This window comes from Mustela nigripes, chromosome 2 (genome assembly GCF_022355385.1).
Source record: "Mustela nigripes isolate SB6536 chromosome 2, MUSNIG.SB6536, whole genome shotgun sequence".
In the NCBI taxonomy this organism is placed as follows: Eukaryota; Metazoa; Chordata; class Mammalia; order Carnivora; family Mustelidae; genus Mustela; species Mustela nigripes.
In genome coordinates, this window is record NC_081558.1 from 56,142,719 (window position 1) to 56,256,738 (window position 114,020).

Sequence of the window (114,020 nt, forward strand, 5' to 3'; positions counted from 1 at the left end):
TCACTAATATCTTTTGTTAATTGACTGTGCCTCCCCCAGGGCAGAGACTCTCTCTAAAGCACGCCCGGTGCCTAGAGCACTATCTTACCAGTACAGCCGGAAACACACCTGAATCCCAACCTGGAGGCGGAGGGCTGGGAGCCCCAGCGCTCAGACCCCGCCCCCGCCATCCCCATCCGGGCCCGGAGCCTGCTCTCGGGCGCCCCCCACTGCCCGAGCCGGCCCTCGGCGCCCCGCCTCTGCAGACACAGATGACTCGGACTTGAAAAGAGCAGGCATTCCTGGGCGCCCCCCTCCCGCCGCCCCTGGCCCCGGGGCCTCCCGCGCACGCAGGCACGTGTGCCGACAGGCAGCGCGAGTGGATTCCAGGAGCCAAGGGAGCAGCCTGCCGGGCCCAGAGAGGCTGTCCATCGTGGGGCACCATCTACCCCTGCCCCTGGAGAGCCCCAGATCTGCTACCTGAGAGGGGTGCCCTGCTTCTTGGCACACAGGCGGGCACACACACGCATGTGCCACTATATTTAGAAATTCTGCAATCTCACAATCTTGGTATTTTGAAAGCTTGTTTATTCCCACAAAATCTTGTTTATTCCCATTTAGCCCGCATTGATTCCTTAAAGTCTGGGACATGGCAAATTGTAAATAATCCAGACCCTCAGACCCCTCAGGAATCAAAGTAGAAAGGCCCTAAGATCATTCTGAGGCAGTGTTAGACCCCAGCACCATCCTCCCCTTTTTTTTTTTTTTTCTCTGATTTTCAGCTGGGCTCCCAGAATAAAGACCTCATTCCCAGCATCTCTCTTATTTAGAACTGGTCATGTAACCAAGCTCTAGCCATTGAGATGCATGAAAGAGTGCCCAGTGTCAACCTCCAGAGGCCGGTTTTAGGAGAAATCTACTACCCATACTTTGTCTCTTTTTCTTCTTCCATCCTTCCTTTTCTGCTTAGAACTCAGACGTGATGGCTGGAACTCCAGCAGCCATCTTGGACCATGAGAACCAGAGCTCCTTGGCTTGTTAGTATGCCGGTCTCCATATCAGCACTGTACCAACTACCTCTAGGCTTAAGTATTTAAAAAAAAAAAAAATAGAGATTTCTCCCTCATTTAACACATCACTCTTTGGAGTTTTCATTTACAATCCAACCCCTTGTTGTAGAGATGAGGCAAGTGAGGCCCAAGTCAGGCACAAACAGACAGACCTCTGCAACACCAGACAATGGCTCAGAGCAGGACACCAGCACAGAACTGAGGCACATGCCTTGTCTTCCTGTGATCCCCTGGGTGGGCTCCTCTTTTCTGCTTGAATGGGTCACAGAACCCTCTTCGCTCAAGGTCATACACACCAGCACTCTGCCTCATTTCCACTTATGCAGCCATGGGTGGAGGTAATCTGAGGCCTGGGCTCTATCAGAAGCATCTGTGTGAGCTTGAGCAAGGCCCTCCCCCATCTCTGGGCCTTTTGTGTGCTTCATCAGCCTCAGTCACCTTCCTCCATGTCTTCCTTCCCTAGCCTCTCCCAGGACCCAGGATTCTGGGGTTCTGATCTGCCCTTAAATCTCAAGACCAGACAGAGGTCTTCAGAGTTTCCCCTAACCCAACCCCTGTTCCTTCCCTGGCTTCCCTGGTAGATGAGAAGGGCCCATCTCCTACATCCAGGAGCTACTTGGGCCCCCCAGGTGCCAGCAGGAACTCTCTCTCTCCTGGACCATCCACTCCTGCCCTGCTGAGCTCTGAATGGGACACCCAGGCTCCCAGCCATCAGTCCTGACCCTACCTCCTGAGCTGACCTGGGGTCAAGAGCCAGGCCCCAAGGCTGCTCCTCTCTGTGCTCAGAGGCCACCCTCCTGCCCTCTGCATCCTGCCTCCCCAGAAGTTCAGGCAGGAGGAGAATGAAGAGAAGAGAATGCAAACTCACCAGGGTTCTCCTTGAGCACCTGCCAGCTCCTATTTACACACACAGACACACACACACACACACACACATATATATATATATATATATATATATATATATATATATATATATACACACACACACACACACACATGGGGCTGCACGAGCCACACCAGGCCCCGCATGCCAAGCCTGGGCTGTTCACCAGGGGCACTGACTGCTTCCCCCAGCTGATCTGCTTTGGTTTTCCTAATAGTTCTCTAAGGTGTACCCAATCCTGAAGCCCATTTCACAGGTGAGGAAACTGAGGTGCAGAGCACATTGTCCACGGTTGTGCCCCTACCAAGTCCAGAGTCAACCCAGGTGTGCCGGCCCCCAAGACCTGTGCTCCCTCTGGGATCCACCCCACCTCTCACCCCCGGAGCAGGCCCCAGGCCCCAGGGTCCAGGCACTGGTCCACTGCCTCCAGTGCCCCTCCTGGGGCCCTTCCTCGGCCCACGTCAAGACAAGACTCCAACTTGCAGGAGAAATTATGAATAAGGCGAAAGAAAGTTGTCCTGGCCTCTGTGCATGCCTTCAGTATTTAAATTCTTTTTCATAATTATCTCAAATAGTAATTATTGCAGGAGCAGATGTGCTTATCGTAGACAAGAAACCACCTGCCTTCCCATTTTTGTCAAAAGTGGAAACACTGACATTATTTTTGCGATTTGCTTCAATGGCTGTTTTCACTGTAAATACCACCTTAACCACAAGAAAAATACCCTGGGAGACGCTGGAGGTATTCGAGGTTTCAGAGGAATTACTCCAAGAGGGCTGTGGGTGTTTCACAAGGACGTGGAGAGAGAGGGGCACAGAAGCGTATCTTTCCCTCTGCACCAAGGGAAAACGGACACCATCTGACAAGAGGTTTTTACCCCACCGGGAGGGGGGTCACACGATATTCCCCAACACCCCCGCCTCCTCTCCGCGCCCAGCTCCCACCCCCACCACCAACTCCCTGCCCTTGGCTGCCCACCCTCCAGAAACACCTCGTGTCCTCCCCGAAGGACATTAAAATCAAGGGGCTCCCTTCCGAGCTCTGTCAGAAACGAGGGGGCCCCCATCCAATGGGAAATCTAAGAATTCAAAGACTAAAGGACCAGGTTTCCAAGCATGTAGCATTCCAACATTTGTAGCTCTCTCCTCTCACACACTTGGGCACAGGGCGTGTGCCCAAGAAGAAAAGGGGCATTGGGAGCCACAGCCTGGAAAGCTCCCACCCTTGCCACTCCTTCCTCCCTCTGTCTGAGCTGACTTGTCATCAGGGAAGGAGGTCACCTCCTGGGTGGGGGGTGCTGTGCAAACAGGGCCTACATGGTCCAGGAATGCCATGTGCTGGGTGAGAGGCTGGGGACAGGTAGGCTGTGGCCAGGAGCCTGGCATTTCAGATTCTAACCCTATGTCTGCCATAGGGGACCCTGGCCAGGTTGACAACTCTTTCCAGTTTCCCCATCTGGCAAATGGACAGGGTATCTTGGGGAGGGGCTCCCAGACTCATTCTTGGTGGGTTCAAGTTAGACAAACCCCCTCCCCTTCTATGAACAGCCTGTCTGTCTCTCTCTCTCTCTCTCGGCTTTACGCCCCCAAGTCATCAATCGTTGTCATTACACATGATCTTCACTGAGCAGTTACTATGTGCCCGGCACTGTGCTGAGTACCTGGCGTGCCTTATGTGTTCTATCCATTTCCTTGCAGGGGATCCCACGCCCTAGCCCTACCACCATCCCCATCTCCCATATGGGGAAACTGAGGCTCAAAATATAAGCAAGTTGCCCAAAGAAAGTAATCAGCCGAGGCACCCATGACTGCAAACCACCTAAACTGAGACCTACGATGGGTCCCAGAGAGATGAAGCTGTGAGTGTCCCCAGGCCACAGACGCAAGCATCAGGATTTTAGCAGGCGCTGTTCTGGCGGGAGGAGCCCAGGAAAGCTGCAAGGATGGGTACAGAGGAGCAGAGTGGGAGGGTCCAGTCCTCACCCCCAGCTGTCAGGGAGCCCCAGGGCTCAGGGTCAGCCCTCAACCTCCCCCACTCCCTCCCAGGTGTGTCCTCTGCTGCCCCTGTGTGGCCAAGAGAGCAGATGTAGCCTTTCCCAGCTGGGCAACTTGGGGTTCCTGGGAGCGGGCTTGAATGAAGGATTGGCGGGACTGGGAAGAAGGCAAGGGGAGCCTAGGGCATGGAGCACAGTCATCTTGAGTCTCTCTTGCACCACTTCAGCCACTCCAGCACATTCACTCCCTGGCCTTTGCCCCACAGGCCCCTCTGCTGGGGAAACTCTTACCCTGCCCTTCAGGGGACAGCCACCTCCGCATCATTCAGGTTTCTGGCCCTGCAATGCTGCCTCTGTCTAACCTGGGCTCCCACTGTGGTTTTGCCCTGACTCTGCTCTACTGTCCGTCTTCCCACTTGCTACCCCATGCCCTCACATCCTAAATCTGTTTATCTGCTGACTGTCCATTTCTCCAGCAAAATGTCAGCTCCAGTGTCTGGCACACAGTAGGTGCTCAGTAATGACTTGAACAAATGACTGCATGAACACCCATCCAGTGGCCATCCAATAGCCATTCCAACTTGCTCACCCCTAGTACGGGGCAGCTGGGACTAAAATGGGAGCACTTACTCACAAGCTTACATCTTCCTAAGGGTTCCAGCCCTGCCCACAAACCTACTGCCCCTTTCCATCCCTCCTGCCCCAGGACAATCATGCAGAAAATTAGGGACAGTCGCTGGAACCCCTGAGGCTGCACTCATCCTGTCTGGGCCACTCCCCACAGGATGGAGTTTCCAAGGGTCACTGTATATGTCAGTCCCCTGAAGGGTCTGGATCTGAGCACAAGAACCAAGGAGCTCAGAGAAGAGCAAAATTGAGCAGAATATCCCCTCCCTCACTGCAAGCACAGATCTTTGGTAATGTGGCCTGATAGACACAGTTATTCACTCCATAAACATGTCTTTGTGCTGTTACATGCTGGTACAGAGAGGACTCTAGAAATTAATCTGGCCTGGATATTGATCATAGAAGAGACATTTAGACTCAGCCACCTTTGTCCCACCCACCTCTGTCTAGCCATGTGATCTGGGGCAAGTCTCTTGGCCTCTTTGACTTCAGTTTCTCTTAGGTACAGTGAGGGGCTAATGAGAATGGCCACGAAGTTCCCCAGCACCTTGGGAGCCCCCATGTCATTCTGCCAAGCCTGTTGCCTCTCCGCACCTGAAGCACCACGTCTAGTAGGCTTCCTGCTGCTGCGGCTACTGCCAGCCTTCCCCTGCTGCTCAGGGAATGGCAGCCTCAGCAGGGAAGAGGGATGATGTATGGCTGGGAGAGGGGCTATACCCAGGCTCAAAGGGTCAGCCAGTGGCATTGAGAGCTACCGAACTAACGTCCACCCACCCAACACCCTTCCAAGATAGCCTGATGGCGGCTGTCACTGTTCCCTGCAGGTGGGGGATGCCTGTCTCAGGTTCCCCTGTCTACAAGCCTCCCTCATGTGATGAAGCTAGGGGAGGCATCCCATTTTACAGGTGGGGAAACTGGGGCTTGGAGTGTTCAGCTGCTCGCCCATACCATCCACGGTCATGGTCACTACCTAGCACAGACTCTATTCTCTGCGGTTCAACTTGCTGGGGCCTCTCATTTTCCTTTTCTTCCCAGAAAGGAAAGTCTGGGCCCAATGTCTCCTGGACGCTCCCAGCCGTGAGGGTTCCCCCAGCTACGTTTCTGCCCTTCCTGGTGCTCTGCTCCACCACTTGTGAATGTCTGGGTTTCTAAGCCCACGAGGCAATGATGAGTAATAATAATGACCACTGCAGAGAGGCGGAACAGCCAATGCCTCCTTCAATCCTCACACAACCCCGCGAGGCAAGAACTGTCATTAACCCCATCTCACCAGCCAGGAAACCGCGGCACAGAGAAGTTAAGGCAACGGCCTGCAAAGAGCTGGTAACTGGCAGTGTCGGGATTGGAACCCAGGACCCAGTGTCAGCGTCCGCACGCCACACCTCTTTACGCTGGCTAAGATTCAGAGCACATCCAGGCCAGAATTCGGATGCCGAAAGTTGGAAAGTGCGTTATCAGACACCAGAGAGTATAACCTCCTTAATCCAGGGTCCCCACGGTCTCTGCCTTTGCTCTCTGGAAAAACGGTGGTGTCCAGAAATCTCCGGGTGCCCATGCCCTTCAGAGAAGTGGCCCAAGATGCTCCAAATTCTCTTACCTCTGGGCAGCTGCTTCCTTGACAGGAGGAAACCCAGGGCGGGCTTGGGGCCTGACCCCGGCTCCCTCCGGCCCCGCTCACATGGGCCTTACTAGGGGGCAGTATGAACCAACCCCGTGCACTTCCCCAGGGGCAGTGGTGAGTGGTCAGACCAAGGGTAAGGTGGGGCCCCACATGACCCAGGCGATGGAGAACTGTTGGGAGACCCTTAGGGCCAGGCTTGCCACTCACGGGCCCTGGGCTGCCAGCACGGGCTTCCCAAGGCGCCGCAGCGCCCTCTGGCGGCGTCCTGCTCCGACGGCGCCGGGCTCTGGCCTTGGGCGCCCGCGCCCTTCCTGCGGAGCGGGAAGCCGGGAGCGGGGATGCCCTGGGCGGTGGCAGGGCAGGGGCACGCCCCGGGAAGGGAAGAGGCGCTCAAGGCCCGGCTGGGAGCCGCTCAGGGCCAGGGCAGCTGGCGGGAGAGAGCGGCTCCCTGCAGGGCTGGGCCTCACCACCTGCTGGAGAGGGATGACCCTTCAAGGGAGGCCTGGGCTTCCTGCCCTCTCCCCCTTTCGTACCCCCACCCCCACCAGGCCGGGGCAGCAGCCCCGCGGACCGGAAGAGAGCAACCACACCCCTGAGCCCGGAGGTCTCGGACCTTCCGGCTGCAGCTCTGTCCTGGGGAGGCGCAGGGAGGGGTTCAAACTCCCTACCACCCAGTTGTGCCCAACAGGCGGGCCCTCCCTTCCTGCAGCGCCCGAGGGGACAACGGGAACCCAGGGGATGTCCTCAGTTGCAACCACGCTGACAGCGTCACTGTGCCCAGCGGCCCTCCCCAGCGGAACCCACATTATGCCCTAGTGGGCACGGGAGCAGGGAGGTGGGCTCCCCATTGATTTTCTTAAAGCAGAACTGTGTGCAGATGGAAATGCCGGCGCTAGGGGCATGGAGAAGGGCAGGGCCATAGGACATCTAGACACAGAGGGGCGCCGACCAGTCGGTGGCCCAGATACCCTAGGTTCCTGTGTGCCCCATCCTCCACTACTCCGCAGTGAACTCCGTCCTTTAACTCGGCCCTTTCAGCATCTGCCTCACTAGAAAGACAAAACATAGGCTCAAGGGTAAGAAGGATGGTCAGACTGTACGTCCCCAGTCTCGGTCACTCGCCCCTCAAATAGCACAGACCCCAAGCTGTGTTCTCTCCCAAAGCCTGGCAGCAGGTGGGGTAGCCCCTAGAAGGCAGTCCTCCAGGATCTAACAAAGGGAGGTTAATGCTCCCTCTGCTGGAGCCCAGCGCCTCTGTTTCCATGGCAACCTCTCTTCCAGGACAAAGGGAGGACTCAGAATTACCCACATCACATTAGCAGGCTGCTGAGGAGAGAGAGCCCAAGCCTCGGGGGGACACTGAGGCAGGACCATGCTCTGAGTCCCCTGCAGACCGCAGTATCTTCCCCATCCCAAGACTCATCACACCACCATGTCTGTCTACCAGCAAGCCCCAGAGAATAACTGTACAACTAAATATATAAAATAACACCAGTGAACGTGCTTTGAAGGAATTGTAAAAGGATAAGGAGATGGGGAATGATGGGGGGAGCAAGGGCTTATTGTAGATATGAGGTCAGGGAGGAAAAGACCCAATAAGAGGAGGAAAGGAGTCATATGAATATCCGGGAAACCATGTTCTAGAGAGAGAGGACAGTAAGGACAAAGGCCCTGAGGTGGGAACATTCCAGGTAAGCCCCAAAACAGTGAGGAGCACCACAGTGGGTGTGGAAAGAGGGATGGAGAGGAGGTCAGAGAGGTGAGCAGAGGCCAGAACTCAGAGGTCTTACAGACCACAGAGAGGAATTGAAGTTTATAGTGGGTGTGGTGGGAAACCATGGGGGGTGGGAGGAATTGAGAGTGGGCCAAGTTTATTTACAATAAATGTTCAGGCAGCTTTGAGGAGAAAGGGCTGTGAGGACAGGAGGGGCGCAGATAAGGGAGGTGGCAATCTCAGTGTTCCAGGTGCGACATGCTGGCTGGATCCAGGCTGGTAGCAACAAAGCCAGGGGAAGTGGTTAGGCTCTGAAGTGTTCTGAGGGCTGATTATGAACGAATTGCCAATGGCTGGATGTGTGGAGTTAGTGAGAAGTAGAGACTAGAGAAGAGGCTGGGTTCTAGAATGTTCTAAGGGTCCAGGAAGCCAGACTCGCTGATAGTTCGGATGTGGGAGGGCGGGTGGTAAGAGAGAGGAATCTGGCCACAGGCTTCTGAAGGAGCAACTACGTGACCTGTGGTGTCACCTCCCCACATCTCTGATCCAACTCAGGTTTGCCTGCCCCTCCCTGACCTCCACCCTTCTCACTATGATTTCTGGACCTCAGTTTGAGACCGGCAAAACCCCTAACACCACCTCTTCTCTTAGTTTTTCCCCATCTGAGTTGTCACTCACTCGTGAGGAGGCTTCATCTGCAACTCCCAGTGCCTGGAGGGACAGGTAGGAAAGTGTGCAGGGAGACAGTCCAGCTAAGACCATGGGGATAGGGGTGGGGAGTTCTCCCAAAGTAAACGGAGTGTCAGGGTGTCTGATAGGACAAGAAGGGAAGGGCCCACCAGGCAGTCACAACAAGTGATGCCCCCTGCAGGTGCACCTGCCTGAGGAGGCCAGTGGGGGCCTGCTCCATTATGCAATTCACATTTGAGGAAACAGGCCCATGCTAGGGGAAGTCCTAGCCAGTGTGCCTCAGCTGGACCAAGGCTGGGCTGGCCTCAGGCCCCAACCGTAGGGTACTTCCCCTTTACCTGGCTGGTGGGTTGGTGTGGCCGGTGAGTTCTCATCCCACAGCAGTGACAGGGTGACTTGTGTTCACTTTGGGACAACAGGGGGGCTGTTGTCTCAGGACGCCTCTGCTCCTCCTGTGCCCTTCTTAAGCAGCGCCTGGTCCTCGAGCCCTCCCCGGTCCCCAGAAGGGGTGGCTCAGCACCGGCCCTGGTGACCAGCTCTCAGGGTGGGAACATCAAGGCATAAATCCTGACACGGCTGACAGTGCTCCGGGGCAGGCTCGGAGACCCACTGTCCTCTTCCTGTCCCCACCCTTCCTGGTGTGTTTCACAGGGTCAGAGTGGCTGGGGTGGGGAGGACGAGCTCATAAACCTTGGCCCGGGTCAGGCCAGAGCAGCCTTGAGCTTCCAACCCGATACATGGACAGAGGAACAGATGAGACCTCGCCCAGCACTGAACTTTGAGGACAGAGAGAGAGAGAGCCACTGAGGGCTGAGCCCCACTGAGGAGCCTTGGGGGCCTACGTGGAAGCAATGGCAAAGCACTCTCTCCCCCAGGTGCATACAGAGAGGAGCCTAAGGCAGACAAACTGGGGAGCAGTGCAGCTCACAAACAAGCCCCAGCCTAGGACTCCCCACCCTGAGTCACCCCAGCCGCTGTCACCACGTGCTCCTCCCTTCAGCCTGGACCATTGGACAAACTCGGATTACTACCTGAATAGCTGAAAAGGCCCCAGTCTCCTTCTCAACCAGCTCATGGAGGGTGGGGGGCAGGGGGCTGTGCACAAATAAGTTTTTTTATTCATTCAACAAACATCTATTAGTGCCTACTTTATGCTGCCCCTGGTGCTAAGTGCTGGAGACACAGAGATGATGTTTATCTGCATAAATCCTGAGATTTACGGGCTACCCCACAAGGATGTGTGAAGGCAATGGGGGCCAGAGCAAGGAGATGCCAACTCTGTGTGGGCAATCAGAATGGGGTGCTACCGGATGCATAGGAGTTCGCCCGGCATTCCCAGCACAGGAAACAGAATAGCAGAGGCATGGGGTTGTGAAGGCACTTGGAGGGCATTCAGAAGAGCTAGCAGCTGGGGTACCTGGTGCACAGGGAACAGACAGGGAGTGATAGGCGATAAGGTCGGAGAGGAGAGGGTCCACAATGCAGGACTGGGGAACTTGGACCTGATGCTGTGGGGAATGGGGAGTCATGGTGGGAGTTACACTGGAGAGACCCAAGTTGAGGTTCTCCTCTGCTAGGTCAGCCTCAGGCATCTCATTGTCACCTCCTGACATGGCAGGTGAAAATAGTGAGGCTCAGAAAGATGCAGGCATCCTACCCCTCATTCATCTATGGCTGGACAGCCTATGTGGCTCTAGGCAAAATATTCGACTTCTCTGGGGCCTCAGTTTCTACATCTGTAAAATGAGAGTGGTCACTGAAAGGAGGATGAGTTTGGTGGGTCAAGAAGGCTACCGTTGCAGCCCACCCTATCTCTCTCAGAGGAGGCAGGGCAAGCCCGCCCCCCAGACCACTGAGAATACCTGTGCAGTATCTCCTCTGGGGACCAGAATGACCAGGCTGAACAAGGGGCTGTAAGTCAGGCTGTAGGTCTGGCAGGCACCGGAGATCAGAATCCCCCATTCACACACTCACACCTCTGCCACCAGCACAGCGATGCCACCGCCCCCATCAGATGCACCCCGCCAGGTCTCTGCACACTCACGTTCGCCCGCTCACAGAAACACGAGCACAGACACAACCATGGGTGCCCTGGAGGCCCCATATGTAGGGTAGTCCTTGAGCTGGTGTGCTTACAAGAGTCCATGGACACCTGCCATCCCAGCCTATTAGTGGTGTCTTTCTCCCTCAAGTGTACAGATCTAGATGATAAATTATATGGACAGATGCCTCATACAGGGCTCTCACCACCAACACCTTTCTTCTTCAAAGGGTTTCTCAACCAAGTGTGTGTGTACACCGGCCTATTCATGTACACGTGTGTGTGTGTGTACGCATGCGCGTTTGTAGATGCATGTGTGCACATGTTCGTGTGCACCTATATGCATGTTTATGTATGTGCATGCACACATGTGTGTGGGTGTGTGTGTGAGCCACAGACATCTTTGGAAGTCTGGGTGAGTTTTTAAATGCCCATGACTCCAAAATTCTAGTTATCCAAATACTAGAACGAAATCTGTACGATGGCACTACGTGGGCTTCTGTCTTAACACGATGAAGAACACGGTCTGGAGGCAGGTCTAACCACCACGGTCATTTCCAATTTCTACTGATGAGCAGAAATGACATTTGGAGATATTCGAAATGTAGTGTGAACACAGCTAAGGCTCCCGTGGTTTGTTGTCTGTGTGAATCATGAAAGGAAACACTGCAGTTCCATTAGAGGTTAGTGATAAGCAAAAAATGTCGTCTTGTGCCTTTCTGCTCTGGGATGCAGAGCCCCACCCAGCCCAGGCCGGCACAGACGCCCCCTGTCGGCGCCTGCGCGGCCGCTTGCAGTGCCCCAACACCACCGCCAGGTGTCACCATAAGCACCTTTAGCCGGCAGCAGACTCCGAGAGCCAAGACCTTGCTTCAACCCTGATGGGATCAAGGCTCCAGGGAGCGGAGCCCAGGGTCCACGGACCCGCCTCTTGCGACTTACCTCTGCTCTTGGGTATGCCCACTATAAACCTGAGAACTTCCGCTGCTCTCCCAATACGTTGCACTTCGAGGCAACCTGGAATGTCCGCCCTGTTCCTCTACCTGGGTAACTTGCTGGAGGGGGGTTAAAACCCACCAGGGGGTCCACAGGACGCCTTCTCTGATGTCCTTGTAATAGCCCTTCTAAGGGCCCACAGCCACAAATGTGGCTTCCTCATCACTGCAGTGACTCTCTAAATGGTTGTACCTGTTTCTATGTCCAACTTCTGACCAGACTATGAGCTTCTGCAGCCCGGGTAGGACAAGGCCATGAGGGTTTTTTTGTTCAGTGTTGTAAGAAATTGCCAAGCTGTCTTCCAAAGTTGCTATACCATTCTGCATTCCCTCCAGCAATGAGTGCAAGTAAAACCATTACTCTGCATCCTCAGCTGCATTTGGTATTGTCAGTGTTCAGATTCTGGCCACCCTACTCTCTTCATACACTTGTCATCTGTTTATCTTCCTTGGTGAGGTGTCTGTTGAGGCCCTTTGCCCATTTTAAAACCAGATTATTCATTTTCTTATTGAGTTTTAAGAGTTCTTTGTATTTTCTGGGTAACAGTCCTTTATCAGTGATGTCTTCGGCAAATGTTTTTCTCCGAGCCTGTCACTTGACTCATTCTCCCCAACCCTGAGCTTTTCCAGTCAGGCACACCTGGGTGTGAATATCTAGGTGACGTTAGGTGAGTCACGTGCTCTAAGCCTCACTTTCCACTTTTGTAAAACAGGAACAGAAGCCCGCCCTTCTAGTTGGAGAGAGGCAGAGTGTAATCTTAGCAATGAGCAGCCTGCAAGCACAGAGGCTGAAACCCAGTGGGTGCTGCCAGGCAGATGCCGGTGGAAGCAAGTCATGTCGGTTCCCTGGCTGGTGGGCTTGGCGCACAGTTCCACCACCATTAAGACACCTAGCCACAAATGGTGGTCACGTGGCAGCACAGGTCAGGCCAGGTCAGTAAGTCCATTTGCCACATAGATTCTTATGGATGGGAATTCGTGGTCCCATAGGTCGGGCAACCACAGGGACCCCAGGGAGACCACAGCCTTAGAGGGACGCACCTGCTGTCGAAGGGAGGGTTGATCACTCAGCCAAAGTCAGGGCACCACCAAGGCCACGTCACCTTGAGGACCACCCTTCACTCAGCATCCAATGCTTTTCCCATCTGATGTCCCCCAGATCTCCAGCCTCTGTTCCTGGTATCCCCTTCCCTCCAGCCACAAGGGGCTCCAGTGTGCCCCCTGAGGTACCGTGGTCCTCGTTGCCATCAAAAACACCTTTCCCTGGGCACCTTGGTGGCTCAGTCATTAAGCATCTGCCTTCAGCTCAGGTCATGATCCCAGGGTCCTGGGATTGAGCCTTGTGTTGGGCTCCCTGCTCAGTGGGAAGCCTGCTTCTCCCTCTCCTGCTCCTCCTACTTGTGTTCCCTCTCTCACTGAGTCTCTGGCAAATAACTAATCTTAAAACACACACACACATACACACACACACACCCCCCTTTCCCTCAAATACAAATCAAACCACAATGACATACCACCTCACACCTGCCAGGATGGCTAAAATTAACAACAGGTGTTGTCACTAATGATGTGAATAAGGAGAAAGGGGAACCCTGTTACACGGTTGGTGGGAATGCAAATTGGTGCAGTCACTGTGGAAAACAGTACGGAAATTCCTCAAAAAGTTAAAAGTGCAATCAACCCTATGACTCAGCAATTGTACTACTATGTATTTACCCAAATGATACAAAAATATGGATTCAAAGGGGCATGTAGCCCTCAATGTTTATAGCAACATTATCGACAATAGCCGAGCTATGGAAAGAGTCCAGGTGTCCATCCACTGATGAACGGATAAGAAGAGGTGGGCTGTGTGTGTGTGTGTGTATTTAAAATACTTCCCCAGGGCACCCGGGTGGCTCAGTGGGTTAAAGCCTCTGCCTTCAGCTCAGGTCATGATCTCAGGGTCCTGGGATCGAGGCCCGAATCGGGCTCTCTGCTCAGCAGGGAGCCTGCTCCCTCCCTCTCTCTCTCTGCCTGCCTCTCTGCCTACCTGTGATCTCTGTCTGTCAAATAAATAAATAAAATATTTTTTAAAAAATAAAGTAAAATACTTCCCCACCACTAAAAAGAATGAAATCTTGCCATTTGTAATGACATCGTTGGAGCTAGAGTGTATTATGCTAAGTGAAATAAGTCAGAAACACGAATGACTTCACTCATATGTGGAACTTAAGAAACGGAACAGATGAACATAGGGGAAGGAAAAAGAGAGAGAGGCAAAGCGTAAGAGACTCTTAATGATGGAGAACCACCTGAAGACAGCTGGAGGGGAGATGGGGGGTGAGCTAGGCGGGTGATGGGGATTGAGGAGAGCACTTGTGATGATCACTGCGTGTTACGTGTTCTAAGGGATGAATCGCTAAATTCTACTCCTGAGACTAATATTGCCCTATGTGTTAACTAACTAGAATTTAAATAAGAACTTGAAATTAAAACAACAACAACACCTTTCCCTCATACCCACCTGTCTAAATCCATCCCTCTCCTTTGGTGTTGGGCCGAGCTTGGGCTGAGGCTTCAGCCACAAGGGGGCACCATTGCCCCACAGAGCTGCCAGAACTCAGCCCCAAAATGAGGATGGAGTGGCCTCCATCCCACAGGCTGCAGAGCAAGGGAAGGGGAGAACATGTGCCTAAGAAAACCATGGAATCTGGACAAGACAGAACTTTAAGGGCTCCATCCCATGTCCTGGCCTTCCTGGCCCACCTTGCATCCTTCCTGTGACGGGGCACTTACTTCCTATGGCCGAGCTGCCTGGCCCATGGCAGAATGGCTCTTCCTGTGAGAAAAGTCTTTTTCAGATGCCATGAGGTCTTAAGGGACCACTGAGGCTACCAAATCAAAATACCTTAAGAGAACCACTTTTCCATAGGAAACTGTAAGTTGATGTGAAGTGTTGGCTCAAAACTTTTCTGAATATTGTGCCAGCCAAGCGATGGAGCACCGGGGGCTCGGCTCACTGGCTGGGGTCCTGGTTTGTGGTGTAGCTCAGTGACAGAAAAACCAAGCCTTGGGGACCCAGTGGGGTGTTTAGACTCCCCCCCCAAACTGCACAGGGGGCAATGGTACTACTCGTCCCCGCAGTGTGGCTTGTGTGGGAAAGTGAGGTCATCGTGGGGACAGAAGTTACAGGAGGCTGAAATGCTGCCTTTCTGGAGGACAGCATTAAAAAACTGTTGTCAAAATAGGGGTACAGGTGCCCCACAACCTGTAGTTTGCTCCTGGTTTCATGTCCAGAGGAGTCCTGAAACAGGCCTCAAAGGCACAAGGATGTGGACATTTCCTTGTGCCAGGGTCCGAGGGGGTTGGTACCTGGGGACAACCTGGGAATCATTAGGGGGTAAATCGTGGGGAGTGCCCCTGGAGGACTCCACAGCAACAGACCAGACCCACATAGCAACAATGGTAATAGTTTAAAACAGTGTCTAGTGCAAAGCAGTGAAGAAACTGAATGATAACTGTAACACGGGACCGCTGAGGAATTAAAAATAGGAGCACAGGGGTGCCTGGGTGGCTCAGTAGTTAAGTGTCTGCCTTCAGCTCACGTCATGATCCCGGGGTGCGGTGATCAAGCCCCATGTTGGGTTCCCAGCTCAGCGGCAAGCCTGCTTCTTCCTCTCCCCTATGCTTGTGTTCCCTCTCTCGCTGTCTCTGTCAAGCAAATAAATAAAATCTTTTTAAAAATAGCACAAAGGGGGGCGCCTGGGTGGCTCAGTGGGTTAACCCGCTGCCTTCGGCTCAGGTCATGATCTCAGGGTCCTGGGATCGAGTCCCACATCGGGCTCTCTGCTCAGCAGGGAGCCTGCTTCCTCCTCTCTCTCTCTCTGCCTGCCTCTCTGCCTACTTGTGATCTCTCTCTGTCAAATAAATAAATAAAATCTTTAAAAAAAAAAATAGCACAAAGGAAGGCAGTAGGGGAACCGGGGGGGAAAGAGTAACGTTACAATCAGAGAAACGTGATGGACACGACCTCAGCCAGCTGGTCAAGTTCAACGCCGAGGGTTGATCTGTGTGTGACAGTGATCTGTCACACTGACAGCTTGCAGCCTTGATATGGTGTGACGTCTCTGGGGTCTTCCTGTCCACAGACCATGATCCCAGTCCAATCATGAGAAAAACACCAGACGAGCTCCAGGGGCAGGGGACTTACGGTGAACCTGAACAACACTCCTCAACCTGTCAACGTCATCACAGACAAGGGATGTCTGACAAGCTATCAAGGTCAAAAGGAGCCATGACTAATGGTAACAGGGTATCCTGGATGTATCCTGGATAGTGTCCCTGGATGAAGTAGGACACAGGTTAAAAACCAAGACAATCTGAATAGGTGGTAGACTAGTGAATACTAGCGTATCCATATTGGCTCAGTCATTGTGATGAATGCATAGAGTCGTGTAAGGTGCTACCAAGAGAGAAAACTGGGGGTGGGGGGTGCAGAACTCTCTGCATTACCTTGCGCTTTTTCTACAAATCTAAAGCTATTCTAAAATAGAAGGCTTAATTAAAAATTAAATACACGGTGCCTGGGTGGCTCAGTCGGTTAAGCGTCTGCCTTTAGCTTGGATCAAGCCCCACATAGGGCTCCCTGCTCAGTGGGGAGCCTGCTTCTCCCTCTCCCTCCCTGCTGCTCTGCCTAGTTATGCTCTCTCGCTCTCTCTCTGTGTCAAATAAATAAAATCTTTAAAAAAAAAAACCAAAACACTACATACACACCCAGTCACAGTACTCGTTTTCTAAAGCTCCTCCTAACACAGAGATACACAACAAGGTGTCTAGTTGGAGGCTGGGGGCGGGGAGGAGGGCAGGACAGATGCTGACCCAGACCCCAGGAGGAGTTGTGGGGGTGACTGGCAGCCCTCTACCCCAGGTTCTAAAAACAAATACAACAGAGCCGGCAGCCCCAGGGGCTCCCTGCACAGCCCCCGGGCACAGACACACGGGCCATCCCTCACGAGTCCCAGGAGGGAGGCCTGAGTGCTGTGATGGTGCATATTGGCACAGACACCCCCCTGTCCCTTGCCAGTGCAGGGGGCCCTGTCCCTAGTTGACTCAGCCTAGAGAGGGCAGGCAAACCCACGAAGCTGAGCCCCAGAGGCACCAGGAAGCCTCAGCAGGGAGACCAGTGGGCAGGCTGGGTCCTGCTGTAAGACGTGGAACTAAGTGTGCACACACGTGTGCACGGGTATGTGCGTGTGTGCATGTGTGTGTGTGTTTGCACAGTGGTTGGGCTCCCCCTCACCCATGGCCATAAACTTCTGCCCATCCCCAGGGTCTGGAGAGCAGAAGGCATGCAGAAAGTGCAGAACGCATACACATTAGCATGAATGTCACCAGTGTGGGTTAAGATAGTGCCAGCAGGCTTGTCCAGCCTGATGAGTAAGTCATTGGCTCGTTCCCAATAAGGGGATAAGGGGATAACGAAGAGAGGGGCCTGGACAGGAGATAGACTGGAGTGACAAGACCAGGTCCAAGGGCCTTACTTAACCCAGCAAGTCGCTCACACCCTCCAAGGGATCCATTCCTGTAGGGACCTGCCTTCACCCCCTAGAATCCATTCTCCAGACTGCAGCCAGAGGGACACTGGTGAAAGGCAGCCTGCCAGGCTTCAGCAGCTCCTCGCAAGGATCAGATCAGAGTCCTATCCCAGGCCTCCCTGTCCACCTTCTGGTCACGCCCTGCACTCCTCACCGAGTCTCTGGGCATGTCGGCCTTCATCCCCATCCCGGGAGCTTTGCATGTGCCCTTCCCTTCCCGGAACACCCTTCCCCACTCTTTAGGGCCTCCTGTTGGGTTGTCCTGTTGCATTTGACAGAAAACACAACCAAACTAGCTTACAAAGAAAAGAAAGTAATGACAGAATTCCAACACCACTGTGACCACAGGCCTGGCAGGGCTTGGGGCCCAAACGCAGCCGTTGGGGCTGTTGGTCACCTTTAACAGTACTGGCTTCAGCCTCAGTTTCGCCTACAGTGACATGCGGGCAGCGGCTCCAGACCTGATGGCCCTTCAGATTCAAGGTCAGCCCGATATTCCCAGCAAAGTTCTCAGAGCACTTCATGGCCTCAGACTGCACCAGGGACCCCCCCTGGAGCCAAGCCCAGGAGCAGGAACACGAGCACTAATGGGCAGAGGCCCCACACAGATGGACTCCGAGGTTTGGGCAGGGAGCCCCAAACAAATCTGAAGTGCTGTGCGCAAAGCAGGGGGTTTGGTGCCGCACTGGCAAAGGCAGATGTCCCACAAAGCCCACCCCTTTGGCCTCCCAGCTTCCATATGCCTCTTCCTCCCACCGTGAACTTCTAAACACGCTCACACATCGATCAAAAGCACACAAAGCCAAGCATTGCCTTGCCTAAGACTCGGCTCCCTGGTGGCCGTGAAATACGGGTGTAGCTCCTCACAGGTAAGTCACCCCACATGGCCAATGTCCACAGTAAAACAGGGCAGAGAACAGCCACAATAAATCCCATCGCATCAGTACCCTTGGCTTTCTGATGTGATCAAGTTCAAGTTCAGCTTGTCTCCTTTGTTGTGGGATCACAAGGGCAGCAGAAAGAGGTGGCCAATGCTATCTAACCTCCTCATTTTTCCTCCCAAGACCTTGGATGGTCCAGCAGGTGGACTGACCAGTGCCTTCGTTGCCTCCAGGTAACAAGAAGTACTAGCTTCCGGACGAGAGCAGGGTGCCCCTTCTCTCTACCACTCCGCAACATTTAGAGTTTTCCCTTTCTAACACCTCACTCCCGTTCCCTGTTTCCACATTGGTTGTGGAGTGGAAAGTGAGAGAAACCAACCTAAACCAGCTTACACAGAAAGGAGTCCAACATTGCAAGGACAGGAAGACAAAACCACTCAGTGACCACTGGAGGGATGACAAGCGAGGCCCCTTCTGCGGCCATTCCTTGGATTCTTCCTTTGGGACACAGCTTTGTATGGGGTCTCGGATTTAATATCCCACATCCTCACAGGTGGCTCCCCATTGTTCTAGCACGCTTCCCTCCAGTTGTGCCTTTAGAGAGCTGTTTCCCTGTTCTGTGAGGCTGGCTGCCTCTGGGTCACTTGGTATGGGTTCCCGTGGCCATGGCCCCAGGTCTCGGCTCTCCCCTGCGCAATGGGACCTCAGTCAGAGCCCACGGTGCGCCAGAGGGCCAGACACTCTGAGCCTCCTGACAGCAGCTCTTGCCAAGTAGGCATCTATTCCAGAACCGAAGGAGGCCCATGGAGTCACCTTGCTACCAAGTGGTCTGCTGGTCTCCCCAAGGAAGAAAGACATACTAGGGTTCAGTGTCCCTCCCCGTTGCATTCAGAGGCTCCAAGACCTCTATTTGTGCACTCATCTGGAGTGTCCAGACATGAAGACTGGCTAACATCACCTGGTTGAGCCGTTTTATCCCTTTGGTCAGTTATCCTGGCTTCCCTTCCCTGGTAGACACTCACTCATTGCCCTTAATGCGTCACACAGAGATCTTCACACTTGGACCCACTCCCTCCACCTCTCAGCCTACAGGCCTCTGCCCAGAACCCTTGTCTCTAGCCACCCATTCTTCTCTTTCTAGGCCTCTGGCCAGATGGCCCGTCAATGGCCACTCCCCCTACAGTCCCACCTCAAGCCACTTCTCCTTCCACACAAAGAGGATGACAGGGACACACTGTCCACAGCACCAGCCACTGGGAAGCTGTTCCCTCTCCGCTGTCTTTCAAGGTCATTGCTGGATGTGGCTGTCACACAGGTGCCGTTCCTGTCCAGCCTGCACCTGTCCAGAGCTGACCCTTCATTAACCAAGCTCCAGCATCATCCTCCTCTTTCAGCTGGTTCTTTTGCACCTGCCAAAAGATACAACAGCTCTGGGTGACACAGGAGTGTGTCCCACCTGCTCCCGAAGCCCCCTCATGCCTCTGGTCCTGCTCAGGCTCGTTCCTGGACCTGTTTCCATTTTACGATGGCCCATGATGGACTCGTCTGACTTCATGGCTTGATGTGTCTGACAGACATAGCTTGTAGTGGGTGTCTGCAGGTTCATGGCCATGTGGCCCCTGTGGTCAAGTGTGTGGTCTCCACGAAGGCTCAGGAGCACACCACATGCTGTTTCTCAAGCAGTGGATGGCATGGCCTTGCTCTAGAGTCCCCAGGGCCTGCACTGTGAATCCCCCCTCCCTGGCATTTGCCATAGGTGTGTGTGTCTCTGGCCCAAGGAGCAAGGCTGCCCTCATCGCTACCTACACCTGCTGCGGGTCCCTTTCCAGTTCCAGCCCCACTGCAGAAAGTGCCCCCGAGTCAGTGAAGTCATGTTTATCCAGACTCTCATTCTGGCTCAGCTGGGCCAGCACCCTCAAAATCCATCTCAGGGGAGTTCCCCTGGCTCTCGTCATCACCTGCCAGATCATTTTTGCAATTCTTGGGTGCAGAATCTTTTCCCTTCTTTATCAAGCCCAGCACACTGTTTACCAGGCTGTGTTGGGCTTTAACCCTAGTTATTGGCCTGGCGACTCCCGAGGGGCATTTGGTGCCCTGCAGGGAACTGGCAAGCTTTCTCTGCCTCTCCAGATGTTCCCCTTCCATTTTCATGGTCTCAGGTGTCTTCCCCTGGGGCCCTTGTTCCCATGACTGACTATGGCTGAGCAGCAAATGTCCCTGGGGCTCCGTGACTTCCACAATCAAGCAGGTCTTCCGACCGCCTCCCTCAAGGGGTGTCCGCCCTTACCCTGCAGGAGGTAGGTGTCACTGTCTTACCCCAGCCACTACCTGTTAATAAGCCCAGAGTTCTCACTGTCGCTCTGCAAACCAGCACAATGTAGCAGTAAGCTTTGTAAGCTTTGGTTGCTTGTGTTTATCAAATGCGTGCATCACCGCCCCTGCTCTAGCATCCCTTCCACTGGGACAGCCCGCTGCAGGTGAAATCCTTGTCCATTCTGCTGCCACCTCAGGCCCGTGCACGCCCCAACCCCCACCAGCTCCAATACAGACTCTGGACTCCAAAGGCATGGCAAGCCTCCCTGCTGGGTGATCCTCTGTGGGGATTATCACACATCGAGACTAGGAGGAGGTAACGCCATCAGGGACTCTACGGTGAGAGCATAACCAGAAACCACATCTAGACCCTACATGTTTCTTCCCTTGGCCGATTTTGATTTGTATCCTTTGCTATAATAAAACTGTAAGAGTAAGTAAGACACCTGCTTCAGTTGAGTCATTCTAAGAATGACCGAACCTGAGGGTAGTCACGGGATCTCGGAGTTTGCAGCAGGCTGATCCAATAAGTGCTGGCGGTGTAGATGGGCACAGTGCCGAAGCTAACATCCCTTCCACAGGTGGAAGAAATGGAGCACCGACTGAGAGGGAGCTGCTGCTGAGAGTGAAGGAGTGGCTTATGTAATGAGAACCGACCAGGTTGAGCGGAAGGTGCAAACCTGGACCAGCCACTCTGGGAGACATTTAGTCGTCCAAGGGACAGTAGACTGGCAAAAGGGCTGATGACAACATGGGACCCAGTCTTCTTCAAGTGACACCCACCTTCTGCCACATTGTGAGTGGCTTTCCATGCTGACACCAATGGCCATGGCCTTGAGTAAGTCACAACATTGAGTTCCAGCCTCCGTAGGAAGCAACGCTGCTGAAAAAGAGCCGGCCTGAGAAAGAACAGGATTTGGCTAACCACTAGCTCATTTCTACGCTCACTAGTTCTGCCCACGTTTATCAGAAAGTTCACTGCCGCAGATCAGGCGGTGGAAGCAAGTGATGTTAAACACAGATGCCCAACATGATCACTCCACTGTCGGAACGCCTAGGCCAGGGCCCAGGGGGGCTAGAATTCAGCCTACCTAATGGCAGAGCTGGCCTTTGCCCTCAGCTTCCAGGAGGTGAGTTCTAGGCCCCTGAGAGGTCCTGACAGGACTGGCTTTGCCTGGGGACATGGGGCAGGGACAGTCTTTTAATGTGACTAAGGATGGGGCTTTGGGACATGCCCTATCAAGTCTGACCTCCCAGAGGGACCAGACACCATGGGTCGGCCATGCTGCGGTACGAGCAAAGCTGGAATAGAAGTGCTGGTACTGAAGGCTTCCTGGTTGGCCACACTCTGCATGGACCGTCATCCATCATGCCAGGAAAGGGACGCATCCTGGGGACATGGGTTCCTCCTGGATTCTGCCCTGTGCATCATGCCCCTTGGATGATTTGTTTGTACATTTCCACCCTAACAAAACTGTCCTCCTCAGGTTGGCATCCCCGGGGGTGATTCAGGTGAGCTCATGGACCTGAGGGTGCTCGTGGGGGGCCCCCGAGTTTGTGTCTGGCATCCGGAGTGAGGGCAGTCTTGTAGGGACTAGTCCCTCAAACTGTGGCTTGTCAAATTGTTGCAGATGTGGAACTCCAGAATTACAGAAGCTTAGCGCCTCTGAAGTCAGAAAGAAGTGTTCCAAGAGCCACTAAGCTCGATGCTGTTTGTGTGTTGCTCATTCTAGTGGTACAGAGCCCCAGGAGGGAAAAATGGTGGGCACTGCCATCCCGTGAGGAGACAAATGAAATCCAGGGAGGTGGCGTCACTCACTTGAGGTCCCACAGGGAGGAACTCGGCTCGGAGGAAGAAGCTGAGCCTGTATAGGCTAGGTGCGGCTCAGTCCCCTGCTGGCATCCCTAACTGCTCATAGAATGGAGGAGACCCGGTCCCCACTGGTCCCTGCCTGGTGAGCACCGATGCCAGGCGTCGTGGCTAGCTCTGGTTTTCCCAACAACCCAGGAAACAGAAGGAAGAGAGATAGTAAGGCAGCGAGAAGGAAATCCTGGCTCCTGCCACATGGCCTTGGGGACAGAGCCAGGGAGGGGCAGGGAGGGAAGAAAAGGCCACAAGATGGTGAGCCCTCCATGGCAGGCTTCTGGCATGAAGCTCCGAGGCTGGCTCATTCCTGACGCTAAGAAGTTTTAAATAATCTCCACATCTTGAATTGGAAGATCTTACATCAAAAGGTAGTCCGGGCGCTTGTCTGGAAGAATGAGAGCATCCCGGCATTGGGGGTGTGGGTTTCCAGAAGGCGGCAGGTCTGGAGCTGTGTCCTGCCTCCTCTTCCTCCCAGGGCATGCACTACCGGTTCACCACCGTCCCCCACTCACTGCGCCTATCCATGTCCCACTGCCACCTGCCAGAGCTGGTGGCACACGGGGATGTACACACACTGTTGTATCCTGATACACGTCTCTCTCGACCCCCCACAGGTGTGCAGCGCAGTGAGAATGTCCATTCTAGTCTGATTTTCAATGGCCACTGCCACCCACCACATATAGTTCAAGACCCCCAAGATGGCACCCTGCCTGCATCGGAAATCCACTGGCTTAGCAAAAGAGCCAAGGGGAGTGGCAATGTGCATGTCTGAGGGGACTCAGACCGGGGCCCGGACGCCCATGCGAACTTGTCCCTTCCCTTCTCAGCCCTCCTCGTGTGCTGCAGACTCAAAGCCCTAGAAACCTACACGGGGGAAGGAAAGATGAATTCTCTCAGCCTTCCTCTGTCTGACCTGTTTTCAGGCCCCAGTAACCAGGACTAGTACTGGAGGCTCTGGATGATACCCAGAGTGAGAAATCCACCACTGGGAAAGGAGGAGGAGGAAAAGGAGTGGTGAAAGAGGAGGAAAGGATCCTGAAGCTAGCAGTTTACACTGGGATCCCTTCACCCCAAGAGGAGAGTTCCTGGTAGGAGCTAATTCCGTGAACTAAGACACCAAGGACAAGAGCGCCTGGTGGCTCAATGGGTTAAAGCCTCTGCCTTTGGCTCAGGTCATGGTCTCAGGGTCCTGGGATTGAGCCCCGCATCCGGTTCTCTGCTCGGTGGGGAGCCTGCTTCCTCCTCTGCCTGCCTCTCTGCCTACTTGTGATCTCTGTCAAATAAATAAAATCTCAAAAAAAAAAAAAAAAAGACATCAAGGACAGTCTTGATCTACAAAAGGACACATTGGTCCAGCCAGGGACCCGGCTGGGACACATAGAAATCATTGTCAAACACGAACACTACAAAATAAGGGGTTTTTTTTTCTTTTTTCATTTTTTACTTTATAATCCTTTGGTACTATTTGAATATATTTTTTGCAATATGTGCATACTACTTTTATAATTAAACAAAACACTTAAAATGATTTAAAAAAGAAAAAAGTAAGGAACTAATCACAGTGGAATATGAAGTGGAGTATCAGCTCTGGGGTCAGGTCACTGAGTTAAGTCCAAACACCCCAATGGGTTCGCTGTGTTTCCAGTCTTGAGCCCTCTGACTCCACCCACGGAGCACCTACCATGACTCTGAACTGCCCTCCAAGTTTAGGCACGCTTCCTGTGGCCAAGCTCCCTCCCGCAGGGCAGGACACAGGGGAAGCCCAGGAATCCAGGAGGAATCGGGTCAGCAAAATTAAGTTAATTTACAGAGTTATATAGTAAAAACCGCCACCATAACCTGGCCCCACATATGCAGCATTCAGCAACCGCAGAACAGCGTATGCTGGTGGGTGGCACAGAGGTTGGCGCCAGGGTCACTGAGGAAGGATCCCAGGGGTTCCGTGGCCCCGGCAGGGTGCTCAGGTGGGCGTTGGTGCCTCACAGCGCGAAGGTGGTGAAGAAGATGTGCATCTTGGCCAGGAAGGTGGTAACGGAGCCCTGTCGCCAGAGCTTCATCTCCACGTTCAGGGCGAAGTCCCGGGGCTCGCGTACCAACCGCTGCAGGTAGACCAGGCCCGTGTAGGCATTGAGCGGCCGTGTGCCAAAGTAGCCCTCCTCATTGCCCTTGGTGATGGTCAGGGAGATGGTGTCACCCGCGAAGACGGGCACCGGGCTGATGCGGAAGATGTGTGCTGGCACCAGGAGACCCGTCTGGAAGTTCAGCTGGTAGTAGGTGATGCGTGCTGGCGAGTTCTGACACTCCATGAAGTCGTGGCACGTGGTACGCTCACACTTCCTGCAGGAGGCACGGGGAGGGGGGCGGGTTGGTCAGTGGGCCCAGGGGCACTCCTATCCCTGACATCCACCCATCCAGGACATGGTGCCGGCCTCAGCGGCCTGGCTCCATTGCCAGCTCTACCCTTAGCAGCTTCTGCTAAGTCGCCTATCTTCCCTTGGTCTCAGTTTCCTTATCTGTAAGGTGGGATGATGGCCTGTGGTCTCGCTGGCGGGATGGGGTTCGTTAACGAGCATGCAGGGCCTCCCACGGGCCTGGGACGGTACGTGAGCAGCCCTGAGTCAGCCACACGTTCCTCCCTGTCTTCTTTCCTCCCTTCATGCTGACCTGCCTTCCTCCGTTTGGTTTTCGCTTGTGCACTTCCCCTCTGCACAGACTCCCTGGGCACAGTGTTTGGATTGTTTTTGTCATTTTCCAAATTCCTTTTCTTCCATAACTGACTCTCCTTGGGAGCCATCCCCTCTTCTGAGTTGGGATGGCCTGCCTTTTCCCAGGGGAAGCCTCTCCGAGGACCAGGGCCGTTGGCTCACCTGGAGCTCCAAGTCACCCACTCCCTAGGAAGCCTCAAGACTCAGTCATTCTCCATGACAATGACAACGAGGAGGGAACCTCCACCAAACCCCAGAGGAGGTCTAAGGGCTTGACTGCCAAGCATAGCACCAATCTGTCCCTTCTTGGCTCTTGGAGCCAAGGTCGCCCCTCCATCATTAAATCACTCTCCACATGCTCATTGCTTCCAAAAGGGGACACTGCTCAGCTGCCAGGGCTCGGCAGCTCCCAAGGATCCCCTGAGCAGAGCTCTCCACCTGGCGTACCACAGCACACAGCCACACGGGCGCCACAACCACAGCCACGCCACCAGCAACGAGTGGCAATGACTCCGCACTTGTGCCACACCACGACCCCTGCCAAGCCCATGGCACCCCTTCACTCCTCTCGTGCTCACACCCGGCCCAGGCTGGCTCTGCTCTCACCCCCATGTTCCAGGCAAGACGGCTAAGACCCAGAGAAGGGAGGTTACCTGTCCAGGGTCACTCAGACACACTCCCCTAAAGCTCCCGACACCCATGCACATGGACGTTAGGATGTTTGTGCCAGTGAAACACTGCAAAGGGCCGCGGGACAGCGGTGTGTGGACATGCATCCACACTAGGAAACACGGCTAGTGGCAGGCTGTGTGTGCAGACGTGGAGGACAGCCGTGAGGTAGAAGCAGCAAGCCGGGCCCAGCTGCGCACACATGAGTGACTGCAGAGTCCCAGGCACTTCGTGTCTGCGTAAGAAGAGGGAAGGCAGGCGCCCTCCACGGCCATGAGATCCAGCTGGGGGCAGGGGAAAGGCTTTTGCTTGACCCACTTCTGTGGTGGAAATACTTTTATAAGCAGGTGTCACATTTGCAATTATAAAAATGTGAGTCTGGAAAATACCTTACACGGCAAAATAAAGTGGGAGATAGCTGAATTATAGGAAACACCAAAGTACTTTATGAAAATGTAAAGAACTGTGAGAAGTGTGCTCACCGGTCTGCACAGTGCTGCTGGGTGTCCCACCTCCTGGTGGCCACATTTTGTGTGGTCAGGGTATCCTTAGGGTACCTCCACCTTTCACAGTGCTGGATTGTGTGGTCCATGCCACGGTGTATACCTTCTAGCATTAGGTCAGGTTACAAAGGACTGTCACCTTCTGAGGACTCATTCCAAGGAAGTCACATCACAAGTGGTCTCAAAGAGAGGGCCCTACAGCAAGGAGCCTGCCACCCAGAGTCACAGTGAATGAGTGACAGGGCCCTGAAAACCCACCAGAGCCTTCAGATGACACTCTCCAGGAGACCTGAAGCCAGAACCACCCAGCCGAGCTGCTCCCGGCAGGCTTCCTGAGCCTCCAAACCATGTGAGGTAATAACTGTAACTGTTCGTCATGGAAAGATGCTGTGTGTTGGGATAACCTGTTACACAGTAACCACTAATTAGTACATTGTGTATGTGTGCACATACACATGTTGGGGGGTTAGAGGATTGAGATTTTCTGAGTTGTCTTCCCTTTGTTGTCTATACTCTGAGCTCTCTACGAGGTGCTTTTATACATACCCTGTGTGGTCAGTTAGACCACAGACCCAACCATCAGGACCTGTGAAGAGGAGGGGTGAAGGCGGGCAGCCTGAGAGGGGCACGGGGGGATCCCCGGCCCAAAGCCAGGCAGGGACACTCACGTTTCGGAGACACGGACGTAGTTTGGAGGGCACTCGAAGCGCAGGCAGCGGAAGCCACCCCGGATATTATGGCAGGTCTCGGCCTCAGTGCAGTTGTGAGTGCCGAGTGCACACTCGTCCAGGTCTGGGGGAAGAAGAGGAAGGTGAGGATGGGGACCCCCCCCCCCAGCTGGGGGGCATTCGTCCAAACCACCGCGACCCACCCTGGAGGCCTGGGTCCCAGGGCAGTTCATTCCTGTAAGCACGCAGCTCCCACACTGCCCTACTCCACACACACCCATTTTGTCCCCTCCACACACAGCAGCCGAGGGCCTCGCTTTCAAATAAAGCATCTGTGTCCCCTGAGGTCTTTTCATGTTCCCAGAATAAAAAGCAGGTCCCTTCTTATACATTATAGGGCCCTTCTGTGAGCTTCTCTCCTTCCACTTGGGGCTGTAGCCTGTTGGACATCTCCATGTTGCTCCAATGCCCTGATACCTCCCCCACCCCAGGGACTTTGCACATGCTGTTTCTGCTACTGAAACACTTTCCCCACATCTTCCCATCTTTTAGGTCGCAGCTCAGGGTCACCCCCAGCAGGGCACCCTCCCTGATGGCCCTACTCCCATTTGATTCTCCTTCTACTGCCCAGCCTGCTTGGAAACACACACTACTTTTTATGTCTGTTCTGTGTCCCACCTCCCCTTCCTCAGTGTGAGATTCAGGAGGACAGGGGTGTGTGTCTTTCTTGGTCCTGTGGTGTCCCCAGCACCTACCAGAGTGCCTGGAACAGAGCAGGCACTCCACACATATTGCTGGAGGGAAGGGTCAGACTCACCATTTGTAAATACAGACTCTGAGAGCCACGGCTACAAATGGTCCCCCAACTGCACAGACATGCTCATGCCTCCTGTGCACACTCACACGAACAGACATGTGTTGAGGCATGCCCACATGCTCGAGCAGACTCCCCTAGATACACAGAGTCACAGATACAAACATCCAAGGAGGGCCCTTTCTTGATGCTGATACACGCACACACATACACACATATAGGTAAATATCTGACAAGCACTCAGAGAAGCTGATGCGTGTGCCTGCGTGCACACAGGCAACCTGCGAGACAAGAAACATTAAATAAGTGGGTCCCAGAGACCCCCTCCGTGAAGACTAGCTACTAGCTGAGAGAGGGTAGCCTCCAGAGGCCCCAGAAGAGTTCGCTGGTGTTGGGGGGGCAGAGCCTGTCAGGATCTTCCCAGGGAGGCTTCTGGTTTCTTGCTCCAATCTGCCACACTGATTCAGTTTAGGGATTTCTCCTCACTTGATCCTCATGCCAGGCCTATAGGGTGAGAGTCACAGGCCTCTCCGGACATGGGGAGAACGGAAGCTCAGAGAGGGGCACGGGTTCCCTCAAGGTCACACAGCAGGCAGCTGGAGCTGGAAGCCAGGGATCCAATCACGATGCCACACAGACCATGACAGGAACAACAGGATGGTCATAACCATAGCAGCCAACTGCATCCTGAGTCTAAGGCCTGGTGTCCATCCACTACTCGGGGCCCTCTGCACTCATTAACTCATTTGTCCTCACAAGCCCACAAGGCAGGAATGGTGTCACTTCCCATCCTCACATGCTGACTCCAGGCTTTTGGCTACCACCCTCTGTGGCGACAGACCAGCTGACATCCATTCACCTCTCCAAGCCTCCCTCCCTCTCCTCCTCTGCAAACTGGGTCGTGATCCCAATTTCCCAGGGTGGGCACAGAGGCGAGTGGAAGAAAACAGAGCAGGAGCCAGTGGAGCCAGGTTGGGCGCGGTTGTTGTCCTAATGGTTCATTAACTGAATCCACGTGAATTGAAGGGGAGGGCCTCCTGCTCTTCCCCGCTCTGGCCCCAGCTATGCTCAGGCTGCCCACACTGGTGAGCAGGAAGCCCTGCCCCTGACCCTGGGCAGGGCTGTGGCAGGAATGTGGAGGGAGCTGCTTCTTGCTGTCTGCCGGCCCAGTGCTGATGGAGATGACCAGAAGTAGGAGGGAGGAGCGCCAAGGGTCAGCAGCCCTCCAGCCTGGCTTCCCCGTGCTCACAGGAAGCCATCACAGGACTTCCCTAGGACGAAGACTCCAGCGTCTTCGTCCCTCGTGTCTGCGGGGTCTTCAACCCTGGACCCTCTCTTGGAGAAGGTCAGGCCAAAGGGAGAGCTGGACAAGGCCACATCCTCAGGGGTGTCACTGCAGCCTCCGCTGAGACAGACTAATGCAGCAGCAGCCCAAATGGGCAGGGATGGGGGACAAAGTCAGTGCTAAGACTAACAACATTGCTAAGAGCTATGCTTAAGTCCCTTCATAAGCAGACCGCTGATAAGGGCTTTATATACACTCAAAACAGAACAGAGACAGAATTCAAGGTTATTCTCAGCACGATCTTAACTCGTCTTGCATATATACATACGTGCGTGTATATCGGCATAACGAGAGACTGGAAAACATGCATCCAAGTATCTGCAGAACTTGCTGCTCCATTCCCTCCAGGGGTTGAACGTTCAATAAGCAGCTACTACATGCTGGGCACCGCCCTGCGGGCTGACGCCCTGCCTGCACCGAGTGCGTATTCTAGGCAACACTGCCGAGTCTCAACTCCTTCACATCTTTCTATCCCCACTTTTTTTTTTTTTTTTAACCACTGAAGAAGGGCAGGATTTACTGAGATATTAACCGGCATGCTCTGCTCTTCCATGGCTGTGTTCCCATCCTTCCGTTGGAGCCACAGGACCTCCACGCTTGGCCTGAGTTAGAACAGGACCACAGAGCACGAAGAGGGCTGCCTCTTTGCTCTGAAGGTCGGCGGCTGCAGACGTCAGCCCCATGCGTGCCTGAGGAAGTGGACACGACCAGGCAGAACCACCCTCCCACACTCTGGCCTTGTCCACCCTGTGACAGCATGGAGACTTTTCCAGCAAAGGCATCACACATACAGTGGGGCCTCCCTCTTGCTTAACCTGGTGGGGGCTGCAGCAGGAGCTGAGGCGGGGGGAACCTGGGCCTTTCCAGGGGGGATGCAGTGACCTGGGATGGGGGCAAACACAACCAGCTGTGGGGACCGGAGCCAGAGATGGGTGCTGGGGGTCAGGTGCACCCGCGGCGGGGGCAGAGCAGCCATGCACCCGAGCCCAGGGAGCCCTCTCTGGCAGCAGCAGACACAGACCAGGCAGCCCACAGACCCAGCAGATGAGGGCCAGGGAGAGGTTTTCAAGAGCAAAGTCACTGCAAGGGTCTGACTGGACCTCTAAGAAGGGACCCCACCTGTGTTCTGCCATCAGGTGGAACAGCCTGGTTCTCCAAAATGAAATCCTAGTCTAGGAACATAGAGCCCTGTGTCCCACACAATCCCTTTGATGGGCAAAATCCTTACCTTCGATGGAGCCCATGTTTATTCTATTTTAATCTAAAAAGCAGAGAGATGGCTTTGGGGCCAGGGAGCCCTGGGTCAGCCTCTGTGAGTCTATCAGGCCTCCAAGACTGCGGTTTACCGGCACTCACTCGGGGTCTTTTCCTTTATTTTTTTCTTTGCATCAGTCTATGGTAAGGAATCCTTTTGCACTGGATTAAGTATACACACACGGGCTAGAACAGTCTGTATAGTCATGGCGCACCCTGGTCTACTCCATGTTCACTGCCACCTACCCCATCCTCTATTTTGTTATTCATTAATTGATCCACCAAAATGATCACCATTCTAACACTACACCCCGCCAGGCACCGACTCTAACCCCTGGGCCTGCAGGAACGCCAGGGCCTGCCTTGGGGACCAAAGCTGCAACCCAGGAGACTCTGGGCTCCTAGCCCTGCGGTCCGGGGAAGAGTCAGCCACACAGACAGGTAGAGGGTAGGCGGGCTGGGCTATGAAGCCCTAAGTGGTTGCTTCTTGAGCAGGGGCTGGCGGGGGGGGATACTCCTGTGTCCCACTCAAGGGAATTCTAGCCCCCCTCCACCTTGCCAGGGTGGCTCGCCAGGCCTAGAATTTGGTGGCCTCAGTAAGTCCCAATGCATCTGAACTCAGTATCATGTCCCCAACACAGAAGGAAGATTAGATGTCACAGAACCTGGTCCCCATCCAAGGAAGTAGTTGCAAAACTACAAAAACAGGAGACTGCCCAGCAGTTTGTACATCCTTAGTGATGGGAAGCCACATGGGGCCCTACCCAGGTCTGCACAGCTCTGGCTGTGACAACGTCCTTCATGCAAGGTTAGCAGATCAGATGCTTAGAGACAGATGCTGGGACCCCTGAGGCCACTCCCCACTGGAGCTGCTCCCCACTGGAGCTGCTGGACAGGTCTTCTGCCTTTTAGGACCACCCCTTGGGATCCTTGTCCGTTTTCTAGGAGAGGGCTCACGGCTGAGCCCAAGCCTGGAAGGCTAGCCCAAGCTGAGTCAAACAGCAGAAACACTGTCTCCTCCCTCAACCCAGGCATAGACCTCGGTTAATACAGCCACCAGTTGCATCAGCCATTCTGTGTTTATATACTAGGTGTCAGAGCTCCAATCACATAGCAAGCTCCTCAGAGCCTGCCCAAAACTCTGGTGGGGCAAGGACCCCCTTGCTTACCCTTGCAGGACCTCCCATTGGCTGTCATGGTGTAGCCCCGCTCCGGGCACGCACACTGGTAGCTCCCTGGCACGTTGACGCAGCGGAAGGTGCAGAGGATGCCAGCACCCTGAGCACACTCATCAATGTCTGTCAGAGAAAGTTTTGGCCCCCAGTGAACCCCTTGTACCCGCAGGGCCCCCAGCCATGGACAGTTATCCTGGCCGTGCTACAGCCCTGGAGCCTAGGGGCCCATTTTACTGATGAAAACCAAAGCGTTCAGAGAAGGGAAGAGAGTTGTCAATGGACACACAGTGCTCAATCCCTGGGGCTGCTCCTTGATTACTGCTATCAGTGCAGGGCCAGTGAGGTACCAGACACGGGCCTGGACGAGGTCTGTGATCTCATCCTTCATCTCACTGAGGCCAGGACCATTGCCTCCACTTTATAGAGCAGGAGCCTAAGGTCCTCCTAGCCCAGGAGATCGCGGGGCTGGGAATCCAGGTCTAACTTGACACTGAGACACCTTTGTGTATCCCATGTGTCCCCAGCCCAGCCTGGCACACGAGGAGGGGTTGCCTCTCAGGAAGGGTGCCCCTGGGCAGAGGAGAGATACCTGTGCAGGTGTGCCCATCCTCTGCCAGCTGGTAGCCTTGGCGACAGTAGCACTGGTAGGACCCATAGATGTTGGTGCACTCCTGGCTGCAGCGCTGGGCCTCACACTCATTCACATCTGTGGGGAGACTGGCCTGTGGTCAGGGCAGAGTCCCCCCAGCCGGATGGCGAGGACCAAGGTCTCAGCTTACCTAGAGCCTTATCTTGGCAGACCATTCGTTCCAGCCTCTCTTAAGGGCCGGTGGGGAATTAGAGACCTGGAAAAAGGCAAGGAGCTGGGCCGTGCAGCTGAGGTAGGGGCAGGGCTGGAGCTTGCTGGTGGGGTCTCAGCCTGCTGCCCAGAGGAGGAAGCCACAGATTGGGCTCAGATTTCCCCCACGGGGAGCTTGATGCTGCCCTATTGAGAGTCTGTAACAGCTGGTAGGGATGGCTCTGGAGGCATCACCTAGGTGCTAACAAGGAGCCCCTCAACCCTGGGGCCTCACCTTCCGGCCCTGATCCCCAAGCCTGGCTCTGCATGGGGCTGGAGGGCGGCAAAGGGAAGAGCTGGCACGTGTGGGCATATGAGCTAAACAGTGTGGGAGTGAGCAAGTGAAAGGTCAGCTCCTGGCTCAGATGGACCAGCCACTGGACTCTGAGCTCCCTGAGGGCAGAGCCTTGGCTTTCCCTCATCCATCCAAGAACTGCTGAGCCACTACAATATGCTGTACCAGTGCCGAGTCTGGGGACTCAGCCATGAACAAGACAGACAAAATCTCCATCTCGTGGAGCTGGTGTTCCCGCATGTGCTGGGAAAGTAGGGGGAGGAGCTAACTGAATGAGTCAAGTAACTACTACATCCGAGGTGCTAGCGCTGTGAGGCAAGAGGAGAGAAAGAGACGGGGACGTGGCTGGGAGGTTGCAGCTCTGCAGCCATGTGGGCCTCCAAGGGAAGTGTTCCGTGCAGAAGGCACAGCAAGAGCAAAGGCGCTGTGGTAAGATGCCCTCAAGGGGCAGCAAGGAGGCCGGTGTATTAAGAGCAGAGGGGGCCAGGAGAGAGGAGCAGGGGCAGTCAGTCATACAGGGCCCAGTGGGCAGCCGTCTGACCCACATCCAGATCCTCAGGACATCCCAACACACACTGTGTCCACAGAAAACAAGCCATCATCTCCTCTCCTGGGCTCTGAGCTTCTGGTGCCAGGGGCCATACTGGTTTCATCTCTGGTCCCTGGCATCCAGGCACAGATGGCCTAGAGAAGCCATGTGAAACAGGGATGGTGGCAGTAAAGGCAGAAGGACCAAGAAACGAGGGAATGAGCCCCGCCACGCAGTAGTGCCTGGGATGCAAGGCCCATGCCTGCTGCTGGCTGCACCCACCCTGGCCTGGAGTAGGGGCTCACAGGTGATCAAAACACAGACAAAGGGGGCGCCTGGTTGGCTCAGTGGGTTAAGCTGCTGCCTTCAGCTTGGGTCATGATCTCGGGGTCCTGGGATCGAGTCCCGCATTGGGCTCTCTGCTCAGCGGGGAGCCTGCTTCCCTCTCTCTCTCTCTGCCTGCCTCTCCATCTACTTGTGATTTCTCTCTGTCAAATAAATAAATACAATCTTAAAAAAAAAAAAAAAAAAAAAAAAAAAACACACACACAGACAAAGGAATGCATGTGACCAGGTCTGTTCCATGGGGCCCTCCAAAAGCCCTCGGAGGCATCCAGGCCTGGTCACACTGCCCTCCCCTCAAGGCTGGTGCTATCCCACAGAAGGGCCAACTCAGGGGTCCCCACAAACTCCCCTCCCCAGGAGGGAAGTAAGGAAAGCGCCTCCAGGCCGGGAATGGTTAGAGACTCACATCCCCTTCCCTCTCTTGACCCCAGATCCGTGGGCAGGGACCAGCCCATTTATATTCTTGGTTTTACTCATACAGCGTTTTTTTGTTTTGTTTTTAAGTTTAAATCTATCATAACATATAAAAACCAGCAAATTTTACATAGATAGCTCCATTTCTAGCATCTGGAAAACCAAGAAGATCGGGTCACCCTGGACTGTCACTGTCACTGCTGGGCAGCACCATCTCCAGGGCCGTGTGGCTGCTGTCCCCTCCTGATGGCCACTGGGCTCTCCAGCTGCCCAGGAGCCTGATCTCATGTTTCACTCACTTCTATTCCTTGCCTGGACCCCCAGGCTGAGCAGCCACGACCAGGATCAGAAGCTACTAAGGGGCCAAAGTTGGGCTGCCATCCCTGCCAGAAAGGAGCTCCTGTCTGGGGTGCAGAGGACACAGAGATCCAGCCCCTCTGGTGTAAGATGGCTGGGCCCTGGGCCCTCTGGAAGGACTCCTGGCAGGATATAGGCAGAGCAGCCAAGGCCAGGTTTGCCCAGATGGAGAGGTAGAGAAGTGGTATGAGGTAGAGATGGAGTCAGTGAAGGTATGAAGCTAGGGGCTGGCAGGGCTTTGGGCTTTTTACATGGTGAGGACCTCTGTGCAGGGTCAGAGGTCAGGGTCAGTGGTACCTTCACAGCGCTTGCCATCTGCAGCCAGCACGAAGCCGGTGGCACAGGAACAGCGGTAGGAGCCCAGCGTGTTCTCACACGTGTGCTGGCACAGGCGGCCCGGCGAGGTCCAGCACTCGTTCACATCTGCGGGCGGGCGGCAGGCAGAGGGTGCGTGGCCCATAGGGATGGCAGAAGGGGCCTGGGGGCCAGCTCCCTCCACCCCCGGGGTAGAAAAGAGGGGGCTGGGTGAGGACAGGGACACAGAGACCCAGAAGGAGATTAAGGGAGGAACCTAGACAGGGAATAGGAGAGGCAACAAGAGCAGGCGCCAAAGAGAAAGGCAGCAAGTGGGTCGGAAAGAGGCTGAGGCAGAGACAGAAGGATGGACAGACACAGTAAGAGGCAAGAAAGCATGGTGATGGGACCATGGCCAAGAGAAGCAGAGGAGACCAGAGCAAAGAGGAATAGCAGAGCAAGGCAGAGGGCAGGGCCAGCAGGAGGGAGGAGGAAGCTTGAGGGCTGGCCCGGGACAGGCGGACCCCACAGAGGGGTTCCCGGCCACCAGCGCCCACCTACCGACGCAGGCCCGGCCGAAGGCGTCCCGCTGGAAGCCAGCTTTACAGTCACAGCGGTAGGAGCCAGGGAGGTTGTGGCACACCTGGCCCTCGCCACACTGGTGCACACCCGTCTCACACTCATTCACGTCTGCCAGGGAAGGTGAGCAGGGCACCCTGAGGTCAGGGCTCTCCCTCAGCCAGGGCCACCTGTGGGCCAAGGAACCCGGGAAGCCCCCGGCTGGGCAGAAGGTGGGCAGGGAGGTGGTTGGCCTCACCCACACACTTGGTCCCATCCTGGTTGGCGTGGTAGCCGCGCCCACAGAGCAGAGGGTTCCTCTGGCACGTGTAGGAGCCCACAGTGTTGATACAGCTGAAGCCCGGCCTACACGGCTCGGCCAGCGACGTGCACTCGTTGATGTCTGCAGAAGGGACGGAAGTAACAGGGAACCTGGCACAACCCCTCCCCGTGTCCTGGTGTCTGAGTCCAGGGCCACACTGGGAGGGGGTCGGTTTGGGGATTCAGACCAGCCTAGGACAGGGCTGCACAATTAGATGGTCCCATCACGGTCTCCTCTGATCCCAGGGCCTTCTCCTTCAAGAATCTAAGCACCCACAGAGCTCTTCCGACATTCTTCTCACAGCTGCCCTGATGCGGTGGCTGAAGGCAGTGGCTTCCACAGAACTGAGAGCTGAGTTGTAGGTTAACTACAAGAAATCACATCCCTGCTCTGGCTCTTCCCACCAACCTGTCAAGTTCATCCTCCATCTCTCCCTCACCCTTTGCCCCAGCTTCACTGGCCTCCTCATCAACTCGAGATGCCCCCAGCCCACCACAGGGCCTTGGCACCTGTTGTCCCCCCACTTCTCTCACACACAAACACAATGCCCTCTGATATTTGCATGGCTGGGTCTCTCTCTCACTCAGGTCCCTTCCCTAATGTCAACTCTTCAAGGAGGCCCCCAACCATTCTAGTGTATAGCTGTTCCCTTTAAGATTTAATCCCCTCCTTGTTTTATTATTTATCAAAGCACCTTTGAATAATTGCCACTTCCTTAAATGTGCTTTTATTTAGTCCCTTCTCTAAGACATTTCATTGAGGTGCTATAACTCCCTGACATCTAAACCAGGCACATAGTAGCTGCTCTGATAACACTGTCCACCAAAGACTCACTGAGGAACTGTTGGCAGTTTGGCAGACCATACCCCACATTGCCCCGACCCCAGCTGAGGATCGTAGGGACCCTCTCGTGCCCACACCCCTGGGGATCCCTGTGACACTGCCAGAGGCACAGAGTGAGGAGCTGTTAAGGGGGTGCCCCAGAAACAGCTCCAGCTCCCAGAATGGTAAAGGGACCCCTGCAGTGTCGAGAAAGGCTTCAGATCAAGCCAACACTCCTCTTGTCCCTAAGTGTCTTCCCTGTAAGATGGCAATGCCTGTCCCACCAGCTGTCCCACTCAGGGAAGGGTGTGGGCAGGAAGCTGCGCTCTAACACACCCCAGGGTTCTGTTCACACCCAGGGACTGGCCTTGCACACATGCCCGCCTTTCTACCTCTCCTTCTGCATCCTTCACTCCCCGCCCGCCCCCACACACAGAGTTGAGCACAGCCTTGACCATGCCGGCTGCAGACACCATGGGTCCTGCCTCTGGGCCCGACGCTGTCAGCAGCCCCAGGGAAGGGGAGGCTGCAGGCCAGCAGCGTGTGGACAGAGGTGAAGAAAGGTGGGGAGAGTGTGAGATCTCAGACCACCTGAGGACAACTAGGCCACCATCTGCAAACAGCAGGTCTTTGCCCCTTGAGTGCAGCATGAGATTGACCCCTAGGTCCCACTAATGTTCTTTTACAAACAGAAATGTCATCAAGTATCATGTGCAGTAGGATAACATTTTGTGGACTCTCTGTTCTAGCTCTGTGTGTGTGTGTGTGTGTGTGTGTGTGTGTGTGCACCATGTCAAGAGAGAAAAATATTCCTTACTGCTAGCTAGTTAGAAACCTCTGATGCACATTCATGTGGTCTGATCCCATGGAAGGGTAAACTGAGGCCACAAGAGCAGGGACTCAGCCAGGGTCAAGCAGCTCAGGAGAGCAAGAGTTCTGTTTCACAAGTGCCTCCCGGGGCCAGGCCCTGACCAGCCCTCCCGGAGCCCCACCACCACCCCACACCCACCCCCCTGCCACAGCCCCTGCAGAGCCCGCTCACCCACGCAGTTGCCCTCGGGGTCCTGCAGGAAGCCCTCCATGCAGCGCTGGCGTGCCTGGCAGTAGAATGAGCCCTTGGTATTCTGGCACATGAAGCCCGCCTGGCAGTTGTGCGTGCCCAGCTCACACTCGTCTATGTCTGCCACACAGAGACAGGATGTCAGGGGCCAGTGGGCTGGTCTCCTCCATCATTGGTGGGGGGGGGGGGGGTGGCAGAGCACATCACTGCTGGGACCTGGGCCAGTAGCATGATGCCGTTGCCACAGCGCCTCAGCTCCTCTGCAGTACCAGCACTGTCCCCAGCACCCTGACATGACTGTCTTTACCTAATGCTCCCAACGACCCCAGGAAGTAGGGACCACGACAAACGCCATCTTAAACTGGGGGGATGGAGGCACGAACATGGTTGACGGCTCAGGGCACAGGCCAGAGCCTTCTCCAGCTTCTGGGCTCCCAGGGCAGGTAGAAATGAGGACAAGGGCCCAAGTCCCCAGGGGCCTGTGTCCAGCCTTCTCAGGAGGTGGCACGGAGGTTGGAGGCTGCCGGATCCAGAAGGCACCGCTGTCCCCTACCTGCTCTGTGGCACAGAGCAAGTCCCTGATGGCCCCTGACCTCTGTGCAGTACCCCACAGTTTACAAAGTGCAGGCCCTGCACCTTCCCTCAGGCTCCTGCAGCTGCACACCTGGCCTTTCCGACAGACGGGGAAACAGAGGCAGGAGGCAGAAAGGTGACACATGGAGAGTCCACGGCAGGGCTGACTGCCAGACCAAGGCATGTGAGTCTGTCTGCAGTCCTTCCACCTGTCCTTCCCTCCATCCCTCCCCTGTCGGTTTTCAAGGCTTCCACCACTGTTTCACAGCAGCCCGGCCTCTGCGAGGCCCTGTGCTGGGTTCCAAGCACCCAACTATGGACCAGTTGTGGCCCCCGTCCAGAGACAATGCCTGAGGAGGCAGCCACTCTGGTCTAAGGAGGTGGTGGCCTGTCCCTGATGACAGAGGGGCAGAGGGCGTGGGACAGGTCCATAGAGCTGGCGCCCCCCATCCCGGCAGGGTCCTCAGGAGGGGGCTGGCCCCAGGTCTGTGTGTGCACACATGTGTGCAAAGGGGACAGGGCTCGCCTCTCCTCCCAGCTCCCTCCACGCCCAGCTCAGGGCCCCAAGTAGGGCTTGCTAATCCACCTCCCTGAGCTCACGCTCAACCTCTGGGCCACTTCTCATCCAGCTTCCAGCACGTCTGTAGGGCTTACCTCTTCAGTGACATTCTTCTGGATATTTTTAGTTAAGAAAGTGAAGACCCCAAGCGTCTTCCGGGATGGGGCCGCCCGACCCTGCCCTCCTTGCACACTCCCAGCCTGCTCATACCCGAGACTTTCTGGTCTTCGGCCACGCCAAGATCTCTCTTCTCCCCAGAGGCCCTCCCTTTTGCAGTTCCCTCTGCCTGGAGCCCCTCCCAGAATTTCTCATCCTGCAGATCTGGATTCCTGGGATCTCACCTCCAAGGAGGGCCTCTTTGGCGCCCCACCTAAAGTAACACCCAGCCCACTGCCACTCCTGCCCTCCAGGTTTGCTTATTCTCCCTCATCAGGAGCTCAAGGACAAGGACACCACACCCCAGCCCATAGCCCACCATCCAAAACACTGCCAGGCACATCAAAAGCAGCCCAGGAAGCATCTGTTGAAATGGTTTCATGAAAATTTTCCCTCTTCTTAGGAGGCTAGAATTTTCCAGTGAAAGGCACATATATGATTGCTCTGCAGAGCTTCACCGCAGTGTGGAGACAGGGGAACCAAGGCATGGTGAGGGAATAACTTGACCCCCCAGATGCCAGCAAACGTAGCAAAGCCGGAAGCACACTCTGGCCTCCCCCCACCAGCCTCAGATGCCCTGCTCTGCCCAAGTGCTTGGCAAGAAACCCAAGTGCTTGGAGCTTGCCAGAGGGAGAAGGCTCTGAGCAGGCAGGGGCGGGTCAAGGGGTGGGGTGGGGGCAGGACAGGATAGGTCACGGTATGATGGTAGGCGGGGTGAGGGAGGGGACAGGGGAGGGGAGAGGGAGGGATGGGGCGGAGCAAGAGGCAGGGCCCATCAGGGGCGGGGGCTCAAGCGGCCCACCTCAGGGCCCTCCTCACCTTCGCACTCTCCATCCTGGAGGGAGTAGCCAGGCTCACAGGTGAGAGCCTTGTAGCAGCGGAAGGAACCTACGGTGTTCACGCAGTGCTCGCCCCGGCTGCACGTGTGCAGGTCCGCCACACACTCGTTGATGTCTGCAGGGAGAGCGCAGCCATTAGGTACTGGGGCGGGGGTGGGAGTGGCAGGGGCTGGCGGGCGAGGGGTGCCAGGACCTCGGGGCCCACACAGCCAGCCCTACCCTCAAGGCCTCAAGGTCCTTGCCACCCAGAGAGCCACATGCAGTTGCTGTCCACCTGTCTATGCAGCCATTCATTCAACAAAGATTTATCAAGCATCTGCTGTGCCCACGAGCATGGTTCTCAGCCCTGGGTACATCTGAAGGTGAACAAGACAGATCGCTGCTAGGGGCCCCGGCAGATAAATAAACAAGCAACAGGTAGGGAGAGTGGTGGTCATAAGTGCAGTGGAAAAGCCAGAGCAGGGTGAAGGGGGTGAGAAACAGAGGGAGCAGCAGGGAGGTCCGGGGGGAATCCTCAGGCAGGCCATTCGAGCCAGCATGTGAAGGGCTGATGGAATGAGTCACGCAGGTATCCCAGGCAGAGGGGACAGTGGGTGCCGGCGTCCTGAGCGGGGAGCCGACCAGGCCGACTCAGAACTGGCCAGGAGAAGGTGCCATTGCAGGGGAGAGAAGAGAAGAGTGTGTTCATGGATGCAGGTGGAGGTGGGAGCCATAGAAGCTTCCAGCAGAGGACAGAAGTGGTTGGACTCATCTGTAACAGGGTCCCCTGGCTGGAATAATTCTCTAGGAGTTAGCATGGAGGCTGTTAGAACAGGAGATGTTTGACAAGGCTCGGATCACCACCCATGCAGGGGAGGAGCAGCAAGCCAGTTCTGGAAATGCTGTGAAAGTAGAGCAGACAGGATCCCCTGAGAGGTGAGCAAGAAAGAGGAGCTAGGAGGTGCACAGAGCTTCCTGGCTGAGTGGCTGGACAGGCAGGGGTGCCAGCCTGGGATGGGGATGGCTGCGATGAGGCTGGCTGGGAAGCCTGTGGACGCGTGAAGTTTGAGTGTCCAGAGGGACCAGGCATGCACGGGAGTTCCTGGGAGAGGTCTAGGTGGGAACACTAAATGGGAAGAGGTCAGTGGCTGAGGTCCCCTGGGGGGACAGAGCACAGAGAGAAGAGGCCAAGAGCCAACTTGGGATGAGCAACTGGGAAGGGGAGAGCCCCCAAAAGTGACAGAAGGGAGGGCAGGAGAACTGGAGAATTCACCAGAGCTCGCCCCAGGCCTGGTGCTAAGGATGAGTATGAGCGAATGGCCAGCTCCGTGCTGGCCACTTCCTCACCCCACCTGGCATCCCTTGGACACACATTCCCCAGCACCTATTCTGTGCCTGGCCCAGCTGGCCAAGCAGGGGTGTCAGCCACAGTGCCCACCCTTCAGGAATTGCCCTCCCGGCATGGGGAAAGGACAGGGAAAGTAGAGATGCTGTGGAGAAAAGCTGCAGTCTCAGAGCCCCGGCCCATCAGAGCTGCTTCTCAGGAGCAGTGACCCCGGAGCTGTGCCTATGAGGATGATGGAGACCAGGTGGAGACGTGGGGTACAGGGCTTCGGGGAAGACACCCTCCCGAACTCACAGGTGACCAACCGGCACGCAGTCCAGGCTCACCCTGACTCTGGAGATGGAGGAGTTTGGGAGGTGGGAAAGGGAGAGCTTCGGGCCAGCAGTTTCCTGGGAAGGCTTGGCTGAGCAACATAAAGACTTCTGATTCCCAGGATGGGGTTATAGGAAAGATGTTCCCACAACCCCAGAAGGGCCAACAAGTCCACAGCCTCTGTAGCCTGGGAGGACCCACGGTAATAAAGAATAGCAGCTGACACTGAGGTTTGCTAGGGGTCTGGTGGTTTACAGATGCAGTTTCACAAACTAAGTGACATGACTGTACCGAAATCACACAGCCTGCACATGGCAGCAGCAAGAAGGGAACCCAGACACCCAACCCAGAGCTGTGCCCTTTCCACACTGCTGCAGGATGGGCCCTTCCTTCCCATCATCTAGTGGAAAAGCTCACCTGGAACACTTTTCCCAGGGGCCAAGGTGGTCCTCAAAGGGCAGGGCACAAACGACAAATTGCAGAAGTCACTCATCCATTAGAAGTCTTTTGGACTTGGCTCCACCCTATCCCACTTCAGCTTACACACCTTCAGTGATGGGGAGCTCACTACCTATGCAGGCTGCCTCAGTGTAACCCATTTGTTAAGTCATAACAATGACATCAAATACTATTCTTTTTTTTTTTTTCAAGTACTATTCTTTAAGTGGACTAACTCAATCTCCGTGATGTCAAAGGCGGGTGTGATGTCATTTCACAGACTGGGAAACTGAGGCTGAGAGGTAAATGGACTTGTCTGAGCTCTTGCAACTAGAAAGAAGCAGAGCCAAGATTTGAATCCAGGCAGTCGGGCCGCAGAGGGCACACGCTTCACCCCGGTGTGGGTCTCCCATCACACCAGCCGGGCTTCACAGCTGAGCCTGGAGCTAACAGATGAACTGCAGAAGACATCGGTACTCGTCTGAGCATGAGAGATGGGGAGAACACTTGCAACAGATGCTAAAGTGAGCATGTCAATGGAGCTGGAGGAAGGAAGGGGACACTGGGGCGTCAGGGCAGAATGAACAAGGAGGGAGACAGGAAAGAACGAGAATATGAGCTCATAAATTTTGCTGAATGAAATATACCTTTGCTCTTTTAATCCCAGAATCTGTTTTCTGGCACCCCAATGACCCCTTCTAGTATGAGGTCTTCTGTCCAGGCCACTGGGGGAGCCCACACCCCCGGGCATGACCAGGGCACCCTGTGAAGGGTGCTTGCAGGCCCGGGCAGGATCCACCTTCCCAGACATCCACACACAGACATGACCCAGACAGGAAGAGATGCCCAGCCACTGAGAAGCGGGTTCGGAAGGGTGCATGTTGTGCCATCAGGGGGAGGCCAGGGGCAAACATGTCTGCAGCTGCCCCTCAGCCCAGTGCCGTGGGCCCATCTGCCCAGCGGCAGAGGGTGAGGAAGAGAACATGTCCGGGCTGGACATGGTCCCCAAGCACAGAGAAGACAGACGGGGCTCTGATCGCGTGCTCTGGACACACTCTGCACTGCGTCTATCTCCGTGCTTTTATTCAAGCTGTCCCTTCCACCCTGCATGCTCTTCCCGAGTCCCAAGTCCCATCCATCCTCGGAGACCAGTGCAAATGCCACCTTCTACGAGAGTATGTCCCGATACCACAAGTGAGAGCGACCTCTCCCTTTGCTTGTGTCTCTGCTGGAGCATTTCCAACCATCTGCCCCAAGTCCCTACTGCTTTGGGTCTAACTCTGTGTTAAGGGCCATCATGTTTCCTCCATGAAAACATCAGACCCCTGAGCCATGGGAGAGCATCAAGTCTGCTCTCCTCACTGCCCCCAGGGGCACATCTGAAGCCCCAGCCCCTGGCCCACACATACACCAAGAGGCAGGAGGGAAGGACCATTTGGAGCACCGGCCATATCCACGCTCAGGCCAGGAGCTGGGTACCGATGGGTAACAGCCCTTGCCCCGTTCTCTGGCCCCAAAGTTAGAGGCGAGGAAAACAGGATCAGAGAGGGAGCACCTCTGCTCAGTGTCACACAGCAAATGAACACTGAGTTGAGGTGCGAGGTCTGCCCAACCCCAACTCCATCCATTCACCTCTGGAGGGGATTCTAGTGGCATCTGCCCAAGGGAGCAGCTGATATCAAGTGCTCACTGTGCCCCCAGCCCTGTGCTAGGCTGCACACATGTCCCATCATCTCCAAAGGAGGATCAATGCCTTCTTTTTTACAGGTAATGCAACTGAGGTCTAGACATTGTCCAAGGCCACAGAGCTCCTGGGGGATCCTGCTTCAAACTCGGGCCTCTCTACCTCCAGACCCCATGGACTCCATCCTGCTGCCTGCACATGGGGTCTCCTTGTTCCAATGACCCAGTCACATCACACATGAATTTGTTTTCTGACTCTTGGGCACGCATGTCCCTAGGTAAAGCAGCCTCCCAGGGGCGTCGGTGAAGCAGCAGGACAGGACACCAGGACACGTAGGGCATGACACGGAGCAGGGGAAGGGGGGTGCCGGCGGTGCTGAGAGCTCATATGCAAAGGGCAGGCCCTTTAGCATGTGGCCACGGTGTGGCGGCGTGGCGTGGTGCAGAGCAGAGAGCCGTGACGGTGGTGGCAGGCGGGTGCTCTCGCTTACCCACGCATTTCCTGTGCATGTTGAGGATAAAGCCCTCGGCACAGAGCACCGTGTGGCTGACACAGTAGAAGGATCCCAAGGTGTTCACACAGAACTGTCGCAGGCTACAATCATGAGTGCCCATCAGGCACTCGTCTTGGTCTAGTGACGGCCGCAGGAGGAAAAACAGAAGGGCCGTTAGAGGGATATGGCCTGTCACGGAGCTTTCCATGACAGAAAGGGAAAACTGAGACCCAGATAGGGGCAAGGACCCGCCCAGGGCCTCCTAGAGCATTAGTCCTCCCCCTGGACTTTGGGCCCAAGTCTGAGATTGTACGGTCAAAAAGGCCTTCAGAGCCAGAACCCCAGTGAGGACAGGTTGCAAGGTGAGGCTCAGAAAGGCTAGGCAGCCTGCCCATGAGCACACAGCACTGTGGGGGGGGTAGTAGGTAGAGGCTGTCTCCCAACCAGCTCTGGAGACTTTCCACCTCCACAGCAGCCAAGGGAGCCACACAACGGCAGGGGTTTGGAACTTAAGTGCCTAGTGGACCAAGCTGGTGACACATATAGGAAAAGGGGTTGGGGGACAAGGGGAGCTCATTGGGGCACTTTGGGCCCTGTGCTCTGTGTATGGGGAGACCAGGACTGTGAACCCCTTGTGGGCAGAAGTTTGACGAGAAACCATAAATCTGGTCATTAAAAAAAAAAAATTCTTGGGTTTTCATGGTTGGTAACTCTTATTTGATTATTTTAAACAGGGTGGAGCCCAGCAGGCTCTCCCCGCCAGGCGGGCTGCCCCCTTAGAATGCCATCTACAACATCTGGCCTTGACCCTGCAGCTTTTACTGCCAGGGGTCCTGCAGAGGCCGGGACAGGCACGGACACTGGCCTGAGGCCTGACAGGGACCAAAGGAGTCCTGACCCAGGAGAGATGCATTCCTCACGTCTTCAGGACCCTGAGGGATTGGGACGGAAACCCAGAAGCCACCTGAGATCTGCTCCCCACCACCTGGGAGAAAGGTCTGCCAGTCACTGCCAATGCTGTGCACCCTGGACCAGCCTCCTGCCCTCTCTGGATGGTTTTCATCGACATCAGAATAGTCTCAACACCAAAGGGCTAGTTGTGAGGTTTTAGCTTCTGACAGGGACATGGGCACTGGTGGACACCCACCAAAGTCACATCTCCTAAACTTGACCCTGAACTAAAGAAAGCATTTCCTGGACTATCTCCAAGCTCCCTGCTTGTACTGCCTCCAGACATGAAGAGGTGTCGTCTCGAGATCTCTTGGGTTACTCTCAAGGTGTCATTCACTGTGGGGAGCACCCCAGCAGGTGCCAGTTCCAATGCCCCCGATTCACACCAGGCGGTCCTTGTCTTCCAGAGTCCCACCGGTCCTGGTCCTAGCAGGACATGATTTTGGTCTCTCTTTGGCCCTTTGGTGAATGCAGAGTTACCAAGATCCACTGCCCCTTCTTTGGTTTCCATAACAGAACTGAGCACATGCCATCCAACTGGGGCTCCAACTCCCCGAGAGACAAGTAAGGGGGTGACAAGCATCACCTCTGAGTCCTGCATTACAACAATGGGGAGCACGTATTCCCCTCCTTCTCTTTCTCCGCACATGGCTGGAAAAAGGACAAGGAGGTCATAATCCAACCTCGGCAAAGCAGACCAGGCTCATCAGAGTGCTGTCCAGTGACCTTGTCCAGAAACACAAACTCTCAGAACCCACCCAGTCCTACTGGGTGACGGTCTCTGGGGTCTCTGTGTAATTCTTGGGATCTGTGCTGTTACCAGGCCTCCAGGTGACTCTGTGGCATGCTGAAGTTTGAGAAGCACTGCTCTAGAGAATGGAAGAACAAGGTGGAAGAGGCCTGAAGCCCTGGCCAGCCAGTGAGCACACCTGGACGGCAAGCACACACCTGTGCCTACACCTGGATGTCAGGTACACACCTGTGCATAACGTGGATGGCAGGCACGCACCTCTGCCTACACCTGGACGTCAGGTACACACCTGTGCATACACCTGGATGGTAGGTGCACACCTGTGCTTACACCTGGACAGCATGTGCATACCTATGCATACACCGGACATCGTGTGCACACCTGTGCCTACACCTGGACAGCAGGCACACACCTGTGCCAACACCTGGATGGCATGCACACACCTGGGCATGGTGACAGGAGAGATAAGAGCTATTTCAGCTTCTCCATCTGGGGCTCCCGTCAGAGCAGCCAGACCTATTCCCTTACTAAGTCAGAGAGTTTCACCTCCAAAACACCCTCATCTTATGCCGTTTGCCCCGTCCTCACTCTGGGGCCCCTGCCACAGGCCAGCTCAGGTGTGCATAGGAGAGTGGCCCTGGGTGTACTCACCTTCACAGGACACACCATCCGCCATGATGGCATAGCCAGGAAAGCAGGAGCACATGGCTGTGTCCCCAATGACGCTGCACACCTGCTTACAGGGCCCGTTGTCTGAGGAAAAACCAAACAGATCAGAGACCACCGGGCTTGTCACCTCCAGCTCAAGGAGGGCCTGGGAGCCAGGGAATCCCAACTCCGGTCCTCTCCACGAGGTCCCCTGGTAAACGGGTTCGTACGCCGGGTGGTACTGGGGACGATGTTTGGGATCTCCCATCACCACCGGCACTCAGATACCAAACCCCTCCCTGGCGTCATGATGCTGCCAGAGAGGAGGGGACAGAGAAGACAGGGAAGGAAGGAGAGGAAGGATGTGGAGATAGAAGGAACAAGAAGAGGGGAAGAGAGGAAGAACAAAGAGAACTTTCCACACAGTACCACAACAGTCTCCAAGACAGTTTTTCAAGCAAGGATTCTATTCTTTCTGTATTATAGGACCTGAGGCAAAAAGTCACTAACTGACTTGCTTAGGGTCACATCCTGGCCCGAGGCTCTACCCCTACCCACTCTCACCTCCTCAGCTTCACTCTCAACTCCGGACCTCAGACAGGCGAGACCAACCAAAGCTCCAAAGCAGAAACCCCCCTTTGGCAAGAGACCATCTTGCGCATGCCTGGCACTGGGGAGCTTGCCCCCTGCACGGCCCAGATCCACTCCATGGCCCAGGTTACCTTTGCAGGTGTTAGGTTGTGGCACTGGTAGCAGGATGGTGTTGGAGGCCAGCTGGGCGGAATCTGGTTTCGGTGCAGACTCCTCTGCGGCCTCTGGCTTTGGGGGGTCACCGTCTGTCCAGGGGCAAGGGGGACAGGAAGGGGCAGCTCATGCCTTCAGCCTGGCCTCAGGCTCTTCTCACAACCAGGGCACCATACCAGGCATTGGACAGAGACTGCCTTGTTTAATCTTCTCCTAGTCATTTCACAGGAGAGGAAACTGAGGCTCAGAAAGCAACGTACCCCAGGCAAGATGGATCTCACAGCTATTTAAGGCAGAGGAGGAGAGGAAGGAGGGGAGTGAGTTTTTAGACTAAAAATGTGTCTATTCTTGGAGAGCCGACAGGCAGAAAGCTCCCCAGACCAGGGACTGAGGCAGGCTTCGAGGCTTCCTATTGAAGCCTGACTACCTCAGGCCCAGTACTGGGGACATAGCTTGAGTTGGGTTGCTGGGAGGCTCTGTGGTCTGGGTCCTGGCCCTGCACTGGGATCTAGGGTGGGGCGCTGGGGCCGCCCATGCAAATGGAGCGTCAGATGGAGCAGACAGTTTCAATCTGTCCAAGTGGCCTTACAAATCCCCTTACTAGGGGCCTCCAGTTCCCATGGGTTCCAATGTGTAGGGTGACAGGTGGGGAAGGAGCCTTGTGCCCATCCCAGGAACACCACGTTCCATGGGCAAGGTCAGGCCCTGCCCCAGCCGTCTGGGCCCTTACCTGGGCGGCAGGTGCGGCCATCATCCTGCAGTGAGAAGCCAGGAAAGCAGGCACAGTGGTAGGAACCCACGGTATTGATGCAGAGATGCTGGCACAGCTCCCCTGGGAGGAGCAGGCACTCATCCTGGTCATCGCCAGGCAGGCTGTTGGGCAGCTCAGTTTCTGTGCCCAGGGATAGGGCCTCCCGGTTCGCCAGCTCTGCTTCTGCAACCAGATGGGGGTGAGTCCTCGTGATGGAACACAGGTTGGCCCTAGCAGGTGGCTGACACTATAGGCCCCTGGGAAATCAGTGTAGGTCCTCCTGAGGATCTTCTGTGTGCCCAGCTAAGATAGTGCAGATGGACAAAGCATGGATGCATGATGATGATGACAGATGGTGAAGGAGGGGTGAGTGAATGATGGATGGATGGATGGACAAAGAAACAGACCTCTAGCAAGAAGAATAAACCCATCAGAGCCACATCCAAGTCTTTATTGCCTGCAGTATGACAGGACCAGGCCCATAACAGTCCCCAGAAAGTTTTGGCTGAAGTGTTGAACTGGATCCAGATCCTTGATCTCAGTGACCTCTGGGAGGCCCACCCCTAGCAACAGAAAGGACCCAAACATGTGTTCTGTCAGATGGGGATCTGAACTCTCACTTGGGCCCTCCGCAGCCATGTCCCCTTGGGCAGTGCTTGGTCTCTCCTGTCCCCTCTGCAGTGGGGAGCAGGTGGGAGTGGCAGAGAAGGCTCCTGGGGCTGAGCTGCCTTGAAGGCTCTTCATATGCCAGTAGCAGAATAGGGAACAGAACCCACAGGCCTCCATGTCCCCAATAGGCACGGGCCTTTAGCCTTGCTCCCTGGCCCCAGGCAGCCAAGCCATCCAAGAAACCAACTGCCATGAGGTCACGTCTAAGAAACATGTTTCATATTGAGCATGTTTACACTGTGCTCCGGGCCAATCAGCCCTGGCCCAGTGCATGCAGACAGGGCTGTGGCAGCTGGTAGTCCAGCCCAGAGATCAGGCACTACAGGTAGGCAGCAGACAGGTCTGGGCTCAGGACTCTGCCGAGCATGCCACAGGCTAGGCAGCATTTCTAGGGTTCACACTCAGCCCGCCCTCACCAGCATGCTCTTCATACAATGCTCCTGGCAGAAGGGAAACTGAGGCTCAGAGGAGCAAAATGATTTGCCCAAGGTCACCTGAGCAGGATGGGAACCCAGGTCAGTTTGACCCTACCATCTGTGTCTCCTGAGACCTAGGTTATCCACCAGTTCTCCACTGGACAAGAGGAACATGCACTTCTTACTCTGGACCCTGGCTGGCCCTTTCCCCACCCTGTTACTCTCAAGGCCAAACTTCCTCCCAAACTTGACCTTGAACCTAACCCTTCTGGGTACTAACCAGACCTTCACAGCCCCGTTCAACCAGGCCCCTACAGCCAACCCTGGCAAGTGGTATTTCCTAGGACTGGATGCGGATCTGTGTCCACGCTAGCCTGATAAGGCTGCCCAGTCCCTCTTAGCAGAGTCCTTGTGGGTTCCCTGGGACATCCTCATCAGGCTCCTGCTGGCTCACAGGCACGAAGAAGGCTAACAGTCACAAGTCCTGTTGACATCCCTGGCTAGGGTGACAGAAGTGGACATGGTGGCTATCAGAGGGACCATAGCACATGGAAGTCAGAGGAGAGAGGAGACCCCAGAGACACAGAAGGCTGGAAGGTCTGAGACGGCTCCGGCTCCAGGCTCTGCACCGTCACCCAAGCTCCCGTGCACACAGTCAATGGTAGTGTGGGGGCAGGCCCTGGGCAGGGGCACAGAGGAAGAGGACACAGGTCCATGGAGCCCTCAAAGGGCTCATGGTGGTGAAGGGGAGGCCATCAAACAAACCCATCATTCATCAGTCATTTGCTAGTGACTTAAAGGGCCAAGCGCTGAAGATTCAGGGAGAACGACAGTGCTATCCCGGAAGGGGCTGATCAGGTGGGTGGGGCACAGTTTCTGAATGCATTCTCTGTACTGGTTCTGTCCTGTACCCTGAAGACACGGGATGGCCTAGCTGACAAGGATAGAGGGCAGATGGATGAAGGTAAATGAATAAGTGAAAGGTTTCTGCTGGCTGGGTGGGTGAATACATGAGCAGACAGATAAAGGACGGACGGATGGATGGATGGACAGACAGATGGACGGGCAGAAGGGTAAGTGGCTGGGTGAGTGGACGGGTGGATGAATGGGTGGCTGGATAGATACACGAACAGAAGGAAGGACGTGTGAATGGCCAGATGAGGGTACGGGAATAGACAGTGTAGCAGGATGAATGGGTGGAGAAATGAACCAGGGTAAGGAGGACGTGCCAGTGAGCAGGAAATAGGTAGAAGAGTGGCTGGAAGAGCACGAAATGGGTAGAAGAGTAAAAGAGGAAGATGTGTGGAGGTGCTGGTGGACATGGGAGGGCAGGGGAGTGAGGAGGGGAAGGGTGGCCGGAAGCTGGCGTTTTGGGGGGTGGAGCGGATCGTACGTACTTAGCTGGATGGGACCACCGTCTCAGAAGTAACAGGGCAGAGGCCACCATCGGAGGCCACAGAACTCCAGCCAGAGCAGAGCCTGGACTTCAGCCACAGGTGACAATAGACCCCAGGGTCCCCCAGAAAACAAGAGGACACCCAGCCTTAGCTGGAAGCCCCAACGGCTATCTCTGCCCCTCACTCACCTCTCCGTGGAATGGCTTCGGGCTCTGGGGGCCGGCGCACCTCGGGCACAATGAGGGGGTCTTCCCCTTCACAGCAGGAGAGCATGACGTGGTTGCAGGGGTAGCCCAGGTTGGGGTTAGACTCACATGAGTGGCCCTCGGCCCGCACACGGAGTCCTAGGCCACAGCAGTCACAGCATTGCTGGAGAGAGACACGCATCACTGCCCACAGCCCACCGGCCCCTCGGAGCCCATCCGCCTTTCCCATGGACTGTAAGCCCGAGGGACTCCCTCAGGGTCCCCAGGAGGCAGCCTGGGGCCGCAAGTGAACTCTCCAGAAGAAAGACCGCATTCCCCAGCCTCCCTAGAAGCGCAGTGCGGACCCTGGACTAAGTTCTAGCCAGAATGGTGGAAGGGGAGCACTGTCTGTCCTCAGGAGAAAGGCTCTTCTCAGCACCACAGTCAGGGCAGCGTTATTCACAGGAGGCAAGAGGCAGAAGCAACCCAACAGCCGTCAGAGGAACATGTCACAGCCACGCAATGGATGGTTACCTAGCCTTGAAAGAGAAAGAGCGCCTAACACACGCTACAACATGGTGACCTTGAGGATGTGAAGCAGAGTGAAATAAGTCGGATACAAAAAGAAGAAACAGAAAGAGAAAGCCCTGTGAGGACAGGACTTATCATGGGCTGTTCGTTTCTATATCCTTAATGCTGAACACGGCCCAGGACAGGCTGGTGTTTGACGAGTAGCTCCTGAGTGAGCTGGCCGCAATGAGAGCTGAGGACGGCTTCTCTCCAGATGAAGAGGCTCCCCCAAACCTCCTATGGAGGAGTCCCACAGGGAGCCGAACCCCAGCCTGCAAGGGCCTCAGGCCCAGGCTACAGATGCACAGGTCGGGCTTGCCTTGTACAAGGAGATGCCACACGTGTCATTGTCCTCAGCCCCACAGGCCTCGCCCTCCTTGGCCCCCATGACGCCAGCCATGCAGCTCTTCTCCTTCAAGTAGGACACACAGCAGTGCTTCTGGGCTGTCCTGCAACAGAGGGGTCCCTCAGCTCTGCCCAAGCACCGGACCCCATCCTCCTAGTGACCCTTCCAGGAGGAATGACCGGGCCCATTTCCCAGAGAATAAAATGAAGCTCAGAGAAGGCAGCCCCTGCCAGAGGTCCACAGCAAGCAAGGCCTGTGCTGGTGGCACTTCCCCCACCCCTACCAAAGAACGAGGGTTCTGTGTCTGAGGTCCATCAACAACACTCAGGCCTGGGGCCCAGGGGACTTCACACTGTCTATCCCTGACCAGTGTGGGAAGGGTCAGCATTCCAGGTCCCCACAGGGCTGAGAAGGATAGGCAGACTCAACCCCAGGAAGCACAGGGCAGCTCAGTCTGGAAGACAGCAGCCTCCAGGTCCCCCGGCCATAACGCCCCATATCTGTAGGGCTGCTCTGGGGAGCCAGCACACAAAGATGGGGGTCACTGGGAGGTGGAGTTTAGTCTCAATTGAGAAAGGACATGTCCCAGTGGGAGCTATTCAGTGACAGAAATGCCTATCTATGAAGTAGTGAGCTTCCCATCACAAGAGGAATACAAGCAGAAGTCAGGGCCCCTAAGCTCCAAATTCTTTGATAAGGCACGCTCTAACTCCTAAGTCGTCCCCAAACTGGTAGGATGACAAAAGGGAAGGGAAAAGGACAAGGTTAGAATTTAAATGTCTCTAAAAGAGGCACAGAGGGCTAGACATTGGGAAAACAGGGGCTCTGACTCTGGCCATGCTCCCAGGGAGCAGTGCGGCTTTGGGTGAATCACATCACCTCTCTGGACCTTGTCCTTATTGAGAAAAATAAGTAGGCTGGGAAAGAAGTCCTCCCTAGGAAAAAGGGAGAGGTGAATGGCTGAACAAGACGTTTTCCACACTTAGTGCCAAAGGGGCAAAGGTACAAATTATTCCTTTGCGGAGAACATTAGAGTCAGTAAAAACAATCCACACAGACAGCAGAGGACAGTGAGGGGCCAGACTTCTGGAGACCCCAGGATAGCAGAGTGGGGGAAAAAAAGAGGGCTGAAGGCTCCTGGTTCAAAGCTGAGGAAGAAAATCTCATGGGGTCTGAGCAGTACACAGTGAGTGAGGCCCCTCCCCACTCCCAGGTGGTACCAGTCCTTGAACACAGGCTCCAAAGCATACCATCTTAACCCCACTTGTCAGGCAGGCTACAAATGTGCGTGGCTGGTATATTCCCGCAGCCAGCCTTTAGGCTCTCTTTCCTGGGGTAAGCCTGGCCGGTGGGTTCACAGCAGCCACAACATGCACGTGGAGACACGTGGAGACTGCGCTCCCCTTGTACTGCCAGGGCCCACAGGCCAAAGCAAGTTGGAATCTGGAAAAGGTAAACGGGCAGCTCTGCCTGTTCCGGGGTGCCCACCTTACCTGCAGGCATCACCCTCCGCGCCACTCTCGGGGATTTCCAGGCACTCGTCATTGTCGATGGCCCACTGCTGTCCAGCGGCACAGCACGTCTCGATCAGATCCTTTGTGGACACTGGAGTGGAGGGGCAACACAGGCAAGGTCACCACTCTAGAGGAGGCACCTGGTTCCAAGATGTTCAGAGATGCTGCTGGTGCTGTCTGGACCCCCATTCCCAGGGAAGGTAACTCACTCTACCCCGGACCCCCTAAGGCTGCTGTGCTTGGTGGCCACTGGTAGTTCCCAAGGACAACGGGCTTCGGAGAGCTGCCTGCGAGGTTAAGTACCCCCCATGGGGGAGGAGGTTGGCAGAACTATGGCCAATCAGTGACTACTGACTACTACTGACAAAAACCCAGCCCTGCCTCAAAGGGGACAGTGTTGGGGGCCACTCACACTCCAGAGCTCCCAAAGGGATCGGAAGGGCATCAGCTAGCTCCTTCCCTGCCCCCTCCCCAGGCCGGTTCTCCAAATGAACAACTACATGCACAAAACCCTCAAATCAGGCTCTGTTGGGCTTTTTTTTTTTTCTTTTTAAGATTTTATTTATTTACTTTTGAGAGAGAGAGAGAGAGGGCACACGAGCAGGAAGTATGGGCACGGGGAGAAGGAGAAGACCCCCTGCTGAGCAGGGAGCCCAACACGGCTCCATCCCAGGACCCCAGAATCATGATCTTCAGCTGAAGGCAGCCGCCTAAATGACTGAGCCACCCAGCCGCCACTCAGGATCTGCTTCTAAGGAACCTGACCTAAGACACCAAGATAGGATAAGGCATAAGAAGAAATAGCAGCAGCGAGGGAAGATCAAAACTCATCTAGGAGGGCCGCCTGTTGGCCCAGTAGGCTGAGCATCCAACTCTTGATTTCAATCAGGTCATGATCTCAGGGTAGCGAGACCCAGCTGAGCAGGGAGTGTGCTCAAGATTCTCTCTCTTCAGGGCACCTGGGTGGCTCAGTGGGTTAAAGCCTCTGCCTTTGGCTAAGGTCATAGTCCCAGGGTCCTGGGAACGAGCCCCGCATCGGGCTCTCTGCTCAGCGGGGAGCCTGCTTCCTCCTCTCTCTCTCTCTCTGCCTGCCTCTCTGCCTACTTGTGATCTCTGTCTGTCAAATCAATAAATAAAATCTTAAAAAAAAAAAAAAAAAGGTTCTCTCTCTTCTTTTGCCCTCCCCCCACACTTACGCTTGCTCTCTAAAAAAAAAAAACAAAACAGCTCATCTAGGGAAGTTAGTGGAGAAAATATTTGTGTAGCTAGGAGAGCAGGAGGAGGCAGGGGTAGGGAAATGTCTTAAAACTGAAAGGCACAGGGGCATCTGGGTGGCTCAGTCCTTAAGCATCTGCCTTCAGCTCGGGTCATGATCCTGGGGTCCTGGGATTGAGTCCTGCATCAGGCTCCTTGCTCAGTGAGAAGCCTGCTTCTCCCTCTCCCTCTGCCTGCTGCTCTGCCTACTTGTGGTCTCTCTCTCTGTCAAATAAATAAATAAAATCTTTAAAAAAAATGGAAAAATCAGAAAGCGTGCCACATGCAGGCACAGGTAAGAACCCTCATGCCCGGGGGTAGAAGTGGTCCCTGGCACAGCGGGTCTGGAAGGAGATAAGGCACCGCAGACACAATTAAGTACACATATCATCCTGGACCCAGAGGTTCTACTCGTGGCTGTGCACTACAGGGAAGTCCTCAGCCAGACCCAAAATGTGACCACTACAAGGATGCGAGATGTTGGTGTCATTTGTGGAAGTGGGTGTTCATCAGTGGAGGAGTGGCTGGATAGAATTTAGGGATGTCCTCCATGGAGGACCCCACAGCTGTCAGGAATAACAGATTAGATGTACCCACAAAATATGGAGTGGTACAAAAAAAAGCACTGGGGTGGGGGGAAGGAAGAAACCAAGTGAGATCTGTTACACAAATGAAAAATACTGAGAACAAAATTAAAATACACATTTTGCACATTAATTAAAAACACACACACGTGCAAATTAAACAGAGGGGACCAGTTGCCTCTGGTGGGGCAGAAGTCAGCAATGGGGAAAAGGGATAAAAGGGAATAAATACATAAATAAAACAAGGGAGAGTCTTAAAGAGACAATAATGTGTGAGGTGCCAGAAGATAAGTATAAATAATGCAACCATTTGCTTCTGAGGTCTAAAAATAAATGACATGCCAAGATAAAGCACATCTAAGCCAAAAGATACATTAAAAAGGTGCTCACATCACTAATGATGAGGCAAATGCAAATTAAAACCATAATGAGATATCACCTACACCTGTCAGAATGGCCACTATTAAAAAAAAAAAAAAAACAAGAAACAACAAGTTTTGGTAAGGATGTGGCAAAAAGGAAACCCTTGGGCATGCTGGTGGGAATGTAAACTGATACAGTCAGATTACAGGTATGCAGATTCCTCTAAAAATTAAAAATAGAAATACCCCATGATCCAGTAATCCCACTACTGGGTATTTACCCAAAGGAAACAAGACACTAATTTGAAAGATAACTGCACCCCTCTGTTGTTGCAACATTATTTATAACATCCAACATATAGGGAAGCATCCAAAATGTACATCTGTGGATGAATGGATAAAGAAGATGTGGTACAGATAGACAATGGAATATGACTCAGCCCTAAAAAAGAATGAGATCTTGCCATCTGCAACAACATGGGTGGAGCTAGAGGGTATTATGCTAAATGGAATAAGCCAGACAGAGGAAAACAAATACCATATGATTTCATTTACATGGGGAAAGTAATAAACAAAGCAAATCCGCAAATAAAAAGAAAGAAAGAAAGAAAACAGAATCTTAAATACAGAGAGCAAACTGGTGGTTGCCAGAGGGGAGGTGGTGGGGGGATGGGTGAAATGATAAAGAGGATTACGAGATAGAAGCGCGTCCAGTTATGAAATAAATGGAGATGAAAAGTACAGCTTAGAGAATATAGTCAATAATGCTGTAATTAACATTATATGATGACTACATTCATTGTGATGAGCACTGAACAATGTACTGTATTGTTAAATTGATCTAGTACACCTGAAACTAATACATTGCATGCCATTATCCTTTTAAAATTTAAAATAAAATTTAAAATAAAAAATTTTAAACCAAAAAAGGTAAAGCTCATCTAGAATACCTATATCCGTGCTAGGGCAACAACAGGGGTGTAACGGAATAACTTTGAGCCTGAGCCCACATCTTAACGCTACCAGGGATAGCTATTTCCTTTCTCTGAAGTCTTAGTGTCCTCCTCTACTCTGAGGACCTTTAGCTGCAGAGGTGCTAAAGCCTAGAAAGAACTCTAAATATCCCTGAGCAGTACACGTCATCTAGCAAGGAACAAATGTGCCGGTGGATGTCAGCAGACTGCAAGGTTCCAGGAAAAGAGTGACAGCTTAGTAAGAATCGCCAGCTTCATCTGCAGAGTGGGCATTTCAAGTTATTAAACTTTTCTAGGTTTCAAGGCCCTTCTGTAGAAGAGGGGAAATAAGTTTCAGTAACAACCTGAGATCTGTACCAGGAGGAATGAAAAGAATGATCTACCAGAAACAAATAGCAAATGTCACGCTCAGCGATGAAACACTAGACACCTGTCCCACCGAAGTCAGAAATGTAATAAAAATGACTACAGACACAAATAAATACTGAGAGGGCATTACTACACCAATGTGAGGGGATTGCTACACTAATGTGAGGGGATACCATCGCATAGAGTTTCCTTTTTGTTGTTGTTGCTTGTGGTGAGAACGTGCTAAGATCTAGTCTCACAGCAACTTTCAAGTACACAATACAGTATTGGTAACTAGTCACCGTCCTGTGCCATAGATCACCAGAATTTAGTCATCTTATAACTGGATGCAAGCTTGTACCCTTTGCCCAACATCTCTCCATCTTCCCAGAACTTCCCCCCAATTCCCTGGAAGCCCCCAAACAACTCCTGTTTCTTTGAGTTTGGCTCTTTTTTGATTCCACATGTAAGTGAGATCATACTGTGTATGTCTTTCTCTGGCTGACTAAGTTCACTTAGCATAATACCTGTTAGATCCATCCACGTTCTTGAAAAATGGCAAGATCTCCCTTTTTATGGATGAGTAATATTCCATTATGTATATACATATGTATGCATATATACATACACACACCTATATGTACATATACATACATACCTATGTGTACATATACATATATACATACATATACATATACACACATACATATATATACACATAAGTCTATGTGTGTGTATACATATATATACACACTCATCATAACTGTCTCTTTTTTCCTTGAATTATTGCATCTGCTAGTATCTCTAGGACAACACTAAACAGAGTGTCCACAAATAAAAAAGAAAACTTAATACAATAAAAGTGTAAAATCCCTATACGGCAAGAGACAGCATATCCAACCAGCCCCAGTTACTGTCATCACATCACTCATTTTTAAGACTCCTCATAGCATTTATTACTGTGTGAAATCTTGATTATTTATGAAATTACTTCTTAACCCACTTCTTTCTCTACAAAGACACTAGAGTCTCTGTGGCCACTAAAAGTGATGCCACTATTCTATGTTTAATCCTTTCTCATTACACTCTGGGCATGTGGGAGTCATGCCTCACTTGAATACTTCTGTGGATGGGGAGCTCACGCTACCTCAGCAGTTTGTCCTTTCTCTGCATAGTTCACACCTTTCTTGTACTGGACTGAACTCTTACTCCATAAGCCTTCTCCAAGACTGCCTTATTGAGTGAGATCAGGAGATTGCAGTGGATCCCTGGGTCTTAGCCAAGTGACTTGAGATAGGTGCCCTACTGAAATAACTGTAAGAGCAGAAATGAAGTACAGGCTAGTGCCAGCCTTGGGTCCAAGCACTTTCATCCTTACAGTTATGATGAGTGAGTACTCTTGTCTCCCCACTTCACAGATAAGGTGGTGAGTCAGAAGTCCCAAACCTCAGTTTCCCCTCTCCAGGCCTCAGCTTTCCCACATCCATGGCATGGATGACTTGATATAGCTGATCCTAAAGGCCCTGTCTGAGAATCTGACCAGCATCAGCCTGAGAGCGGGTTCTGCTTCCCTGTGGATTGAATGGTGTTCTCTTCCTGCCCCCTCCTTGATCAGAAGCCAGGTTTCAGCCTGCGTTTGGCAGACATCCCACCATTCTCCACTGGCCTTTCCCACTCTGGCTTCCCTCTGTTTCAGACAAAGGAACTCAAGAGGCCATGAACCCATATGCTGGGAGGGCCACCCACTTGGAACAGTAGGGACCAAGCCTGGCGCTGCTTGGTACTGTCCAAGATGTGGGAGGCAGGGCCAGGCAAAGCTGTATAAGATGTGTACCCCCGTCTCCTCATCCAGAAGACACACCTTCCTTCCCCATCCCAGTGCTGGAAGACTCAGCCCAAAGGCCCTCTCTTCCAGGTCTCCTTCCTTGATCAGCCCCTCTGAGGTCCCCAGCCTCTGTCTTTCTCTCTGGTTCTTTTTAAGTTCCCAAGCACCACCATTCAGATGTCCAGTCCCAGGATTCTTCCCTTCTCCATCTCCACCCTGGCCCTGGCTGATCTCATCCAGCGCCAAGCTCCAAGTACCTGCTCTACCTCGCACCCCCCACCCCACATACACACATTTGTCTCAGCTGTAGTTTCGTGCACACACACCACAGCTGGCTAAGGAACCACCAACAGTGCTCCCTAGTGCTCTCACTGCCAGAACTATTCAGCAACTGATTTCCCTCAAACCACCTCTTCCCAAGGTCTCCCCTGCATCAGTGAAGGGCCCCTGGCAACCTCAGAACCCTCCTGCACCCATTCCCCATTTCCCATCTCCCTCCGTCACTCAGCAGGCCATCTCCAAAGTGCATCCCAGTCCACCCACCGGGCCCTTCACTCCACCACCACCTCTTGGTCCAACATGGTCCCTGTTCCTTCAGGTGTCCTCTTCCAGGCCCTTGTCCAGAGGGCACCAGAATGAGTTCACACATAATAAATCAGACTGTGTCTCTCCTTGGCCTATAGGCCCCCAAGAGTTCCCCTTTCTTTACAAAGACCTGTTGACTGCTCCACTTCATCTCCTTTCTCTGATCCTCTTTGCCACACATTCTCTCCACTCCTTGAACTCCCTGGGCTCAATCCTGCCCCAGATCCTTTCCGTGGACTCTGCTTTCTGCCTGGAATCCTCTGCCTTTTTCCTGTGCCCTTTCCCACCAGCACTGTCAACATGGCTGGCCCTTCTCCTTCAGGGTTCTCACCTCCTCAGAGAGAAGCTCTCTGACTTCTGGATCTAAACTCACCTCTATGCCAACCCTCATCACACACCCTACTTCCCCGGCCTTCCCTGGTCCCAATCGGCTCAGGGAACCTGTGGTCCACAAACCCCTACCGGAAGGCCACTGCCCTCCAGGACAAAGCACCCCTCCCTGGTTGGACAGTCACAGCCCAGAGTCACGTCCAGTTCTGACCCTCAATCCTAGCCCTATATGCTTCTCTTTGCCACTCTGTCTCTGCATGCTGGTCCAGGTGGGGAATGCCTATCTCTGCGTTGTCCCACTCACCATCCCTAACCAGCCAATCCACGTGGGACTCCCTGCCTCTCCATCTGCAGGGCTCCCACTGGCACTCACCTCCAAACTGGGGGGACCAAAAGCCCCCACTTCTGGCTTCATTCACACCAGCACTTGATACAGGCTTCCACTGTGATGTCCCTGCTGTCAGGTGACATGCTTGTCTTAACCACCAGACTCAGAAGGTCTCAGGAATCAAGAATGTATCTGAGTCCTCTTAAGGCTCCCAAGGCCTGGGGCTGAATCAAGCAGCCCAGGCCCTCGGTGTAGACAAACTCACGAAAAGCTTACATCAACAACATGATGTTGGATGATTATTTTGATTTTCCAGATGTGTAAATAGAGTTTAAGATACACAGCCCAGTGCACAGACTTAGAAAATGCGGGAAAAGAATGAAAGTGTGGCCCATCCATCTGGCCCAGACCGCCTCTCCAGCAAGGGGGCCAGAGGGGAGCATGGGCTAAGGGGACACAGACATGTCACTCACCCTCTGAGCCTCCATTTCCTTGCTTGTAAAATGGGCAAACGACCTCTCTCTGCCACGCTTCACAAAGCGGGGCAGTGAGACAATTCAGTGCCTGGCCAACAACAGGCGCTTGGGAACCAGTACCTCCCTGGCCCTGGCACACATGTGTTTGTGGAATGCTCACCAGTGAATTAGTCAAGGAACAAAGGAACTGACCGGTAAATGGATGGACAAAACAATAACCCCCTGAGCGCAGGAAGCTGGTGGGGCTCTCGGCAATCCCTTCCCCGGCCTTTTCTGCTTGCCTCTGGGTTTCTGCGGACTTCCCCATTTCTGGCCACTTTGCCACCTGGCCAGAGCCCTGGGCCAGAGGGCGTGCAGTGTCCCTAGCCTGCTGATTATTTGCGAGTGAGGGCTGAAGGGGAGGGGCCTCTCCCGCTGTGACAGCTGCAGCCGTGACCCTCTCTCTGGCCTCTAGTGACATGGGACGGCCCCCATCACTCTGGCTTCCGAAGGCTCTGCCAGCCGTCTGCCTCACAGACTCTGGCAGGAAGCCGCCTCCGACATCCCTGAGCAACAGAGGGAGAACAGACCCACTCTGGGAAACCATTAACTTCGTCTGGGAAGGTGGACAATACCCAGAGCCAATGACACTGTGATCTCATTTTCAGGTACACGCCCAGGAGAAACAGGTGTCCGTGGTCTCCACCTGGACCCCCACAAACATAAGCCCCAAACTGCAGAAAACTCAAGGACGCCTCAACAAGGGAAAGGGTGGAATTGGGCCCTGGCAGGACCACATGATGTGCACAAATTCATTACAACCATACACAACAACACAGATGAATCACAGACAGGATCTTGGGCAGGGGGAGAAGCAAGTCACAGAAGAAGACCGCAGACTGCCTTTTAGAAGAAGTTCAAAAATGGGGAAAAGCAAAACAACTGTACAGCTCTAAAGAAAAGGAAGGAGCCCATGTGCATGGAAGTCAGGATGGTCAGAATGATGGAGCAGATGGGCAGGGCAGTCGGGCCACAGCCTCTGTCCCCACAGCTGGTACCTCCAACAGCGGCCCACTTTAAACACTCCTTAGTAGCAAAGAGGTTACCAGAGGCTGGAGGAGGACGGATGGGAAGTCAGCTTGGATGGGCACAGGATTTCAGTTCAGGAACATGAAAAAGTTCTGGAATGGGGCACCTGGGTGGCTCAGTCAGTTAAGCATCTACCTTTGGCTCAGGTCATGACCCCAGGGTCTTATGATCGAGCCCCGCATTGCATCAGTCTCCCTGCTCGGGGCAGGGGGAGGGGAGATCTGTTTCTCCCTCTCCCGCTGCTGCTCCCCCTGCTTGTGCTCTCTTCATCAAATAGATAAATAAAAGCTCAAAAATTAAGTTCTGGAGATGGATTAATATACTTGCACAATGTGAACATATCTCACTGACTTACAACTAGTTAACGTGGCCAATATCATGTTATGTGTATATCACTGCAATTTAAAAAACTAATAATAATGCATTGCATTGTAAAAAAAAAAAAAAATGTGACCCAGCACTTCTCCATCCAGAAATCTAATCTCGCCCACAGACATAAACAAGTTGGACAGTAATGTTTGCTACCCCTGAATTTGTGAGAGCAAAGGTGAGGAACAACCAAAATCTCATCAACAGGGCAGTGATTAAATAATTTGATGTATTTCTGTCCACTCTTATGTAGATGTTAAAAAGAATTATATGGTCTGATTTCTGAATGTACTATGAAGAATTGAGAACAGGGGCGCCTGGGTGGCTCGGTGAGGTAAGGGTCTGCCTTTGGCTCAGGTCATGATCCCAGGGTCCTGGGATCCAGCCCCACAGCAGGTTCCCAAGCAGGGATCCTGCTTCTCCCTCTGCCTGCCACTCCTCCTGCTTGTGCTCACTCTTTTGCTCCCTCTCTGACTAAATAAATAAATAAATAAATAAATAAATAAAATATTTTTTTAAAAAAAGTTATCCCTTTTCATTTTAAAGGGATACACGGACATACATGGACTATTTCTGGAAGGACAGCCAAGACCCTGGTAACAGTGGTTGGCTCAGGGCAGGACCTGACCGTGGGAGGGAGGAAGCCCACTAACATTTTACTGTTCGCCCCTTTTGTATTTTTTATGCGTTTCTTATCGTATGCAGGTATTGCCCATTCAAGACACATTCTGTTATAAAAAGATTCTGAGATTCTAGAGATTGTAGTCACCTTTGATCACAGAACAATGGGTGCCCTAAACAATCCAGCTCGGAGGTCACGACCCCTTCGGACAGTCCCCTCTCCCTGGACATCAAAGTCCTAAAGAATGTTGGCTTTGGAAATGCTGCGGAAAAACCTGGGCACCTGGCAGGAGGGTGATGAGTGGGCCATCTCCGCCAGCGCCCTGTTTGGTCAGGATGTTTGAGAGGCCTGAGCAAACAGCCCAGAACTGCAGCTCTCTGCTCCCAGCAGCCTGGCGTTCTTGGGGGCGGGGAGTGGGTACCTGCAGGCCCTGGGAGCACCTGGAGTCCTCTTACAGGGACTGTAAAGTGGACAAACAAGAAGAGTTCCCGAGCTTCATCTTCCTGAGCCAGGATCACAGGCACAATAGTCACAACCAACCTGGGCTGAGCCCACCCACCACGGCCCCCCAATTCAGCCCCTTCAAGATGCCTTTCTCCTCCCAACCCCAACCGGAAAGGGCAGTCCCGAGTCTCCGTTGCTCTTTCCAGCACCTCCCATCACCTGGTTTCCTCGTGGGGTGGTGTCTACTCCCTGCCCACCACTGCCCAATGGCAGTGGCACTGGGCTGCTCTTGTTGACGGGCTGGAGGCTGGGTCTCTGCCCTGGCCGAGCCCCCTGGGGACCCCAGCTTGCAGCCACTTCATCTCCCCTCCAGTTCCAGAAAGAGGGTCCCACATGCATCCCCATTTTACAGATGAGCAGGCAGCCACCCAGAGAGGAGGCCCCACTTGCCCCAGACCACAAGCCCAGCCAGGGGCAGCCGCACACTCCAGAGGACAAGCCCCTGAGCAGCGCACTGAAGCAAGCAAAGGAGAGGGTGAGGAGGAGGGAGGCAGGGGGGAGTTCAAGTTCCTCTGCAGCAGCTACTCCAGGGGAAGCAGGGCCCCCCCACTCCTAGGGCTCCTTTCCCATCCTCACCATGGGCACAAAAGCCCCTGCTTCCTGACAAAGCCAACAAGGCTGTGGCGGGAAAGATGGCTTTTGTAACACCTGGTGCTGGGTGAGCTGAATATGCATTTGAAAAAAAGACTGAATTTTGATTCCTATCCACACTGCCTAAAGAAACAGATCTAAATACGATCGAATGTGAAAGGTGAAACACATTAAAAGAGGAAAATAACTTCATGAATCTGGAGTAGACAAAAATTTCTGTAAAAGGACACAAAATACATAAAATTAAAGATCAAGAAATTACATTTCATTAAAATTAGGGATTTCTGTGCTCCTCACAAGAGAGCATTTGCAATGTACTCATCACATATCATCATTAAGAAAGTGGAAAGATGGGGTGCCTGGGTGGCTCTGTTGGTTAGGCTTCGGCTCTCGGTTTCAGCTCAGGTCATGATCTCAGGGTCGTGCGTTCGAGCTCTGAGTGGGCCTCTGTGCTCAGAGCAGTCTGCTTAAAGACTCTTTTCCCTTTCTTCCCCTGTCCCCCATCCCAACTTGCACGTGTTTTTTCTCTTTCTCTCTCTCTCTCTAAAATAAAAAGTTTGCCTGAGTGGCTCAGTTGGTTAAGCATCTGCCTCCAGGCTCAGGTCATGATCCCAGGGTCTTGGTATCGAAGTCCACATCAGGCTCCTTGATCAGCAGGGCATCGGCTTCTCTCTCCACCCTTTCCCCTGCTCACACTCTCTCTCTCTCTCACTGTCTCTCTCTCAAAAAAGAAATCTTTAAAAAAAATAAAAAATAAAATGTTTTAAAATGGGAAGAAAAGTTACACAATCAAACAAGATAATGTGTGATCCAACAAAAGACACACAGAATACATAAAGAACTCCTAGAACCAGTTAGACAAAGAAAGGCAATTTAAAAATGAGCAAATGACAATGGAATGTCCAACAGTAATACAAAAAATGTGCTCAACATCCTAAGTTAAGAGAAAATGCAAATTAAAATCAGAACAAGACACCATTACCTATCCACCAGATTGGCTAAAATGAAAAGGAACAACCACATCCAGTTGGCAAAGATGCGGGGCAACTGGAACACTCACTCACTGCTGTGGGGATGCAAACTGGTGGTATACTTTGGAAAAATGGCCATGTCACGTTCCACTCCCATGTATATACCCAACATGAATGCCTACATCATCCAAAAGACTCCATTAAGAACGTTCACAGCAACTGTCCTCATCACAGCCAAAAACTGAAAATAGCCCAAGTGTCCTCTCATGCTAGAATAGATTAATAAACCATGATTTATTCTGACAATGGAATAATACAGAGCAGTCTTTTTAAATGAACCACTGCAACAACTGTAGGCAACAACATGGGTGTCAAACATATTATCTTGAGCTAATGAAGTTAAATGCAAAATACCACATGGCTCCCATTTTACAACAAACAAACAAAAAACAAAACAAAACAAAAAAGCCCTCAAGCGTAGGCAAGAAGGTGGAAAAAGTCAGCATCGTGGTTTCCATGAGGGAGGGAGAGCAGAAATGGCTAAGAAGGGGCCCCAGGAAAACTCTGGAATGCTTGAAGTGTTTTAGATCTTGATCTCAGTGGAGCTGCCTTTAGATCTTGATCTCAGTGGAGCTGCCTAGGCGTCTTCATATGTGAAAATCCACTGAGCTGTTCTATTAAGATCCGTGTGATTCACATCAATTACACTCCATAAAGAGTATAATAAATAAAAATACAAAAATAAGAAGTTGTCAGGGGAGTACTGTTAGACTAATCAAGATTTAAATGGCATCTACAGCATACGTCAGCACAAGGTTTTAGAGAGAAAAAAACTCAGGCAATGTAACAACACAGATAAGCTAGATAACATCTAACCGGCCTTGATTAGAGGGGACTTGACAAAAGGAGCTCTGCAATGCACTCTGGGGGCAGGTGGGGAAATAAATAGGACTATGGTCTGAGAATCAGATGGCATTAGGGATTACTAACTGTATTAAGTGCAGGGTCCCAGTATGTACTAATATGAGAGAAGGCCTTTATTTTTTAGAGTTGTACCATATATATAGTGTCACGATTGAAAGGTCTCCATCACACACACATGCGTGTGCACGCACACTCACACCGCATCTCGAATGAGAAAGAAAAGCAAGACCTGAACAGTCATGGGCCTGAAACTTCTTCCCTGAGCCCCTGCCCCTTACAGCAGCCCCACCAAGGGTCCATCCCGGCTGCCCGGAGTGTGCTGGGTTCCGGTGGAATCCTGGGGTGTGGGGGTGTTGTGGTTGGTGGAGCCACAGGTATGGGGACTCTCTGGTGGGCTTAGTCAACACAGAGGGGCTATGAGGCCCCATGCACGTGGCTGCAGCATCATCTTTGGGAAGCTCTGTGGGGGTGGTAGGTGAGCAGCAGGATGACCCGTGCAAAGGAGGGCCCTACCGTCCCCAGTTTCCCAGGGAGCCAGGAGTAGGATGGGGGGTATACCTGTCCTCTGCATTTTAACTAGACTTTTCCACTTAGAATTTTCCAGCTGATGACAAGTTGACTCCATGGAAAAAAGGAGAAAAGTAGAACAGGCTGCCCTGATCAAGAACAGCACAAAAACTCTTGACAAGCTCAGTTCTGTTCAGAGAGAGTGTGTGGAACTGGCCTCACTTTTAGAGGAAACCACCCTAGGGAGAGTCACCAGACACACAGAAACCAGACGCAAACTCTGAAAAACTGAACGGGACCATCCCCCTGTCTGAGATAATAACCTTCCCAGAAAAAGGACAGGACAAAGATCCAAACGCTGGAACCCAAGAGTGGACAGCTCACATTCTAAGAATGAACCAGTCCCTGAAGATCACTCCAGAGTTAGATCATGGCCTACAGCTTTCTAAAACAGGGCCCGTGACCAAGAGCGGATGCCCATGAGGGCCCCTCACCCACAGGTGACCTTCATCTAAAAGGAGGGTTGTCCCTCCCTCCACTCAGGCTCACCCCAGGCTACTGGCCACGTCCACCGCCAGCTGAAGCTCACGATGGCACCCAATCCCTGAGCAAGACTCCTCCCTCCCTGTGCTCTGGGAGGGGGCCTCTCCCAGCCCCCAAGCCCAGTGCGGTCTTCCAGTATCACTCAAATCTCAAACCAAAGGCACCGACTATCAGAACTTCATCAAGACACTTTGGGACATGCTCTGTTCTGCCTCAAAAGAACTGTGAATTGTATCTCCCTCATTATGAGTTGAAGAAACTTGCTGCCACCTACAAGACTGTACTTTTTGCTCAAAAAGGTTTGATGGAATTCTGGTTCTAAGGAAAACATTTTGTTTTATACATGATTCTTATCAGTGACTTCATTCTACTTCCCTGGTCTTTCTGGATAGTTCAATTTAATTACCAGTAATTATCGTACATATGTAGTTTAGTAAGAGAAGATGTTTAACTATAAGGCAGTTTTAGTTTCCCCAGGCCAGTTTTTTTCTATAAGAGAAATGTAAACATTTATTTTTCACCTTAATAAAGAGGGATTGGTTAAAGAATTACAGAAATTAGGGGCACCTGGGTGGCTCAGTGGGTTAAGCCACGCCTTCGGCTCAGGTCATGATCTCAGGGTCATGGGATCGAGTCCCGCATCGGGCTCTCTGCCCAGCAGGGAACCTGCTTCCCCCTCTCTCTCTCTGCCTGCCTCTCCATCTACTTGTGATCTCTCTCTGTCAAATAAATAATAAAAAAGAATTATAGAAATTAAAACATCACATAAAAATTGGATTTTTTTTTTCCTCCTCCTCTTTGAGGCAAACAGAAACAGGGCACCAGCAAGGTTTTCTGCAAAGCCCCAGGTGGTGACGCTGACACAGAGGTCCAGCCTAGGGAAGAGACAGGGAGTACCCAGGGATGGGTCACCAGACGAGGGGGAGGGGCCAGGAATCTGGGACCACAGGCTCTCAGTTTTCCCAAGGGGGATACCACAGGACCAGGCTGGGGTCCTTCCAGAGCCAAATTCCCAGTGACTTCACCCAGCAACTTTGCATTTCTCTTAAGTGACGTGGGACTGCAGCCCCATCAGATCCCAACCCCACATAGACCTTTACCACATTTCTCCCCAACCCCCAAGTAGCTTGGTCCTTGGTCCCCTGCAGCCTGCACCATAACTCAATATTCAGTGGACAATGAGCACATCCCGGGGGCCCAGGAGAGGTGAGCTGACACCGCCATTCTGTACCAGCCAGAAAACCCCACCAGAACCCTGCTGTCCTTCCACTGGGAGAGCAATCTCATGCAAGTCCCTTGGCCCATCTGGTCCCACATCCAGGCTTTAGGGGTCATGTGATGACAAACAGGGAATCATGAGGCCTTCCTTGGGCACCTCCCCACCCACCCACCTACTGCCCACCTGCTGCCCACCTGCTGAGCAGGGCAAACTCAATGGGGGAAGAAACAGAAACCCAGCAGACCTCTAATCAGGTTTCCACCTCTGGCCCAGACCTCTGTCTGGCATGCCAGATGCTCATGGTCACTGTCAAGGCTGTGTCTCTACCTGAGTATCAGCCACCGGCTCCAAACCCTCCAGAAAAAGACCATGAGTAGCCCTGGCCTACAGACTTGGGGGCACCCCCTCAGGAAGCACAGCCCCAAACCAAACCTGGGAGGTGAGGCATCCTGGAGAGATCCTAATCCCTCCCCAGCCACAGTCTACGTGGCCATCATCCACAAAACCTGCTCCTGTCCCCATCTGTCCCACACCTGCGTCCCACTGCTCTCTGCTGGCAGAAGCTGAGCGGAAGGGGCAGCAGCACAGATCCCCAGGCAGGCGTGGCCACCTCGACCAAAGTCCACAGCACCGTGAACCCCAGCTCTTGCCAGGCTCCTCTCCAAGCCCAGGAGCAACACCTTCCATGGCTGCCAGCACAAGCGCCACACCAGTCTCTGCGGGTCCCCAGCCCCGCCCACACCTGTGCTTGTGGCCTCTTCACGACACACTCTTCAGTCACCCTTTGCAAGGACCATCTGTTCCCGGTGCTTTGACTCCACTGGGCTGGAGGTCAGGGCTGGGGGCCCATGTTCTGAGCTCACGGGGGTTTTGGCCAGCCCCTCACCCACCTCTGGGCCTCCGGGTCCCAGCTGGGTAATTAGGGGTGGTAAGGAGTAGGGAGACTGAACTGTGGCAGCGAACTGGCACTCCCTGCCTCCTTTACTGGTACTTCAGTGTATCTGAATGAGCTGCCAACATTTACAAATTGGGAGATTTCATAGAAAATTCCAGATCCCTGGCTTCTTTTAGAAAACCCGAAGTTATAGGCCACACTGGGCCTCCCTGCCCCAGGGCACCAATCAGAGCTGGGGAGCAGCTGCCCCCACATTCCATGCGCCTTCCTGGTCCCACGGTCTGCACAGCCCCTGTATGGCCCCGTCAGCCGGCGGCTCCTATCCTCCAGCTACCCCACTGCCAGCGTCTGACTTTGCTCCCCCATCCTGTGTGCTCCACAAGTCTGCTTGTGACAGCAGGTACACACACTCCAGGCTGGGGGGGAGTGTTCTGCTTCCTGGTTCCGAGCACGGGGCCCATTAGCACGTTGGGGCTGAGTGGGGCAGATGGCGGGGGGGGGGGGGTGCCAGTGAAACAAGACATCTTCTGTCACTCTCCACCCCCTTCCTACCCCCCTCTCAGGAGCCAGGGGCTCTCTGCGCCCAGGTGGGCAGTTCCCTGCAACCAGATTCCACTCTTCAGCCTCCTCCACCCTTCCCCCACATGTATCCCAGGGAACCCGAGATTCCAAAAACTCTGTGCCTGGGGCTGAGGGCACAGGCAGAGCTTGGGGCCTGCAGACCCCACCCTGGGTCCTTGGTGCCCCATGTGGATCTGTGACACCGGCAGTGCTGGAGTCCCTGACTGCTGGCCACAGGAGCTACACGCTCATGCCAGGCAACTGGGCAGACCCAGCGGGGTGGTCAGAGCAAAAGGCTGAGAGTCAGTGGTCGGCAAATGTCTGCTGGCTTCATCAGCACCCTCAGTGACCCTGGACAAGTCGCTTCACTTCCCTCTGCCTCAGTTACCTCCCTTGTAGTGACGAGGAGGGGGTGTCATGAGGCTCAACACACCAACACAGGTCAAGTGACCAGCACAGCAACTGCCTTATCATGACCGCTTCCGCCGCAGGCCAGTCCCGTGAGGGTGAAAGACGAGACCATGTGCAGACCCAGGAAGGGCGCCTCCTCCCCGTCTCTGGGATATCAGCCACCCGGTCAGGCTGTGCCCCTGAAGACAAGACCTTAGGATCAGGGCGTCTGCTGACTCAGCTGGCAGGTATTGGGAGAGAAGTGTGGAGTGGGGAAGGATGGGCCAGGGAGGACCCCTGTCCTGCCCATCTGGAGGCAGCTAAGAGTGACAGCCCGGGGTGGGGCACAGGAAGTGAATTCCCCCACCCAACCCAACTAGGCCTGGCCCCTCGGCTTTTTCACCAGCAGGGACAGCTCCTGGCCACAAAAAAGACACAATCTGTTCACTGAAGCACAAAGGCAAGTCTGCAGGCCCAGCCCCCAGGGTGCAGTGGCCCTCTGACATCAGGAAGACAGGAACTCAGTCCCAAGTGGCTGACCTTCCTAGTGCTGCTCCTCTCCGTAATCCTGCGGTGGTAAGGTCACTCTCCCATCTTACAGATATGGACACTGTGGCTCAGTGAGTCAACCGCCTGAGGTCACGCAGCCAACATAGAGGGGCAGGATTCACACCAAGGATTTTCCCTCTGAGGACTGAGCTGGCTTATTATCCTCAGTGCCACTGGCCCTGAGCCCATTTTCCCAGTATGTGGACCCAAGGAGGGCCCCGCAGAAGAACCTCAGCCCACATAATGCTAACCTTGGTCTACAGAGGCCTCCTCTGTAAGGCCCCAGATGCTGCGGGACAAAGGACACAGAGGACACAAACTCCTGGCCGGGCTTGGGGGAGGCACTGGCAGGCAGGCAAACTGACACTGCTCTCAGGAGAGCCCTGAGCACAGACCTCTCAGCTCCAGTTCGCTGAGGCACCAAGGATTCTGGAAGGCTCAGGGTACAGGAGGCCAAAGGGCTTGGTTAGTCCTCAGGCCAGTCTCATCTGCTGTCTCGGGCTCAGTGTATAAACAGGAGGCAGCCCAGAGCGCAAAGGCCATTGCCTTCCTGACAGAGACCCGAGGCCTAGAATCCACACCCAGGGCACCAGCTGTGAGCAAAACTTGCTGGGAGACAGACCCCAGCACCCAGTGCCCAACACCAGCCTTCTTCAAACTGAGAACAGAGCTATAGAAAAGAGCCCTCAGAAAGCCCATTTTACAGACAAGAAAACGGAGGCTCAAGCAATAGCGTGATTTGCCCAAGGTTACATAGCTAGCGAGGGGCAGAGCCAGTGCAAACCTTGGGAGCTCTGTACCAGGCCTACCAAAGGAGGCAAGCAAGAAATCCAGACATGCCTTAAGCATCAGCAGACCCGGGTTCAGACCACTTATTTGCTGCTGGGCCACGGACCAGGCCAGCATTTCAGCCACCCCCCAACCCCAGTGGGAAGGGACTCACTGTAAAGTCGTGTGGGGCCTAAGTGAAATGAGGTCCATGGAGCACCCAGCCCAGGACCAGAATTCTCCCAGTCCCAATTCTCCTCCCATCCTGTACGCACACCCTTCAACATGACTTCCCAGCAAATCCCAGCAAGAGGAGCCTCTGAACCTGGGCTGGTCTCCCAACTGTCCGGCTACAAAATGGGGCATTAGAAACGGTGCTAAGTTGTTCTGGACCCAGGCCCAAGAACCCTGTGTGCTTCTTTTCGTTCACCTAGAGCCCCGTTTCTGGGGCGAGAACAAGCCAGGGCAAACCAGCTTGAAGAGGTCAGAGAGCAGAGAGTAGAGATAAGCCATCCTGGAAGAGGCCACCCCACACCCACCAGCCCTGGCAGAGCTGCCAGCCAACCACAGACACTCACAAGCAAGAGCCCAGCTGCCATCCCCCAATCCCAGCTCGGGACAGCAGAGCCTGTCTGCCCCGTGCACTTGGCAGTGATAATGAGAGTTTACTGTGGGATGGCTTGCTGCTCACGTTACCATGGCAATAGATCATTCATACCATGACCAAGTTGTGTCCCAAGCACAAGGACTGGCACAGGTTTGGCAAGAGAGCCGGAAAGACCAGGTGGCAGCTCCATGCCGTGTTGGTGGGAGCATGGCCAGACTTGCTGGGGAACCCTTGGCCAAAATCGGGGATGGGGAGAATTAAATACATGTGTTAACGAAAACCACCCTGAGACACCATCTTCCCCCTCCAAGGCTGGCCATGCTGAGAACATTTTATAGCACCCTGCTTCAATTTCTCCTTAGCGCCCAGCACCATCTCATGTAGATTTTACACATTCATGGGACTGACTGCGTGCTTCCCAAGCCTGCCAGAGTGGACCCTCCACAAGGGATGGGAATTCCATCGGTTTTGGATACGGTGCTCTGTCCCCAGCACTTGGAATAATGCAATAAATACTTGTTCAATAATGAGGAAATGCATTCTCATGTATTACGGATATGGGCCAAAATCTGGCACAGCTTTCAAAGGACAAGCTAATGTCTGCGGAGGGGATAAACATGCTGAGCACTGAGCACACTGGAGCCAGCGATCATCCAAAGCTTGGTTCTAGCAGGTGCACAGAAACATGCTTCCTGATGGTCCTAGGCTGGAAACAACACCAGGACCCCTTCACAGGAGAATAAACAACAAAACTGGGGTCCATCCATATGACGGAGCACCTCTCGGCAATCAAAAGGACCAGCCCCAGTGTGGGTAACATGGCCAACCTCAGAAGCCAGATGTGAAAGAGAACAGACTCCTCTGGTTCCCTTCAGAAAACTCCAGGAACAGAAAACTAACATCTGCTGTTAGAAGTCAGGGCAGTGGTTCCCCAGGACAGGCACTGAAGGGGTGACCTGGCTTGTGATCTGAGTGGCTGCCCCATGGGTGTGTTCCATTTGTGAAAATGTGTTACTGAGTCGTATGCTTCTGGTAAGTTCTATTGATTTTACTTCAATGAGTTCACAAAAAATACACAAAGAAATGCATATGCATACTGACCCAGCACTCTGTACCAGGGCACAGCATAAAGATATTCACTTAGAACACTGCTTTTTAACAGCAAAAGGCTAGTAACAACTAGAACATCTGTCAGTAGGGACCAAAAAGAAAAGCCGGAACACGGGGACAGTGACATGCTGGCTGGTAAGGGAACTCTCTGCATAAAGATAAGGAGGAGTCCCAAGATATGTTGTCAGAGAAAAAAAGCACAGGGCAGAATAGTGTGCATAAAATGCTAGTATTTATGGACTGACTGGTGGTTCTCAAGTGTGGTCCCAGGCCCTGGAGGGTCCCTGAGGTCTTTCCAGGCATCCAGGAGATCAGCACTATTTTCAGAACAACACAACAACATCAGTTGCCTTCTTCATGCTTTTTCTCCCATGAGCATATGGCAGCGTCTTCCAGAAACAACATGACATTGTGGCGATGTCATCACTTTAATGGCTAATGGAATGTGTGCTTGTGTGTTTTGTGTTTTCTAGAATTTTTTAAAGGAAGCTCATGACAGATGATCAACATCACAAGTCAGAAAAATGCAAATCAGAACTGCAGTCGGATACCAACCACTTCACAGACACTAGGATGGCTATACTCAAAAAGGCTCAGCAGCAAGGGGTGCCTGAGTGGTTCAGTCTGCTAAGCGTCCGACTTGATTTTGGCTCAGGTCGGGGTCTCAGGGTCATGAGATGGAGCCAGGCATGGGGCTCTGCCCTGGAGCTCTAAGCATGGAGTCTGCTTACGATTCTCTTCACTCTCGCCCTCTGCCCCTCCCCTCCCCTGGGGGGGAAAAAAAAACATAAAGGCAGACAGTAACAAGTGTTGGCAAGGATGTGGAAAAGTTGGAACCCTCATGCACTGTCGACAGGAGTGCCAAATGGTGCTGGGGAAACCGGCTGGCAGCTCATCTGGTGATTAAACATACAGTCACCAGGTGACCCAGCAGCTCTACTCCCGGGAATATTACCAAGAGCAACAGAAACCTCTGTCCGCACGAAAGCACGTACACAAGTGTCAGTGTCAGCAGTCCTCATGAGGGCCAGAAGGTGCGAACACTTCAATCGTCGGTGGATGAATGGGTGAAAAACAAAGTGCAACCACCACACGGGAAGCTCCTCAGTCAGAGAAAGGCACAAAGTAGTGACGCCTGCCACAATGCGGATGAACCTTGGAAGCATTATGCTAAGTGACAGAAGACAGTCCCCGAAGACGACCTCTTACATGACTTCGTGTCCGGGAATGTCCAGAATATGTGACTCCACAGAGACAGTGAGGAGCTTGGTGGTGGCTGGGGGCTGGAGAAGGAGGAAAGGGGAAGTGGCTGCTACCAGGTGTGGGGTTTCTTTGGGGAGTGATGACAATGTTCTAAACTTGGGCACAAGTGATGCCGGTACAACTCTTACAAAAGCTACTGAATTATACACTTTAAGGGGGGGCTTTATGGTACGTGACTGTATCTCAGTAAACCTGTTCTGAAAGGGAAAGAGAGGGAGGGAGGGAGGAATGACGGACGGACGGAAGGGTAAGGGAAGGAGGGAGGCAGCGAGGCAGGGAGGGAAAAGAAAAGAAAAGAAAAAAAAAGAGAAGAAGAAAAATAAAAAGATAACATAGTTTTAGAGAAACTACCACAGGCCTAACCTTGGCCCCTGCCCCATTTCTTCCAAGTGCTCTATGGTCTGGGGCAGGTAAACACAGGGAGGGCCCACCTAGGGCCACTCAGACCCACTCATGGCTCCAGGTCCCCTGTGAGAGCCATGAGCCCACCCCTCCACTGGGAGCCTGCATCCCCCTGCCTGGCTCTCCGATGACCTCCAGAAAAGCACCCCCCCCACCAGATGCCAGTTTCTCTTCCATAAAATAGAATGACCACACAGACTACAGGGTAAAAACTCTATGCACCGACAGGTACCCCCAGTACAGGACCCAACCCAGCTGCCAGCCAGGGCCAGACCGCTGATGAAACCGAGGACAGCCAACCCCACAGAACACGGAGCACCTACGCAGTCCAAAGGGCAGAGAGCCTCCGCTCAACAACCTCGATGGCCAGCAGCACATGGGCCAGTTGTGCCCACAACTGCCAATTTTCCAGGAAAGACAGAGAGCTGAAATTTACATGAAATCTTCTAATTTCAAAATAGTCACAGCAAAATTCTACGGCTTACAATGCTGCTCTGCAGAAAGAAGTTAGCAGGTGGACAGAGGAGAGCCACGTGTGCTGTAACAGGACAGCAGGCCCAAGTGCAGGTGACACTGGCCCATGTCCTCGCTCCATGCAAGCCTCGCTCCTGACATGCTCGTTCTCACTACAGCCTTGGGCACTCGCAACCATGCCATTTGGCCAATAAGGAAATGGGGGCTCAGAGGAGTGACGTCCTGGGCCCCAGATCATACAACAAGCAAGTGGGGGGCTTCAGACCAGGGTCTTAATGTGGATGTGGGGAGCCAGGGCCCCCGGTTTGCCTGTCTTATTGCTCTCCACAGGACCCACCCAGCCCGAAACAGTCACAGACCCCATTTCCAGCCCCTGTGGTTAGGGTTGAGCCCAAGAAGGGCTGGCCAGGCCCTCCTGTGAGCTCTCCTGCCACAGCCTCCACAGGCTGCCTCCATCCCCTGCCTGCTCCAGGAGCCTGGGGCTCTAGTAGGAGGTGATTCTGTTGCATGGGTTGGGGGCTCAGGTGTCCAGAATCCCAGCCTGGTTCCCTTAGGCCCCACACAAGTTAAAATCTCCCATAGGCCAAGACTGGAAAAGAGAGGGCAGGATGAGCAAGGATCCTCTGGGGAATGAGGACAGGAGAATCTGGGCAAGTCCCTCTCTCCTGTGTCCCAGCAGCCACAGCCTGGTGATTCTGGGAGGGGGGGTGGAGGCACTGGGAGTGGTGCTGGACACCCACAGATGCTAGAGAGGCCCACTGCTAGTCCTTTGTTCTCCTGCAGCACTCCCTCTGGGAGTCACCAGATAAGATCATACTGGCCTCCTGCCTTACAACTTCAATGGCTCCCCACTGCTTTTGGGACAAAGACCCAAATCTTCATCTTGAGGATCAACACCACTGTGGCCCCTATACCCTCCCCAGCCTCATACCAACCGCACAGCCTCCTTTCAATCTAATTCGCTCCTTCCAGCTACAGGGCCCCTGCATGTGCTGTGTCCTCTGCCTGGAGCACTGTTCCCTCTCTGCTTGCCACCTGCCGTGGAGTCAAAAAGGCCTCATGCTCAAATATCACCTCCCCCAGTAAGCCTTCCCTGATCCCCAGAAGTCAGATCCCTGAGAGATAGGTTTAGATAGCATACCCACCTCCTTTCTCAGCCCTGGTCACAGCTCAGAACATCACACCCATTTGACTCCAGGCTATCTCCCCCACTAACCCGTGAGCTCCCCGAGGGCAGGGACTGGGCTGGGCTTTGTTCCACACTGCACATTCAGCCACTGTCATAGCCCACACACACCAGGCACTCAGAAATGACAGGGATGAAGACACGAAGAAATACGAGGGAAACCTGGATCCACCGCTCCCCGCACGTGTGTTCTCAGACAAGGGATCTGATTCCTCTGCTGTAAACCAAGTCGGTGGTGGTGAGGATTAAAGGGGTTAATTATCACAGCACGCTTTTATAATGGTGCCCGCGCAAGACGCAAGCATGACAATGTCTGCACTTGGTAGAGTTACTTGAGTTTTAAAGTTTCTCTGTTAGCCAGAATGTCAGAAAATCCAAGGACCCCTGCCCTGCAGAACCTGGTTACATGGGTCCCAAGGAAGGGGGCCCCTTACCTGCCACATAGTCTGGGAGGCCCACAGAGGTCAGCTGGAGCCTTTCCTGGGAAGGAGAAAATCCGCCTTCCAGAGGGTCAACCCTGCCCCAGGGCTCCCTCCCTTGGGGCCCAGCAGTCTCCTGGTTCCCTCGGTCATGCCAGTCCAGTGGCAAAAGGGGTGGGCATACTCACAAAGCCCCCTGAGTGACAACAGACTTCAGACCCCTTCTCCCCAGCCCAGGGAGCCGGGCATATGGCTTCCATTAGGCCACATCTGGACATGCTCAGAGGCAGCCAGGATCCCTGGCACAGCTCCGGCTCAGAGACAAGACCCCCGCCCCAGCCGGTCCTGGGGCAATGGCTGGAAACCTCCTTCTCCAGGCCCCAGGGCTGCCATGGCAACATAGCTGGGGGTCATTTCCGGCTCCATGGTCCTCCTCTCCGCCGGCCCCACTGGCAAGCAGGGCAGAGCTACCTCCCCAGCTCCTCTGCACTGAGGGCCCCTCCATCACTTGAGATGCCCCTGCCCTCGCCCCCAGGAGGTCCCCACTTCCCAAAGGATGCTCCATCAGGCCCCTGGCCCCCACCCATCAGGCTTCCCACCACCCACACTTCCTGGGCAGCGTGTACTACTTTATGGCCACGAAGAAATCTGTGTGTGTGTGCCTATCCACTGAACACCCTCCTGCCCCGAGGAGACCTCAGGAAGGGAGAGGCTGCGCTGGCCTCATTCACAGGCACAGCCCCCAGTGCAGAGAGGGTAGGCCACAGACATCTGTTGAGGAAATAAACAGGTAGAATGAAGAGTGGAGGGTGACAACCAGTAGCTAACATTTTTAATTACTCAGCAAGGGCTAAGCTTCCTGCCGAGCACTGGACATGAATCAGCTCCTCTCTTCAAGACATCCCCACGAAGCAGGAGCCTCCCCGTTGCTGATGGATGGAGGAAAGGAGGCACAGAACGGTAAGCCACTAGCCTGAGTTGTGCAGGGAGTGGAGCAGAGCTCATGAGCTGGCAGGGGATGGCTGGTCCCAGGGTGAGGAGGGGAGGAAAGATGGACGGGGGTGGTCAGTGGCAGGCCAGCCCTTGTTTATCTGGCTAGGACAAGTCCCCCTGCTCCCAACTTCCCACACCTTCCTTTCCTCGCACACCAAAAAATGCAGCTGCCTGTCTGTGCCCTGCTAATTATCTCCGGGCTTTGCGTGGGCTGGGCCCTCTGCCAGGACAGCCCTTGGATGGGAGAGGGGACACCCCATCAGAGGCCCCTGCCCCAAGGCAGCCCTCATCAAAGGCCACACCCCAAGATCCATTTGAGAAAGCACAGGGCAGAGGAGGGAAAAAAACAAAAACAAAACAGAAAAACCTAGGGCTCCTGAGAACAAAGTAAGTCTCCAAGATTCCAAAGGCCTGGAACCACAGAGAGGCCTCTGGAGCGAGAGGCGGGGGTGGGGGGTGGGGGTTGTGTCTATTTTGGAACCCCTCAGAGGCAGCAACCCAAACACACTACGTGCGCCATACTCCAAAGCCAGGCCTGCAAGCTCTCTCCGGGCACACATGTACTTCATTACAGCTCCCCCCACCCCATGGAGCCTCCCCACATCCTGTAGGCTCAGTGCTGGGTAAGGAGGATTCCACTGAAGCCCACTGCCCTGGATCCAGCCCACCAACTCCCACTGTGTGACCTGGGGACACAAGCCACACCTCTCTGACCTTGATGTGCTTGGTTTTCAAGAACCCCCACCTCCACAGCTTGTAGGAAGGATCAGAAATGGGGTCTGGCACCTAGGAGGTACTCACTCGGCAAAGGTGAGTTCTGTGCCCCACTCTCCATGATGGGGCTGGAAGGAGAACCATCTGGGCTGGGTCGGGGGAGCTGATCCTCCCACCAGGTCGGGAGGAGCCTGCAGTCTCACCCCTCCCTACATGTGCACAGGCTTTGCACACAGTCTATGTCCAATGAGGGCTGGAGTACTTGACTGATGGGAAAAACGGGGCCCAGGACAGTTAAGAGACCAAGGCCACAGAGCTGTGGGCAGCAGCAAGGTAGGTATATGGGAATGCTGCAGAAATCCTGGACCCCCCTCATACCCCCTCCTCCCCCACCACCACCCAGACATCCCTCCCTCACAGCCCCCAGTCTGTAGACATGGGCCATGGGGGTCCAATTCTGCCTCCCCCAGGCCCACTAGGACCCAGTCACAATTAGTGCCTAATGAAGGTTTATAGCGAAGGTTTAGGTATTAGCTTGAACAAGACACAGACTCTCAGCTATGGGGAGGGATGTCTAGACGACCAGACAACTGCTTAGGGTACCTCAGAGGTGAGGCAGGGAGCTGAAGAAGGTTAGTGGTGAGGGCATCAGACAAGGCATAAAGATTCAGGGAAGGCTTCCTAGAGGAGGTGCTGCCTGAGCTGGCTGGGAACAGTGTGAGCAAATAGGTGGGAGAAAAGGGATATGTCGGTGTAAGGTGTTCATAGGATGGCAAGGAAGCTAGGATGACCAAGGATAAGCCCCCACTGATTCACTCGTTTATTTACCTGATATTTACCAAGCACCAACTGTGTTGCTAGGCCCTGCCAGAGGCCCTTAGGTATAGCAGAGAAGATGACAGATGTGGTCCCTCCATTCATGGCACTACCATTCTACTAGGGGTGACAACATTAAACAAGTCAACTACGTGCTATCATATGAGGTATTGCTAGGAGGAATTAAAGCAGGATAAGAGGAAGGTGGAGTGCTCTTTTAACTGCGTGCTCAGAGAAGGCCTCTCTGGGGAGGTGACCTGGAAATGAGAGCATATAGAGGGAAGGAATGAGCCACATGGACACCTCAGAGAGCATTTCAAGAGGAGGTGTAAAGTGCAAAGGCCCTGGAGCTTCAGGGTACCTGAAAGGGGCTAGGAAGCCAGTGCTAAGCAGGTCAATAGGGACTGAGTGTTTAGGCCCCACTTCCAACTTTGTATGTTAAAACCCAAATTGGCGGGAGGCAGTCAGTTAAGCATCTGCCTTTGGCTCAGGTCATGATCCCGGGGACCTGGGATGGAACTCCGCACCAGGCAACCTGCTCAATGGAGACTCATTTTCTCCCTCTCCTTCTGCCCCTCCCAGCCCTGCTCATGTGCTCTCTCTCAAATAAATAAACAAAATTTTTTAAAAACCTGATAGGGATGGTATGTGGAGATGAACCTTTGGGGATATAATTAGGCCATGGGGGTGGATCCCTCATGATGGGATCAGTGCCCTTCCAAGAAGAGACACAAGAAAACTTGCTCCCTCTCTGTGTATCTCAGTGAGATGCACCCTCATCTCTCATGCAAGGACACAATGAGCAGATGGCCATCTGCAAACCAGGAAGTGGGCTCTCACCAGACACCAGGTCTGCCGGCACCTTGATCTTGGCCTTCCCAGCCACCAGAACTTTAAGAAATAAATGCTTGTGGGGTAAGCCCCCCAGTCTTTGGCATTTTTCTAACAGAAGCCAGAAGAGACTAAGAAAAGGGTGATGGAGAGGTGATCCAGGAGGTCATGGGCTGACCAGGGCAGAGCCTGTGATCCTGGAGAGAGCTTTGGCTTCTATTCTGAGTAGGTGGGAGCCCCGGCAGGTGCAGTACAGAGCAGGGACAAGAACGATGTGTGTGTTAACAGGAACCCTGGCTGGCGTGCATGGCAGGTCTGGTCCTAGGCTCTCACAGGGAGCCCCCAGGAGAGACCATGTCCCTTCTGCTATCAGCTCAGAGACCAAGAACACAGCCATGACCCGAGGCTACTGTCAGGAGGGGGCGGATGGAGCTGGACCAGGTCTGTGAAACTTTTCACTTCCTTCTAGGGCACCCATGGATCCCAGTGGGCCCCACCTGCACCCGAGCTGGAACCTTCCTTGAGGAACTCTAGCCCTGAGAAGGTATACCTAAGAGCCCTTCAACCATAGCCCCACCAGGTAGCCCAGCACCTACCACAACAGGGACCTCACCCTTACCCACCGTTCTGTCCCCAGGAGTGCAGCTGGGAAGAAAGCGCCATCTCAGTGCCCCCTGCCTTACAGTGTGGGGGTTGGGCTGACCATGGGTAGCCTGGCCCCACAGACCCAGCTTCCCTGGCCCCAGGCAACTTTGCAGAGCTGGGGGCCTTAACAGGGCCCTGAGGCTGTCTTTCCCTGGGCTAAGTGCCCCTGGAGGAACTAGAATGGGTTCTTACCTTCATGGTCACCTCTGGGGATAGAATGAACAGAGTTGGGGTCTGTGTCCTCCTCTGGCTGAGAATGGGGCAGAACCGGTGGCTGCTTGGGCACTTCCTGTGTGGGTGGGACCCAGGCTGCCTCTTGGGGAGATAGGGTCAGCATGGTGTGGATGCTGGGCTTCATCGTGCCCCCAGGAGAGTTCGGTGTGCCCTGTGATGGGGGGACACTGGTTGTGCTTGACCCCAGAACAGGCACGGCTCCCTCCTGCCCAGCACTGTCAGGGGTGGCCTGGGCTTCCGGGATTAAGTTCTCTTCAGGCCCTGCCCTCGCCTCTGCCTTGTCCTCTTGGACAGGGAGACCAGGCCCAGTTGGGCCTGGAATGGGTGGTTCATCCAGCCCCCTGGGGCCACCTACTGCCGGCTGCTCCCTGATGACCAATTCCTCGGTCTTCTCCGGCCCTTCGCCATGGCTGTCCTCTGTCACTCTCCTGGCTTGCATGGGGGCCGGGGGACCTAGAGCAGCAGCTGCCGTGGGCCTAGGGAGGGCGGCTGGCCAGGGGGTGGCCTGGAGGGCAGAGGATGGCTGACTGCCACCTCCCAGAGCAGCCGGGCCCCCGGCACCTGCCTGGAGCTCGGCCGCCAGGGCTGCTGCAGCTTCTGCCTCGACCACCTCCTGGTCGTAGCTGTAGGGGTCTTCATAGTGTCGCTCGGGGTCCCCCTCCTCCGTGTCGGAGAAGTTTTCCACGGCAGCCGCAGGCACACCTCCAGCATCCCCACGGCAGCCAGGGAGCTGGTAGCAGATGAGCTCGCCCCCTGTGTCAGGACAGTGGCAGGCCCGGCAGGGCGGCAGGTGGACAGTGTGGCCAGCAGCATACTTGCGTCCAGCGTGGACACAGCCCACCTGGCCGCACTGCGGGCAACTGTCGGCTGCCACCACAGCTTCAATGCAGTTGGGGGGCAGCTCCGGGCACAGCATGAACTGGCAGCTAATCTTGCCACCGCCCGGTGGGCAGGAGCACTCGGTGCTGCCGAAGTCCACGAAGTAGGACTGGCCGGCGGGCACGCGGCCACGCACGAAGCCACCCTGCAGGCAGTCGTAGTACTGGTAGCCCTCACATGCACAGCCCTGCTGCATGCACACCGCGCAGCAGGCGCCCGGCTCCAGTGCCTCCTCGATGCAGTTCTCCAGCGGTGGGCACTCAACGCCCGTGCAGTCCTGCCTTGGGGCTGCCGCGCCAGCCCTTGGGCCCAGGGCCAGGGCCATGGCCAAGACCACGGCCAGCCAGGCCAACACGGGCTCCCGGGGCCACGCCATGCTCCCACAGCCGGCTCAAGGGCTGCCTTCAGTTGAACCGCCTCCTCTGCTGCGAGGCTCTGTGGGAACAGGAAAGAACAGCTGTCAGCGCCCCTGGGCCACCACACACGCGGCTGGACAGCCCCCCCAGTACAGCACATGCACGTGGCTGGGCAGCACCCCCAGTACAGCACACACACACAGCTGGACAGTGCCCCCAGTACAGCACACGCATGTGGCAGGATAGTGCCCCCCCAACTGGATGGTACGTGCGCACGCTCCTGGACATGTCCACTCAGACGCACCACCATCGCTCACATGCCCCAGGTGTTGGCGCACAGTCATTAACGTGACCCCAACTTGGGGATGCTGACCCCTCCACCCCCCCCGCCTTGTGACACAGGCCCTTTGAGTGGGAGCCTCCTGCCCACGGCCCCACAGCACCCCCAAACGCACCCCTGCACCCTCACTCAGTCACACTCATTCAGGGCATATGTCTGGTCTCTCACACCCTTGGTGACAGACACCGTGGTCTCTCACATACACAGCTACTCACGCTATCTCACACATAGGCTCATCCACATGCCAGGACGCCACAGGAAGTCACACACACACACACACACACACACACACGATCGCCCAAACGATTTCTCTCCCCACAGAAGTCCCACTCGATCCCCAGCCATCCACTGAGAGGCTGGGCGGCCAGCCAGAGGATATGGTCAGATAGATGATAGGCAGGAACAAACCCCCCTCTGAGGCCACGGCGCAGCCAGCCAAGCCCCCCACCGGAGCCCTCAGACCGCAAGGCTCAGGAACACCGCCCGACAGGAGACACCCCCCGTCCTTGGACTACAAGCTTAGCCTCAAAGGGGCTTCCTGCTAATGTCCTCAGCTCCCTCCATGAACATTACCACCATTCCCAGAACTTTTCTAGATACCTGCTCTCCTTAACACCCCATCCCCATGTTCTGTCCACTCTCCCTCAGGAATAGCTCTCCACTCTCTACCCCTTCTCTTTGTTTCCTTGGGCCCACCCCAGACCCAGCCTCACCTCCCATCTGCCCTGGGAGATGCCCTCCCTGCCCTCCACAACCCCACTCAGCTCTTCCTCTGCAAAGCCCATGGGACCTGAGAGCAGCTGACCCCAACACGCCATGGCCCCGAGCCCCGTGGAGGCTTCCCTGCTCCAGCAAGAAAAGGGCCCCAATCCCAGTGAGAACCGCCCTCACCCTGCCCTCCCTTCCCAGACACCGGCTACTTCTCCACCCACCGCAGTGAGGCTGAGCTATTGTTTGCAGTGGCTTTGCTAAAATTGTCTGGCTTTCTAAAAAGGGGGGTGGGGGATGGGGAGAAAAAACAATAAAGTGGCTTCTCTAGCATTTTAAGTACTTGTCATTTTAAACCTATAAATATTATAATTTCAAACATTTCAACATTCAAACAATGTAACAATAACTTCATAAAAGTTTCTGAGAAGAGGAGAGAGGGAGCAGGGAGCAGAGTCACCACTGTGTCAAGAGGAAAGCGGCTTCAGGCTCAAGCATCCACCCCGCCCCAACCCCCTCCCCCAAGCAATGCCCCGGACAGGGCTAGCAGACAGGACTGGAGTGGAGTGCAAGGACCTGAGTCGAGGAGGGCAGTGACAGTGACTCAGCACCCAGCACAGCGAGACAAGGAGGTCGGCCTCTGCCAGCCAGTCAACCAGAACGGACTGAACAGGTCCTATGTGCCATGCACCTCTAGAATTGGGGGCTTCTCCAAAAATAAGACAGCTCCATGGCCATTCCACCAGTGCAGAGTCTCTGATGTGGGGAAGCAAGTAATACACCCACAGCAAAGCCCAGATGACGAATACCCGGCAGTAACAAGGACAATGAAGAAATAAATGACAGAAAGCAAGGAAGTGGAATAGGAAGTGACTAGGGCTGCGGGAAAGCCCATTTTAGCCAGGATGATCAAGCAAGGCTTCTCTAAAGAACTGCCACTTCATCTGAGACCTGAGTGAATCAAAGGAGACAACCACGTGAATATCTTGAGGTAAAGGCCCATCTGTAGGCCACTGAACAGCAAGTGTAAAAGGCCTGAGGCAGGATGAGCAGGTGGGAGATGAGGAACAGCAGAAAGTTACCATAGTCTGGGAGAGCCAGGGACCTGGAAGGATGGAGCTCTGGCTTCCCAAGGCAGGGGAGGCTTCCAAAGGAAGGCCTGCAGAGGTGATAAAGTTCTAGAACCTAGGTGAGGTTCGGTGGAGTAAGGTCCAGAGCCGATGACCAAGAAAGAATTCTTGAGAGATCTTTGGTGCAAAATGGTGGTCTATTAAAGCACGGGGACAGGACCCGTGGGCAGAAAGAGCTGCTGCCTGGGGTTGTGAGGGATGGCAGGTTATGTACCCTGCGGTTGGGGGAAGGTGAGGAAAAGGGAGATTTCAACGGAGCTTTCATATGCTAAAGAGGGCCTACAAGGTGCAGGGATACGGGAAGTCTTGCTGCTAGATCAATGTTGTCTTTTGGCAAGCCATTCACATTTCTGTTATCAAGCGTCTTTTTTCGTGAGATTTGGGTTTAGAAGAAATTTAACTTTATTTAGGGCTTGAGGAACTGAGTTATTTGCCTCTGGAAATTGGGCTATTGCTAGATAGCTTCTTTGTTGTAAATCTCTAGGACACTGGTAAACCAAGGGAGACTCCTGGCTTGCAGGACTGTGATCTCTGCAAGTTAACTATTTGCTTTTCCTTTAGGGCAGCCAGGGGTGGCTGAGGAATGGCACACATATTACTGAGGGGAGTAGGTGGAGAGGGGGTGCAAGGTGCCAGCTTTTGCTTTGTCCTCAGTCAGCCTCCTGCTCCCTCATCAGAGGGATGTGCAGCCCAGTTTGGGACACATCAAATTTGAGAAGCCCAAGCAAAGTCCAAATGAATTTCGTAAAGATGTGGAAGGACACCTTCCCCATCCCCCAGCTAAGAAGCCATCTCAGGAGGTAGGTTGGTGGGCATCTAGGAGAATTGGGGCCTGTGATCCCCCCTGACCAGGTCAACGACCCTCTACTTGGAGATGGTGGGACATGAAGGCCCGAAAGCAGCCCGAGTCCACTCTAAATAGTGTCATTTAAGAAAAAAAAACCTTTACAAACCAAGAGCCAAACCTTTAACAATGCATCCCCAAGATGCAAATATGCCCACCAGGCTGGCAGCCTTCTCCCAGAGGAACTTTGTTCCCAGTCAGCCCTGCCACACTCCATTCCACCTCACATTCTCCCACAAGTTGGTCCCCTAGTTCCTCTCAACCCCCTGGGTGCCCTGGCCTTGGACCTTCCCCACCCCAAGCATCATATTCTGCCTGCATCGAGGTGATTCTAGATCTTGGGTTCACCCATCACCCTAACCCGAGGCCCTGGCTTTGTGTACTCATCTGCTGTGCAACCCTGAACAAGGCTCTTGTCCTCTCTGAGCCTCGTTTCTGCATTTGTGTACCACGGAGAGGCTCCAGCATACCTCGGATCACAACAGAGGGCCTACGGGTTCTGGAGTTTTGTCAGCCAACTCTTGTGTTTTGCTTGTCCCACACAGTGGGTTTTAGTCTTAAATTAGTTAACCAGCCTTTACAAACTGGAAATGTTCACATGAAAATTCAGGTTTCTAAAAAAGAAGAGAAAATTTCTCACTCCTCTTGAAAACCACCAAGCCTGAGCCACACTGAGATAATCACACGGGGTATGGGCTCCTGCTCTCCCAAGAGCCTATGTAGCCTTATCGCTGACTTACACATGGTTGGGTGTGCTTGAATTCAGGGTCCCCCCAGCTCCACTGTGGTCTCCAGCTAGAAGAATGGAAGTCTAGGGTGCATGACACACTGCACCAGAGCCTTCTGGTGCTGTCTGAAGGGTGGGACAAACGCAGATATATTCAGAGAAGGTGGCCCACTGGGGAGGGTCCTGGGCCCCTGAGGGTGGCTCACCTGGAGAAAAGCAATTCAGAAAGCCCGGGTCCATCTCCACGGCCACTCGGGGCAGGGCAGGACCTACAGGTGTGTATGAAGGGTGGAGGGGAACAGATCTCCACAGAGCTCCATAAGGGCAAAGCTCTCTCCAGGTCAAGCATTAGACCAGGCTGCTAGGGGGAAGAGGTGAACTCCCTGTCATTGGACATAAGCAAGTGGGGCTGGAAACACACAGGTGAGAAGTTGGAGGGCCTAATCTCAACATCGCTGGTTCTCAGATTCAGACATGTCCCTCCTGGAGACTCCAGCTGCTATTTTCCCATGGCCCCCACAGCAAGTGGCCCCCTTCACACCTGGCTTCTGCAGACATCCCCCCCCTTGCAATCTAAAAAGAGGAGCCACAAAGGGGAGGGGCTGAGAAATGGAGGCTGACCTCCCTGCAGGGGGGAACCCCAGCAGCCAGACTGTGGTCACAAACAAAGAACCTCCTGCCAGGCTGCCCAGTGCTGGCAGGCTGGGTCACACATTCCCAAGGTGGGAACTTTCCAGGGAACAGGGAAAGGCAGTTAAACCTGCACAGCTTCTGCCTTGCACCCATCCCACTGGCAAGCTGGCTAATAATGTATGTACATTCACAATAACAAAACTGTGATTATGACAAGGCCGACTGCCCCGTGTGACCAGGGAGCGGACACCTTGGAGAGGGCTACCTATGCAGTCATGTCCACAAGCATATGCCACGCACACACGCTGCGTCCCCCTGCCAAGTGAGCTATCCAAAGAAATCTACAGAGATCCACATGCCCATAGTGGTCACTGGGTACTCGTCCAGTGGTAGGTGGGGACCGAGCAGGCGCAGGCCCTGATGCTGTTCCCTGTCCTAGATCCACTCCCCGCCCTTCTCCTCCACCCTGCTCTGCACCTGGGAGGCTGACCTCTCCAGCCTGCATCCCGGAGGATCCTGCACCCCTCAATGGCAGCCACTGATAGGAGATCAAAGGGTGTGGTATCTATTCCCCACCTCCCACCCCCCTTCCCCCGAGGGCAGGGGTTGGTGATGGCTGCCCCTCCAGCGACGGCTAGGACTCCAGTAGGGTGACCCTACTGTGTTCAGGATTTCATCCCCACCCCTGCAGGCCCAGGGTGCTAAGGGCTCCCCACCCACAACCATGACTCCAAACATGTCCCCTAGTTCCCCCCAACTCTGCCCATATCTCTTTTCTAGGTATCTTCATTAACCACTCCTCTCGATCCCCTTTCCTGCTGGGACTCTGCCAGACACATCCCTGTGAGGACCCCAGAGAATGCTAAGTCCATGATGTGCTGTGCACAGAGCAACACGGATGGACCTTGAAACTAGAACACGAAGTGGAACAGGTAAGAAATAGAAAAAGCTAGCCCAACACCATTCATGTGGAGTAAAAATACACATGCCCAAAGTAAAACACACCATTTGCAAAACACAGGGAAACAGATACACACTGAGCAGAGCTGGAAGTCTGCCATAGTGGGCAAATGGAATGGCACGGGGAACAGAGATAATGGGAATAAACCGACCAATAAAATAAAAGCAGGACCCCGCAGAGACCAAGATAATAGTGTGTTATTAGCTGAGGAGTGTAATTAACTCAACTATGAGTGCCTGAGGTCTAGCTGAAGGAAAAAAAGAATCCCATGTCCTAACAGGGCCCTTCTAGAAGCAGGAACCCCAGCAGCCTGAGGGAGGATTCAGGGCGGGGGTTCTTCCTGCACCCAGCTCCATGGTGAGGGGGGCATGGCCACATGACCACTCCCAGCCCATCCACAAAGCTCATCCCCCCTTCACTGCAACTGGTTGAGGGATGGGCCTGGGGAGTCATGTAACCAGTGAGACTCAGAACTCCCAACTGCTCCAAGTAGGGGAATTTGGCAGTGGGGATACTGAGCTGCCTGTACGAGGCCTGGCAACTTCCACCTGGGTCTCTGAGGGCACAGAGTCACCAGGAAAGGCATGTAAGCACCCTGATGGTGGGACCACAGGAGCCCAGCATCCATTCCTCCTGGTTGCAACCCTGGGTCTGTGAGTCCATTCTGGAGGCCCCCATCCACCCGGAAGGCCAGGTGAACACCACTGAAGGAGCCAAGGCCTGCCTAAATTTCTGACCAACTTCTGTTGACTGTTGTGACTGTTGTTGCTCTCAGCTGCCAGGGGTCGGGGATGTTGGTCACAGAGCGATAGGTAACCAAAACCACTGGGATCTAAGCAGACAATCTGGCTGGGGGACATTCCACAGGACACATGTCACCCACAGCTTCAGCACATAGGAAAAGCAGACAGAGGAGAGGCTGCTCTAGACCCACACAGGTCTGAGATAAAATAGCCCAGTTCGTGTGGGGCTCCTAATCGGCCCCAGTGTGAACAAACCAATAAGCCAGCTAGCTGTCTCTGCTCACTGAAAGGTTCCAGGATGGCCTGAGGACCAGCCGATCATTCTGTGAGGTGTGATGGCCACCAAATACTTTCACATTTGTTTATTAATCCTTTATTTAGCCATCATGCCTATGAGATGCCCTGACATATTTCAGCATGGATAGCAGTCAAAAGCAAAACATCCAAATGTTTGCAACTGTCGAATCTAGATGATGGCTGCCTGATGTCCTTTCTGGTATTCTGGGTTTCCGTCTGCCACTCCTCACAATAAGCAGCCACTACGGGTGTGGAGGTGGGACTGAAGGCCAGGGAGCCACCGACACTCATATCTGGGAGTGCATCCAGCTCCATGGAGTGAGTCCCTGAATTCCAGAACTGGAGGTCCTGGAGCAGGCTCCAGGCAGGACCAGCAGGCTGGTCAAGGTCACCATCCAGGCTGCTAATAGCTTTGGTCTTTTGTTAATGGGACACCTGCTGTGGGCGGGGGCAGTGGGGATTCTGTGGTAGCCTGGGCTCAGGTTCTCATGGATGGGGGTGGGTGCACACTCAGGAAGGGTCTCTTCCCAGGAAGCATCCCCCCAGAGACAGGGCCTACTCTCCTCCCCACCCCCCACCCCAGGGTGCAGGGTGTGGACCTCGTCAGGGAAGGAGATCTCTGGCATAGCAAAGTCAGAGGTGCTTTGGGGTGCTGCTCGAACCTCAATGACCCTCCCTTGCTCTGGCTACAAGCTCCTCTCTCCACCGCCCTCAGGACTGCCACCCCAAAACTCAAACACGTATCCCCGCAGGAAGGTGCCACCACCTCCCACAGCTGCCATCCAGAGCAGAGCAGGATGAGAACTTTCTGGGTTGGCAAGGCCATGCTGCAACCCCTCCCCACATGGCCCCAGGAGACCCAGATTCATCACCAGTGCTGTTATCGAAAGTGGGGTCTGGCTTCACATAGCATCAAGCCACAAGATAAGGAAATGCTTCCCTTCCCCAGTCCTCTGATCGTTCTGATCCCGACAAGAACAGGCTTGCCAAAGAGAGCAAATAAAAAGACAAGACACGCAGTTATGGGGGAACTTCAGATAAGCAATGTGCAAATGTTTAGCATAAGTACGTCTTGCACAATACAGGGGATGTACTTAGACATCGTGTATCTGAGATTCCAATTTAACTGGGCATCCCACATTTTTTACAGGGCAACCCCAGACAAGAGGAAAAGCTCAGGTTGATGCTGGTATGGCTTCAATACTTTCTAAATATTTGCAGGGGATCTCTCTTTTAAACAAGTCACATCTATAACAAATCACTGGGACTTTCAAGCAGCAGGGGAAGGAAAGAAGAAATAAACATACAAGGCACTTGTAGACACACCAGTCACAAACATGTGAGTCATCAGGACCACCTGGGCCCTGCTCCTCCCAGAAGCCTGCCCAGAACAGCTGCCCCCTGCTCCCAAGTCCAACCAGAGGCTGCTCACAGGGCACATCTGGGGGTCACGTGTCCTCTTGAAATCAGTTGCTGATATTCTAACCTTCCAATGTCATTAATGTAGCATCAGTTTAGTGGTGTAACATTTAAAATCTGAACACTTTGCACTGAATAGACCCAATCATCTCAAGGAAAACCAGAGGATAGGGCCTACCAGCAGAGCCCCTCTGGTCCACGGTGAGTCCACGTTCACTCTCCACTGGCATCACTGGTTCACTGTCTCCTTGGACCCACTTGCGCCTTGGGTTTCTCTTATCTACGCCCAAAGGAGGGAGGCCCAGAGGAGGTGGGAGTTTCTGCTCCCTCCTGCCCGGCGTCCCCTCCTGAATGTCCTAGTCTCCTGGGTTAGGATCCCTCTTTTCTCTAAGTGGCAGACAGTGGGAATTTTGTCCCCCTGCAAGTGCCTGCTACTACCCAAGTGGCCTAGTAGACAACAGTGTATTGGTCCTATCCGATTCCAACTGCATCCCACAGTTATACAAGATACACAACACAGGGGGGAATATGGGAGTTACACACTGTCATAGATGGTGATGCCCAGAAGCAGAACCTGACATGGGTTCTCGTATATGTGACTTAGTGGGGGACAAAACTTGGCAAAGAGGTTGTATTGGCTAGAGCCCAGCATTGGCCTGATTCCTGGGGAGCCCTGCAGGGTGACCAGTACCCCAGGACTTGTCCCACTTAGGGACCTCCGTCAGTCACTGGCCAAGGACCACAGTGGGGTGAAGAGGTAAGGATTACTTTCCAGGCATGTAGTGGGAGGCAGTGCCTGTTGGCCAAGGGCAAGCGGCTGCAGAAGGACATAGGTGGGAGCCATTAGCAGCCAACACCTGAAGCATCTGGGGGATGAGAGGGTCCAGATGGGACACCAGCAGTGGCCACAGTGTCTCTCACACACAGGCACGCGCGCGCACACACACACGCACACATACAAAATGCAGAAGCCAATGAAACAGTATAGTCCTAAAAAATGTCCCCAAACCTACCTTTAATTTATAATTCAGTCTGAGATCACCCCAGGCTCAGAAAGGTAACAAAGTATATACTAAAAATAATATTTGTACAGCCATGCTCATGGCAGCATTATTCTCAATAGCCAAATGGCAGAAACAACCCAGGTGTTCCCCCCAGCAATGAGCAGATGAATAAAATACAGTCTACACCTACACTGGAATATTCTTCAGCCTTAGAAAGGAAGTTCTGACACAGGCTACAGCGTGGACAGATACTGCAGACAATGTACTAAGTGCCACGAGGCAGGCACCACAGGACAAATCCTGTAGGTCTCACGTGAGGTCCTTGGAGTCATCAAGTTCATAGAGACAGAAAGGAGGGTGGTGGGTGCCAAGGGCTGGGAGGTGGGGAGCTGTTTCCTGGGGAGAGTTTCAAGTTTGGGAAGATGAGGAAGTACTGGAGATGGGCGGCGGGAAAGACTGTACTACAGCGTGAATGTGCTTAATGGCACCAAAATGTCCACTTAAAAGTGGCCAAGATGGTCCATTTTCTATTTCATGTATTTTACTACAATAATGAGTAAAAACACATGCACTGCGGAGCCAGAAGTGAATACTAGGAAGAGCACAGAGAGGGGAGGAAACAAGGTCCCACACTGAAGGCTCCACAGGGAACAAGGGCTGCCCCAGATACTTCCCCCTAGGTTGTAAGCTTCCTGGCAGCCAAAGTCAGAAGGGAAATTAGAGGATGACCCAGAACTCCTTGTCTGATCGGAGGAAGTCATCTAGTTCATCGGGAAAAATAAACTTGTTCTTGGCACAAAATGTGAGTGGGAATTATAGCTGTTAGTTAGGTTCATGCTCAATGATCACTTCCTTGGTGCCAAGGGAATGCCAAACACCAGACCCAGGCTTTCCAGGAAGGTTTATTTTCTTTTTACAATCTTATTTATTTGAGAGAGAAAGAGGACAAAAGCAGAGGTGAGTGGCAGAGGCAGAGGGAGAAGCAGGCTCCGTACTGAGCAGAGAGCCTGATATGGGGCTCGATCCCAGGACCCTGAGATCATGACCTACACCAAAGGCAGACACCTAACCAACTGAGCTACCCAGATATCCCAAGGTTTATTTTATAAACCATGGTCTGCAGATAGGGAACCTCAGGCCCAGACAGAGGGCATATCACCAGTAAGAGGAGGCATGGAGATTTGAACCCAGGTCTGTCTAGCCAAGGGAGTACAGCCAGAGTCCTTCAGCTTCTAGATATTCATCACACACCTGCTACCTAACACCTCTTTTTATAGGTGCTGGGATGTGGCAGTGAACAAAACCAACAAAGGGGCAATGGGGCCAACACTGGTGGAGGGAAGAGACAGGGAACAAATGAATAAGAAGGTAATACGGGTGTTGTGAATAAGGGGGATTGGAGCACTTCTTTGTCAAGAATGGTCAGAGCAGGGCACCTTGGTGGTGCCGTCAGTGAAGCATCTGACTCCTGGTTTCGGCTCAGGACACAATCTCAGGGTCCTAGGATCAAGCCCTGCAGCAGGTTCCATGTTCAGTGCAAGTCTGTTTGAGATTCTCTTTCCTACTTCCTCTGTCCTTCCTGCTTGTGCACTCTCTCCTTCTAAGATAAATCAATAAATCTTTAAAAAAAAAAAAAAAAAAGGAATGGTCAGAGCAACCACATGGAACAGGTGACATCTCAGCTGATAATTGCCAGGGAAAAATGTGGTGGCCATGCGAAGATTTGGGGAGTGGCATCCAGGCAGCGGTAAGATCATGTGCAAAGGCCCGGGGGCAGGGACCAGCTTGACACATTGTGGCTGGTATGCAGGGAACAAAGCGAGCAGAAGATGGTAAGGTGAGAAGCAAAAGGAGAAAAAAAAATGAAAGAAGAGATGTGAAAATCAAGGAGAGAGAGAAGCTCCAAAGAGGAGGTCCATCAGTCCCCCATGTGCAGTGCCCCAGGGAACTCCACAAAGCATCCAGTACATTTAGCAAAAACTGTTCCAGCAGGGTAGTAGGGGTCACCACAAGGTCCAGCATACTGGGAATTCAAGAAGGAACTACAAGTGGGGCCCAGGTGGCTCAGTCAGTTGAGCATCCAATTCTTGATTTCAGCCCAGGCCATGACCTCAGGGTCCTGGGATCTGGCCCAGCATTTGGACATTCTCTCTCTTCCACTCTCTCTGCCCCTCCCCCAACTCACACTCTCTCCCCCAACCCCTCTCCAAAAAGAAAAAGAAAAGAAAAAAAGAAGGAACTATAGACATCCTTTCCAAGGAGTCCAAGGAAGATTCCAGTCCATAAAGTCTGAAACAGGTAAAACCTAAACAACATCATATAGGGATCACAAATGTAGGAGACAGAACTAAAAAGCCAAGCTGGAATGGCCACCATAGAGGTCTGGTGATGAGTACCTGGTGGGTGGAGGGACACAGGTAAGTTTGATGGGAGCTCCTGGGTGTGGGCGCTGTCCTCCTGATACCCCCAGGTAGTGGTCACTCAAGGGTATGCTGATGTTTATAGACTTTCTTTTATGTATGCTTTTTCACAATAAAAGAGATTTTTCTAAAAATCTCTTCTCTAAAAGAAAAGCCAATTATAGTAGTCCAGGAAAAGAAAACAAGAGCAAGAAATGGTGTTGGCCGAAGAAATGGGAAGGAGGGGAAAGATGAGAAAAGTAGTCACAAATTACTGAAAGAAAGTGGTCACGTTTGGCTTCTGTCTTTAAAGTCTTATTTCCCTTCGTTTCCTTGAGGCAGAAGTCTATGTAATCGCTGGCATGGTTTGTAAGAAGACAGGGCTGGCCATGAGGAGAAGGGTTAGGAGACCAGGGATGTGTTAGGAGATGGGGTCTGGGTCCTTGGTGCTGGGAGAGCCAGACAAGGCTGAAGGCACAGGTAGATGGCTTGAGATCCCCAAGGAGAGGAGAGAAGCTGGGTCCAAAGTACAGGGGGACACTGGGGCTCTGAGCCAATCCTGGGTGCAGAGTGCTAACAAGCATCGGGACCCAGGTGGGACACACAGAGGGGCTGGGAGCCTTGTGTCCTCACAGGCTCACTGGCCCCTGGGGACTGCCAAAGGCATGAGCTCATGAAAACACTTGCAAAATCATTCTTCAAGTAGAACAGCCAGGGTATTTTTCCCCTCCCTGCCCTCTCCTCCCTCAGAAGAAAAAAAAAAAAAAAATGAAATGAGTAAAAAGCTCCTTAAAGCTTGGGTGAGAGTTGACCCCATGTATATAACCATTAATCTCATTACCAGCATAAGCAGGTGAAAAATTACAAAGATGAATGTCCATGACTTATAATCAACCTTTAAGCAAAGAAAATGTTGCTTTTGGCACCAGGAGGGAGCTTCTATTTTCCTTCCCCACAAGTCAAAACTCTGGAAAGAGGAAACACTCCCAGGGAGTAGTGATGAGAAACGGGCCTGCCCACAGCCACGCTGAGCTCACTGCTCTCCCCACCTGGCGTCCAGGGGCCTCCACCCGGCCCCAGATGGAGGGGCGGATGAGCAGCGTCACACCCCTGACCTCTCCCTCTCTCTCTAAAGAGCCAGGCATCTCCATCCAGCCTGCCCTGGTCCCACCCACAGGAGGTTTTTTGGCTGATCTCTCACTCCTGCTCATAATCCTGAATGGTGCCTTAGAGAATCCACGAAAAGCTATGGGTAATATACCCCTCCATCAAAAAAGGGAAAATGCAAGCAAAGCAGGGTAATGGATATGGGGTGGTTTCTGGCCATCACATTATATATTTACCCGCCTTTCAGGAGCAGCCCGGGAGCTTCCTTCTGGGGTCCACACAACCCGTCTGCCCCCCACCCCCACCATCAGTGTTTCCTATTCCTGGATCCAAAACTGAATTTTGCAATGACACGAACCCACAGTGTGTTAAGCTAACCTGGACCAGATTTTCTGTCACTTGCAATTGAGAATCTTAACAGAGATAAGGGCATACACCAAAATCTGTTGTGTATCATTTTAGGAGTCTCACAGACTCCCTAGAGCTCACTCACACACCCCTGGTTGAAGACTCCTGGCCCAGGGACATAGTGGAAACTCCAAAAGAGGCATTCAAAGTCTATCACTACCTAACCCCCACCTATCTTCCCAAACGCTTTTCTCTCCGCTGCCTTCCATTTACCCAATTCCTGATAAACTGGAAGATTCCCAACCCCCGTTTTCCTCATATTGCTAGCCCAAACCAGAGTCCTCCCTTCTGAATCTCTGAAGACCCAAATCCCAGCTCCTACTTTAAGGCTAAGCTCCAAGGGTAGATGGATGGATGCATAGATTAGTGGCGGATGAGCAGTTAGCAGGTGGAAGATGGCTGGCCGAGAAGGCAGAAGGTCAATGAGTAAGTGAACTGGTATACAGAGGGACAGTTGATGAAGAGAAGGATAGAGGAATAGACAGATGGTGAACAAACGATAAACGGGTGAGTGAACAAATGGCAGATAGAGGACAGATGGATGGGAAAGTGGGTCAGTGGATGAAAGGGCAACCAGCATGTGGATGCCTGTCCAATGGATGGGCAGATGGGTGGGTACATAAGTGAGAGGGTAGAAGATGGATGGATGGGAAGGCGGGTTAATGGGTGGGCGTATCACTGCAGGAATGAATGGCTGAGGAGAAGTTCAATGACCAGGCAGGAAATGGGTCAGTGGACAAAAGGATGCAGGCATAGCAGGTGGGTACATAGGTGCGTGAGCAGCAGATGGGCAGGTGGAGCTAGGGAAGTTCTCTTGGTGCTCAATCAGGACTCTTCCCAGACCCCCTGGAAAGCCCTAGAATAAGGCCAAAGGCTCTCTGATAGGCCAGTATCTCAAACAATTCTTGGCCAAACAATTCTTGGCTATTCACATTGAATAGCTTGGAAGCATGGCCATCAAGTCACACTGGCCTGCATTCACAGCCCAACAGAGTAGACTCCCACTATTTGACCACAGACCAGGGACTGGCTCTCTGAACCTCATTTTCCCCATCTGTTAAATGGGAACCATCACGGTTTCCTCACAAGGTACTGTGGGATGAAATAAAGAATTCTCTGCAGAGGCTAGCCCAAGACATGGGACAGTCAGAGCTGACAATAATTTCCATCCTATTAAAAAAAAAATTGTTCTGGGGCCTAGAAAAAGAAAAGGGCAGCCACCTCACATTTTGTAAGACAAGGAAAATCCTGACGCCAAAAGCAGACATGGATACTCTAAGCAGACAGAAGTAGAGGCCAGTTTCATTTACAAATCCTAGCTGCCAGGTCCTAAATAAAATACCAGAAAATTGAACCCAGCAGCCTGTTAAGGGGGATAATACATTCTATACAACAGCATTACTTCAGGAATTCAAGGGTAGTTCAATATTTTAAAAAAGCAATGCAATTCACCAAAAAGAAAAATCGAAGGGGTCACCTCACTAGATGCTGGGGAAAAAAAATTCTATAAAATCTGACATCCTGATTAAAATTTCGGAGAGACGGGCGCCTGGGTAGCTCAGTGGGTTAAGCATCTGTCCTCCGCTCAGGTCATGATCCCAGGGTCCTGGGATCAAGCCCTACATTGGGCTCTCTGCTCAGAAGGGAGCCTGCTTCCCCCTTTCTCTCTGCCTGCCTCTCTGCCTACTTGTGATCTCTCCCTGTCAAATAAATAAATAAAAATCTTTAAAAAAATAAAACAAAATCTCGGAGAGAAGTCAGCTCCTTTTGGTAGAGAGGACTACTTTCCAGGCTTCTATGGAAATGGACTCGCCCGAGTGTTCATGGGAACGGAAGTCGGATGTATGAATGTGTCCACGTGTACACTCTGATGTGAGGGAGAGTGAACGCATTCACATGTCTGTGAACTTTTAAGGGTGTATAATGTGAATGCCTTTGATAGGGGTGTGTGCAAATTTAAGTGTGTATGATTCTGTGTGAGGAGGTGTGAATATGCACATAACACAAACATGTGTGTGCATGTACACGTGCTAGGCCATCCCCCACTGGCGGGCCCCACCCCTCCTGCAGCCCCAGCCAGTGGGTTACTGCTTGCCAAGTCTCCTGAGCTTTCCCCTCTCTCTACCTGTGTCCCTTCCCCTCTGCCCTGACCACACTCTCTCCTTGATGCCCCCATGACTGGTTTCCTGCTCCCCGCCTCAGCCCCACCTCACTCAGAGCTCCAACACAGGCCATCCCGTCCAGCACCCCACCACTCCAGCCTGTGTCAACAGCCCCGCGGACATCACCACACTCGGGGCACAGTCAGTGCCCTGGGGAGGCTCTTTCTGCCATCAACCACATCTCAGAGATCCCATCCTCTGCCTGGCTAGATGGGATGGCCCTCAGGGACCGGGACAGGCAGGGTCATGTCCTACACTTAGGAGCCAACATCGTACACTGATGTCTCCGCCTGCTTGTCTCCCCAGCTGCACTTGATTCTGAGGCAAGGACTCTGCCCTCCTGCTCAGCCTTGACCTGGGGTCTGGGCCACAGCGGGCACTCAGAATGCTTTGGGTGGGTAGGTGAATGAATTAGTGTGCATGGCCCCAGCAAGTCCTAATACAGGACATGGGATGAATTATAAATGTAAGTGCCACCTACACTCATCCCAGAAGGGCCTTTGAGATCAGCAAAAACTTGCCTGAGGTCACCTGGCAAGTCACCGACTGAGCTGGGAGCCCCAAGCACACAGGTGCTCAGAAGCCTTTTCTCATGTGTCACCATTTAGCCTCACAGCTCCACAGGGGGCAAGGGTGGAACAGAAAGGGACTTTCTCAGGGCTTCCAGTGGGGAGGCCTGTGTGCAGCGGACCCTGCCGGGTCTCGCCCCAGCTATGGCATCCCCAACGCCACCTCCCCCCACCCCCCCGCCAGGCCATAACCCGCCCCTGCCAGAGCAGAGACAGACAGTAATCAGGACAGTAATCAGGACGAAGCTCTGGACTCCCCAGGCTCCTGGGCCACTCCAGCATATGACGTTCTGAGAAGGCCTGTTCCATTGGCTTATGGGCCCAATCAGAGCAGCCTCCCAGTCACACCCAGGTAGGGACTCAAGGAGATGATGCAGAGACCCTAGCATGTCACCTGGCAAACAAAAGGCACTCAATACATGTTCAACATTTTAAGAATTTGCTATTCCCAGCTACTCTAAATCTTTCACAGCTCCTCGACTCCACCTGTTCCTTGATTCCCTCTGCCAGGCCCAAATGGTCTCCCCTTATCAAACTCCTATTCATCCCTCAAAGCCCAGCTCAGTATCTCCTCCTCTGAGAAACCTTTCTTCAGAGTTCACAGCTGCCTCTCTCGATCTCCCTGCACTCTGTACACAGAGCCCCCGATTCTGCACAGGGTTTGCAGACAAGAAAGATATAAAAGCAAGAGGGTTAGACCAAACCCACAGAGTAATAGATTCTGCCCATACCCTCGCCACTTGGGACAAGTGTGGTTGGGGTGGAGGTCAAGACCCCAGAGCCCCTACCCCTTCTCTTGACTCAATAGGGAGTCAAGAGAAGGGGTAAGGGCTACCCCAGATGGTGAAGAGCCGCTGTTCCTCATCCTGGAACATGCTAACATTCCCTTTGGGATGGGTTTACCATGTGACCTGGGAACAGGGAAGAAACTGCAGACCAAGTATACAGACCAAGTATACAGAGCAACTCAATGATGCTCTGGGGATCTCCACCTCCTTCTCCTAGCAAGAGAAACCCAATCATCCTCTGGGGAGCCACCCTCTCTTGGGTTACATGGACCACAGGATGGCCATCCCCCATCCATAGGGACCACCACATGGCCCACACTGCAGCTTCTGAGCTCAAAGGAGTGAGCCCAGAGCTGCCGGGCCATGTGACTGCCTGATGGACACACAGACCCAAGGGCATCTTTAGAGCCCCTGGATAAAGCCATGCCTGAAACTGCACCCTGTACTTTTTCGTTCCATGACTTTTTTGTTGAAGTTACACTTTCTCTCAACCTGTGATCAAAAGAATCCTGACACTTGTGATGAAAGTAAGAGTAGCCAACTGTGTTGTGTTGGTTGCTGATTCAACTCTGAGACTGTTGGTCTCTGGAGTTCATAAACTTGGTCCCTGCAGCAAGGACCTCCTGCTGCACTGCTAGTCTGCTTTATGTAGAGCCCATTCTCAGGGACCAGCTGGAGAGAGCTTACAGAGCCCCTGTCACTATCACAACCCTGCCCCCGGCCACAGCCCATTGGCCCAGCATGGACATTTCACCCACGATGGGCCAAACAGAGCTCTTCCCCAGGATTCTGCATTGGACCTAAAAGAACATACAGAGCATCTCCGGGGGGAAGAACTATGAGCCAGGCAGCCTCCAAGCTGAAGGCACATTTAAGTCATTTTGAGAAAATCGCAGAGCTTGCAGAGAAAACCAGAGACAAAATAAAGACGGGGTGTAAGCCAGTCTTGGCTGCATCAGAAACCCTCACTGTAGTTTTCTCTGGGCCAGCGGGGCCTAGTCTCCCCTGACGATGCAGTGGAGCCCCCTGCTTCTCCTGAGTGACATCCAATGAAGCCCGTGTGAAGGAGAAATCACTCACCCCACAGTGGACAGGCCCCATCTGAAGCCCAGCACAGGGGAAATCCCTGTGGGACAGAGCCCAGGGCGTGGGTGGGCCACCGTGCCCTATGCTGAGGCCCTACCCTCCCCATGAGACCCCTGAGATCTGGAGCCAAGAGGGAGGGTCACTAGTCCTACCCCACGCACAGGAAGCCACAGCCATTCCAAGGGGCGTACCTGGCCCAGGCATGTCCTGCCTTGGGATCACAGTGGGGCATTTCAGGGACAGGCAACTGACGTCACCATATCCTTTCCCCGGCCAGCACTCCATTACATGAGTCTCTCTCACTCGTCAGGGTGCAAGGTCAGCCATTCAGTTCAAGGAAACGAGTTACGAGGGGTGATGGGAGTAGGGCAAACTTTTCCTCACACTGGGGCATGTTGTTAATTAAGGGCCCAAGCAGCCATTATCATGAGTGTGATTGGAATTACCCATGAGACGTATCATTAATGACCTCTGCTCACCAGACTTCATAGCTTACACGGCACTCTCCCATCTAGCCAGGCCTAGATTTCCCATGTCATCCAGAGACTGGGCCCAGCCTCACCTCGCCAGCTACCATCAACTTCCTTCCTCAGCACTAGAGCCCTGGTCCTAAGCCCCTGGCCCACGACCCCCTAGCATGGGTTCCAGGCCACCAGACACCTCAGAGAATGCCTCAAACCCCTGGCCTGAGAACCAGGGACTTGGCCTCAGAGGAGACATCCCTGCTGGAGGGACTGCAGCCTCCTGTTACATCCCTGCCCAGCAGGAAACATGCCAGTGAGGGCCCAGAAAGATGGAAAAGGGGATTCCCAAGAAGCTGGGAGGTGTGGGAGGACCAGCCAGAGGGGTCTGCCCAAGTGGGACTACAGAGGACCGTGCAGGATGAGCTCAGATCTCAGAAACAAGGCAGAAGCAACAGAAGCCCATGGAGAGTAATTCCCCCCCCCTATCCAGTCTCTTTCCACCACTCAGGATCACAGAGAACTCCCTGTGGAAAACTCGTGTGCCTTGCACGTCTCCCTGCTGCTTGCCAACCTTTGTAGCAAAGAGAGAGCAGGTCCCTCGGCTCAAGGCTGAAGCAGGGAAAAGAAGTCATGAGGGTTCAAAGCCCTGCTTGGCTGTTGTTAATCTTTATTTTTTCATGGGTATTGCTGATTTAGGGCAAATCTGATTTTTATCTACAGCTCTGACAAAAGGTCTCCTTTTAAATAAGGACAAGTAAAACAGAGAAGGGATTTTTAAAAATATACTATGTGTCACGTAAAGGCATGGCAGGTCGTGAGGTCTGGCGGAAAACGTTGACAGTGTAATGCTAAGCATTACTTTATCAGAAGAGGGCTGATACCCACTGGCTTTTTCCCCAAGAGAAGACACAAGTACCCCTATGGGGCCTCCCTTCATCAGCCCCATAGGCAGGGACCAGCAGCAGAAACCATGAGATGTCCATGGTCAGACAACATTTGAATTATTCTGCTTGGAGGACACGCCAGGGGACAGATAATGAACACTGAGATGCTCGATCAGCACCAAACCACCACAAGGACAGCTAATCTCTCAGCTCCCGAGAACTAGGAGGCTGACACGGAAACCACAGGGAAGAGCTATGGCCGTGTGTCTGTGGGCATGTGTGTACACACATGCCTGTGAGTGCTGGGAGTCAAGAAGATAACAGTTCTGAACCACCGCCTTTGAGGAGTTGGCATGTGTGAAGACCACCAGGGGCCCAGATCCCCTGAGGTGGCCCTGATCCACAGAGGTCCAGCCCCACTCTGCCTGTCCCACTCATTCCCAAGTGGGCTCAGAACCCTTTCCTGGCTCCCTCTGGCTCAGACAAGAGGCCACAGACTTGCTGGGGGTTTGGGAGCTCTTCTCCGGGGTCCTGACAGTTCTCTACCAGAATGTTTTTAATGTTGTGCTCTCATTTTAAGGAGTCATCAAGAACAGAATTATCTGGATCACTGAATGCTCACTTTGTGACCAAAGACACAGCTGGGAATTCAGGGCTAGGATGGGAGACCCAGGCTGAGGAAAGAAGAACTCTGGGAGGCTTATCAAACCCAGTGTGACCTGGGCTCCCTGGGTGGCTCAGTCATGATCCCAGGGTCCTGGGATCGTGTCCTGCATCGGGTCCCTGCTCAGCGGGAAGCCTGCTTCTCCCCCTGCCCGATGCTCACCCTTGCTTGTGTTCTGCTCTCTCTCTGATAAATACATAAAAAATCTTTTTAAAAAATGGTGTGTCCTGCCCACAAGGCCAAGGGCTGGCCCCTACGATGGCATCTCAATGATGAGAAGGAGGACAGGAGAGCGGAAAAAACCCAACTCGCATAGGTTAGTGAAGCACGATGTAGCTGTCAAAAATGGTGCTCTGGGCCCCCTGTAGCCTGCACACCAAACCTGCAGGCAGGCCACTACCACCAGGCCCACTTTACAGATGGAGAAGCTGAGGCTGGGACACAAAGCCCTCATTATGCGGGCTCCCAGGACTCAGGCCAGGCAGGCGTGCCAGCATCCTCCAGGCTTCCCTGGCCTGGCTGCATCCTCACCCTACTGGCACTCCACAGGCCAGGCCTTCTCACATTTCAGGCCATTCCTGGCCATCAAACCATAGCAGAGCCAGGAGGGCTGTCCCAAGTTTGCAATGAGGAAATTGAAAGATTGAAGCTCTTGCAGGTCAGGGCCTGCCTGCAGCCAAAAAGGCCTCTGGTGGTCAGAGGCAGCCATCCCTGGAATGTGGGTGCTCACTGCCCCCCACCCTCTCAGCCAGGCCAAGTCTCCTAGCCCGGGGCAGGCAGGCAGCCCCGCTTCCTCACCAGCATGTGACCTGGGCGGGGTCACTCTGGCCTACAATGCAGCATCCCCCCACCAGAAAAGCTAGGCTCCCCACCCTGGAGGAAGGAAATAACCTTTCCCCAAACCAGCACTTTCTTTGCAACAATCTCCATATATGAGAAGACAGAGGCATTTTTGCAATGCTTCCAAGTTCCAATAAACGTGAGGACAATGGTGCAAAATGACGCAGGGCTTGACCTGAGAGGGGCCCTGGGAAGGGACCAGACCGGAGGAGGTAAATTAGCAGGGCGTGCGTGCCAGTGGTGCCCGTGATCAAGGGGCAGCCCATCCGGAGCAGGACCTGAAGGTGGACAGACCTGGCTCCTGCCCCAGTTCTTCCTCCAGACTTGCCATGTGACCACAGGCAGACACGACCCTCTCGCAGCCTCAGTTTCCCTGCCCTGTCACTCTCACAAGCCTCCCACCGATCATCTCACCCCCCTCTAGTCCCTCATGCCTGGACTGATTGCCAGACAGACCCTCCAACCCTCTGGCCATGCCCATCCTCTTCTAAGAAATGCCCCAAGACTGCCCATCTCCAGGTCACAGGCCAGGATTTGAGGTTCTCCATTGTCAGGGTTCAGTCCACCAGCACAACTTTATGGCCCACCTCTCCTCCAACCCACCTCTCCAAGAGAAATTGGGTTTTCTCCTGTTCGTGTCTCCCTCACCTTTTTACCTTCACATCACAGAGCCTGTACACCTCCTCTGGGAGGTCTACCCTGTCCACCACCAGACTCAGCTAGATGCTTCCTTGGCTATCAGGACCACTGTGCTCTCTCCTTCAGGACAGCCCTGACTGAAGCAGGTCAGAACTGCCTATGTGCCTCCCTGGAGCCCCTTAATTGGCATGGGAGGGACAATAGGCCATCCCACACCAGAGGCTACTGTGAGCACCCCAAAACCTTGGGCACACATCCCTGGCATGGATGTCCAGGGAGCCACTGTCCAGGAACCCTGACTCTGCAAGTAAGGTGTTCCCAGCAATGCTCAGCCTCCCATACGGCCCAGTTCCAGGCCCCTGTGGCTCTCCCCCAGCAGCTCAGGAATGGGGGTACTTTAAAATCTCAATGAGGGCTGGCCCCTCCCTGAACTGAATCTGTATCCACCCAGAATAAAAATGAAAGCCTTCCTGTGGCGCCCAGATGTGGCCCACCCTCCAGTGGCTCTCCTTGCTCATAGGGGTCCTGATTTCTAGCTGCCCCAGGTCATTTGTGCCTGCCATGACCTCTGCCTGAACAGCACTACTCCACCCAGGCGTCTGCTCCATTGACACCTCTCATGCTCAACCTAAAATATCCAGACCCAACTCCCAGCCCCAGACCAGGTTTGCCATCTCTTTAGCGCAACCACAGCCAGCATAGGACATCACAGTGAGCACCCACACATCCCCTGTGTGTGTGTCGCCCACCAGAAAGCAGGCTCTGTGGGGGCAGAGGATGTTGCCTTGGTCATTGTCCTATGCCCAGCACTCAGAACAGCATCCAGGACCCAGTAGATGCTCAATAAATGGAACGAGTGATCTCATTTCCTCCTTCAGTTAACCCTAACAGAGACAGGACACCCATTTTACAGATTAAAAAAACTGAGGCTCAGAGGTGTAAGTCACTGGCCTGACGGGATCACAGCCTGCGAGCGGCAGAGCCGGGAATCCAAACCTTGTAGGATGCCAAAGCAAGGATTTCTTACCCCTGGCTTCCCTTGGCTCTGGACCTGCAGCTCATCTCCCAACCAGTTGGCAGGGCTGACTGGGGAAACAATCTCAGGGCAAAACCGTAAGTGCTGTGGGTGCCCAAGCCAGGAGGAATCAGCGGTCAAATCACCAGAAGGAAACACACCCACAGGAAAAAGGGGTAAGAAACGGAGTGAGAGAGAGAAAGGGTGGGTTTTTTCTTTTGTCCATTTGCCAAACTTTGCAAAAAGTGACTTTGTTACCATCTAATTTAATCTCAGTGGAAACTTTTATGTGCCATGCCAGGAAGAAGTTAGTCCGTTCAACAACAAGGTCAGTGAAGCAGGGAATTTAAAAACCACCCTTAAACACTTCCACTTAAAACTCACAAATGAACGGTCACCCACCAACAGCCCATTTGCTTTTTAATTTAATGTTTTGAAGAGGCAATGCAGTCGTGTGGTTCAAAAAAGCAGAAAATATTTTAAAAAATTTTTAAAAAGGCACTAGGACATGTCACCTCACCCTTGCACCCTTGTCCCCCTCCTGCCCACCCCAACCCCCCCCCAGGTGACCACAGGTGAACACTGCAACTTGTTCCTTGTGTTTCCTCCCAGGCCTTGTTTATGTTTACACAAGCTAACAGGAAGTTGGATTTCTTATTGGACACAAGAGGCAGCACGGTTTACAAGCCATTCGGCAATGTGGCACCTATTTTCTTCTCTTAATAGATCTTGAAAGACCTTTCCACAAAGAGTGTCCTCATTTTTTAAAGCTGCATACTATTCCAAGGTGAGGCCATCCCAGCATCTGTCACCCCGATCTCAAATGTCCAGTCACAGACCTATCTCCCTCCTCTGCCAGTAGCTTCTCAAGGGTGAGAACTGCACCCCAGCATGGGGCCTAGCACAAGCCTCCCAATCTTCCTCAAGAGGGTGTCAGAAAACGGAAATCCGATCTCCTTGCTTCTTCCACCAAAACCTTTCAGTAGCTTTCAAACTCGCTATGCTGACCTCCTTCACTTCCTTGGCACCCTCTCACCTCTCCCTGACTCACTCCAGCCTCCTCCTTTTCCATTCCTCACACATACCAAACAGGATCCTACCTCAGGCCCTTTGCACTAGCTGTGCCCCCTGCTTGGCATTCTCCCTCACCACTCTGGTCTCAGCTCAGAAGTTCCCTCCTCAAAGGGCCCTCCCTGCCCTTTCTGTTTAGCTGTTCTGTTGACTTAAGCTCCTTTACAGCATCTGAAATCAACGTGAATAATTAATGTCATTAATTTCTTTGTTCCCTGAATCACACCACCTCACCTATCTAACTAGAATATAGACTGCATGGGAACAAAGAGAGTATCTGCATTGCTCACCCTGAGTACCTACCTGGACAGTGCCTCTTCTAGGATGTGACTCCCACACTCCAGCCCAGGAAAGCCAAGCTCCCGCAGCAGCTCCCACCTGGTAGAATTATTCCTGGCAGCCCTCACAAAGCTTATGGGACTGTGGGAGTCCAGCACCCAGAATCCTGCCACGAGCTGGAACTGCATCCCAGGCCAAGGTCTTCAGCTAGGGGAGGCCTTTCAGAATTCAAGAAGCCTGGGAGCAGGGCTACACCCAACTGCCTCCCAACAGTGGTCCCAAGGATTCCATCCTCTCCCCTCCCCTTCAGATCCATGAGCCCTAGAAAGCTCAAGAGCACAGTACCCATTTTACAGAAGGGAAGACTGAGGACCTGAGAAGGGATGGATGGGCCCTCTGCACCATCTTACACAGCCCAGCACCTTCCTCCCCAGTGGAAAAGAAAACCCCCAGGAAGCTTGAGGAAGAGGTCAGGGCTGCCCACCATCCCCAGTCACTACAGAAGGGCTGGCCCTCATTCAGTCAGACAACAAACTTCCAGGATGTTGCACATACCAGGGGGCACTTCACTGACATCAGCCACAGAAGTGTGCTCACAAGAGAGAGCAGAGTCACAGAAGCTGGGACTTAAAGTAACACAGCAACTGCCCCACCCTGTGCCACCCATGGAGAGGCCACCCAAGGGAATGCGAGCTGGGACCTGGGAGCCTGTTCTCCACCTGAGTCCCTCCTTGTAAGGAATCTCGTCCACCAAGGCTGACCAGGGACTTACAGGGAAAATGCAAGGTTAGCATGAAACCTGATGTCCAGCTGGGCACACTGTGATGCTCCTGAGGCCAGACAGACTTGAGACTCAGCAGTCTTTATCCTGGTGGTCAAGGGGTCATTGTGGATATGACTGTAAGACGAACAGAAAACCATGCTGAGCTTTCAGGCTGATGAAAACGGCCTGGCTGGCTTGGCTGGTGGAGCCTGTGACTCTTGATCTCAGGGCAGTGAGTTCAAGCCCCATGTTGAGTATAAAGATTACTTAGAAATTTAAAGAAATCTTTAATTAAAAAAAAAAAAAAAGGAACCTGGGTGGTCATTTAAATCTTCACTTTATTGTGAAATCTTCTTCATTTTAGGTCCTGAATTTAGCTCTACCCTGACCCCTGTAGAGAATGCAACTTCACTTCCCTGGTCATTCCACAAGCATTTATTAAGCACCTACTGTGTGCCAGGTATGGACCTGGCTCAGGGACTTCACCCAGGGTTGATGAAACCAAGTCCCTCCACTCATGGATTCATCAAAAGAGGGCAAAGAGCTTGGCTTTAGGGCCAACAAACTCTGGGTTGAAATTTCAGCTCTACCACTTGCTTCCTAGAAAACTCTTTCCAAGCCTCAGTTTCCCCATCTGTCAAATAAGGTAAGAATGTGACCTTGCAGAATCATTGATGGGATCTGGTAAGAAATTTGACTGTCAAAGCTGGCTCTGATATCATGGCCTTCCTCCCATGGGACTCCCAGGCCACTGTTCCCACAGTCCAGCAGAAAGCACCTGCCATCATCACAAAGATGCCTTGTGGCCCAGGCCTCTGGTGTGCCCAAGTGCTGTGAAGAGGTGTAAGGCTCCCTCAAGGCTTTCCCAGTCCTGGGTGGGGGGACTAGCCTGGGCCCCTTTGGGGTAGGCAAGGCGCAAAAAGAGCCCAGTTTATATGACAGGCACAGTCAACAATAGAGGTCTATGCAGGCCAGGTAGGAGCTGAGTCCCGGGTGGAGACTATAGCCAAATGATGCTCCTGTCCCATCCCCGTGGGGGCAGAGGCAGACAGCACTAGACAGTTGGTACCACAAAGGAACGTGGATCCTGGGCTTTCAGGTCTTATGATTTTTCAGGTAAAAGGTGAAAATCTGGACTTTTCTGTGAAACTTGCCAATTTGCAAATGCTGGCAGCTAATTAAATATTTAAAAATAATAACAACATGGTAAGAGCCAAGCAAAACACACAGAGCCAGTCAAAGCCGGGGCTGGCAGGTTTGCATAGCCAGCGTAAGATTCTTTGATTTCACCCATCCCCTGCCCGCTTCCCCCGTTTCACAGCTCTGGATCCAGGAAGGGAGGGTGGAAGTCAAGGAAGCAACAATTACAGGTCCCTCCCTCCTCCTGGTGAGGATCTTCACCCTCCTTTGCACGTGAGGAAGGTGAAGCTCAAAGCCCCAGTCATTCAGCTACAAACACTAGCCTGGCCGGCTCTTGGGGGCTTGCTCTGAGAGGGGCTATCCAAGGGGCTCTGCATGATGATCAGCACCCAAATCTTTTTTTTTTTTTTTTTTTTTTTCTTTTTCTGGCCTGTCATAGTGACACCTGCTGGCTCACACCAGCTTTGGCTCACACCAGTCCTAGTGTAGTCACCTTCTAACAGGGCTGGTAATTGGGCCAAGAAATGGCAATGCAGCTTGGGAGAGTAGAGTGGGGGAAGGGGAGAGGATGCAAGGGGTGATGAGGAGTGGAGAGGCTGTCGGAGTCAGGCCCAGCTCTGAATGCCCCTCCCTGTGCTCCTACAACCTCCCAGTCCCAATGGTAAGTAAGAGAGCCTCAGCCAGGAGGCTTCCCCTGCCACAACCCTCCTCTGGCTCCCAGCTAACTCAGGATAGCAGGCAGGGCTATGCCCATAGAGATGGAGGGTCAGGGGTGCATGGGACTATGAAGTAGGTGGATGTGACTCTGGGTGAAAGATTCAATGTGTGAGGCACTGTTACTCCAGTTATGCGAGAGACATGTGTGTAACACATGTGAGATAGAAATGCATGTGTGATAGACACACGTGTGGCAGACATGCATGCGTGCCAGAGGCACACGCGTGTAACACAGACACAACTGCTTGAGAGAGAGGCGTGCCTGTCTGGGACACGCCCATGTGTGAGGCACGTGTGTGCAAAAGGGATCCAGGCATGTGTGTGAGAGATTGAAGGGGGGAGCGCTGAGCATGGGACTTTGCAACTGGGGGGCATGGGGGATGGGGTAACGGGTTGGTGGGTGCGCCCAAGCAGAGAGGGTGCAGGAACTTCTTTTGGCTACTGGTGCGCCTGTGTGGTAGTGTGGCAGGAGGGGGAAACTGAGAATGTGAGCTTGATGTTGGGAAGGGAGCTGAGGGGCAGCGGGAGGGGGGTAAGGGGGCGTAGGGAAGGAGTGCAGCAAGGCTGGGGGGGGGGGCGGTGACCGGTTGGATGCAGCGGAGGGAGAGGACGGCAGCACCGGCGATGGGGGGCGCTCGAGCCGGCGGGTGGGGGGACCCGCCTGCAGACCCCGAGGCCCCCCTCGCTCCCTCGCGCCGGCTTCAGTGCCCATATCCGTCCAATGGGACCGAGGCCGGGAGGGCGAGCCCGCAGCTGCGCGGCGGTGTGGGCACCCGGCGGCTTGGGGCGTACATCCGCGGGGCCGCCGAACCGTCGGGGCGTCCGAGGGCCCCCAAGCCGAGCTTAGCAACGGCGGCCCGGGAGGGGCGCGGCGCGGGAGGAGAGATGGGGACCCCGCGCGGGAAGGGGATCAGTGCGCACTCACCGCGGGGCGCTCCTCACGTCCAGCCGCCCGTCGCTCAGTCCGCCGGTCCGTCGCGCGTCGACAGTCGCGAGCCCCGAGCCCCTGCTGTGCGCGGCGCGGCGCGGCGCGGGGCGGGGCGAAGGCACGGAGGGGCGGCCATTAGCCCGCCCCCGGCCCCCTCTCCTAACTCCGCCTCCGGGGCGGGGTCTCGCCGCAGGCGGGGGAGGGGGCCGAGCCCGCGCCTCTAGCAGCCAGCTGCGCGAACCGACGCCCAGAGACGGCCGCCAGGCGCGTCCTCAGCGGAGTCCCCAGCACCTCACCGGTCCAGCACCCCTCGTGCCCCGCCCAGCCTAAACTCAGTTCCAGATCCCGCGCTGCTGCCTTCAGCCTCAGGGCCTCTGGGCCTGCCACCTCGACCAGCCCGGGCCTCAGTGTCCCCACCTGAAAGTTGGGCTCGACAACCCTGGGCACGGCCCGAGGGGTCTGCGTACCGCAGTGCCAAGGGACAGCGGTGTGACAGGATCAGAGGGCAGACTTCTCCATCCCCCTTGCTTTCTACCCTGGGGGCTCCCACACCCCACCTGACCTTCTGGCGCCCCACAGGGCTACTACTGGTCCTTGGACAGACTGATCCCAGCCCCCAGTTTTGGGGCAATCTAAGCTTGTCCTTTTCCTCAGCGCATACAGCTAGTTGCCTGTGACCCCTGTATGACCTCACCCAAAACCCTTGAACTCTGTGAGTCCAGCCTCCTCGTGTCTTGAATGGATTAACCCCTATGGGTAATGGGAAGCCAAGGAGAATCTGGCGTCCTACCCTCAGCACAGGCCCCAAGACATAGTGAACACTCTGCCAAATGTAAACTAAACTCTTAATTACTGAGACTGTCATCCCCACAGCTGAGGCAGAATGGGGGTATCCAACTTAGAGTCTATGACTGACTGCTAGGAGACCCTTCTCAGAGCAGGCAGCTGGCAAGCGGCTACCTCCCAGGTCCTGGCCAGGGCTCAAAAGCCCATCCTCGAAACACACAAGCAAATTCTGGTGCTGCCTGCCCACTGCAAATGTCTAGCTCCGGAGGAGCCTAGGGAAAGGAGGAATGGCCCTAAATCCCCAGGCCCTGCAGGCCTGGACCTTAACACAGGGACCCCGAGCCCCCAATCCCCTCCCCACCACTATCTTAGCATCCCAAAGGCCAGTCAGCCTGTGAGAAAGTCACAGTCTGGGAATTCTGTCCTCCCATCTCTCTCTTTCTCTCTCTCTCTCTGCCATCTTCTGTCTCTCTCTTTCTCTTTTTATTGTGGTAAAAGTTACAACAGCATAAAATTCACCATTTCAACCACTTTGAAGTGTACAATTCAGCCGCATTTAGAATACACACAACTTTCTCTCTTGTCCTCTCTTGGCCATACCACCTTTGTCTGTCTCTCTGTCTCTCTGTCTCTCTCAGTTTCTCTCTGTTGGAATCCACCTCTATCTGCATTTCTTGCTGTCTCATTCAGGTGGGCTGGTGGCTCTCAGGGTGTCTCTCACTCTTTCCCCACTTTGTCTCTCCCTTTCTGTGTCTCTGTCTCTGTTTTGAGGCCCATCTGTCTCTCTGTCTTATTCTATCCTCCTTGGGCTCTGCATTTCCCTATGATTCTATCCCTTGGTCTCTGTGTGTTTCTCAGTCCTGGGGCCGCATCTCTAGGACCAAAGCCTAGACCAGGACCTCCAGGACCATCTTCCACCGCGGCCCAGAGACATGGAGCTTAACACTTGCCACCTCACATCTGGGCAGCAGCCATGGGCCAAGGCCTTCTCCCACCCCCACCCAGAGGCCTCGCCATAGCCTAAGAGAAGGATAAGGCCTCCAAGAGCAAGGGCAGAGAGAAGGGAAGCTACTTGCTCAAGGTCACACAGCTGGAAGGAGGCAAAGCCAGGCAGTGTCCAAGGGCTAAGACAGGACTGACCACAGAAGAACCAGGAGTGGATGGAGGGCCAAAGCCTGAACTGAGAACCTAGGTCCAGCCCTACCCCAGCTGTCTGTCTAACCCTGGGCTACCTGGCCCCTATTCCCCCACTGGAGCTTGTTTTTCTTCAAGGGCCTTTGCACACTCCCTAATCTTCATGACTGGCTCATCCTTGCATTGAGATATGGCTGAAATGTCACTACTCCAGAGAAGTCCTCCCTCAGACCCCAGTGCAGGTCGCCACTGCCCCTCCTTCCCTGTCTACCCTCTCTACTCTTGAAAGTCCTTGTCACTAGCTGACCTCTTTTCTTCATTTATAAATGACTACAGGTAGTAGAGCCTGTACTTAGGACTCCCACCACTCCCCAGCTGTGTGACTTTGAGCAAGTTACTTCACCTCTCTGGGCCTTGAATTCTTCAACTGTAAAATGAGCATAATGATATCAGGGAAGATTAAGTAAATCAAAATATAAATATAAAACATCAAAAGTACTTTGAACAGGGCTTAGCGGGAGGGAGTACTCAGTAAATGTCTGATGAATGAATGAGTGACGGATGGAATCTTTCCTTCTGTTAGCAATCGAAGAGCTCTGGGGCTTAGAAGGCGCTGAGCCTTGCCTCCCTTGTGCCTAGGTAAGCCACTGTCCCCTGATGAGGCTCTCCCCATCCCCATCCCCACCCCCTGCAAGTCCCAAGCCAGGAGGAGAGGCAGTGAGCCAAGGTTTTGCCTCACCTTTGCAGCCGGGGGGAACCCAAGACTTGGCCAACTTTCACAAGATAAAGTGGAGACACTTCAGTCGTTCCCTGTTATCTGAGCTGCAGATGTGGCCAAGGCAGCTGACTCCTCGGAGTCCTGCCAGGGCTGTTATCACAGACAGAGCGGACATCACCCACCAGGAATTTGGGGCCCGGGGCCTGGCCGAGACACGGTTGGAGGAAGTTCTGGGCTGATAAGGCACAAACAGTGCTCAGAGTGGGCAGCGGAGTTATTAACATCAGTGACAATCTCAGCAGCCCCCCCAGGCACCAAGGCGCCAGGGCTGGCCGGCTCAGAACACACCTGCACTGCCTGGCCAGCCAGGCTGGGGAGGAGATTTACTGGGCTTCCCAAGTCTGCATCCTCCCTTGGTAGCCTCCAGAAGGACCCCGCATTTCTCCCGGCATCTGAGAATAACAATAATAACAACACTCCCATACAACAATGGAGTAGGGTCTAGGAGCAGTGCCCTGGAGCCAAATGGCCTTGTTTTTTGTTTTCTTGTTTTTTTTTTTTTTTTTAAGATTTTATTTATTTGAGAGAGAGCACATGCAAGAGCAGAGGATAAGCAGGTTCTCTGCTGAGCAGGGAGCCCGAGGTGGGGCTCCATCCCAGGACCCCGAGATCATGACCTGAGCCGAAGGCAGGCACTTAACCAACTGAGTCACCCAGGTGCCCCTGAATGGCCTTGATTTAAAGACATATTCCTCAGGGTGATATTCAGCAAGTGGCTTCAGCTCCCTAGTCTCAGAGGTTTCATCTATAAAACAATTCCTGCCTCATAGGATTGTTTGGAAGTTAAGATGCTTCAAGCGAAGCTTGGCATGTGATGAGCTTTCAATTAAATATTTGTTTTTGTCAATTGCACACAGCCTAAACTAACATGAGCCTGCAACAGTGCCCCAAATCTTGCCACCAGAACTTTTCCTGCTGCTTCTGATGGCTGATGTGACACGCCTTCCTCCACACTGGGCCCACTTACTCATCGCGCCTGCCTCCCCTTCGGCACCCTCTGTAATCACAATGACTGGGCAGTGTGAGACAGCTGCCTGTGCCTGGCCACCAAGGAGGTTAAGAAAGTGGGTGTCTGGGCCCAGCTGCTGCCGAAAGAGAGCATTCCACAAATACAGAAAAGATATTCAAAGAGGGTGGGCAGTGATTTTAAGATGGAGGCTCTCCTCACCTGGGGAAGGCTTTCTCTACCTGCCGTCCTGTGGGCCAGCGAAGACCCAGGACAGCAGCGGCCAGACCCAGGCTTTAGAACATAGCAGTCCTCAGGGCATCTGGCTGAAGGAATGGGAGACTCTTGATCTTGGCGTCATGAGTTTGAGTCCCACGTTGGGTGTAGAGATTACTTAAATTAAACACAGAAAAATAAAAACCAAGGCAGTCCTTTCGAATCACCCAGGGGCTTTTTTTTGAAATACCAGTGTCTATGTTCTACTCTAGAACGATTAAAACTGAGTCTCCAGAGGGTGCGGGGGGGACATCGGTTATTTTTCATCCCCAGTAGATTGGAAGTTACTGCCAAGGACTTCCCTCTGGCTCTCTCCTTCCAGCTGTGCCCTTCTGGAGAGGACCAAAGAGAGATCAAGGAGATGCGTCCACCTGGAGCCCATCAGGCTTCACACCAGTCCCTGGGATTCCCCACTCGAGTGGCCCAGAACCCCAGTGTTTGTGCTGGCTTCTTCCACTCATCCCTCCCCCTAGGAGAGGGCCACATCATCAGCAGACGCACTCCAGGCCTAGGGCCACTGCTCCAGATGACATGAATGGAGTGTGCAGTCAGTGGGTACGCGATCAGTCCCTGCAACCCAGGTCAGGCCCAGTCTAGTCTGCACGTCACCTGGTTCTCCAGCCTCATCCCCCACACACATCCCTGACTTTACTCTTTAACCCAGCAAAAAGCTGACTCTACACCAGGAAACTCCCCACCTCCCCGCCTTTTCATCCACCATGAAGACTGCTCTATCTGAGGTACAAGGCACCAGGCACCAGTCACACCCCACCCTTCACGTGAGAAACAAAACCGCAGACGTTTTACGCAGACCCAGCCTCCACGGCAGCCAGGTAGGAAGTGTGAGGCCATTGAATGGGCCATTGAAGAAGTGATGTGACCTCCTGCTTCCCTTTCCTCTTCCTGCCGGCTGAGTAAGGACTGGGTGGTGGATAGAGACCTGGAAAAGCTGCCTTGCATGGGGTGGGGGGGAGGTCACACTTGGGTGGAAGGAGCCCCCGAGCTTCATAGATGGAGCACCATACCTGGCCTAGATTCTCCCATGGAAGAGTCAAATATACTGTTTCAAATGTCTCAGCCATAGTCTTTCAGGATCTCTCGTTTATAGCCACCTAACCTATACCTAACTAGTAACTAGCGCCCCCCTTCAACAGCTGGCTCGAACGCTCAGCAAGCCAGTCATGGACATACTGAGTGCACACCAGCCTTCCCCAGGAGCTCGTGGTCCAGAGGGCCCCTACCTCACTCCCCATCCCCCACCCCCGCCATGAACACTTGGGCCATCTGCCGCTGTCTCAGCAATTTGTTCCAGCTACCAGCGACCAGCCTCCTGAGCCTCGTGCCCACAAGCCTCTTCTCTCCATTCTGAGTCCATGTGTTTTTTTCAGATGGAGCTGATCCCCCCTTTCTGGCTGGTAGCGGGGGTGGGCGGTGGTCATCTGGCCCAGGTGTGCCCCACTAAAGTAATCTATTCAGAGAAGGAACTGAAGGGAGGAACCTCTTTCTTTTCTTTCTTTGTAATGATTTTCTTTACTTATTTGAGAGAGAGAGAGAGAGAGAGAGAGAGAGAAAACCCAAGCAGGGGAAGTGGGAGAGGAAGAAGGGAGTCCAATGTGGGCCTTGATCTCAGAACCCCAGAATCATGACCTGAGCCGAAGGCAGACGCTTAACCATCTGAGCCACCCAGGTGGCCCCAGGAGCCCCTTTCGTTAAGGCAGCATATCTGTCTCAGAGCCTGGGACAGAGGCTCTCTTCTGGCGCATGGCTCGGCTATGGGTATGAGCCTGTGGTATGGAAGCCACCTCTTAGCAAAACCCACTAAGAAGGAAACCAGCTCAGAGGAAAGTAGAGAGGAGAGAGAGAGAAAGAGAGAGAGAGACAGCTTTCTGACAACATTTAAGCACCTGATTATAGCTTGACCTGGCAACCCCCCTCTGGAGTTTTCAGTTACAAAGGCCAATACATTCCCTTGGGGGCTTCAGCCAATTTAAACTGGGGTTCTATTACTTGCACCCAAGACTCTTGGCCAGTGGAATTCATCTCATCAAGGCAATGTTACCTACCCAGTCTGGTGTCTGCACTTCCGAGGTTTGCTTCAGATACTGGGGTTAGTTAGCCATTGGGGATCAGATTTTATGATGTCCAGACTCTCTCCAAAGGCGCTTTGTCTTAAATAAAGGGGACAATGATTGGAATGAAAAATAAAGTCAGATCTGTTCACCATCCACTGTGTGCCAAGCATTGGAATAGACACCTTCTATTGGTTCATTCATTCATTTAATCCTTGAAACAATCCTAGAGATGCTGGATATTATTACCCCCATTTTACAAAGAAGCGGGCTCAGCAGCATAGC

The 114,020-nt window shown here is 53.6% G+C and overlaps 1 protein-coding gene and 1 long non-coding RNA gene across 7 annotated transcripts; one reads left to right on the forward strand and one right to left on the reverse strand.

The window, feature by feature from the left end:
* Nucleotides 1–23,665: 23,665 nt before the first annotated feature.
* Nucleotides 23,666–107,848, reverse strand: FBLN2 (fibulin 2). Of its 6 annotated transcripts, none has more exons than XM_059390409.1 (19): nt 107,744–107,848; nt 80,138–81,096; nt 79,741–79,933; nt 52,521–52,632; nt 51,001–51,130; nt 50,115–50,295; nt 47,424–47,627; nt 46,672–46,785; nt 45,953–46,054; nt 43,597–43,737; nt 39,329–39,463; nt 37,204–37,341; nt 35,277–35,420; nt 35,021–35,149; nt 34,463–34,588; nt 31,977–32,093; nt 31,382–31,510; nt 26,800–26,923; nt 23,666–24,591 (listed from the first exon to the last, which is right to left on the reverse strand). In XM_059390409.1, the coding sequence occupies exons 2-19, from the start codon at nt 81,035–81,037 to the stop codon at nt 24,234–24,236; spliced, it is 3,477 nt and encodes a 1,158-aa protein (XP_059246392.1). In that variant the 5' UTR covers nt 81,038–81,096; nt 107,744–107,848; the 3' UTR covers nt 23,666–24,233. The 6 variants fall into 6 exon arrangements, with proteins under 6 accessions (XP_059246392.1, XP_059246388.1, XP_059246387.1 ...); XM_059390405.1 differs by adding an exon at nt 104,971–105,096 and having other exon boundaries at nt 79,741–81,096; nt 107,744–107,847; XM_059390404.1 differs by having other exon boundaries at nt 79,741–81,096.
* Nucleotides 82,764–88,630, forward strand: LOC132009902 (uncharacterized). The gene is made up of 3 exons (XR_009402086.1): nt 82,764–83,056; nt 86,180–86,331; nt 88,551–88,630. It is a non-coding gene; the product is annotated as an uncharacterized LOC132009902 (long non-coding RNA).
* Nucleotides 107,849–114,020: the final 6,172 nt, after the last annotated feature.

Coding starts and splice junctions, on each gene's coding strand:
- FBLN2 (XM_059390404.1), bottom strand. CDS start 81,037: ATGGCGTGGCCCCGGGAGCCCGTGTTGGCCTGGCTGGCCGTGGTCTTG. Junction 35,421..37,203: donor CCCCGAGGGCAACTGCGTGG/GTGAGCGGGCTC, acceptor TCCCTTCTGCAG/ACATCAACGAGTGCACGTCG. Junction 26,924..31,381: donor CAATGGGAGGTCCTGCAAGG/GTAAGCAAGGGG, acceptor TTCTTCCCCCAG/ACCTGGACGAGTGTGCACTC.